The 144179-nt window shown below is 45.4% G+C and overlaps 4 protein-coding genes across 4 annotated transcripts in view; 1 reads left to right on the top strand and 3 right to left on the bottom strand.

The window, feature by feature from the left end:
* Positions 1-7297: 7297 nt before the first annotated feature.
* LOC141046730 (properdin-like) lies at positions 7298-39573 on the bottom strand. The gene is made up of 10 exons (XM_073541360.1): positions 39410-39573; positions 33772-33922; positions 33060-33217; positions 28735-28905; positions 28353-28550; positions 27972-28145; positions 27630-27821; positions 27429-27537; positions 7727-7866; positions 7298-7521 (listed from the first exon to the last, which is right to left on the bottom strand). Exons 1-9 carry the CDS (start codon positions 39459-39461, stop codon positions 7728-7730), a joined length of 1344 nt encoding a protein of 447 aa, XP_073397461.1. The 5' UTR covers positions 39462-39573; the 3' UTR covers positions 7298-7521; position 7727.
* Positions 39574-74560: 34987 nt separating this feature from the next.
* LOC141046755 (properdin-like) lies at positions 74561-88989 on the bottom strand (the record flags this gene model as incomplete). The annotated part of the gene is made up of 9 exons (XM_073541399.1): positions 74561-74630; positions 75461-75600; positions 78503-78611; positions 79089-79277; positions 84017-84190; positions 84920-85117; positions 86831-87001; positions 87177-87331; positions 88751-88989. Coding segments are annotated over 8 exons (1374 nt in total), but the record flags the coding sequence as incomplete, so codon positions are not given.
* A 26210-nt stretch (positions 88990-115199) lies between these two features.
* Positions 115200-126658, top strand: LOC141046728 (leucine-rich repeat neuronal protein 1-like). Its single transcript, XM_073541357.1, has 2 exons — positions 115200-115501; positions 124097-126658. Exon 2 carries the CDS (start codon positions 124147-124149, stop codon positions 126355-126357), a length of 2211 nt encoding a protein of 736 aa, XP_073397458.1. The 5' UTR covers positions 115200-115501; positions 124097-124146; the 3' UTR covers positions 126358-126658.
* Positions 126659-140355: 13697 nt separating this feature from the next.
* Positions 140356-144179, bottom strand: part of ELK1 (ETS transcription factor ELK1) — a 12424-nt gene continuing 8600 nt past the window's right edge. Inside the window, exons 5-6 of the mRNA XM_073541359.1 lie at positions 142396-142497; positions 140356-141530 (exon numbers count right to left, since the gene is read on the bottom strand). Coding sequence (XP_073397460.1) covers positions 141432-141530; positions 142396-142497 — 201 coding nt within the window. The 3' untranslated portion in view covers positions 140356-141431. The remainder of the gene's footprint in view (positions 141531-142395; positions 142498-144179) is intronic.

Here is a 144179-nt window from a genome sequence, read left to right as displayed (position 1 = left end):
GTTAAGCGTTTTTACCGGCAAAAACGCTTAAAAAACGCTTACGAGAAGCATCCCATTCATTTTAATGAATTCCGCACTTTTTATGCACATTGATGTGTTTTTCCACGAAAAAACGCATTGCGGTAAAAAACGCAGCATGCTCATTAATTTTGCGGAAAAATCCGCATTTCTAACTATATTCTATGAGCAGGAGGATGCTCCTGTAAAGCACGCATAAAAAAAGCGCAAAAAACATGCAACAATCGCACAAAAAAATGCGCGTTTTTCCTGGGAAGGAGTCAGTTTTTTTCTGCATACGTGGGTACATAGCCTAAGCGCCAACAACGGTCAGCGTGGGATTAATCCAGTGTAGTCCTGAAGACAATGACGAGCTGAGTGCTTCCAGCAGCGGTGAGTCTCTGATGCCTTCTGCAGAATCCTAAGTTCAGCTGGTGCTGTGGAGGGTAAAGGCCTCGTCACACACAGCGAGATCGCTAGCGATCTCGCTGTGTGTGGCACGCATCTGTGGCGCCCCTGAGGATTCAGTTCCCACAGAGGTACTGCACCTCCACCTGAGGTGTGGTACCCCACCATCCAGGTAGGTTGGAGACTCCTGACCATGCTCCAACACTTGCATCCCACACAACACAGTAGTTGTTGGTGGCTCCCTGCTTGGAACACGAAACGCGCTGGGAGGCGGGTGGTTAGAATACATAAAAGAGCGGGAAGGTTTAGGATTTCAGTGGGCAGTTCAGTTCAGAGTCGGAGAGAGGAGTGAAGATCCCTGGGAGAGGGATGGAGGAATGAGGTGCTGCAGCAGATCTCAGTGACCTGGGTCTGCTGGCACGGGAAAGGAAAGAAGGAGAAAGACATTGAACTGAAACCTGATCTTCCATAAGAAGGAAAGACTAGTACGGAACGTAGGAGTAAAAGGGACAGAGGACATGGGTTAGGAGAGAACCCTGCCTAGAAGTTCTAAGCGCAAGGCCGGGGCCTGGTCCCCGAGGTTGTATGTATACTAATGGTCCTACAGCAGACACCGGTGGAGTAGTGAGCTGTAAATGTACTACTCCCATGTAAGACTTGGGGGCACAACAGCAACTTGGATAGTGAGCCAGGACTCAGGAGTAAGGAGTCCCCGAACCTGCTACAGCTGTCTGCCGTACAAGTATAGTTCTTGGGAACATCAGTCAGGAGGAACTCTAGTGTAACTCAGTACTAGGAGTACTTCACACCAAAGGCGATATAAGAGGAGACGTTCAGAAAGGCACATGCTGGCGGAATGTTGGAAGGGAGCATTCCATCTGACCTGGAGGTTGACTGAGTCTCTGACCCGGAGGACACAGCACAGAGGCAGGCACCTGTGTTTACTACAGACTGTGAGTAAAGCTTTGGAACTACATGCCCTGGTGTCCTCCAATTATTCCTGCACTAACACACCCTGTACCACTACATCGGGGTACCAGCTTCTACACCTCCTGTGCCTCTCCTCTACCCCTACATCTACACTGCCCTGGGACTACAGCTCCACCTGTGGGGAGCTACACCATCTTGGCTGCAACACACCACCAGTCCCAGAGGATCTTCATGCAGCGTCGGCTTAACATCTCACTTGCTGAACACCACAGGTGGCGTCACAAATTATTCCATTAACTACATTCCACCATTCAATCTCCCCTAATACTTGGGCACCCAGGGCCACGGACCGGGTCACCGCTGCTGTGACACCTCCTGCTGACACCGGCCCGGTACCGAGTACCCCACAGCCCTGGGAGGGCGACCCATATGCAGCCATCCTCAAAGCCCCCGAACGCTAATGTGAACTTAGCCTTAGGCTTTCTCTCAGCATCTCATCTTCTGGTGCCATTTTTCTGATGTACTCCTGGATACTTAAAAGTGTGAGATGATATGAAAATATGAATTAATCCAGAATGATGCATACAGACTGTGCCCTCTCATCTGCCACCATCGCACTCTAACCAGCATGTCTATCTATTCTCCCTACAGGTACGTCACTCAGACTGTGAGTAAAGCTTTGGAACTAAATGTCCTGGTGTCCTCCAATTATTCCTGCGCTAACACACCCTGTACCACTACATCGGAGTACCAGCTTCTGCACCGCCTGTGCCTCTCCTCTACCCCTACATCTACACTGCCCTGGGACTACAGCTCCACCTGTGGGGAGCTTCACCATCTTGGCTGCAACACACCACCAGTCCCAGAGGATCTGCATGCAGCGTCGGCTTGACATCTCACTTGCTGAGCACCACAGGTGGCGTCACAAACTATTCATTCAAACAATTACATTTCACCATTTCAATTTCCCCATTACTTGGGCGCCCAGGGCCATGGACTGGGTCACCGCTGCCGTGACACACCCCGCTGACACCGGCCCGGTACCGAGTACCCCACAGCCCTGGGAGGGCGACCCACATCAGTGACCGCCCCCCCGCCGGGTATCGCTGATCGTGCAGGATCGTCCTGGGCCGTTTTTTGATCGTTGGTCTCCCGCTGGCCAGTACGCATCGCTGCGTGTAGCAGCGGGAGAGCAATGATCAGTGACGCTGGGAGCTGGTATCCAACGTAAACTTCAGGTAACTAAGAGCCGCGCGGCTCTTAGATACCCGCTGTTTACATGGGACACCAGCTTGCTCGCTGGTCCTGATCGCTGGTGGGTCTGTCTATGTGACAGCTCACCAGCGATCAGCTATGTCCCAGTGATCCCATCCATGTCGGATCATTGGTGGGATCGCTGGGACATTGATGCGTGTAACGCGGCCTTAAGACACAGGCCACAGCAATGTCAGAGTCTAACGTGGCACGACAAATGTGCACCAGGGGATCAGGGTTCAGTTCACGGTCACACACCCAGTCTTTCTTGTGTAGTCCTAAAGACGACAAGCTGAGTGCTTCCAGCAGCGGTCTCTGATGCCTTCTGCAGGATCCTAAGTTCAGCGGGTGCTGTGAAGGGTAAGGCACAGGCCACAGCAATGTCAGAGTCTAACATGGCCCGACAAATGTGCACTGGGGGATCAGGATTCAGTTCACGGTCACACACCCAGTCTTACTTAGGCGGCACGCGCGTGATACTCACTGGCACGGAGCATTTGGCAACTTGCTTTGTGGGGTCTGACGGGCACCCGATACGTCTCAGTTCAAGGTCTCTGCGGGCGGCAGTGGCGATGCTGGAACGCGGGCCTGCGCTGCTACGGTGCTGGAGGGACGGAGCACTCACCTCCCCTTGCTGTGCGCTGTCAGTTCCCGCCAAGTCTGCCTGTTCCCTCGCGCTTACGCTTTTTAACCTCAGACACTCCCCCTGCTGGCAAGTGTAAAGGGTGGTCCAGTTCTCTAAGCTTTCCCCCGGACAACAGAGGTGACAGCCCCGACAGTTCCGGACCCGGGGCAAGAAAGGTACCCCCAGCCCGGTCCTTCTGCTTACAATGGTTCTACTCCTTCATTGGAGTCCAGCTGTGTTTAATTAAACTGATAGGACTTGATTTGTAAAGGCACACACCTGTCTATGTAAGACCTCACAGCTCACTGTGCACGTCAGACCAAATGAGAATCTTGAGGTCAAAGGAACTGGTCAAGGAGCTCAGAGACACAATTGTGGTAAGGCACAGATCTGGCCAAGGTTACACAAGAATTTCTGCAGGTTCCTAAGAGCACAATGGCCTCCATAATCCTTAAATGGAAGTTTGGGACCACCAGAAGTCTTCCTAGACCCGGCTGTCCAGCGAAACTTAGTAATCGTGGGAGAAGAACCTTGGTGAGAGAGGTAAAGAAGAACCCCAAGATCACTGTGGCTGAGCGCCACAGATGCAGTTGGAGATGGGAGAAAGTTCCACAAAGTCAACTATCACTGCAGCCCTCCACCAGTCGGGCCTTTGTGGTAAAGTGGCCCGACGGAAGCTTCTCCTCAGTACCAGACATATGAAAGGTCGCATAGAGTTTGCTAAAAACACATGAAGGACTCCCAGACTATGAGAAATAAGAATCTCTGGTCTGAGGAGACGAAGAAAGAACTTTTTGGTGATAATTCTAAGCGGTATGTGTGGAGAAAACCAGGCACTGCTCATCACCTGCCCAATATAATCCCAACATTGAAATATGGTCGTGGCAGCATCATTCTCTGGGGGTGTTTTTCAGCTGCAAGGACAGGATGACTGGTTGCAATTGAAGGAAACATGCATGCGGCCTAGTACAGAGATATCCTGGATGAAAACCTCTTCCAGAGTGCTCTGGACCTCAGACTTGTCCAAAAGTTCACATTCCAACAAGACAATGACCCTAAGCACACAGCTAAAATAACAAAGGAGTGGCTTCAGAACAACTCTGTGACCATTCTTGACTGGCCCAGCCAGAGCCCTGACCTAAACCCAATTGAGCATCTCTGGAGAGACCTGAAAGTGGCTGTCCACCAACGTTCACCATCCAACCTGACAGAACTGGAGAGGATCCCCAAATCCAGGTGTGAAAAACTTGTTGCATCATTCCCAAGAAGATTCATGGCTGTACTAGCTCAAAAGGGTGCTTCTACTCAATACTGAGCAATGGGTCTGAATACTTATGACCATGTGATATTTCAGATTTTCTTTTGTAATAAATTTGCAAAAATTTCTATATTTCTGTTTTTTTATCAGTCAAGATGGGGTGCAGAGTGTACATTACTGAGAAAAAAATGAACTTGTTTGAATTTACCAAATTGCTGCAATGAAACAAAGAGTGAAAACTTTCCGTACCCACTGTACATCCTGCAGTGTAGTGATAAGTCCCCCCCTCTCTCAGTACAGAGATAAACTCCTCCCTTAAAGGCTGTTTTCCAGTGCAGTGATAAGCTCCCCCCCAAGGGCTGCTCTGCAGTGCAGTGGTAAGCTCCCCCCCAAGGGCTGCTCTGCAGTGCAGTGATAAGCTCCTCACTCAGGACTGCTCTGCAGTGCAGTGATAAGCTCCCCACTCAGGACTGCTCTGCAGTGCAGTGATAAGCTCCTCCTCTCAGGGCTGCTCTGCAGTGTAGTGATAAGCTCCTCCCCTCAGGGCTGCTCTGAAGTGCAGTGATATAAGCTCCTCCCCTCAGGGCTGCTCTGCAGTGCAGTGATAAGCTCCTCCCCTCAGGGCTGCTCTGAAGTGCAGTGATATAAGCTCCTCCCCTCCGGGCTGCTCTGCAGTGCAGTGATAAGCTTCTCCCCTCAGGGCTGCTCTGCAGTGCAGTGATAAGCTCCCCACTCAGGACTGCTCTGCAGTGCAGTGATAAGCTCCTCCTCTCAGGGCTGCTCTGCAGTGTAGTGATAAGCTCCTCCCCTCAGGGCTGCTCTGAAGTGCAGTGATATAAGCTCCTCCCCTCAGGGCTGCTCTGCAGTGCAGTGATAAGCTCCTCCCCTCAGGGCTGCTTTGAAGTGCAGTGATATAAGCTCCTCCCCTCAGGGCTGCTCTGCAGTGCAGTGATAAGCTCCTCACTCAGGACTGTTCTGCAGTGCCGTGATAAGCTCCTCACTCAGGACTGCTCTGCAGTGCAGTGATAAGCTCCCCACTCAGGACTGCTCTGCAGTGCAGTGATAAGCTCCCCACTCAGGACTGCTCTGCAGTGAAGTGATAAGCTCCTCCTCTCAGGGCTGCTCTGAAGTGCAGTGATAAGCTCCCCACTCAGGACTGCTCTGCAGTGCAGTGATAAGCTCCCCACTCAGGACTGCTCTGCAGTGCAGTGATAAGCTCCTCCTCTCAGGGCTGCTCTGCAGTGTAGTGATAAGCTCCTCCCCTCAGGGCTGCTCTGAAGTGCAGTGATATAAGCTCCTCCCCTCAGGGCTGCTCTGCAGTGCAGTGATAAGCTCCTCCCCTCAGGGCTGCTCTGAAGTGCAGTGATATAAGCTCCTCCCCTCAGGGCTGCTCTGCAGTGCAGTGATAAGCTCCTCACTCAGGACTGTTCTGCAGTGCAGTGATAAGCTCCCCACTCAGGACTGCTCTGCAGTGCAGTGATAAACTCCCCACTCAGGACTGCTCTGCAGTGAAGTGATAAGCTCCCCACTCAGGACTGCTCTGCAGTGCAGTGATAAGCTCCCCACTCAGGACTGCTCTGCAGTGCAGTGATAAGCTCCCCACTTAGGACTGCTCTGCAGTGCAGTGATAAACTCCCCACTCAGGACTGCTCTGCAGTGAAGTGATAAGCTCCCCACTCAGGACTGCTCTGCAGTGAAGTGATAAGCTCCTACTCTCAGGACTGTTCTGCAGTGCAGTGATAAGCTCCCCACTCAGGACTGCTCTGCAGTGCAGTGATAAGCTCCCCACTCAGGACTGCTCTGCAGTGCAGTGATAAGCTCCTCCCCTCAGGGCTGCTCTGAAGTGCAGTGATATAAGCTCCTCCCCTCAGGGCTGCTCTGCAGTGCAGTGATAAGCTCCTCCCCTCAGGGCTGCTCTGAAGTGCAGTGATATAAGCTCCTCCCCTCAGGGCTGCTCTGCAGTGCAGTGATAAGCTCCTCACTCAGGACTGTTCTGCAGTGCAGTGATAAGCTCCCCACTCAGGACTGCTCTGCAGTGCAGTGATAAACTCCCCACTCAGGACTGCTCTGCAGTGAAGTGATAAGCTCCCCACTCAGGACTGCTCTGCAGTGCAGTGATAAGCTCCCCACTCAGGACTGCTCTGCAGTGCAGTGATAAGCTCCCCACTTAGGACTGCTCTGCAGTGCAGTGATAAACTCCCCACTCAGGACTGCTCTGCAGTGAAGTGATAAGCTCCCCACTCAGGACTGCTCTGCAGTGAAGTGATAAGCTCCTACTCTCAGGACTGTTCTGCAGTGCAGTGATAAGCTCCCCACTCAGGACTGCTCTGCAGTGCAGTGATAAGCTCCCCACTCAGGACTGCTCTGCAGTGAAGTGATAAGCTCCTCCTCTCAGGGCTGCTCTGAAGTGCAGTGATAAGCTCCCCCCCTCAGGGCTGCTCAGCAGTGCAGTGACAAGTTCCTCCCCTCAGGGCTGCTCTGCAGTGCAGTGATAAGCTTCTCCCCTCAGGCTGCTCTGCAGTGCAGTGATATAAGCTCCTCCCCTCAGGGCTGCTCTGCAGTGCAGTGATAAGCTTCTCCCCTCAGGGCTGCTCTGCAGTGCAGTGATAAGCTTCTCCCCTCAGGGCTGCTCTGCAGTGCAGTGATAAGCTCCTCCCACTCAGGACTGCTCTGCAGTGCAGTGATAAGCTCCTCCCCTCAAGGCTGCTCTGCAGTGCAGTGATAAGCTCCTCTGCAGTGTATTGATGAGCTTTTCTCCTTTGGGAGCGTTCTCAACTACCGCGTACATGTTTTTGTAGGAAGAGAGGAATGGAAGAAATGTGACATTTGCTAAAAATTCTCAATTTTTGATTGTTTTAAACATTAAACATAAAACAACAGCAGAGTGAGAACAAATAATGGCGGCTCAAATATAAAAGCATCATCCCTGGATGTGGCAATAAATGCGTGATACGCTGGACACTGTTCTTTCCTTCACAGTATTTTCCCCCACGTTTCCATTACAGCGCTGCTGTAATGCGCATTTGTGAGGGCGACCAACATGACACGTCTGAAAGACACAAAAGAGTAACGCATTATTAAAGAAACCATTAATGTATCATTTAAGCCCATTCCATGGGGACACACCCAAGACATTCTATAAGGCAGGGTGTTTGTAAATGGAATGAAGGCATCCTGGTGGAGGAATACAATGACAGAGCTGCAGTGAGGACTGACACTCAGAAGAGGAAGTACAGTGAATAACTATTTTTTACCTTAAGTACATGCTGGAAGATTTCGACACTCTGTTTTCTCCACCACCTTCAGCGTTTCCCCATTAATAGCATCGCATTTTACTTTTGGGTTTCCAGAGAAAAAAACTTCTACAACCTTAGTGGCTCCTTGCACAATAGTTCTAAAAGTATAAAATAATTCATAATATTATAAAATACTAATTATCTAAATTATATAGAAAAATATAATACTGTTGCCTACAATGCTGTCCCCATGTACAAGAATATAAGTACTATAATACTGCCCCTATGTACAAGAATATAAGTACTATAATACTGCCCCTATGTACAAGAATATAATTACTATAATACTGCCCCTATGTACAAGGATATAACTACTATAATACTGCCCCCTATGTAAAAGACTATAATTGCTATAATACTGCCCCCTATGTACAAGAGTATAACTACCATGAAAAAATGGCGCTATAAAAATGAATAATAATAATACTATAATACTGTTCCCTATGTAAAAGAATATAACTATTATAATACTGCCCCCATCTACGAGAATATAGCTACTATAATACTGCCTCCTATCTACAAGAATATAACTACTATAATACTGCCCCCTATGTACAAGATTATAACTACTATAAAACTGCCCCTATGTACAATAATATAACTACTATAATACTGTTCCTATGTACAAGAATATTACTACTATAATACTGCCCCCTATGTACAAGAATATAACTACTATAATACTGCCCCTATGTACAAGAATATAACTACCATAATACTGTTCCTATTTACAATAATATAACTCCTATAACACTGCCTCCTATGTACTCCTATGTACAAGAATATAACTACTATAACATACCTCCCAACCATCCTGGATCCAGTGAAAAATTCCTGATTTTGAGACTGTGTCCCGCTGTCCCAACCGGGATCTTACTTTTCCCGCACTGCAGGGGCGGACACACCAAGGGCCGGAAGTGGAGGGGGGCCCTTGAAGGGCAGCTAATAATGAGGGCAATCTGGCCTGCTTATCAGGTCCCAAGGCTCCGGGGGGGCCCCTGGCCAGATTGCCGTCATGTGTGGTGGGCAGGGAGAGATCCCTGCAGCTCCGCTGCCTGCAAGAGAAAACAACCAAATAGCTGATACCTCACATCAAGAGGGAAGCTGTGATGACTCCTGGAGTGGACCCTCTGGGTCGTGGCACCAATCTGCCCAGGGTCAGCTGACCTAGTGAGGACCACCCCCTATACAGGGAGTGTCAGGGGCAAGCCCCAGGGGGTAAGGTACAACTGCTGGCACCAGGCGGCCGGCTCACAGGTGACACGAGTGAGTGTGTCTGCAGGGACGTGCAAAGCGAGATGCATGCAAAGGAGCACGCCAGAATACAGAGCTAGACAGCAGGTGTGCCAGGAGGCACAAAAGAGTACTGGAACAGAGTACAGGATAGAGCGTGTGCCAGGAGGCACAACGGAGTACAAGGCAGAGTGCAGGATCAGAGCGTGTGCCAGGAGGCACAACGGAGTACAAGGCAGAGTGCAGGACCAGAGCGTGTGCCAGGTTTCACAGCAGAGTACAAGGCAGAGTGCAGTTTCAGAGCGTGTGCCAGGAGGCACAGCAGAGTGCAAGGCAGTGTGCAGGTTCAGAGCGTGTGTCAAGAGGCACAGCAGAGTACAAGGCAGAGTGCAGGTTTTAGAGCGTGTGCCAAGAGGCACAGCAGAGTACAAGGCAGAGTACAGGTTCAGAGCGTGTGCCAGGAGGCACAGCCGAGTACAAGGCAGAGTGCAGGTTCAGAGCGTGTGTCAAGAGGCACAATAGAGTACAAGGCAGAGGACCCGAATACAGCGCACAGCCAGGCAGGGACACGGCAGACCAAGCCAGGAAGTACAACAATAATCAGGCACCTCCCATAGGAAGAGGTAGCCTTATATAGCACCTGAGTCCTAGAACTTCCGGGTCAAGTCCTCCAGTATCATAGAGAGGACATGACCGAGCTGGGCAAAGCGCGCGTGCGCACTGGAACATAACGCAACCATGGAGCTAGGAGCGAGAGGTGCGCGTGCGCACACGACGGGACCCTCAGAGCGGCCGTGACACCGGAAGTGGTGACGATGAACCCGGGGTCCCGCCCCCAGGTGGGAGCGGCGTGACAGAAGCGTTCAGTAGTGCTGCCTACAAAGTACACAAGTCACATGGAATGGGGTGAGAAGATGCCCAACGCGTGTCGCCACTCTCAGTGGCTTTGTCAGGTGATGTGAGGTATCAGCTATTTGGTTGCTTTGTCCCTTTATGTCGATGGGTCATTTGGATCCTTGAATTAGATACCGGACCATTCCTGTCTACATATGATATTCCAGTTCTATTCAGAATTTTCTGAATTTAACCCTCTTTATATATTGCCTTCCTTTTCAGGTATTGGCAATCTTGTCTTACTCTTGTTGGTACACCTTCATTCTTATGGGTCTATGTGCTGTTCTCATATTGATTTACAGTCTTTCTATATCGTATTGCATGTGTATTTGTTCATATTCTGATAATAGTTCTACTGATCTAGAGCAGCCCATATAATCATTGACATATTTTTGAGACATACTGTAGGTATATCTGTCTGCATGTCACCTGGTTTTAGGCTGTAGCTCTTTTATGAGCATAAGTTTATGTCACGTGTGTGACTTTTAAATGTTTTTAATGTGTTGTTCTGCTTATTGTACCCAATAAAGTTATGTAACATTTTTCAAAGGTGATCCCCGTTTGTATGGCCTATAGTCTTTTTCTTTGGCATATACAGTACAAGTTGTATTCCTATAGGCTTCGGGTGTACAGTATTTTGTTCAATTTGTCCTGTGGTGCCCTCCTGTTGTTTTATTGACTCTGTGGTAGTGGAAAGAGCAATTATGGTGGAAAGGGCAATGATGGGGGTGGTGGGGGAGAAGGCAATGATGGAGGTGGTGAAGAGGGCATTTACTGGGGTGGGGGAAAGGACAATAATGGGATGCGGGCGTGATAAGGACAATGAGGGGTGTGGGGGATTGGGTATGGGAGGAAGGGGGATTTATAATGGATTTAGGAACAGGGGGAGGTGGAGGAAGATGTTATTATCACTTATTATATCTAACACAGTCGTTTAGTATATAGATGTGGAGTAGGCGGTCAGGTAGGTGGCTGGAACTAAAACTGCTGGAGAGCGGAATAGGAGGAAAGACCTATGATGTTATCGAAAGCTCCTACACCAAGAACCTCTGCAGCGTGTGTCAACGGCAGAAGAACGGTCTATTTCCAGCAGAGCTGGGGAGTCAGAAAAGGCTGCAGCCTAAGCCCAACGCTCTTCAACATTTACATCAAAGAGCTGGCTACCGCTCTGGAATCTTCCACAGTACCAGGTCTCACCCTCCACGATGCGCAGGTGAAATTCCTGCTGTATGCAGATGACCTGCTGCTTCTGTCACCAACCGAGAAAGGCCTCCAAGACAACCTGAAAATTTTAGAGAAATTCAGCTCCACCTGGGCACTACTGGTCAACCTACAGAAAACCAACATCATGGTGTTCCAGAAGAGAAAGAGAAAATGAGACCAGCACCCTTCATTTGTCCTCAACAACTGCGCCCTTAGGCTACTTTCACACATCAGGTTTTCGGCGTCAGGCGCGATCCGGCGTCGTGCCGGAACGCTGGATCCGGCAAATGTTTTGTAAAACCGGATGTGACGGATCCGGTTTTCTGCCGGATCCGTCTTTTTCTTGACAGACAAAATCGGATCCGTCTCATCCGGTTCATCCGTTTTTCTATCCGTTTTTCGACGGATTACGCCGGATCCGGTTTTTAAAATTGACCCTTGTGGCCTTCCGAACGGGATTGGCTACTGGAAAACTATATATAGCATGTTCCTACAGCCTTTCTTTGACAGGTTGTAGAGGAGAAAGTGCAGGTTGGAGAGAAGAGCAAGTTACTGGCGAAGATGGATGTTGTCATTGGAAATATTTTGAAGAATTTGGCGGATTTTATAGCGGAGGCGAATCGTTTGAGGGTGATTGTTCTGGAGAAGGAGAGAGCGAGACAGCAGCACATCAGGCATCGTAGACGACGTTTGTGGATTCACCCCATCACAGCCAAGAGAATGACGCGTGGGGTCTATTCTACACTCTGCATGGACCTTCGACGAAACCCGGATAAATTTTTTGGATATGTTAGGATGAAAATGGAGAATTTTGATTACTTGGTGGAGCGCATTGCACACCTCATAAGAAATGCGGACACCTATTGCCGCTTCTCTGTTTCACCCGCAGAGCGTCTGATGGTGACTTTAAGGTAAGCCACATTTATTGGATGTGATCGCATCAGAGCACACTTTCACTGCAATCTTGTTGGTGGTAGTTTGTATCTCCAAGTGTTATAGCTCAGTTTTGGTATGTAATGCTGTGATTTAAAACTAATTTATTGTTTTTTAATTCCCCACAGATTTCTTGCAACTGGAGAATCCCTTTCGTCACTGCATTTCCAGTACAGACTCGGGATTTCCACCATATCTGGAATTGTGAAGTACACATGCCGTGCACTGTGGGACTCCTTAGCTGAAGAGTTTTTACCAGAGCCCACAAAAGAGAGGTGGATTGAAATTGCTGACAAGTTTCAACAGATATGTCAGTTTCCCAACTGCTTGGGCGCTGTGGACGGGAAACATATCCGCATTGTAAAGCCAGCTGGATCGGGATCGGAATATTTCAATTACAAGAAATATTTTTCAATTGTCCTCATGGCCATCGCTGACGCGGAATACAAATTTATTGCGGTTGATATTGGGGCCTATGGCCGCTCCAATGACTCTCAAGTTTTCAAACTGTCTGCCATGGGGCGTAAACTGTATGGAAACACCTTCCAGTTCCCACCACCTAGACCGCTGCCGCAAACATCTGGTCCACCTATGCCATTTGTCTGTGTAGGGGATGAAGCCTTCCAGCTGTCAGAACACCTTTTGAAACCGTACTCTAGCAGAGGATTGACAAGACCAAAACGCATTTTTAATTACCGCCTCACAAGAGCAAGAAGAATGGTTGAATGTACCTTTGGTATTCTGACAGCCAAATGGCGGGTCCTATTGACTGTGATCAACCTCAAGACAGAAACTGTGGACGAGGTGATCAAAGCGTGCGTGGTACTCCACAATTTTGTTATCTGCAAGGAACCCATTTCCATTGAGGACACCTCTGAAGAAACCACCTTGCAAGATTACCATGACATTACCACTAGAAGTTCTGTGACGGTTTCAGTAATGAGGGACAATTTTGCACTATACTTTATGTCACCTCAAGGCAGAGTACACTGGCAGGATGACAGAGTGTGAAAGATTTGTGCCCTAACCAAACTTGTGTACCTTCTGTACCAACAGTATATACCTTTGCCAACCAAAGTTGGCTATCTTGTCATGGTCTTACTATTTTTACCTTTAGGCCACAGGTGTGTACCTGGTTGTGTTTTATGCAAAGTATTTCACCTTGTAACAAAAGTTGTGTACATTGTTAGGAAATCACCAACAATAAACACAACTTTTTAGGTGAAATACTTTGCTTCAAACACAACCAGGAACACAACTGTGGCAAAAAGCTAAAATTTACCCACAGTTATATACCTAGTTTTGAATACCATTTCACCTTTTCAATACCCTGTATTTAACCTTTTTCGCCGCAGAAAGAAATGACAGACAACCAGTGTAAAATAATTTAACTTTTATTGAAAAATGTTTTTTTTAGTAAACTTTTTTAAAATTTTAATAAACTTGTTTAATAAAGCTTTGAAACCATAAAACTGGTCATTTTTATTTAAATACACACATTATAAATCTGTGTAGTGTGTGGTGGAAATACTGCTGGAGGGGCTGCGGGACACTTCGACACTGGGAGTGTGGAGAGAGGACTGGGATCGTGGTGGGGAAGGAACAGTTAGAGGTGAAGGTGTGGAAAAAACTACAGAATGGGTGGACATGTGGGAAGCAGAAGAGGTGGTGGGTGGTGGAGGGGAGGGTTGGGCAGGGACTGTAGGAGCAGATGATGTTGATGGCAAGTTGTATGGTGAAGGAGTTTGGTACGGGGCAGGTTGCTGGAAGTGGGGAGATGTCTGGTACGGGGCAGGTTGCTGGAAGTGGGGAGATGTCTGGTACGGGGCAGGTTGCTGGAAGTGGGGAGATGTCTGGTATGGGGCAGGTTGCTGGAAGTGGGGAGATGTCTGGTACTGAGGAGGTTGCTGGTACTGGGGAGTTTGCAGGTACTGGGGAGGTTGCTGGTACTGGGGAGGTTGCTGGTACTGGGGAGGTTGCTGGTGCTGGGGAGGTTGCTGGTGCTGGGGAGGTTGCTGGTGCTGGGGAGGTTGCTGGTGCTGGGGAGGTGGATGGTGCTGGGGAGGTGGATGGTGCTGGGGAGGTGGATGGTATGTAATAGGAGGGGGAGGATGGAAAGTGGCTGGAGGGGGTGTAGATGTAATAGGAGGGGGAGGATGGAAAGTGGCTGGAGGGGGTGTAGATGTAATAGGAGGGGGAGGATGGAAAGTGGCTGGAGGGGGTGCAGGTGGAGGAACTACTGTGGTGGGAGGAGGAGGTTGGGAGGTAACTTGCTGGAGAGCAGCGTGGCATGAATGCATTACATGCATCTGCTGGGCAGGAGAGAGCGTTTCCATGCGCTCCACAACAGACCTGAAAAAGGTGTGGTTTGGCGAAGATCTTGCTTCTGAATGCATGGTTTGCAGAAGTGTCTTCACCTCCAGAATGCTGGAGTTGATCTGCTGATAGCCTGCGGAGATTTGCTCTGACAAGACTTTTAGACAGTTCTGGAAAGATGCATTCAGATGCAAGAACTCTGGCGCATAAGTCTTTTCCTGACCCCTCTGCCGCTGCCGCCCAGTACCCGCAGGTGTACTAGAGGTGGCAGGGGCAGAAGGGTGGGGTAAAGGGAAAGCGATCTCCTCACCAGCAGCTTCATGTAATGTAGGCGGTCACGATGCTCCTGTGCTGGTGGATGGGACAGATGGGTCGAATGTGTGGGAAGGCTGGGAAGGTGCAGATGTACCGGGGCGGTCGAAGTGTCCCTCGGTGCCGGTCTCCTCAGGGATCGCCTCAGAAGGGTCCAATCGTGCAGGCTCCCGAGTGCTGCTCACCGTGCTGTGGAATAAAGAGAAAAAAAAACAATTAAAATAGTGACATGGTATGGCCCTGGCTGAAAAAAAAAAGTTACATCTAAACATTTTTTTGTCACATGTGGTGTGTAATATTTACCTTCTGGTGAGCATTGTCTCCCGGAGGAACGACAGGGCTCGTGCGTACTTGTACTTGCTCCTGCGTCCTCCAGATCCACTCGGGGCCCGCATCTCTTTATTGAACTCCTTCTTGAAACGATCCCTCACAGACCGCCACCGCTTCACAATTCTCTCCCCTGAAACGAGAAAGGACAAAGTGGTTAGTATACAACATCAGTGTTTCCCAAACTCCAGTCCTCATGGTCCCCAGGGGTCATGTTTTCAGGATTTCCAAAGTAAATAGAAATCCTGAACACATGATCCGTGGGGACCACGAGGACTGGAGTTCGGGAAACACTGGTTTAAATCAAGCAACCGGTACTGTATATACTTACGCTCTTTAATCTGGGCCCGAGCTTCGAGGTCCTCCCAGCGGTCCACAAGGAGCGAACAGATTTCCTCCCAGAGTCGTCGGGTAACGATCAGGTCAGCGTGGCAGCGGTCAGCCATATTCCAGAGCGGCTCCCTTTCTCTGACGAGATCGATGAGGCGGTCCACATCAATCCCTCCATCCTCACCGTCAGAGTCGGGAGCACGCTGTGAAGGCTGTTAAAGAAAAAGACAAAAATAACATAATTAGCCTCCACAAAAGAAATGAAATAAAAAGTGCAAAAAAAACAAAGCAAAAATATTTATACTTACACGCTGGTGACCGCCGCGTTGCTGTCGCCGACGACCCTGGGAGGCACTGCGAGGACCTCTTGGCCGAGCACCAGATTGGGAAGACTAGAGAAGAAAACAAAAAATGTTATGTCTTTGGATGTAGGCATTTGTTTGCTGTGTGTGGTCTGCAGAACATTGTTTTCTATGTGTTGTGTGTAGTGTGATGTTGTGTTTCTGCGTTTGATGCAAAAAACTTACCAATTGTGAGCCCACTCCAAGTGTCTGTCCACCCCTTCCTTCTTCTTCTGGGAGCTCCTCTTCATCTTGTGATTCCTGTTTTGAAATAAAAGGCAATGAATACACATATATTACAGAGATGATGGATTTTGGAAATAAAAACTTACCGTCAAACGCTGACGATGCGAGGGAGGGCTCCCAGAAGATGTGCTGTCTTCCTCATGGCCAGACTCCATGGCTGTGGGTGGTGTTTCTGCTGCTGCCATTGCTGCTGCTGCTGCATCTATTGGGCGGCTGTTGAATAAAGAGAAACAAAGGGCCAATGAATATCTTGATATTCCATAGCCCTAGTTTGGAGGAATAGGGGATTTGATAATTACCGTCTCTCATCTGCTGCTGGACTCCCCTCCCGTTGTTCAGCATGCTGCTCCATTTGGGGTGGTGCTGATGGTGCTGCTGCTGCAGATGTCTGCTGCCTTCTCCTGCTCCTGGTTCTTGGCTTGGGTGGCATGTTGGGTGTGGCTGAGGGTCCCATTGTCTTGCTTTTATATATGTCCTGTGGGCAGAGCTACTGAGCATGCTCAGACCAAAGAAACCGGATCCGGCCGCCGGATCCGGCTGTCGCCGGATCCGGCGCATTGCGGCGCTCATAGGCTTTCATTGCCGGCGTGTCCGGCTTTTTCGACGGAGACAAAAAACGTTACAGTCTCCGTTTTTTCCAGACGCCGGATCGCGTCACATTGCCGGATCCGGCGAAAATCGGATGAAACGCATGGCCATCCGGCTCGATCCGGCTCTAATGCAAGTCAAAGGGGGGGAAACCGGATCCGGCATTGCATTTCGACGGATCCGGTTTTAGTCAAAAGCGCCGGATCGCGCCTGACGCCGAAAACCTGATGTGTGAAAGAGGCCTTACAGGAACGGACAAATATACCTACCTGGGCCTAGAGAGTCACCAGTCAGGGAGCTTCAAACAAGCCATAGAGACCCTGAAAGACAAGGCATGCAAAACCTTCTATGCCATCTGAAGGAAACGCTACCATCTGAAGCCACCAGTGAGGGTCTGGTTAAAAATCTTCGACTCTATCATCGCCCCAATCCTCCTGTATGGCAGCGAAGTCTGGGGTCCTCACACCTACCCAGACTGGTCAAGGTGGGATTCCAGCCCAACAAAAATATTCCAGCTAGAATTCTGCAAGCACCTTCTCCAAGTCCATCGGAGCACCTCCAACAGTGCTTGCCGCGCCGAGCTGGGCAGATTCCCTCTACACCTAACAGTTCCAAAGAGGGCAGTGTCATTCCGGGCTCACCTACGTAGGAGCAATCCAAGCTCCCATCACCATAAAGCCCTGACACATGTAGGTGAAACAGAAAAAACAGGACCCTCGGAACAGCCCACCCAAACCCAACCTGACCAGAACACCAATCACAACAACCTGTCAAAAGCCGGAATCAGGAAGATGGTAGACGAAGGTCAGGAGAAACTGACCATGTACCGGAGTCTACAGAGAGACTACAGACTGGCCCCACACCTGGAGAAACTCCCGGACCCCAGAGACTGCAAGATCCTGAGCCGATATAGACTCAGTGCCCACAGTCTGGCCATCGAATCCGGCGGACACAGGCAGAGCTACAAGCCCAGGGAGGAAAGACTGTGCCAACACTGTGACCAGGAGGCCCTGGAGGATGAAACCCACTTCCTGCTACACTGCTCCAAATACTCAGAAGTGAGGGACACTCACTTCAGGAGACTCTCACATCTCTTCCCGGATTTCATCACCATGAAGGAGGAAGAGAAAACATATATTATGCTGGAGGAAGAAGAGAGAGCAGTGGAGATAGCGGCGCAGTATGTGAGCGAATGCCATAGGCTGCGAGAAAGAGAACTATGATATGCCATTGACTTCTATGGCCCCCACCCTGGATCTGCCCCCATCCCCCCCATCCACCTTCCCTATGCCATGGACTTCTATAGCCCCATCCCCCCATCCACCTTCCCTATGCCATGGACTTCTATAGCCCCATCATAGATCTGCCCCATCCACCTTTCCTACAGCCCCTACCCAACTTCCCTACAGTCCCTATCCCTATTCCCTTTTGTGCACTTGCTTTGGCAAAACTAATGTGTATTTAGTCCTGCCAATAAAGCTTCTTTGAATCTGAATAGTGCGCACTCACTCATTATGTATAGCACAGTACCTTAGTATATAGTGTACTCGCTTATTATGTATAGCGCCATCCCTCAGTATATAGCGTAGTCCCTTTTAATGATGCCGTCCCTTATAATATAGCTTCCTCTGCTGTTATGTACCGTGCTGTCTCTTATATAGTGTATACTTGTTATTTTTGTTATTCACCGTGCCCTCTTTTATTACATAGTCCCCTCTCTTGTTAGATATAAAATGACGGCTGATGGAGGAGCCGGTGACCAGACGACCAGTCCATCAGCTCCTCCATTAGAAAGGAAGTTTTCCCATGCTCTATCAGCCATCATTGCACTATACAGCTAACCAGACAGGACGGTATGTAATAAAAAACAGGGCTCTATATAATCCAATATGTAAGGGACGGTGCTGTACATAACAAGAGAGTGCACTGTATAGTAAGGGGCGGCAATATACATAATAAAGGAGACTATGTAAAATATATACATGTATGTGTGTGTGGCTATATATATATATATATATATATACAGTGGGGAAAAAAAGAATTTAGTCAGTCAGCAATAGTGCAAGTTCCACCACTTAAAAAGATGAGAGGCGTCTGTAATTTACATCATAGGTAGACCTCAACTATGGGAGACAAACTGAGAAAAAAAAATCCAGAAAATCACATTGTCTGTTTTTTTTTCATTTTATTTGCATATTATGGTGGAAAATAAGTATTTGGTCAGAAACAAGCAATCAAGATTTCTGGCTCTCGCAGACCTGTAACTTCTTCTTTAAGAGTCTCCTCTTTCCTCCACTCATTACCTGTAGTAATGGCACCTGTTTAAACTTGTTATCAGTATAAAAAGACACCTGTGCCCTCAAACAGTCTGACTCCAAACTCCACTATGGTGAAGACCAAAGAGCTGTCAAAGGACACCAGAAACAAAATTGTAGCCCTGCACCAGGCTGGGAAGACTGAATCTGCAATAGCCAACCAGCTTGGAGTGAAGAAATCAACTGTGGGAGCAATAATTAGAAAATGGAAGACATACAAGACCACTGATAATCTCCCTCGATCTGGTGCTCCACGCAAAATCCCACCCCGTGGGGTCAGAATGATCACAAGAACGGTGAGCAAAAATCCCAGAACCACGCGGGGGGACCTAGTGAATGAACTGCAGAGAGCTGGGACCAATGTAACAAGGTCTACCATAAGTAACACACTACGCCACCATGGACTCAGATCCTGCAGTGCCAGACGTGTCCCACTGCTTAAGCCTGTACATGTCCGGGCCCGTCTGAAGTTTGCTAGAGAGCATTTGGATGATCCAGAGGAGTTTTGGGAGAATGTCCTATGGTCTGATGAAACCAAACTGGAACTGTTTGGTAGAAACACAACTAGTCGTGTTTGGAGGAAAAAGAATACTGAGTTGCATCCATCAAACACCATACCTACGGTAAAGCATGGTGGTGGAAACATCATGCTTTTGGGCTGTTTCTCTGCAAAGGGGCCAGGACGACTGATCCGGGTACATGAAAGAATGAATGGGGCCATGTATCGTGAGATTTTGAGTGCAAACCTCCTTCCATCAGCAAGGGCATTGAAGATGAAACGTGGCTGGGTCTTTCAACATGACAATGATCCAAAGCACACCACCAGGGCAACGAAGGAGTGGCTTCGTAAGAAGCATTTCAAGGTCCTGGAGTGGCCTAGCCAGTCTCCAGATCTCAACCCTATAGAAAACCTTTGGAGGGAGTTGAAAGTCCGTGTTGCCAAGCGAAAAGCCAAAAACATCACTGCTCTAGAGGAGATCTGCATGGAGGAATGGGCCAACATACCAACAACAGTGTGTGGCAACCTTGTGAAGACTTACAGAAAACGTTTGACCTCTGTCATTGCCAACAAAGGATATATCACAAAGTATTGAGATGAAATTTTGTTTCTGACCAAATACTTATTTTCCACCATAATATGCAAATGAAATGAAAAAAAAGCAGACAATGTGATTTTCTGGATTTTTTTTTTCTCAGTTTGTCTCCCATAGTTGAGGTCTACCTATGATGTAAATTACAGACGCCTCTCATCTTTTTAAGTGGTGGAACTTGCACTATTGCTGACTGACTAAATACTTTTTTTCCCCACTGTATATATACACTGCTCAAAAAAATATAATGAACACTTAAACAACAGAATATAACTCCAAGTAAATCAAACTTCTGTGAAATCAAACTATCCACATAGGAAGCAACACTGTTTGACAATCAATTTAACATGTTGTGCAAATGGAATAGACAACAGATGGAAATTATTGGCAATTATCAATACACCCTCAATAAAAGAGTGGTTCTGCAGGTGGGGACCACAGACCACATTTCAGTATCAATGCTTTCCAGCTGATGTTTTGGTCACTTTTGAATGTTGGTTGTGCTTTCACACTCATGGTAGCATGAGACGGACTCTACAACCCACACAAGTGACTCAGGTAGTGCAGCTCATCCAGGAAGGCACATCAATGCGAGCTGTGGCAAGAAGGTTTGCTGTGCCTGTCAGCATAGTGTCCAGAGGCTTGAGGAGCTACCTGGAGACAGGCCAGTACACCAGGGGAAATGGAGGGGGCCATAGGAGGGCAACAACCCAGCAGCAGAACCGCTACCTCCGCTTTTGTGCAAGGAAGAACAGGAAGATGGTCTGAGTGCCCGATGTCCACAGATGGGGGTTGTGCTCACAGCCGAATGACATCTCTGGGGCTTATGAGTGAGGCTGAGAGGGAATGGAGGTCCGGTCCATCATTCTGGTCACTGGCTGTAGAGCCTTACACTGGGGACGCTGTCCTATTTAACATAATCAATGTGACTATACATAGGATGACGGAGGTGGTTATGGGAAGGTGTCTGGTCCTAGAAGTCACAGTTCATGGTAGACTGCTCTGGCTTATTAATATCTATGGGCCACAGACAGTGACTGACAGGATTCAGCTGTTCAAAAATGTCAAGCCGTATCTCTTCACCTCTCTCCCGGTGGTAATGACGGGTTACTTTAATGCCATAATGACATCTGGTGACACTTCCTTAGGCAGAACAGTGACCAGGGATAGCAAAACCTTAAATAGCATCATTTTCAGGCCGGACTGACTGACACTTTCACACAGGGAGGTCGGAAGCTCGGAAGTCAAAATTCACTTATTCATGTTCCAACAGAAGCAGTAGGATAGATTTGGCTTTTGTGAGTCCTACTGAAGCTGTTAGTGCCTTGAGTGAGATAGTCGTCCCTTACTCTCACCACCTTGCTTTTTGTTTCTGCCTGGGGACCACTAACCATCCTGACATAGGTAGAGAGTTGTGGAAGCTAAATTCCAGCCTCCTGGAATACCCCACTGCTTACCTCTAAATGTTGTTGCCTACGTAGATGATGTGGCCTTGGTGATATCTAATCCTCATGAGGCGCAGATGTCATCGGCGGCCATTAGAAGTTACTCGGAGGCCTCTGGGTCTTTGGTCAACCTTGAGAAGAGTCGAGCTCTGTGGACATTGGATTGTGATCCAGGCCACAGTTTGCCAAGCATTTCACCCATGTTAAGATTGTAGGGGTTAAATTCGGGAGGGAGGATAACGCCAAACTGAATTGGGAGGAAAAGTTGGAAACCGGAAATACAAAGGTTCAGCAATAGAAGAACTGGAGGCTGATCTACAGAGAAAGGGTTGTGTCCACTTCCTTGTTCAGGGTCATCTGCAGAGCCGAGCGTGGAATTCTATGACAACATGGCTGAATGGTGGGAGGATGTCAAGAATGATATCAGATCTCTCTTGCAGAGACTGACAGTTAGTAAGGTGAGGAGTAAGTATGGCCTTCCTGCGTAAGGAATTAGAATCACTCTATTCAGCGGGCGGGGATGACAAAGAGTATTTACTGGCTGAAATCTGAGATAAGGCAGTATCAGTACAGTAGATATACCTCCTTGGTTCTTGAACAGGATTATGGAACTGTAGAGGCACCTGATCCCTTTGACAATTGCCGGGAGCGGGTGGCCAATAAATTGGTACAGGTCTTACCGACTCCCAGGGTGTATTGCAGGAATCTCCTGAGGGCATCCTGGGGGTCGTGAGATCTTATTATACTGACTTGTTTCAGGGGAAATTTTTGGATAAAGACAAGATGACTCAATTCTTGGAGGCAACTCCAATGCCTGATGATAATGATCTGGACTTTTGTCTTTTGACAGCAGAATTGACAGTAGAGGAAGTTAAGGAGGCCATTGATAAGTTACATCTGAAAAAGGAAACAAGTCCAGATAGTATAACCGCAGAATTCTATAAGAAATTCAGAGACCTCCTGGCTCCAATTCTTGTGGATGTTTACAGAAATTGTCTACAAAATCACCGGATGCCTCCATCCATGAGAGTGTCTTTGTTAATTCTGCTGTCTAAAGGTAAAGAGCCGAGTGACATCAAGTACTGGAGGTCAATTGGCCTCTTGAATGTCGACAGGATGATTCTGGCAAAGATCCTGTTTTCTAGGTGAGTGTGTTTGTCCCCGTCACTGTTGGCAGGCTCTCAGTTTGGCTCAGTAAAAGGGCGAAACATCTCTGGAGCAGTCATCTCGATACTGGTGATGTTTGAGATATGTAAAGCACTGAGTTGTGGGAGATATTTTGACAGTCTGGACCAGGCTAAAGCCTTTGACAGCGTGGTCACGATTATCTGTGAGCAACTTTGTCAAAGTACGGTATTCCGGTATTCTGGGACAATTTGTGAATTGGCTAAAGTCTTTTTGGAGTTGAGGCAGGGGTTAGACAGGGCTGCCGGCTGAGTCCACTCCTGTACGTTTTTGCTATAGACCCATTTTTTAGGTCAATGCATGAGTGTGACTTTCAGGGGGTGCCGTTTTACCCACTGCTTACCGCTAAATGTTGCCGCCTATGTAGATGATGTGGCCTTGGTGAAATCTAATCCTCATGAGGTGCAGATGTCATCGGCGGCCATTAGAAGTTACTCGGAGGCCTCTGGGTCTTTGGTCAACCTTGAGAAGAGTCAAGCTCTGTGGACATTGGATTGTGATACAGGCTTTGATCTGCCACAGTTTGCCAAAGACTTCACCCATATTAAGATTCTAGGGGTGAAATTCGGGAGGGAGGATAACGCCAAACTGAATTGGGAGGAAAAGTTGGAAACCGTAAACACAAAAGGTTCAGCGATGGAAGAACTGGAGGCTGATATACAGAGAAAGGGTCACTATGTTGAATACTTACCTGGTTCCTGTCTTCTTTTATGTCTCTGTCATTTTTCCTTTGCTAGAATCTTTCTTGGCGAGGCTCCTCAGCCTATTCTTCCAGCTCTTGTGGGGGAATAGGTTTAACCCAGTGAAAAGAGGGATTACTTACCTGCAGAGGATAGAGGGTGGGCTAGATATGCTGAATCCAAGGGCCTTCTTTGACTCCATGTTTCTGAAAGTTAATCTTGGTAACCTGGACTCTAGTTCCTTGTGGGTAAATAGTATCAAGGATTGGATATTGCCTTTTGCAGAGTCTTGGGTGCAAGGTGGCAGTCTCAAGAGGAGGAGATGGACAGGTGACTATCAAATCCAGTATCTTGAGTATGGTTTCAGGTGTCTGAAGAAATGGGGAGCATAGAAGTGTTTTATTGTGAATAAGACCAGGAAGGACCTGTATGTCAGGATATGCCAGACTTTCTTTTGTGCACAGCCTGCTCTGAGAGACTGCACAGCTACCACCATACGGGAAAGTCTGAGGTTTCTCAATGCATCGAGGTTCCCAACTTAGTTTTTTGACATCATTTGGCTGTTGTTACATGGGAAGCCTTAAATTTGGGGTAACCTAAAGTATCTTAGTGTGTCAGATTGAATGTGTCCTCTGGGTTGTCAGCAGGAAGAGACAATGGCACATTTTATAACTGAGTGTTGGGGTGGGAGGAAAATATGGGAAGAAATATACTGCAAGTTAAAAGTCCCAAGATTGCAGTCCCTAAAATACCCAGATATCATCTATGGTGTACCATCTACTGTAAGTAAAATCAACCAGGGGATCTTGTATCTGATTATAACAGTCATAAAGTATCACTGGCATATGAGAACCTGAGTCTCCATCAGTAGTGAACCCTTCCATCAGACAGCAGTGAACCTGATCATGTCAGAACTGAGGTGTATAAAATGTCTAGAGATGAGGAAGAACAGAAACTACAAAACATTAAGGAGGAATGTACAGATGGATTAATGTTTATTTACCATTTGTGATGGTTATTATTATTATTATTTTATTTATTTATTTTTGTTTCCAGAGCAATGCACTTGAGCTAATAGTATTTTAACACTTTATATTATTGGACTTATATTGCCTTTTGTGATGCCGTGACCCCTGTTACAGTTAGGGGGCACTGTGTGTTCTCCCCAGTAAACGCATGGAGGCATATTGAGGCTATGGGAATGCATTGCGGTCACAGGTGTAGCTGGGATTGCAATAGTGAAGCTGTGTAGTCTCCCCAGGATATGCACGGAGGTGTATGAAGGCCATAGGTGTGCATGGCAGTCACGGGTATAGCTGTGACTGCAATGCAGACTGATAATAACAGTAAGTGTTAGTCTTGGACATGTTAGTGTCCAAGGCAGAGGTACGGAAAACCTGCTCTGGATGTTTTGTTGGAAACAGACTGCGGTATGATAGGATTGCAATCTGTTCCATTCCAGACCCAGGTTTTCCATGTGGCTGAAAGCTACAGGTTTCTGTGATAATAGCCCTGCAGGAAAGGGTTAGTGAGGGCTGAGTGAGTCTGGGGAGTCTCAGGTGTGTCAGGGCCAGAGTGAGGGCTGGCAACCCACAGCATACACCGTGGTGCTGCTGTCCACGGTGACTGGTATCGGATGTGGATGTCTTGTGCCCAGAGGTGAACTGGAGGTAGACCGTTCCTGTGCCTGAAGAAAGACTGGCGTGTGCAACGGATGCAAACAGATGGATATGGTGCCCGGCTGCGATCCGGAGGATATCAAGTACTGTGTACGGCTGTGTGCGTGAGTAAAGAGACTAAAGGAGGCTGTAAGTGTGAGACATTGGAACGGCGTGCAGTCGCCCATGGAAACTGGACAAGATGAAGTCCGGCATGTTTAGGGGCTGTGATACAAAGCCGTGCACTATGTAGTGCTATGATCTCGGTGTGAATTGAACACTGATAATATGCACTGAAGTTAGATGCAATTGTGTGGATTGGAACCTTTCTGTGTGAAGATAACACATTAAAGAGACTTTTATGTTTGAACTTTGTGGGTCACTGCCTCATCACTGCCTAGGGTGCTACCGCTGCACTACACTTTGTTGAATGTTTACTAATAAAAAAAAATTGCCTCCTATGTACAAGAATATAAATACTATAATGTGTCCCTATGTACAAGAAAATAACTACTATACTACTGCCCCCTATATACAATAATATAACTACATAACTACTATAATACTGCTTCCTATGTACAAGAATACAAATACTATAATACTGCCCTCTATGTACAAGAATATAACTACTATAATACTGCCCCTATGTACAAGAATATAACTACTATAATACTGCCCCTATGTACAAGAATATAACTACTATAATACTGCCCCTATGTACAAGAAAATAACTACTATAATACTGCCCCTGTGTACAAGAATATTTCTACTATAATACTGCCAACTATGTACAATAATATAACTACTATAATACTGCCCTCTATGTACAAGAGTATAGCTACTATAATACTGCCCCTATGAACAAGAATATAACTATATAACACTGCCCCTATGTACAAGAATATAACCACTATAATACTGTTCACTATGTACAAAAATATAACTACTATAATAATCCTTCCTATGTACAAGACTAAAACTACTATAATACTGCTTCCTACTGTATGTACAAGAATATAATTACTATAATACTGCCCCTATGTATAAGAATATAACTACTATAAAACTGGCACTATGTACAAGAATACAGCTACTATAATACCGCCCCCTATGTATAAGGATATAACTACAATTATACTGCCCTCTATGTACAAGAATATAACTACTATAATACTGCCCCTTATGTACAATTAATATAACTACTATAATATTGTCCCATATGTACAAGAATATAGCTACTATAATACTGCCCCCCTATGTACAAGAATATAACTACTATAATACTGCCCCCTATGTACAAGAATATAACTACTATAATTCTGCCCCTACTGTATGTACAATAATAATAATAATACATTTTATTTCTATAGCGCCGACATATTCCGCAGCACTTTACATTTCATAGGGAACTTTTACAGACAATAGACATTACAGCATAACAATAATCACATAGATAATAACAGATACCAAGAGGAATGAGGGCCCTGCTCGCAAGCTTACAGTCTATGAGGAAAAAAAAGGGAGACATGAAAGGTGGGTGGTAACAGTTGCCCTGATTGTATGGACCAGCCATAATGTTAAGTGTGTAACAGTACAGACGCAGAGGGCTAATGGATGCATAAAGCATGTGGGAACATAATGCGGGGAACCTGGTTATGGTAAATATTTTTGGCCGTACAAGAATATAACTACTATAATACTGCCCCCTATGTACAAGAATACAACTACTATAATACTGCTCCCTATGTACAAGAATATAACTACTATAATACTGCCCCCTATGTACAAGAATATAACTACTATAATACTGTCCCCTATGTACAAGAATATAACTACTATAATACTGTCCCCAATGTACAAGAATATAACTACTATAATACTGTCCCCAATGTACAAGAATATAACTACTATAATACTGCCCCCTATGTACAAGAATATAACTACTATAATTCTGCTCCCTATGTACAAGAATATAACAACTATAATACTGTCCCCTATGTACAAGAATATAACTACTATAATTCTGCCCCCTATGTACAAGAATATAACTACTATAATACTGTCCCCTATGTACAAGAATATAACTACTATAATACTGTCCCCTATGTACAAGAATATAACTACTATAATTCTGCCCCCTATGTACAAGAATGTAACTACTATAATACTGATCCCTATGTACAAGAATATAACTACTATAATACTGCTCCTATGTACAAGAATATAACCACTATGATACTGCCCCTATGTACAAGAATATAACTACTATAATACTGATCCCTATGTACAAGAATATAACTACTATAATACTCCCCCTATGTACAAGAATATAACCACTATAATACTGCCCCTATGTACAAGAATATAACCACTATAATACTGCCCCTATGTACAAGAATATAACTACTATAATACTGCTCCTATGTACAAGAATATAACTACTATAATACTGCTCCTATGTACAAGAATATAACTACTATAATACTGCCCCCTATGTACAAGAATACAACTACTATAATACTGCCCCTTATAGACGTGAATAGTCTTATGTCATACTACTCACGGAAAATCGGGGTAAATAGGCTCACACTCTCTAGATCTTGTTTTTTCGGCTCTTCCACATGGAGAAGAACACAGCCCCCATTCACTCCATTCTGTCCAGGATCCATCAGCTGCATTTAAAAACAAAAAAACCTTTCAAACTGTAGAAGGAAAAGAGTGGGGCTTTTGGAGGATATTGTAGAAAAATCCAGAAATCACTTACCCTTACACTTGTCAAAGTAGTAGCAGGCCCGGCCTTCCCGTCGGCTGCCTTCACACCATTTCCCTTCATATCTCTGTCCCTGGCACTCGCGATGTCTGTTCTGGTTTCCATAACTTGATTTGCACCGAATTGAATCGCCGCTCAGAACGCCGCATATCGACCACTCAGTCCATTCGGACCAACGCCCATCAACTGCGGAAGGCAAGAAAATCAGTGTCTTTTTTTTTCACAGGGGTTTTGTTTCTTTTCATGATCTGTGCTTGCTGTCAGTGAATAGAGGCTTGATGCTTCCTACTGTGCGCAATCATATCGCAGTCTACCGGTTGTAAATCTTGATCTTACCGGGACAAGGCACTTTTGTATTGCAGATGGACTGTCTGACTGGAGATCCCACGCAGTCTCTTCCGCCATAACGAGGGGCAGGATTGTCACAAGACCTCTTTTGAGTTATCCGCCCCACACCGCAGGTCACAGAACAATCAGAACTGGGCAGCCATGCTCCCCATAATCCATCAACTGCAGGGAGAGGACACATAATCACATGTCCTGTATTTTATACCACCTTGTGCTATTTTACTGTGGACATTACCAGCAAGCAGGATGCGCGGTATCATTATAGGATGCAAATCAGCTATTAAAGTCACTGGAATTATGATGGCTATAAGGAATGGTAGATCGATCAAAAAGCAGCTTGCTGATAGGTTCCATTTTTTAATAGCTTACTAGCACAAAAAGGAAGGTCTCGACAGTCCCTGGTATCTTGCCGACTTCCATCACATGCTCTTCCAGGTGGGGTCACAGAGGGCGGGGGGCTATCACAATCTCGATAGCGGGGCTGAACTGGGAAAATCCCAGAACCTTCTCTAATGCAGTTGGAGGAACATGGATTCCAGGAGCCCCAGGTACCCCAAGAACCATGGGCTGCGGATACAAAAAAAAGATAAGTAATATTGAAAGTGAGCTAGTCCTTAAAGGGTCTCTCCTAATTCTGTGCCAGGTCATCAGTAGGGTCCCAACACCCAGCTCAGCACCAAGTAGTGAGGCTGGAGAACCCCATTCCGTATTTCAGACTCTACCGTAGAGTGTGCCGTGTCCTGTTACTTACTGGGACAGATTTGGTAAGTGTCACATTGTTCGGTCTCCACCCTGTGACCCAGGCAGTCAGCATTACAAGATGGCGGAGGGTTGGTGCATTCTCTGGTGCGTTGCCTTTGTCCAACCCTGCACGTGACAGAGCACTGGGTCCACGAGGACCATGAGGACCAGCCTCCGACCTCTATAGGGATACAATGGGTCAGAGGTCAGAGAGTGGAATCAGATCAATCATTACCAATTCAGCCTTAGCTTAAGACCTGGACAGTGACATCATTGTCATACGGATGATGATGTCACTGATGGTAAGCCATTAATTAGCCACATTCCTTTGTTCAATCAACTGACAGCCAACAGGTGGTTTGTTAAAAAAAATGAATCTAATGTTTCTTAGCCAACATAATACCTCTAGATAGTGTCCACATAATACTACCACGTATTACTCAAATACTACTGTTATGCAGTGCTTAAATACTACTGCTATACATTGTCCACATACTACTGCCATTCATTGCTCAATACTTCTGCCGTACAGTGTCCACATACTGCTGTAATAAATGGTTCAAATACTGCTGCTGCCATACAGTGCTTAAATACTACAGCCATACAGTGTCCACATACTACTGCCATGCATTGCTAAATTACAGCTGTCACATAGTGTCAACATGCTACTGTCATACAGTAACCACATAGTACTCCAATAAATTGCTCATTTAACACATACGTGGGCACTGGGTGGAGCTATTATATAGACACTATATTGCAGCATTTTTAGCCACTATCAATGATAGTATAATAGCAATTCATAAATGTGTTATACAGGCTTTGCATAGCAGTTTTATGTGGGTACTATATGTCAGTATTAAGTGAGCAAAATTATAGACATAATATGTATGCACTATACCTGATGAATAAACTAACTCCCAAGCATAAATTAGTCGTGCAATTCAAACAGAGTTATTGCATTGTTTGGACCTTTAGGTTAGCAGTAGCAGTGACTCGATGGTTGGGAGGGGGAATTATGGGGAGAGATTTTTCCCATAACATATAAAGCATACATAAATGCTGTAATTTGCTTACATAATACTGCCATACAGTGCGTACACAAAACTATTATACAATGCCAATACAACACATAAATTGCTTGTGTAATACTGCCATATAATGCCCACATAACATTTCTATACAGTGTATACATAATATTTCCATACACTGCTAACATAATACTGACTTACAATGCCCCACATACTACTACACAGACCCTACATAACACCCACAGTTCCTATATAATAGTCCTATAAATATAGGATAAACACCTAAAAACCACACTGCCCTAGATAGCACAAATATATGTGATTGTGTAGAAAAACCAAACGCTTTATGGTGAAAGGTCACAGACGCTTTTAGGAAAAAAAAATGCCAAAATCTGGACCTGCAGGTGACCAGGGGTGGGACTTGTCCTGTGTACTCAGGCCGTGGCCTCGGCTCTTGCACTGTGTAGTTATAGTGCTTTGAAAAAACCACTATATTGTAATCCGAACGCTGCTAACTTATTAGGGTGTGTGCACACGCTGTGGATTTTGCTGCGGTGTACAGTACCATGATTCCCTATGGGAATAAAAAACCGCAGTGCAGACGGTGCAGATTTTTCTGCGCGGTTTTTAAACCGCAGAAAGAATTGACATGTCAATTCTTTCTGCGGTTTCCGCTGCGGTTTGCCATCTCCTCCATTGTAGAGGTGATAAACCGCAGGGCAGAACCGCAGAGCAATCCGCAGCGTGTGCACGTACCCTAATAGTGGTTTGAAGAAAGCACGATCTTGTAATCCGAACGCTGCTAACTTCTTATTATTATTATTCAGTTGATTTCCGCAATGAATGCGGCCCGAACCGCTACACGCACAGACTCCGTTGAGGTGTCGTTTTGAAGCCAGCGCCCATGAGTGGTGTGCTAAGTAATTTTCGTGTCGATCGGATTTGTAGTTTTTGCACAATTTGCGTTTGAAAAATCATTTTCCTCAATGCATTTCAATGGGAAAATGTTGCCACAGGGAAAACATGCCCTGAGGCGATTTAAATGGCAGTTAAGCTCATTGATATGTGCAGTCACACCCAGTTACTATACCAACGCCTACGAACGTCACATGACGTCCCCAGGACACAGTTTCTGGCAGATAATATCAGCTCTTAAAGCGAAACCCACAGCACAAATGCAAATCTAGCTTCATCACATGACGCATGCCCCTGAGAGAGACTGTGCGCCAAAGTGGATTTAGAAGCCCAGTGAGCCAAACTAGCTCTTAAAGGGCCGACGCGCCAAAGTGATTCTTAAAGAGCCGGCACACCAAAATGAGTCTTAAAGGGCCGGCGCGCCAAATCAAAAGCTGAGCCACCCCGGCCTCCAAATCGGAGGCTGATCGACCCTGGCCTACAAATCGGAAGCTGAGCCACACTGGCCTCCAAATCGGACCCAGAGTGGCCCCGCTCACCAGATCGGACCCAGAGTGGCCCCGCCCACCAAATCGGACCCTGAGGGGCCCCGCCCATCAAATCAGACCGAGAGTGGCCCCGCCCACCAAATCGGACCCAGAGTGGCCCCTCCCACCGAATCGGACCCAGAGTGGCCCCTCCCACCGAATCGGACCCAGAGTGGCCCCTCCCACCGAATCGGACCCAGAGTGGCCCTGCCAACCAAATCGGACCCTGAGGGGCCCCGCCCACCAAATCAGACTCAGAGTGGCCCTGCCCACCAAATCGGACCCTGAAGGGCCCCGCCCACCAAATTAGACCCAGAGTGGCCCCGCCCACCAAATCGGACCCTGAGGGGCCCCGCCCACCAAATCGGACCGAGAGTGGCCCCGCCCACCAAATCGGACCCAGAGTGGCCCCGCCCACCAAATCGGACCCAGAGTGGCCCCTCCCACCAAATCGGACCGAGTGGCCCTGCCAACCAAATCGGACCCTGAGGGGCCCCGCCCACCAAATCAGACTGAGTGGCCCTGCCCACCAAATCGGACCCTGAAGGGCCCCGCCCACCAAATTAGACCCAGAGTGGCCCCGCCCACCAAATCGGACCCTGAGGGGCCCCGCCCACCAAATCGGACCCAGAGTGGCCCCGCCCACCAAATCAGACCGTGAGGTGCCCCGCCCACCAAATCGGGCCCTGAGGGGCCCCGCCCACCAAATCGGACCCTTAGGGGCCCCGCCCACCAAATTGGATCTTGAGGGGCCCCGCCAACCAAATCGGACCCAGAGGGGCTCCGCCCACAAATTCAGACCCTAAGGGGCCCCACCCACAAAATCGGACCCTGAGGGGTCCCGGCCACAAAATCGGACCCTGAGGGGCCCCAACCACAAAATCAGACCCTGAGGGGCCCCGGCCACAAAATCGGACCCTGAGGGGCCCCAACCGCAAAATCGGATCCTGAGGGGCCACACCCACAAAATCGGACCCTGAGGGGCCCCGGCCACAAAATCGGACCCTGGGGGGCCCCAACCACAAAATCAGACCCTGAGGGGCACCACCCACAAAATCGGACCGAGGGGCCCCACCCACAAAATCGGACCCTGAGGGGCCCCAACCACGAAATCGGACCCTGAGGGGTCCCGGCCACATAATCGGACCCTTAGGGGCCCCGGCCACAAAATCAGACCCTGAGGGGCCCCACCCACAAAATCGGACCCTGAGTGGCCACACCTACAAAATCAGACCCTGAGGGATCCCGGCCACCAATTCAAGCCCTGAGAAGCCCAGGCCACCGAATCGGATCCTGAGGGGCCCCACCCACCAAATCAGACCCTGAGGCCAAAGTGGCCCCTGAGAGGCACCCACAGTTAAAACGGATCCTGAGTTGAAAGTCTTGCAGGGGCAGCAGGCAAGTCTCTCTTAAAGGGGCAGCCCGGGCACCATTTCAAAGCACTATCTGTACTTCCTTCATCAAATACACATCTAGTTTTCATTGATTTGTTTGCCTAAATCACAAAACAAATATTGAAAACTGACAAAACCCAGCTCCTTCTTCCAGTAAAAATCGGCTTCCTAGGAAGAGTGGCCATGGCCAAAAAAACTTTTTGCTTCCCGAGAGTGTTTACAGTTTTTTTTGTTTTTTTTTAAAGGGATAGTACTCCTTGAAATTTGCCCTCTACCGGCCGTGAACTATATATGTTCCAATACCAACCCTAGCACCCCATGTAATAAAACTTAAGGGGATAACAGTCACAATCTAGAGATGTCCCAATACCAACCCCAGCACCCGATGAAACAGAACTTACAGGGAAAGCAGTCACTATCTAGTGATGTCCCAATATTGACCCCAGCATCCGGTGTAATAGAACTTACGGGGACAGCAATCTTGGAGGCTACAGGAACGAACTTCCAGGCTTTCTCCTTTTAGACAGTCGCCTTCTCCTATGCAAACCCTCTGCCGCTGCTGAACGCCTTCCATACATGAGACTGTGCACGGCGACCAGTCACTCCACTGGGACCACTCAGCTGGGCTGGATAGGAAAGGGTCAGTGTGAGTGTGGCATGGACCAGCAGGTACTAGAGAAGTTATATTGGGCCTTCTGGTACAAGATGGCCTCATGGCAACATGAAAAGATCATTTTCTTCTTTGATGCCTGGTTGGACGGGGATAAATTTGGTCATTATCCCTGTCCAGAAAGATGGCAAGTTTTATGTAAATTTCACCAAAATGTAAGGGTTCCCTTTTGGTTTTGGGTGGTCATCAGAACAGTCCTTATTTTACCAACTGAGACCCTGGGCCTCCTGCTATGGGCCAGTCCTTGTTTCTCTATGAGAAAAAAAAATTGGTGGGACAATCTCATTAACTACACAAGAATGGAGCAAAGGACAGTCCAAGCACAATATATTCATAGCTAAAGCAAAAGCCTGAAATTTGGTTTCCTGTTACAGAAAAATAGGGCATTATGGGAGCTCAGAGTCAGTAATAGAGAATAAATCGCACGTCTGACTACAGGTGGGAGCTAAACTGCAGACTGTTTCCAAGGGCAACCAGGACAATGTTGACAGCAGCAGACGTCTCTCTTACCGGCAGCCCACACACGAGGATGAACCATGCAGCTTGTAGCCATATTTGTTGTTAAGGCAGCAGTCGACGTCAGACACTCCTTCCCCAAGGTAGTCCTCACACTCACCAGTCTGCTCGTTCACTTCTGCGAAGCAATGAACATTGGGGGTGTCTGAGGAATAGAAAAGTGGAGGCCAAGATTTAGTTGGGTCAGCGCAGAAGAACCTGGTCGTGTACCCTCTAAGTGTGATCAAATGCCCCATCATGCCAGCCACAGATGCCCCATTATAATGTACCAGCCACAGATGCCCCAATATACCAGCCACAGATACCCTTCTATAGCATACCAAGCACAGATGCCCCAATATAATAAGCTAGACACTGATGCCCCATTATAATATACCAGTAATGGATGCCCAATTATAATGTACCAGACACAGATACATCATTATAATATACCAACCACAGATGCCCCATTATAATGTACCAGACACAGATCTCTCATTATAATATACAACCACAGATGCCCCATTATAATGTACCAACCACAGATGCCCCAATATGATATACCAGAAACTGATGCCCCAATATAATATACCAGAAACTGTTGCCCCATTATACTATACCAACCACAGATGGCCAAATATAATATACCATTCACAGATGCCCCATTATATTGTAGCAACCAAAGATGCCCCAATATGATATACCAGTCACTGATGCTCCAATATAATATTCCAGCCACTGATACTCCAATATAATATACCAGCCACAGATACCCTTCTATAGTGTACCAAGCACAGAGGTCCCATTATAATATACCAGTCATGGATGCCCCATTATAATGTACCAGACACAGATACCACATTATAATATACCAACCACAGATGCAATACAATATAACAGTCACCCATGCCCCATTATATTGTACCAACAACAGATGCCCCAATAAGATATACCAGTCACTGATGCTCCAATATAATATTCCAGCCACAGATGCCACAATATAAAATACCAAGCACAGATGCCCCATTATAATAAACCAAGCACAGAAGCCCCAATATAATATGCCAGACACAGATACCCCATTATAATATACCAGCCACTGATACTGCATTATAATATACCAACCACAGATACCTCATAATAATACACCAGCCATAGATATCCCATTATAACATAACAGCAACTGATGTCCCAATATAACATAACAGCCACAGATACCCCATTGTAATACACCAGTCACAGATGCCATATTATAATATACCAACCACAGATGCCCCAATATAATATACCATCACAGATGATCCATTATAATACACCAGTCACAGATGCCCCAATATAATATACCAGCCACTGACGCCCGATTATAGTATACCATACCAACCACAGATGGATGCCCCAATATAGTATACCAGTCACAGATTCCCCATTATAATGTACCACCCACAAATGCCCCAATATGATATACCAGTCACCGATGCTCCAATATAATATACCAGCCATTGATGCCCCAATATAATACACCAGCCAGAGATGCCCCAATGTAATACACCAGCCAGAGATGCCCCAATATAATATGCCAGATACAAATGCCCTATTATAATATACCAGCCACTGATGCCACATTATAATATACCTACAGATGCCCCATTATAGTATAACAAGCACAGATGCCCCAATATAATATGCCAGACACAGATTCCCCAATATAATATACCATCCCCTGAGGAAGAAGTGATTTATACTTCGAAACGCGTTTGGAAATGAATAAAACATCCATCTTTTAATGCACGAGCATCTGTGTGTTATGTCAAGCAGCGCACGAAATCCATACAAAGTTCCATTAAACTATATGTTTCGGCAGTCACTGGTTTGACCTTTGGATGTGCAGCAGCTGACTGATAATTCCATGCGCTATACCTCTCCTTTATCAGGTGAGTAGAATTTTAATTCCTTTGTACTCTTTTTACCAGATAAGACCCTATTTGCGCTTTTCTCCGTTCCTATAGTGTGAATCACTGTAATAAACCAGCAACAGATGCCCCATTATAATATACCAACCACAGATACCCCATTATAATATACCAACCACAGATGCCCCATTATAATATACCAAGCACAGATGCCCCATTATAATATACCAACCACAGATGCCCCATTATAATATACCAAGCACAGATGCCCCATTATAATATACCAACCACAGATGCCCCATTATAATATACCAACCACAGATACCCCATTATAATATACCAACCACAAATGCCCCAATATAATATACCAGACACAGATGCCCCATTATAATATACAAACTACAGATGCCCCATTATAATATACCAACTACAGATGCCCCATTATAATATACCAACCACAGATGCCCCATTATAATATACCAACTACAGATTCCCCAATATAATATACCAACCACAGATACCCCATTATAATATACCAAACACAGATGCCCCATTATAATATACCAACCACAGATACCCCATTATAATATACCAACCACAGATACCCCATTATAATATACCAACCACAGATACCCCATTATAATATACCAACCACAAATGCCCCAATATAATATACCAGACACAGATGCCCCATTATAATATACAAACTACAGATGCCCCATTATAATATACCAACTACAGATGCCCCATTATAATATACCAACCACAGATGCCCCATTATAATATACCAACCACAGATGCCCCATTATAATATACCAACCACAGATACCCCATTATAATATACCAACCACAAATGCCCCAATATAATATACCAGACACAGATGCCCCATTATAATATACAAACTACAGATGCCCCATTATAATATACCAACTACAGATGCCCCATTATAATATACCAACCACAGATGCCCCATTATAATATACCAACCACAGATGCCCCATTATAATATACCAACTACAGATTCCCCAATATAATATACCAACTACAGATTCCCCAATATAATATACCAACCACAGATACCCCATTATAATATACCAAACACAGATGCCCCATTATAATATACCAACCACAGATACCCCATTATAATATACCAACCACAGATACCCCATTATAATATACCAACCACAAATGCCCCAATATAATATACCAGACACAGATGCCCCATTATAATATACCAACTACAGATTCCCCAATATAATATACCAGACACAGATCCTGCACCTTCTATAACACGCCGGCTATACTATGCTCCATCATTATCTTATGCAGATATGCCATTAGATCAACCTATATGGCCATAACAAACAATGTATCAATCACTGATGCTTCCACAAAGGCCAGATGCCCCTGTACCATAATAACGTGCCCGGGGCATAGCATCATCTGTAAGCTGTTCTATGGTGGAGGAATCTGTTGCTCCCATTTTACGCCCGGTGTCGCCTGCTATGATTTGTTATATATTGATGTTGGGTGCGGTGTTTTGGCACTATATGGTGTTGTATGGTCAGTCTGTGGCATTAATTTGCTTTCATCATGATGGGAGGGAGATGGCAGTGAGTGGTGCAAGGCACATGAGGGCAGGGGAGCGCTGCCATATTGATATGGACCCTATGACACATAGCAGGGACGTCTGCTGACTAGCCAACTGGTGCAGTCCGGACAGCTGGTGGCCACAGACTTCTTTTTTTATGGCTTTAAGATGGAAACTGCGAGTTAGGTGCTGCTGGGTTTCTACTCCGGGCTGGGAAAATAAGTTGGTTTAAGCGTACTTCCAAGCTCTTATGGAGGCTATCATAGAGAAAAATTAAAATAAATTAAAATCCATAAAGACATCTTCAGGGAGGGGACATATCACCCTCACATACATATGGAATAAATTTTAACTAGGGAAGTTAGAAAGAGATGACACTTCAACCTCCATTTAAGTAGAAACTCACATTGAACATATGGGAGTAATTATAACTGAGGAATTTACAAACAGCTGAAATTTTAACCTCCATTGTAGTAGGGCCCTCATGCAGAGACCAGGTCATTACAGCAGAGATCTGCTCTTTGGGCCAGACACTAAGTCTCGGATTCATTTTATCAGAGGTGGAGAAGTACACTTCCAAGTCAAGAGCTTCTTCTGTTTAAAGGGCATGTCTGAGACACTTTGGAACCAGTGGGAAATGATGAATATTTGGGTTTGCATGGATCTGATATTTATGGGAGATATATTTTCGGCGTCATAATAAAGGGAGGAACATAACGCATACACTCACATCACTGTAAAGCCATTGTAATTCCTCCAACTTACATCACATGGATGATGCTTTCCATGCCATGTGTCATCTCTATAGAAATGAAAAATCGTCCAGTAGCAATTATTGATGGTGTCAGCTAGTAGTTCCTTTTAGTATTGTGGAATTGGCAGTGATCGTATCAGGATATATACAGTGGGTATACTTATGACCATGTGATATTTCAATTTTTCTTTTTAAATAAATTTACAAAAATTTCTACATTTCTGCTTTTTTTCGGTCAAGATGGGGTGCAGAGTGTACAACCTGTTGCAATTTGGTGCAGTCGGCGCAGTGTCAAAAGGACGCATGCACCGCCAAACGCATACCTGCGCAGGCCTGCGTCCCCAGTGCTAAAGATAGGGGACGCAGGACGCATGCAGCGTCATGCGCCCATAGGCGGAGCTACTGGCGGAGGCACGGCGGGGGCGGGGCTTAGTGGAGGCCGTGCGCAGGCCGACGCTGCGGCCTTAAACGCAAATGTGAAACCACTCTTAATGAGAAAAAAATGAATTTTTTTGAATTTACCAAATGGCTGCAATGAGGTAAAGAGTGAAAAATTAAAAGGGGTCTAAATACTTTCCATACCCATTGTATATTCCATGCGTTGGAATCAGAGGTGTATATATCATACGCTCCCTGTTAGTCGTCCCCCAGTATCCAGCCTAGCAGTGGAAGCAGCTGTGGCCTCGTCCATCACTCATCAGCCAATTTTGTGATTGCCCTGACGATTGGAGGCAGCAGAGTTACATCCCTTGACAGAGGCCCTTTAGGAGGGTGATCGACTGTGGCCACTGGGAGATTTGCCAATTCTTCTGGGAGGTCTCTCCTTTTTCTGACAGCTTCCAGGACAGAATTGTTGGAAAAGATCGAGCCTCAAAACAATGTGCCATCCACAAATTCCCTGTTGACAATGTATCAGCCTTAGATGCCCTCCACAAGCAATAGAATAGCCATAAATGGCGACTACGAAGCCCCATGTGCCAACCAGAGATGCCCCCAAGAATCACCAGCTGTTGCCATCATAACAAAGTGCTAACTATAGATGTCTCCATAAGAGCCAGATGCAAATACTTCATATCAACCAGATAAAGATGCCCAGTAAAGAAGTGACAGGCAAAGATTTCCCCATAACAATGTGCCAACCTCAGATGCCCCAATAACAATGTATCAGCGACAGCCATAAAGGCCTCCATAGGTGCCAGACGCAAATGCCCCATAGCATAGCTGTGTGCTCATATCAATGTGGTGGCCACAGATGCCCAGTAGTGATGATATTACCAGGGCCTTGTGGGTTTGCTTTGAAAATGACTCTGATCCATCAGCTGCAAAATGATTGAAAAACAAAAAAGGATATCGGCACATTGTCCTCTGGGCCGAGGGCGATGGCCGGTGTTACTGACCTGCAGCAGTCTGGAGGATGGATGTGGAGAGTAGTAGTAGCAGAGAGAACATGATGCTTCTGGTTGACTCTAGCTAAGTGTTAGCATGTCCTGCCTGTATGCCCTGTATATGGCGTATACCGGTGTTGCAATGCCTATGTTGTCACAGCCACTGGCCCCGGATTATGAAGGCTTTGGCTCATCTCCACCCCTGCCCTCTTGTCCTCAGTGCTGTTTAGGAGAATTAGAGCCGAGTCTATGTTGTAATACAGCAAACAGGGAAGTCTAAAGAAAACAAGCAGAGCGTTGTGTAAGCGGGCACAGGATGGTCACCACCGGGTGGTAACAGGTTTGTGGCTGCAACAGCGCACACAATGAGGAGACAGCGGTACTTAACAAACAACTATTTATTTCACTAACACAATAAATATGTAGGAACAGTGTCAAGGGAAACAGTGAACAATGGCAGTACAGTAAAATATGGCACAATCAGAGCACAGTAGTATAATTATGTATATATGCACACTGTTCTTTATGTTTGCAGGTAAGGTGCCCTGACTCAGCCCACTTGGCTTGGATCTCCTGGATCTGGTCTCTCAGTTCTTCACTCGCATCTGACTACTCGGGTCAGCTCTTCACTCGCATCTGACTACTCAGGTCGGCTCTGCTGCAGGTTTGGGTGCCAACTCATACCCTTCACTGCCCTCCTGGGCCTTTTATAATTACTAACTGCACCACAGCTATCACCTGATCTAGCGTCTTCTTCAATCTTTCCTCCGAGGGAACATGCACTTCACTCTTTGGTTCCTAATAATGCAATTCTTTCTGCTTTCACTTTTTCTATTATATTTGGTCAGTAGATGGCGATATTTACTTACAGATACTCGGCTTAAGCACTATTCTGTGTGTCTTCACTCCTTCATCCCCTTACACGGTCATCTGCCGGAATGGCAGCTGGAAACCAAGAATATAAGACACTAGTCCAAGGGAAAAACAAGAAGATGGGATCCTCCAGCTTGTGTCTGATATACTTCGATACTATCTTACCAATGCCCATATATTATAACAATGATGTCCATGAAACGGAGGTCAGGGGGGTAGTCGTGGCTAACGGTGGCTGCTCTGTCACACCCTGGCCCTCCATCACATAAACACACTGTAGTGCACTTACTTGTAAAGCGGGGTCCTCTCTGGACTGCTGTGCCTTCTTCTCCTTCAGCACTACACAAGTCAGAGTCCAAATCCAGTTTCAACAAAACAACTTTACTCAGCTCGTCCAGTTTAGTCACAGAAACAGCACAAGGTTCTTCGCAAAATATCACCATTCTGTTCCCCGTACTGTCCCTCACTTCTACAGGAATATCACATTTCCGCAATGGATCCGCCGGTACTGCAGCTTCCCGACTGCTCAGACTAACCCGCTTCAGGAATCCCACGCCCGCTTTCCTCTCCGGAGGTGAAGTTGAAGTATGGTTCTTCCAATCCTTGCTAGATCGCAGACCCCGGACGTTTAGGGTTGTTCCCACGAAGTTCACTATTACCATTTTGATGCTGCCCTGTATTCCTCCACTACCATGTGACTGTCGGCTCCAAGCCCTGCACGGCTGGGCTCCCCAGCTTGAATGTTACGGGACACAACTGTCATGTCCTGGCTCCCAGCCCTTACTGACCCCCAGGAAGCTCCCCAACTACTCCCAGTTGGCCCCTCCTAACTAACTAAATCCTATTAGTCTAACCTACTCCTACCTGACTCTATTGTGCCCTCCCCCAGTGGACTAAATCTAAATACTACACTTTCCCTATGTCAAGAATATATATATATATATATTTATACACACACACATATATTTCTATGCAATACATTACACAACATGGCAATATTATAAGACATATACAATATACCATCTTCTCAGGGACGTACGCAAGGTGTGTGGGGCATGAACTAGCCTCCGTACCCCCTTACATCCATATACTGTACCACTAATGCTCATATACTGTACCACTAATGCCCATATACTGTACCACTAATGCCCATATATTGTACCACTAATGCCCACATACTATACCACCAATGTCCATGTACTAGACCACCAATACCCATATACTATACCATCAATTTCCAAATATACCACCAATGCCCAGATACTATACCACTAATGTCCATACAGTGTACCACCAATGCCCAGATACTGTACCACCAATACCAGATACTGTGCCGCCCATGCCCGTGAATGCCCATGTACTATATCACCAATGCTCACATACTGTACCATCAATGCCCATGGACTATACCACCAACAATCAAATACCATGGCAGAAGTCCCTAAATGTTATACCAACATTGACCTTATAGTATATGTGGCGCCCTGTGTCTTTGCCGCCACAAAATGGTCAAATATGTACTATTTTATATGTGTTTTGTAAATGATGGGAGTTATGCTTTCTCTGCTGGAGACAACTGCACACACCATTTTACCCCACTCCCTTACTTTCCTGAAGCTTAGAGCTTTGCAGAGATACCCTAACTGGGAGGGGAGGAGTTTTAGTTAGTCCGTGAGGAAAGACGGTGTAAGGAAAGATGGAGAATGTTCTTGGAGCAGTTACATGTGCTCTCTCCAGGAACAATGCTGAGAAGGATCAGGGCTTCAGCCCCTAGGCCATCTATGCTTCTAGTGTCGGTTGGTAAGCTGAGAGGCTATGTGGTTTACACAACCAGCAGTGGAGTGTTTTCACCCAGGAAAACTACAGCAACAGAGAATCAGTGAGGGATTATACCAGAACAAACACGTGCTTCACATAGGATTCAAGCTGCATGTTGCCGGGGCAGAAAACACTGTGAGTACTGGTAGTACTAGAAGGTTGAGACTCTGGGAAACCTTTGTCCCTGAAGGGATTAGAACAGCAGGAAGTTTACACTGAACCACAGCAGAGAAGTGCAACTCCCACCGTGCAGAGCAGACTGTAAACCTGGTGAGAGAGTTGTATTTTATCCTCTGAACTGCATCTGGACTTCAGCAAATGATAAAGTGACTTTCCTTGTCTCCTGCCTTGTTACTCTGTGCCATCTACTTTCATCACTATCTCTGGGGGCCAGCCTTAGTTGGAGGGGGTTAAACACCTGCACTGCCATCATCATCTACCCCCCCAGGGATCATCTGCAGTGCCAGCTATCTTACAGTCGAACACTCCAACTGGCGTCACAAACTCTTTTTCTAATTTTTCTTTTGCTTTCCTTTTTTTTTTTTCTTTTCTTTTTAACCCCTATTTCACTGTCCCCGGAGCACAGGCACCGGGCACGGCTGCCACCCCCGTGACCCCCTGAATCCAATGCTGCCCGGCGACCTGAGTACCCCACTCTGGGTGATACATATACACAGGTATAAATGGCAGTACCCAGTACCAGCACTGAACTAATATTATGCTCAGATCTGATCAGCAGTGAGCAGATAAAACACCAGAAGTGGCCAGATGTAAAAAAGCAATACCCAGATATAACAGAGCAGTGCCCAGCTATATTACAGCAGTGCTCAGCTATAATAGGTCAGTGCCTAGATGTAATACAGCAGTGCCTAGATATAATACAGCAGTGCCCAGATATAATAGTCCAGGGCCAGATGTAATAGTGACATGCACAGAGAGAAGAGAGTAATGCTCAGATATAATAGTGCAGTATCCAGATGTAATACAGCATTGTCCAGATATATTAGAGCAGTGTCCAGATATATTAAAGCAGTGTCTAGATATAATAGAGCAGTGCCCAGATATAATACAGCAGTGCCTAGATATAATACCAGCACTGCCAAGATATAATAGAGCAGTGCTCGGATAAGATAGAGCAGTGCTCACTATAATACAGCAGTGCCCAGATATAATACAGCAGTGCCCAGATATAATACAGCAGTGCTCAGATATAATACAGCAGTGCCCAGATATAATACAGCAGTGCCCAGATATAATAATACAGCAGTGCTCAGATATAATACAGCAGTGCTCAGATATAATAGAGCAATGTCCATATATATTTGGAAAATATTAAGAGAAATTACACCAAAGAACTAGGAAGTAACAAAATAATAAAAACAAACTTTATTGAATTATTATAAAAAGTATCAAAGACTAGGGTGACGACATATGAGTGACCAATAGATGGCACCGCAGAAGAGCAAGGCAACGATTATATACATACAGTATAATGTGCAGGAGTTGCAAATCCAAAGAGTAGAGTACAGCATGTGGTTACAAGAGCAAGAAATAAAATAAATGTATATAATTAAAATCATGCCGCCTTAGATCGGCCACAAGCCAGTGTCCTGGTGGGGAAGTACATACATTAAACCCATAGATCCTGCAGTGCCCAGATATAAAACAGCATAGTCCAGATATAATAGAGCAGTGTCCAGATATACAGTGGGGGAAATAAGTATTTGATCCCTTGCTGATTTTGTAAGTTTGGCCACTGACAAAGTCATTAACAGTCTATAATTTTAAGGGTAGGTTAATTTTAATGCTGAGAGATAGAATATCAAAAATAAAATCCAGAAAATCACATTGTATAAATTATATAAATGTATTTGAATTTTGCAGTGAGAGATAAATATTTGATCCCTCTGGCAAACAAGACTTAATACTTGGTGGGAAAACCCTTGTTGACAAGCACAGCAGTGAGATGTTTTTTGTAGCTGATGATGAGGTTTGCGTACATGTGAGGAGGAATTTTGGTCCACTCCTCTTTGCTGATCATCTGTAAATCATTAAAATTTTGAGGCTGTCGCTTGGCAACTCGAAGCTTCAACTCCCTCCATAAGTTTTCTATGGGATTAAGGTATGGAGACTGGATAGGCTTCTCCATGACCTTAAGGTGCTTCTTTTGGAGCCACTCCTTTGTTGAATTGGCTGTATGTTTTGAGTCATTGTCTTGCTGGAAGACCCAGCCACAACCCATTTTTAATGTCCTGGCGGATGGAAGGAGGTTGTCACACAGGATTTTACATTACATGGCTTCATCCTTTCTCCCATTGATGTGGTGAAGTAGTCCTGTGCCCTTAGCAGAGAAACGTCCCCAAAACATGTTTCCACCTCCATGCTTGACAGTGGGGACGGTGTTCTTTGGTTCATAGGCAGCATTTCTCTTCCTCCAAACACGGCGAGTTGAGCTAATGACAAAGAGATCAATTTTTGTCTCATCTGACCACAGCACCTTCTCCCAATCACTATTGCATCAACAGTTGTCTCCTTCTCACCCAGCATCTTACTTATGATTTTAGAAAACAAAGAGGAATAAGAGTCCAAAGCTACATGAAAAATAGTCATTTATTAAGTATTCAAAAGCACAAGAGAACAGGATAAAAATCAGGCAAGAATATAGTCCAAGGAGGATTGGTTTTTACATATTTTCAAAATTACTTGAATTAATAAAATACAAAAATCTTCTTATTGGATGGTGTTTCTTTGCTCCGTTTTTCTTGTGTTTATCCATCTATTGGGAGCATTTCCATTTTTTATTTTGTTGTTAGGCATTATGCCTCTGTTTTTGGGGGTGAAGTTATTTCTTCAACATTTATTATAATTACTTTATGCTTATTTTGACTTTTTTTGTTTTCATATGTGATTTCTGTGTGTTCACAGTTACTAGTCATAAGCAAATGGATTAACGTGCTCGAGACCAAACGTGGTTGTCTCAACTTCAGGAGGTTTTTAAGGAGGATACTGCTGGTATTTTTAACACGAATGGTGGTGATGCAAAGGAGCAAATTGTTAAATTAAGGACGCTACTACATAGACGGACGAGATTGTGGTGGAACAAGGCCTCCTTGGGGCAGTACCTTACTCGTGCTTTAATTCCAAGAGGTTTATGGGTGCAAATTTTTCCAGCATTCCCAGTTGAGGATCTCATTTTTAAAAAAAGAATGGGAAGATACTGCTAATAAGTGTTCCTGGGGCTTTATGGAACTGTTGGTTAGATTGGATGAGAGAAAGTTGGGAGATCTAGAAAAATAAATTGATGGTATTCAAATCTCTTTGAAGGATAGTTTAACTGCTGATGCTTTGGAGAAACTTAATGGAGACCTTGAAAAGGATTTGACTAAGTGGGAACAGGAAATATGTGCTGTCAAATCAAAAAAATTGCAGAGAGATAATTTAGACTCTCTGGAAAATAAAGTATACAGATGGAAGAATCGGACAACTCGGGTATGACCCACCCCACAATCACGCTCTGGCTCATTATCTTCCCTGACTTCGGCTGATGAAGCCAGTGTTAAATCAGATCAGATAAAGAACTCTGGAACTGACAATCTTAGAACTACAGTTTCTACTAGAGTCACCAGAGGACGTTATGCTAATAAAAGAAGGCAACATACATCGCCTATACATGAACGCAGGGTTAAAAACTCTAGACTGCAGGTAATAAATTTGTCCTCTCATACTCTTTCTGAGACACAGTTGGAAGTGTTGCAGTTGGGCCTTAATTTTGTCCCTAATAATGGTTTTGATATTTTTACAGTCTTAAAAGACTTACATCTTTTCTGTCGTAAATTGATCCTACGAAAATTACACCATCGAGTTGATTGTGATTTAAATATAGTGGAGCAACAAGCGATTGCCGATTTGGAGGATCTTTTGAAAGAACAACAACCTGATAACGTAGGTATTGATACGGTACCACGTTCTATTATGCCACGCTCACTCACGTTTCCTCCCTTATCACTGTGTCCACAAGTGGAGATTTTTTGTAAATTGGTCACTGAGGATCTGCGTAAGATACCTAAAAATATTTGTAGGGATAATTTGACTGTACCACAGAGACAGGCTTTGAAAGAGTTGCAATCTCTTGACTCTGTGGTCATAAAACCTGCTGATAAGGGAGGGAACGTGGTGATCTGGCCGATAGAAAAGTATGAAAGAGAAGCATTTCGCCAGTTTAGGGACAAACAAATTTACCGTATTTTACCCAGCAACCCCACTGTGTCTTTCTCCTTGGAATTGAAGACCATTCTTGATCATGCTGACGAGTCGGGTATTGTACCGAGGAGGATTCTGGATGCCCTTGTGCCTAAGTACCCCAAAGTACCTACTTTTTACTTGCTTCCAAAGGTGCACAAGGACATCGGAAATCCTCCTGGAAGACCTATCGTTTCTGGCATGGGGGGTTGAGTGAAAATATTTGTAAGTTTATTGACCATCATTTAAAACCTCTGGTCGAAACACTCCCCTCCTATGTCAGGGATACCACCGATGTTCTGACTAAGGTCGACGGGTTGTCTCTAGAGGCGGATATGCTCTTAGTAACCATCGATATAGAATCGTTATACACCTCTATTAGACATAGTGATGGCCTTTGGGCGGTCCGCTTCTTTCTCGAGACTGCCAACTGGGATGGCCATTTTTTGGATTTTATTTTGGATTTATTGGAATTTGCTTTGACAAAATTTTTTTTTTTGCTTTTAAAGACAAATTTTATTTACAGTTACAGGGGACCGCAATGGGCGCGCCGTGTGCCCCGGCCTATGCAAACCTGTTTCTTGGTTTTTGGGAGAGGCAGGTTTTCTATGGGGATGGGGCTCACGCCGCGGACCGGGTGGTGGGTTGGTTTCGTTACATTGATGATGTTTTGATGATATGGAGGGGTGACGAGACCAGCCTATCCAATTTCATGCGGTCCCTCAATGTTAATCCATTTAATCTTAGATTTACATTTAATTATCATGCAAAATGTATTGTTTTTTGGATATCACATTGTGTGTGGCGGAGGATGGGTCCATTGAGACCGATTTATATCGTAAAGAGACGGCAGTGAATTCTCTCTTACACGCCTCCTCAGCACACAATTTTTCTGTGATTAAAGCCATCCCAGTTGGACGATTCTTGAGGAACAGGCGGACCTGCTCGACCATGGCCCGATTTGAACGGCAATCTGTCTGCCTTGCAGAGCGGTTTCGAGATAGGGGATACAGCAATTGTTGTATTAGGGAGGGCTATAGACATGCTAAACGCACTAAAAGGGAGGAACTACTTGTGTCCTCCAAAAGGAAGGCCCCGATTGATTCTAATGAGGTGAGATTTATTTCTACTTCTAGCTGCCGCTGGTATCTGATTCGTGACGCATTGAATAGACATTGGCCAGTCTTACATACGGATAAGTTTTTGGCTGGGGATTTACCACAGTGTCCGTTGATGGTACAACGCAGGGGGAGGAATTTAAAAGACCACCTTGTTAAAAGTCATTATGCGACTAAGTCACAGTTTATTTTTAATATGAGTAATCCCCGAGTTGGGTGCTTCCCCTGCAGGGCATGTGTTGTGTGTCCTAATATCCTTAGGAGTGGGACCTTCAGCACTTCTGATGGGAGCAGGGAGTTTAAAATAAGCGATTATATCTCGTGTAATACAACTTATGTGATATATTACGCAACGTGTCCCTGCTCCCTAATTTATGTGGGTCTCATCTCGAGGGAATTGAAGGTTCAGACGCGCGAATACGTTCGTGATATCTTAGCCGCGAAGGACGCTGTGGACCCAACTGTGCTTAAGACTTTAGTATCTCAGTATTCTGTGAAACGAGTATAGGATTATGCACTGTCACTTTTAAGATGCACTTTTGCACTTTATGTATCGTTATCTGATATATTATTAATGCTTTGTCAACATTTTCTTGTGTTCTATTGAGCACTTGATCACTGCATCCCTTTTTTATAGTTCGGGCTGCATCTACATCATATGTATTTTATGGGCCGATTTTTATCCTCACTAAGATGGCTGCTGCTATGGTCTTCATTGTAATGGCGGTTGGGGTGCGCATGCGCACTTTACTCCACGCCCCTTCTACTCTCCTCTGTGGTTATCTGTATTAGCTTGGCACGCATGTTTATGACGTCAGCAGGTGGAGTTCCACCTAAATGCGCGCCGCTTGTTGACGGCCACGGAGGTGGGAGGTAACATTCTTGGCGTGTGACGTCATCGGCGCGTGCGCCCAGTATACCGGCATTAATTGACACCATTATATAACTATAGGGATATGGCATTTGTTTATACCCCTTTTGAGAAAGCATTCAACGTGAAACGCGCGTCAGGGGGTCACAGGAGAGAACACTGGTGTACTGGTGATTATGGGTAAGCGATATTCACTTTGATACAGATGGATATATTGATTTGTTTACTATTCTGGACAATGTTATTTTTATTTGTCCATACCTCTTTGATGGGTTTTTGTCTAGGATTTACTCTGCTGTTACGCATATTGTATAACCCCTGATCTCAGTACCACCATGTGTACCCCTGTGTTGGCCGTGGTATTCCTCTTTTCCTCTTCATTGTTATAAGCCTTTATATTGGTTTTTACATATTTTCAAAATTATTTGAATTAATAAAATACAAAAATCTTCTTTTTGGATGGTGTTTCTTTGCTCCGCTTTTCTTGTGTTTATGCAAGCACGGTCACACAGAGTTCAAGCCTGGGAATAGTGTGGTCAGGCTTGGGAGCCAAGTTAGCTTTGCCGAAAACGAACCCAACTTGATTTTGATTGTCGGGTCCCGTCACCTTCAAGTAGGCAACAGCTGCAATGGCTTCTGTGGATGCGTCTGAGAACACGTGGAGTTCCTTCCTAGTGCTAGCAGCGATTGAGGTTCTGGCGTACCATCTCGGTATGTGGATTTCGTCCAAGGCACACAAAGACTGCTTCCAGGTTTCCCCTTTTGGTTCCTTCTCAGGAGAGAGTGAGGCATCCCAGTCCTTGATGGTTTTGGAGAGATGTCTCAGAAGGAATTTACCTTGTATGGTAATTGGTGCTATGAACCCCAGTGGGTCAAACAAGCTATTCACCACTGACAGGACACCACGTTTAGTGAATGGTTTGTCTGCACAGTTTATTTGGAAACTGAAGGTGTCGACTGACAGGTTCCACCTCAAGCCTAAGCTTCTCTGCACAGGCGGACAGTCTGGTCCCAGGTCTATGTCCTTGAATCCAGGTGCGTGGTCACTTGAATCAAAGGCTCTCATGACAGCCGTGCTGTTTGAAGCAATTTTGTGCAACCTAAGCTTAGCTTGGTACAGCATACCTTGGGTCTTCTTGAGTAGATCGATAGCCGCTCCTTCTGTGGGTAGAGATTTTAGTCTATCATCTACATAGAAGTCTTTCTCTACAAAGTCTTTGGCATCTGTTCCATATTCGGTCTCTCCTTCTTGAGCGGTTCTCCGCAGGCCATAGGTTGCCACTGCGGGGGAAGGGCTGTTCCCGAATACGTGAACCTTCATGCGATACTCCACCATCTCTTTGCTGGGGTCATTGTCCTTGTACCACAGGAACCTGAGGAAATTCCTATGGTCCTCCCTGACTATGAAACAGTGGAACATCTGTTCAATGTCGGCGGTGATGGCAATGGGCTCTTTCCGGAACCTCATCAACACACCTACTAGGTTGTTTGTAAGATTGGGACCCGTGAGGAGGACATCGTTGAGAGATACACCTTGATGTTTGGCGCTTGAATCAAAGACAACTCTAATTTGCTTAGGTTTCTGTGGGTGATATACTCCGAATGAGGGTAGGTACCAGCACTCCTCATTTTCCTTTAAGGGAGGCGCTGGCTCCGCATGGTTATTCCGGAATAACTTGCTCATGAAGGTGACATTGTGTTCTTTCATCTCCGGTTTGTTGCTAAATGTGCACTGGAGAGAGTTGAATCTGAACAAGGCTTGTTCACGATTGTTCGGGAGTCTTACCCTGGTAGCTCGGAAGGGTAGGGGAAAAACCCAGTGATTGGTCTCGTCCTTAAGGAACTCATTGTCCATTATCCTGACAAATTCCTTGTCTTCCATTGACAGGGCTACTTTGTTGTCATCCTTAGTTGTATGAAACACTGATCTTCCTAAGTCGTCTGCATAGGGAGAAGGAATGACATCAGGCAGCTGTACGGGATCTGGAGGCTTCTCTTTCACCTCATAGTGATTAGGGCATGGTTTGCAGAAAGTAGCTTGTCCGTTTCTGTGTACATAGGTCTTAAAGGAAGCGACTCTTGTTCGGTCCAAGCACACATTTCCTATGATTACCCACCCCAAGTCGAGTCTCTCTGCGTAGGGGGCATAGTCGGGACCATTACACTGTTGGCGGACCTTATGTATCCTTAAATTGTCTCTGCTGAGCAGAAGTAGGATTTCAGCATCTGTGTCCATAGGTGGGATAACGCTGACTAGGTGCCTTAGGCGTGGTTGGTGGAATGCAGCTTCTGGAGTAGGAATCTCATTCCTTTGGCTGGGTATTTGATCGCATTCGATTAGCGTAGGTAGGGGTATTTCTACACCTCCGTTGACAGGAGAAGCAATGAAACCTTGTGCCCTCCTGCCGCTGGTCTCTATGCGGCCTGAGCAAGTATTCAGAGTATAGGGCGTTGCTGGTCCCTTGATTCCAAAGGCTTCAAAGAACTTAGGTCCAGCTAGGGATCGATTGCTCTGATCGTCAATAATGGCATACATTTTTACTGCCTTCTCTGGTTGCCCTTCTGGATAAACTCTGATTAGGCATATCCTGGCACAGCATTTATCACTTTGGCTCTCCCCACATACCTCTGAGCATGAGCAGGAGACAGCCGTGGTAGAATTGGCGTTATTCTGCGGCTCCCCACCATGGCTTGTAGCCAGACTAGAGGTAACTGCGACTGCTGGATCGCTGGTGGCTGAGGTTGGATGCAAAGCTGATGGGTGTTTGTCACTATGACACTCTTCACACTTAATGGCAGATTTACAGTCCTTGGCCATGTGTTCTAATGAGGCGCAGCACTTGAAACATACCCCAAGTTCGCTGAGGATTTTCTTGCGCTCCTGCATGGTTTTGAACCTGAAGCCTCTACATTTATTCAGTGAGTGCAGTTTTTTGTGAATGGGACACTCACGATTGAAAGACTTATCTCTCGATGGAATAGTGTACTGTTTATCGGCAGTTACTGCAGATGGTGGCAGGTTAGTCTTTCTGACACTTACACTGCTCCTCAAGTCCTTGCGTCTATGTGAGACGCTTTCATACCTTGATGACGGTGTTGCTGGAGCCGTAGTGTTAGACTCCAGGAAGTCTAGGCTAGGGTCGTTCCTCATTTGGGCCTGTTCGTCGACAAACTTGCAGAACTGATCGAACGGAGGAAAGGTGACATCATGTGATCTTTTGTACCTGGAAACGCATACTGCCCACTTCTCTTGCAGACTATGCGGCAGCTTTGAGACGATTGGGTTCACCCCATGGGCAGTGTCCAGGTAGCATAATCCAGACAGACGAGAGTCTCTTTTTGCAAGTTCCAGATCCATAAGCAGATCACTTAAGTCCAGAAGCTTGTGGGCATCCTTAAGGTTGATCCTTGGAGCGTTCTGCAGTCTCTTGAATAGGGACTTTTCTACGGCTTCAGCGCTGCCTTAGGTTCTTTCGAGTCTCAGCCAGGCAGCAGCGAGACCTGCTTCAGCTTGCCCCACGTAGACGGTCTGAAGACTCTTGATACGGTTTGTGGAGTCAGGACCCAACCATTTTACCATGAGGTCGAGCTCCTGTTCTGCAGATAGGTTAAGATCAGCAATGGTGGCCTTGAAGGTCACTTTCCAGGCTCTGTAGTTCTCTGCCCAGTCGTCAAACTTTGAGAGGCTAGCCTGATTAGATCTTGCTCACCATTAACCTGGCAAACTCAGATATGTCCGATCCTTCACTCCTTGTTACCGTGTTAGCTTGTGTTGCCCCTCGGGCGTATAAGCTGTGTGGCGTGGAAGGGTGAATCGTTCCCGGGTAGAATGATGTTGCTGCAGGGGTTGAGCTGTGGTTTAACCTCTGGAGATTTCGATGACTGCGGCTTGAACTGTGGAGTTGGACTGGAAAGCGTCTTGTGGTCGTCTTGTGATGATTGCTGCCCCTTAGGGGACACATTATGGCGTTGGTCTTGGGTCTCTGCAGATGCTGTTGGTAACACTGGCACCATAAGTTGGGCTGACTTGGACGTTTCCATATTGTTGGGTGGAACGTCGAGGAGAAGGTGTGTGCTGCAAGTAATCACTGGTACGGACGGCTAGGTCCTCTTCTTCCAGTGGTGGTAGGCAAATCAGGTCGAGGGTTTGATTCAATGCTTGCTCAAGTATTTTTACTTCAGCTAATGCGATTTTTTCCTCCATTTCTGTTTGAAGAATCTTTGCCCGAGCCTCTGCTTCTGTTTGAAGGATCTTTGCTTGGGCCTCTGACTTTGCTTTCTTGGCTTCTGCCTCTGCCTCTGCTTTCTTTCTTTCTGCCTCTGCTTCTGCTTTCGCTTTCTTGGCTTCTGCCTCTGCTTTCTTGCTTTCTGCCTCTGCTTCCTCTTTCTTGGCTGTGTAGGAGCGTCTTAGTTTGGATTGCCCTGCGTTTAAACGGGCCTCTAGGATTCTGTCACTGAGGGCTGAAGTCCTTGAGCAGGATTATTTGTATGACCGAGCAGAGTGTCTGGATGAGCCTGACCTGTGAGATCCAGCTTCTTGCAGATAAGCGATACAGAGCTCCGCTTTATCTTTGGCGTCTTGCACAGCGGCGTCCCTTTCTCTTTCTGTGGAATCCACTTTGCTTAATTCTGATGAGGCTTCATCAATATTAGAGTCTTTTAGGAAGGCAACGTACCTTGCGAACAGTCTCTTGTATCTTCCGTGGGCCGTGTCTAGCCGTTTTATAGTGTCCTGTAGACTCGCTGCATCATTTTTGTGGTGTTGGATGCTCGACATGAGGGAGGTGACTCGTTCCCATAGGTCGTCCAGGTTGTCATTAAACTCATCCTTTGTTCTGTGATAGTTTTCGATGACCTTTATGGTTGGTTTGACAGAGCATCTTGGTCTTGAGTCTTGGTCTGTTTCTGAAGCTGGCTCTGTTTCCCCCTCTTCATAATGGACTGTATCGGGTAGTATTTGCTCTGTTTCAGCAGTGGGAGACTGTGCAGGGTTTTTTTCGGCCATTTTGATTTAAGGTGCACTGTCTCTTTAAGAAACTGAACTTTTGAATTGGGGGCTGGAAATCGCAGTGCAGCTTAGTTAAGACGTCCTGACGAGATCCCCAATGTGTTTTTAGAGAATTGTGGGGTTTTGCAGTCCGACAATCTGCAGCAATGTTGTATAATATACAGACAGTCTCTATGCACAATGCGGTCTGGGGTGACGCTGCAGACTTTCTTAGCAGAGCAGGGCTGCAGTATGTGAGCGGGCAGGCGGGTTAGGATCTAAGGGTGATTTTTGCCGGGCTTCAAGGCAGTTTTTTGACTGTTCTGTCCCCACATGAGGCGAATGGAGGTGTAGTTGAGTGGGGCTGGGAGAGATTCCTACCTTCCGTTTCCTCGATGCAGAGCAGACAGGACCGTTGTTGCTGTTTTGCTGTTCATGCGTCCGGAGAGATGATACACACCAGATATTGTGAAGTCCAGACTTGTTTATTGGAAATCTGGACATACAGCGTAAGATTGGTAATGCAGTACTTCTCCAGAAATGCAGGTGTAACAACCCAGGTGGTACAGCAAGGTGATTCAGCAAATTGTGTGTGTGTGGTCAAAAAACTGATGCCTTTCACAGCCTGGTAAGCGTGTCTCTCCCGGGTGAAAAAGAAACTAGTTATGGCCACTGGCAGGAAGAGAAGGAGTCACTGACCTGGAAGTGGGAGGCATGTACTAGAATTAATTAGCTGCTGTCTGCTATACAGAAAAGGACAGCAGGTGGCAGCAGACCAAATGCAAAACTGAATACAACGAAAGGTAGCATAACACAATTATATAAGCATACAATCATAACCTTAGATGGAACAGCACAGCTTTCTGAAAGTTATTTTCAAGCATGTTTGATTGGAGAATCTGTATTCTCTTACTTATGATTTTGTAGCCCATTCCAGCTTTGTGCAGGTCTATTATCTTGTCCCTTTTGTGAAGATATCGTGGTACAGCTGTGTCAGTGCTCAAAAGAAGTTCCCACACCAGAATAATAGTTAAATACATTTTTGGCACTCAACTTGAAAAATAGATGAATTTTATTTGCAGTCACGGGTAAACGTTTCGGTCAGTGCATCTGACCTTCATCAATACACCAACTGCTCCTGATGTGTCCATATAAACCAGACATGGCAAGTACACATAGGAGTTTAACTCCTGAAGAATAAATGTGTAAAGTCCTGAAGGGGTCCTTTGTATGAGCGTGGAACAAAAGGCTCAATACGTGAGATCACTATTTTATATATTGCAGATGTATTTCACCTATAAAATCATCCGTAAATGGCATTAACCACCGAATTTCATATGAAGATCAATGGATCTACGTATTTGTGTGAGAGTGGAACCGTATAGGAACATATATAATAGGAACCTCAGTAGTGGACCAATGAAACGCTGCGACTATCAGTGGTGGATAGTGGTTTCCCTTGCCAGGCGAGAACGCGGCATCCACCGCTCATTCCAAGGCCTGTTATATATGATCCTATACGGTCCCGCGAATGTTGTATCTTTTTGCGGACACCGCACTCCGGCTTCTGATGACATAGTGCCGCCTCGGCCTTTGCTTCCGGTTCAGGTTCCTCTAGGGCCGTCACTAGTTTCAGTCCCCTCTGCTGCTGTAACGCTGGCCCCGACCGAAAAGGTTCCGTCCTTCGGTGATGTTTCTGCTCGGGTCGTTGTGGAAGCTCTGGTTCAGCACATTCTTTCAGTGAAGGTTCCTTCTGGGCGCTGTCCCTGGCACATGGCTTTGGCGCTCCTGCTTGCGGTGACATGATGACTCGGCCTCCGAGAGCCGGCCGTGACTGTCCTCCACAGATGACAGGTAACCTGTAACAGTGTCGTCCTCTTTACATCTGGGCCAGGTTCTTTCCTCTTCCTGTCTCCACTTCCATACTACGCGGCCTATGCCTCCGCAGTAATGAGTGCAAGAGTGGTGCATCGTTGCCGGCAGCGTATCTCGTAATGACGCCATGCAGCTGCACATGGGATTTTCTTCTGGGCCCCACCCGTTCCAGGGTGGGGTCACTTCCAGCCGGTCCACCCATTTCCTTGTAACCTGTTGTGAGGAGCGGGTTCTTCTTCTCAGATGCACCTATCAGGGGCGGGTACCATGATCAGGCCATAGTCTCTGCCAGACAGCTTGTGCCAATTCTCCATCAATCCACCCATGAATGGAGGGATCAGGGCTGTTGTCCCTATCCACCATCTTTATAGTCGCCATTTTGGTCTTCACAAAGTCAGTCTCATTAAAGGTTTCAGACAAGTCCAGTGTATCAGTCACATCGAACACTTCAGTATTATCCACAATTACTTCATCTTTTCCTTTCTGGTCACATCAATCACATCATCCACGGGTTTCCCACACAGCATGGTTTCAGCATCCCATCCTGCTCACTACGCCAAGTGTAGAGGTCAGCCAGGGCTGAGTTCATTGGGCCTTGTGTTCCCTGACCTTCATATTTCACTGTCAATTACTTGCTTCTCCATCCCCTGTGCCATCAGGGTCTGTTCTCCACTCTTTAAGGTCGCCTCCGGCCATTTCTGTATAAACAGAGACACAGTCCAGGTGCAACTCAAAACGTAAACTTTACTTTCATGACTTCGCAGCACATCCAGATTTGTTACAACATTATCGACAGCTTGTATGTTACACTTTTTTTATCTTTCCCTGCACTCCTCTCCTTGTCACCCTGCACATGCCCAAGTCGGACCGTTTCCAACAGCTCATCAGCGTCCTCCCTGGCCAACCTCACTACATACAGGTGTTCCCTCAGATGTTTCGCCCCGGATCTGAGGGCATGAGCCCAACCAATGACCTGCCACATGGTGAGCGACCTGCCCTGTAGTGCTGCAGTGACTTCTCCTGTGGCCCAAGTTCCTGTTGCTGCTGCCGCTGCTGAATCTGGGACTGAATTGGCCCACTGACTCTGGAACGTTGCAGAGTGCTGAGTAGATCGGGCATTTAGCCCACCCGTGCACTTCGGGCTACCTATCCCTAACCAGGAGCTATTTCTGCCTTACACCTCAGCTAACCCCTCCTATGTTAACTATTTACTTTATATGGAACTCTTATCCTACACTATATAGACTATTATATCTCCATCTAGTGCCCTAATACCAATAGTATGTTTTCTCTATACAACACCTTAAGAATATATACATAGCAAATTCTGTACAAGCCAACTATCTATCTATCTATCTATCTATATATATATATATATATATATATATATATTTTTTTTTTATACTATTATACACATTAAACCGGGACATGTTTGGAGGTTCAGGACAGCTTCTGTGACTCCCTTACACTTGGACAGGAGTCTTTTATAAAGGTGACTATGTAAGACAGCTGTCTTTAATGCAGGTAACAAGTTGATTAGAAGCGTCTAACTGGTCTGTAGGAGCCAGAACGCTTAATGGTTGGTAGTGGATCAAATACTTATTTCTCACTGCAAAATGCAAATAAATTTATATAATTTATACAATGTGATTTTCTGGATTTTATTTTTGATATTCTATCTCTCAATGTTAAAATTAACCTACCCTTACAATTATAGACTGTTCATGTCTTTGTCAGTGGGCAAACTTACAAAATCAGCAAGGGATCAAATACTTATTTCCCCCACTGTACAGCATTGTCCAGATATAATAGAGCAGTGTCCAGATATAATACCAGCAGTGCTGAGATATAAAAAAGCAGTGCTCAGATATGATAGAGCAGTGTCCAGATATAATAGAGCAGTGTCCAGATATAATAGAGCAGTGTCCAGATATAATACCAGCAGTGCTGAGATATAATAGAGCAGTGTCCAGATATAATAGAGCAGTGTCCATATACAATAAAGCAGTGCTCAGATATGATAGAGCAGTGTCCAGATATAATAGAGCAGTGTCCAGATATAATAAAGCAGTGCTCAGATATAATAGAGCAGTGTCCAGATATAATAGAGCAGTGTCCATATACAATAAAGCAGTGCTCAGATATGATAGAGCAGTGTCAAGATATGATAGAGCAGTGTCCAGATATAATAGAGCAGTGTCCAGATATAATACCAGCAGTGCTGAGATATAAAAAAGCAATGCTCAGATATAATAGAGCAGTGTCCAGATATAATACCAGCAGTGTTGAGATATAAAAAAACAGTGTTCAGATATGATAGAGCAGTGCCCAGATATGATAGAACAGTGCCAGATATAATAGAGCAGTGTCCAGATATAATACCAGCAGTGCTGAGATATAATAGAGCAGTGTCCAGATATAATACCAGCAGTGCTCAGATATAAAAAAGCAGTGCTCAGATATGATAGAGCAGTGTCCAGATATAATAGAGCAGTGTCCAGATATAATACCAGCAGTGCTGAGATATAATAGAGCAGTGTCCAGATATAATACCAGCAGTGCTCAGATATAAAAAAGCAGTGCTCAGATATGATAGAGCAGTGTCCAGATATAATAGAGCAGTGTCCAGATATAATACCAGCAGTGCTGAGATATAATAGAGCAGTGTCCAGATATAATACCAGCAGTGCTGAGATATAAAAAAGCAGTGCTCAGATATGATAGAGCAGTGCCCAGATATGATAGAACAGTGCCAGATATAATAGAGCAGTGTCCAGATATAATACCAGCAGTGCTGAGATATAATAGAGCAGTGTCCAGATATAATACCAGCAGTGCTCAGATATAAAAAAGCAGTGCTCAGATATGATAGAGCAGTGTCCAGATATAATAGGGCAGTGTCCAGATATAATACCAGCAGTGCTGAGATATAATAGAGCAGTGTCCAGATATAATAGAGCAGTGTCCATATACGATAGAGCAGTGTCCAGATATAATAGAGCAGTGTCCAGATATAATACCAGCAGTGCTGAGATATAATAGAGCAGTGTCCAGATATAATAGAGCAGTGTCCATATACGATAGAGCAGTGTCCAGATATAATAGAGCGGAGCCCGTATATAATACAGCAGTGCCCAGATATAATACAGCTGTGCCAGATATAACAGAGCAGTGTCCAGATATAATACCAGCAGTGCTGAGATATAATAGAGCAGTGTCCAGATATAATAGAGCAGTGTCCAGATATAATACCAGCAGTGCTGAGATATAATAGAGCAGTGTCCAGATATAATACCAGCAGTGCTGAGATATAATAGAGCAGTGTCCAGATATAATAGAGCAGTGTCCATATACGATAGAGCAGTGTCCAGATATAATAGAGCGGAGCCCGTATATAATACAGCAGTGCCCAGATATAATACAGCTGTGCCAGATATAACAGAGCAGTGTCCAGATATAATAGAGCAGTGTCCAGATATAATACCAGCAGTGCTGAGATATAATAGAGCAGTGTCCAGATATAATACCAGCAGTGCTGAGATATAAAAAAGCAGTGCTCAGATATGATAGAGCAGTGTCCAGATATAATACCAGCAGTGCTGAGATATAATAGAGCAGTGTCCAGATATAATACCAGCAGTGCTGAGATATAATAGAGCAGTGTCCAGATATAATAGAGCAGTGTCCAGATATAATACCAGCAGTGCTGAGATATAATAGAGCAGTGTCCAGATATAATAGAGCAGTGTCCATATTCGATAGAGCAGTGTCCAGATATAATAGAGCGGAGCCCGTATATAATACAGCAGTGCCCAGATATAATACAGCTGTGCCAGATATAACAGAGCAGTGTCCAGATATAAGAAAAACCAAAAACAGGCAAAAATGTGTACTTGTCTAACTAGGCCTCAATACAAATGCACTAACAGAGTGCAGTGGACCCAAGTAAAATGGCAACTGCACAGGTGCAATAATAACAAATGAGACAGCCAGCCTTCAATCAGGGATTTGCCGTGTGGCACACCAGTGCAAAAAAATATATGATCTGTATGTGGCAATGTTCACACAAGGAATGCAGAGCATCTGGTTCACAGCCTATTAATGACGCCCTATGGCGGGCTGCCCATTGCTAACTAAGTGTCCAGATATAACAGAGCAATGTCCATATATGAAAGAGCAATGTCCATATATGATAGAGCAATGTTCAGATATGATAGAGCAGTGTCCAGATATAATACAGCAGTACCAGAGACAACAGAGCAGTGTCCAAAAATAATAGAGCAGTGTCAAGATATAATAGAGGAGTGTTCAGATATGATAGTGCAGTACCCAGCTATAAAAGAGCAGTGTCCAAATATAATAGAGCAGTGCCCAGATATAATTGAGGAGTGCATAAAAATAATAGAGTAATGTCCAGATATAATAGAGCAGTGTCCAAATGTAATACAATGTGAAGCGAAAAAAGAAATATGCAGCACTCACCAATATAGCTGAAAAACTGTGCGTCTTTATTTCACATGAATTCCATCAATGGATATGTGGACATGCAGGACGTTGTAAGAGGAATGCTAGGGGAGGGAGGTGCCGGACAACGGCCGTTTCGCGATTGTCACAGTCCTGTTAGGGTCGGCATGCAGTCACCGCTGAGCAAGCACTCACCCACACTGCAGAGGGGCCCGGGGTCAGACACGGCCAGATAGTTCAGGCAAACAGGACCTGGAGAAGCTGAAGTCAGTGAGCAGTGAAGGACCTACGGTCATGTGACTGGAAGAGGGCAGGGCTTAGCGTCCTGCTGCCAGAGATAGGCAAAATACTATACAGGAATACTCAAGTCAGACAAACAGGGTCATACACAGAGATAACAGTAAAGTACCAGGGATGAGACAGAACGGATAGTCGGGGACTGCAGTGGTCAAAGACAAACAGACATAGAAGGTACCAAGCAGAATCCAACAAGCAGTATCCAGAGAACAGGCCGAGTCGTACACCAAGTTATCAGGCAAACAAGAACACAGCACAAACACACTCAGGGGTCAACACACTCTGCCAAGGGCGAAAGTATAACTGACGGAGATAGGAGCTTCCTGAGGCCATAAGAAGCCTTCCCAGAACCAGGGAGAGGCCACATTAATGAGCCTCAGGTGTGCAGGTAAGCCTGCACTGGGATCATAACCTTTAACCTCAGAAGTGCCAGTCATCAGCACTGGTTCCAGACATTAACCCCACATGTGTGAGTCAAACCCGCACTGAGATCATGACAGTACCCCCCTCTCAACGGGCCTCTGGACCCCCAGGCTTGCCCGGGTACTTAGCATGGAAAGCCCGCACCAGGCGATCAACATGCATCAACCGGGCCGGCACCCAGGACCTGTCTTCCGGTCCATACCCCTTCCAATGAACCAGGTACTATACCGACCGCCGTACCAACCTGGAATCTACGATATGACCCACCTCGTACTCCACCTGCCCCTCGACCAAAACAGGAGGAGCAGCGGACTTGGAGTCTCCCGGACTGCTTCAAAAGGTTTCAGTAGAGATTTATGGAAGACGTTAGGGATCTTGAAAGAAGGTGGAAGGCACAGCCTATACACCACTGGATTGATTTTTTTCCACAATCTTGTATGGGCCAATGAATTTGGGGCCCAACTTGGCTGAAGGAACCTTCAACTTAATGTTTCGCGTGGAGAGCCAAACCTTCTCTCCAACCTGAAACGTGGGACCTGGTGTTCGTTTACTATCCGCGAAAAACTTATACCTGCCCTGAGACCTAGATATATTCCGCTAGACTTCCGCCCACGTATTCTTTAATTGCTGAACAGAGCCCTCAACCCTGGGACACCCTGAGTCCAGACGAGAAAACTCACAAAAATGAGGACTGAACCCATAATTGATCAAGAAAGGAGTCATACCCGTGGATTGACTCACCCGACTATTGAAGGCAAATTCAGCCAACGGCAGTGCATTGCACCAGTCATTCTGTCTAGCAGAAGTTAGACACCTGAGGATCTGTTCCAGGGACTGATTAGTGCGTTCTGTCTGACCATTGCTCTCAGGATGGTATGCAGATAAAAAGGACAGAGACATCCCTAATTTTTTGCAAAAAGTACGCCAAAACTTAGCCACAAACTGCACACCACGATCAGACACCACATTCAGGGGTACCCCATGCAACCGGATCACATGCTGCACAAACAATTTGGATAAAGTCTCAGCTGACGGTAGTGCGGACAGGGATACGAAATGAGCCTGCTTAGAAAATCTGTCCACCACTACCCATACCACCGTATTACCCTTAGACGGAGGGAGATTGGTAACAAAATCCATGGACAAGTGAGTCCATGGTCTTTCGGGCACTGCCAAGGGCATCAGCTCCCCTGCCGGCCGGCTATGAGAGCTTTTAGAATGAGCGCAGACCCCACAACCAGAAATGTCCGAACCAACAGTAGGCCAACAAAAGATCCTAGCCACCGCCTGACGCGTGGCTGAAGTACCAGGGTGAGCACTCAGCTTGGATTCATGGAACTCCTGCAAGAGTTTCAGGCGAAGTTGCTCTGGGACAAACAACTTACCCCCAGGCTTGGCCGCCGGAGCCAGCGACTGGGCTCCCTGAATCTCCCATTCCAATTCAGACGAGACCCCTGCTAACACAACCCCAGGGTGAAGAATGGAGGACGGTGGCTCAGGGGGAGACATCGGCTGAAAACTGCGCGATAAGGCGTCAGCCTTAACATTCTTAGACCTTGGACGAAATGTAATCATAAACTGAAAACGGGAAAAAAAAAGTGACCAACGGGTCTGTCTGGGCGTTAGTCTTTTAGCAGACTCAATGTATGACAAATTTTTGTGATCGGTGATCACAGTAACCGGGTGACTGGCCCCCTCCAAAAAGTGCCTCCATTCTTCAAATGCCAATTTGACTGCAAGAAGCTCTCTAATGCCTACGTCGTAATTTCTTTCCGCAGCAGAGAACTTCTTGGAAAAGAAAGCACGTGGCCTGAGGTTGGTTAGAGTGGCAGGCCCTTGGGACAACACCGCCCCACCCCCACCTCGGAGGCGTCCACTTCCACGACAAATGATTTGGACGGATCTGGCTGTACTAACACGGGAGCAGACATAAAGCATCTTTTCAGGGTCGCAAAGGCCTCTGGCGAGCGAGGACCAGTTTCTCACATCCGCACCTTTACATGTAAGATCTGTGAGTGGTTTGACCACCTGTGAAAACCCCGGAATAAATTTGCGGTAATAATTGGCGAACCCCAAGAAGCTCTGAAGACCCTTAAAGTCTCGGGGTTGCACCCAATCCTCAATGGCCTGCACCTTCTTGGGGTCCATGCGAAAACCCTCACAGGACACAATCCCAAAAAAGACAATTCTTGAACAAAAAACACACATTTTTCCAATTTGGCATACAGATGATTTTCCCTCAGTCTTTGGAGAACGGTTCGTACATGATTCCGATGAGACTGACTGTCGGGAGTATATCAGAATATCGTCTATGTAAACGACAACAAAACGACCAATGAGATCCGAGAATACCACGTTGATGAAATTCTGAAATATGGCGGGGGCATTAGTAAGACCAAATGGCATGACTAAATTTTCAAACAGTCCCTCGGTCATGAGGAAGGCGGTTTTCCATTCATCCCCCTCCCGGACCCTTATCAAATTATATGCTCCCCGAAGATCCAGTTTGGAGAACCATTTAGCCCCTGAAAGTTGGTTACACAAATCAGGAATCAATGGAAGGGGGTACGTATTTCGTACAGTAATCTTATTGAGCTCACGAAAATCGAGGCAGGGACGTAAACCGCCATCTTTTTTCTTCACAAAAAACCCCAGGTGAGACTGAGGGACGTATGTGTCCTTTGCGAAGACTCTCAGCAATGTAATCTTTCATGGCCAAGCGCTCAGGGCCAGATAAATTAAACAGACGGGCTTTAGGTAATTTAGCCCCCGGGTCTAACTTGATAGCGCAGTCAAAGGGTCTATGTGGCGGCAACATCTCGGCCTCGCTTTCAGAGAATACATCTTCGAATTCTTTCAGGTACTCCGGAATACCTTCCAGCTTGACAGATGAAACAGATTCGACTAGTAGTGCAGATTTATCACATAACATTGAATCATTAAACCCCCATTGAACAATCTCCCCCGTTTTCCAGTTAATAACTGGGTTATGGCGTTGTAACCAGGGCATGCCCAACACCAATCCTGCTGGTAGATTGTCCAGAACCAAACAACTTAAGTTTTCCACATGAGCAGTGCCCTCTCTGAGCGAAAACAAGTCAGACATAAAGAGAATTCCCTCCTTAGTGAGGGGGGAGGAGTCAATGGCCACCACCTTGATCGGAACCTTGAGTCTAACTGTCCCTATCTTACAGCATGTGACCAATTGGGAGTCAATAAGATTGATGGATGATCCGCAGTCCACGAAGGCGGTAGAGGGAAAAAAACAACCGTCCACTAACAGTTCGACATGAAGCAACACCTTAGAAAACGAGGAAAAGGGTACCTGAGGGTCTGAGTAGTCTCCCCGCTGACTACCCAGACCTAGTCGTTTCCCGTCGACCGGGTCGAGGATGGGCAATCAGGACACTCCCTTTTCCAATGTCCCATTTTACCACAGTAAAAGCATAACTGCCTTTCTCTCTGGCGTTGTCTCTCCTTTTCCTTCAGGGAGAGAGCCCCTACGTCCATGGGCACAGAAGCAGTCTCTTTTCCACTAGGGAACAATGGAGTTTCCACCTGCATCACCCCCCTGGCCCGCAACCTGCGGTCCATCCGGACGGCCTGGGTCATGGCGTCCTCGAGAGAGTTAGGTGGGGGATGTAGTGCCAAGGCATCCTGTAGCCGCTCGGACAAGCCTCTGCGAAAAAGTCCTCGGAGTGCAGCGTCGTCCCAAGAGACCTCTGCGGTCCAGCGGCGGAATTCAGTGCAAAACCACTCAGCCGAGTGTTTCCCCTGACAGACGCTCATCACCATGTCCTCTGCCAATCGCACTCGGCCAGGCTCATCATAAATGTGCCCGAGGGCCTCAAAAAATGCATTCACAGACACTCTCTCAGGGGCAGTGGGAGGAAAGGAGAAAGCCCAAGCTTGTGGGGACCCTCTTAATAAAGACATAATGATCCCTACCTTCTGACTTTCATCCCGAGAGGATCGTGGCCTCAAACTAAAGAAGAGTTTGCACCCCTCCATGAAGACCCTGAACTCTTTTTTGTTCCCAGAAAAGAAGTCAGGCAGTTTAACAGGTGGTTCTGGAGACACCAAAACAACATCACTCGCCCCAGCCCCCTGAGATCCAGTAGCTAAAGCCCCCCGCACTGTCTCAGAAACCTGCTGCTGAGAATGAGCAAGAGCTTGCTGCTCCAGAGACAAACCCTGAAACAACTGACTAAGACTTTTCATCTGTTCAGCCAGAGATTGTATGGGATCCATATTTCTCAGCAGAGAAAAAGAACCCCCAAAAACTTAAGGGTCAGTTATAATGTCACGGTCCTGTTAGGGTCGGCGTGCAGTCACCGCTGAGCAAGCACTCACCCACACTGCAGAGGGGCCCGGGGTCAGACACAGCCGGATAGTTCAGGCAAACAGGACCTGGAGAAGCTGAAGTCAGTGAGCAGTGAAGGACCTATGGTCAGGTGACTGGAAGGGGGCGGGGCTTAGCGTCCTGCTGCCAGAGATAGGCAAAATACTATACAGGAATACTCGAAGTCAGACAAACCGGGTCATACACAGAGATAACAGTAAAGTACCAGGGATAATATAGAACGGATAGTCGGGGACAGGCAGTGGTCAAAGCCAAACAGACATAGAAGGTACCAAGCAGAATCCAACAAGCAGTATCCAGAGAACAGGCCGAGTCATACACCAAGTTATCAGGCAAACAAGAACACAGCACAAACACACTCAGGGGTCAATACACTCTGCCAAGGGCGAAAGTATAACTGACGGGGATAGGAGCTTCCTGAGGCTATAAGAAGCCTTCCCAGAACCAGGGAGAGGCCACAATAATGAGCCCCAGGTGTGCAGGTAAGCCTGCACTGGGATCATAACCTTTAACCTCAGAAGTGCCAGTCATCAGCACTGGTTCCAGACATTAACCCCACATGTGTGAGTCAAACCCGCACTGAGATTATGACAGTGATTACTCGCTTCTACGGGTCCAGGACCCATAGAAGCGAGTAATCGCGAAACGGCCGTTGTCCGGCACCTCCCTCCCCTAGCATTCCTCTAACGTTCTGCATGTCCACATATCCATTGATGAAATTCATGTGAAATAAAGATACACAGTTTTTCAGCTATATTGGTGAGTGCTGCATATTTCTTCTTTTTTCGCTTCACATTGAAATATTCATGTTTTTTCATGCAAGCACCTCCGTTTTTTGACTGAATTATATACCGCAATACTTCAGATAAATAGCTCCGTCTGTTAATGTGGTGATTTGTGTGCCCTAGTTTGCCGTTCATCTGTTTGCTCTTTGCTGGGACCAAATATAATACAGCAGTGCCCATATATAATACAGCAGTGCCCAGATATAATAGATCAGTGCCCAGATGTAATAGATCAGTGCCCAGATATAATGCAGCAGTGCCCAGATATGATGGAGCAGTGCCCAGCTATAATAAAGCAGTGTCCAGATGTGATAGGACAGTGCCAGATATAATAGAGAAATGTCCAGATATAATAGAGCAGTGCCCAGTTATGATAGGGCAGTGCCAGATATAATAGAGCAGTGTCCAGATATAATACAGCAGTGCCCAGATATGATAGAACAGTGCCCAGATATAATAGAGCAATGTCCAGATACAATAGAGCACTGTCCAGATATAATAGGGAAGTGCCCAGATATAATAGAGCAGTGCCCAGATATAATACAGCAGTGCCAAGATATAATAGAGCAGTGTCCAGATATGATAGTGCATTGTCCAGATATGATAGAACTGTAAGGGGGTACAGAAACTGTTCCACACTCCTTCTCCTTTAAAGTAGAGTATAATGTGTTTCTGCTGTATATATGTTATTATGCTATGTGTAATGTATCTAAGTAGAGATAGGGTAAGTGAACTACCCCGAATCGGACACTAGATGGGGCACATTATTGTAAATATTTCTTTTAGGAGGAGCTAGCCGTAGATAAGAGGGAAAAGTCTTCCTGTCATTAGGGATTAGGGTGGATATCTCTGCAACGTTAAAGCAGAGTACCCAGCCATCCAGAGTCCGGATGGACAGAAGTTCAGCTGAAGCAGCAGTGTAACAGCAGTGTGGAGTAGAAGCAAGAGAAGAGGTCCTAAGCAGTACAGGGATGCAGGTCGCTCCTCATTTGGCAGATCATCGTTTGGGCTGATGCCCTCAGATCTGGGGCAAAACGGACGAGGGAACACCCAAGCACAATGAGTCTGAACAGGGAGGACGCTTCGTTACCGCAAGCAGCATTTCAACCTGGGCACGTACTGAGGGACGTAGAAGGCAGTGCAGGAAAAGTAGAGAAAGTGGACTGTATGGAACTCTATGCTGATGCTGTATCTGAAAAGGATGTGCTGCGAAAACAAGAAAGTAAAGTTTTAAGTTTGAAATGGACTCTGTCTCTCTTATGTGCAACAACGGCAGCAGTGGAACTTCAGCCAGCCAGATGGGACCCTGACGGTGCAGAAGGTGAAGCAGAAGGTATGCTGCAGAGGGGACCCTTTATTCATGTGATGGGAGACCAGTGCGTGCTAAAGCACATACTCTCAGACACGACTACGTCCCTGGCACTCCCTCACAGAGCAGTGCCCAGATATGATAGAGCCGTGCACAGATATGATAGAGCAGTACACAGATATCATACAGCAGTGTCCGGATATAATAGAGCAGTGCTCAGATATGATAGGGCAGTGCCCAGATATGACTGCTGTACTCAGATCTTCTTACTTGGTCACTATGCAGACATCTGCGGTGCCAGCACACAGTTCTTGAGTCACTTTCCCCTTTTCGCTCCTGTGATGTTCACAGAGGCATTGGCACAGACACCCAGTTTTGTTATGTGATTAGATAATTTGGGTAAACAGACGACCGCAGGGTGCCAAGGACATGTCAGCAACCGATGGGAGCGGGGGGGGGAGCGAAGTTACATGGAAACCATGAAACGAATGGAAAGTAAATAATACATGACAAACGGCTTTCTGGCTTGGCTACTTTCACACTAGCGTTTTCTGGCGGACGTCACAATGCGTCGTTTTGTGAAAAAAACGCATCCTGCAAAATCTCCCGCAGGATGCGTTTTTTTCCCATAGACTTGTATTGACGACGCATCGCGATGGATTGTCACGCGTCGTGTACGTCGTGCAACGGATGCATCGGAATTTGGCGGCCCGTCGTCTGGAAAAAACGTTGATTGTAACGTTTTTTGTCTCCGTCGGGAAAACGTGTCGCGACGCATTTCTGCGCCATGCGTCGTTGGCTAGAATGAAATCCTATGGGCGCAGGATCCGTCGTGACACGTCGTATGACGGAATGCAGCGCTGCAAAACGTTTTTTTACACTGAACATGCTCAGAATCAGGATTTTGCAGCCAATTCACCAGACACCCCCAAATCTATATAAACCTGGCCTGGGCCTTCATCCCCAAATGTGCCAGCAAGAAGTCAGAAGACTGCATCCAGCCAGCGTCCAGGCAGCCAGCGTCCAGCTGCTATAAAACTTAGCCAGAGGCCTGACTGTGCTGCCAGAAGCCAGCATCACGCTACAGCCTTCCAGCCAGTGTGAATACTGCCATTTTTGCGTACGTCTGTGTGCATGTCTGTGTGTGCATGTGTCTGTATGACGTACTGAAAACAGCCAGAGCTAAACCTGAATACAGCCAGAGGCCTGCCAGCGTCCTGCACCAGCCAGCTTCCTGCCAGAGTCCAGCTCCAACCTGAGGCCTGCCACTGTGAAGCCAGCCAGCGTCCAGCTCCAGCCTGGGGCCTGCCAGCATCCAGACAGTGGGACTCCTGCCATTTTTGCGTGTGTGTGTGTGCATGTCTGTGTGCGTCTTTGTGTTTTGGTCTGCCTGTGTGCTTTTGTGCATCTGTGTGTGTTTGCATAGCCTGTGTGCTTTTGTGTGTGCGCGTTATGCCTGCGCCTGTGTGCTTTTGTGCGTGTGCATTCGTTGTGCATGCACCTGTGTGCTTTCGTGCGTGCGTCTGGGTGATTGCGGGTGCATGCGTCTGTGCAACTGGGTGAGTGTACGTGCATTTTTTTTTTTTAATGTGATGTATTTACCAAGTAGTGTGGTCTGTGCAACATGTGGTTTCAGTGTGTGAGCGTGTGTCTTGCGTGTGTTTGGTTTTTTTCTTTAAATTTTTGTTTTTTGTTTTATTGTTGAAACCATTTCCAGTTGATGTACTTGTATTTAAAATAAAGAGCATTTTAGCTCCTAATTGTGATGTTAAAAAAAAAAAAAAAGAAAATTAAAAAAGAATTAATAAAAATTTTCTTAAAAATGTCCGTAGTATCATTTCACAAACCTAAATTTTAACCTGGTGTATGTACAAATGGCCACACATGCAATACTGAGTTGGTTGAGGGTTTATTTTTTAAGAAAAAAGTTAATAGAAAATTTTTAAAGGGTTTATTTTCTTTTTTAGTAATTTTTAAAGGGATATTTTAAAATCACATATGTGGTCAATACAGTTTCACATGGTGTTTAGGCCTTTCAATTTTAAAGGGTTTTTTTATTTTTTTGTTTGGGTGGGTGGAAAAGGTTTCACAGCTTGCACATACTATTCAAGTAGGTAATCCTGCTCACACTGGTGTGACTTGGGTCTATTTGTTTTTGAGTTTGTTTCTCAAAACTGTTGGTGTTGGCCTGCATGAACATTGCTCACATAATTGGAACAGGGTGGTTATTAAATATTTCAGATTACCTAGTTTGTGGGGTGGGTCTAACTATAAATTCTTTTTACTTACAGAGCCACCAGGGACCACCACGACTGCACACACAGCACGCCACTTTCCAGATGTAAGTTTTGAAGACCCCAAATCTGCCAATTCAATGAGTATAGAAGATTACAATTGTCTTTTTACTTACAGAGCCACCAGGGACCACTTTGCAAGAATGTCCTCTTCTGATAGCCCTCCTCCAGAGCGACAGCGTGTAGCGGTAAGTTAAAATTTTTTTAGTTTTTGTTGTCATAGTTAAAATTTCTGTTAATCACTATATGCATTAATTATGTTTTTTCAGGAAGCTGAAGCAGCCGAGGGCCTCTCAGAAGGGGACGAGATGGGTGTAGAAAAAAAAGGAGCGGGCGCACAGAGTGTAAGTTGTGGCGAAACAGTTGCTTCACACATCGCAGTGCACCCAACACAAAACAGATCATCATACATCACTGTACACATACAACATATGCCTACATCAAAGATAATTCTTTTTCTTTTGTTTTAGTCTGCTGCACATTCTGGCCAAGGCCATGAAGGTCCTCCCAGCCGCTCCCAGAGTGGGCGTCATCATCGCTGCAGCGGTCAGCCAGCAGTGAGTTGTTGTTTTTTTTTTTTTTTCTCTTGGTAGTTTTGGGTTTCAGTGTACTAATTATGCATTTATTTTTTTTCTTTTCACAGTCTTCACAGCGTGCTCCCGACTCAGATGTCGAGGACGGCGGCCTTGATGTGGACCGCCTCATCGAGGAGGTCCGCGAGCGGGAGCCGCTGTGGAATATGGCTGACCGCAGGCATGCTGATACACATGTGACACGTCGGCTCTGGGAGGAAGTATGCCAAAATCTTTTGCCGAGGTGGGAGTACCTTCAGCCAAGGCAGCAGACTCAAGAATGTAAGTATTCACTTTTCAGTAATGTTTAGAGCTGAATGGAATGTATTGTAATTAACCCTTTTTTTTAATTTCATTCTTGTCTTCACAGGTGACAGGGTTAGGAAGCGGTGGCGGTCACTCAGGGATCGCTTCAAGAGGGAGTTTAACCAGGAGATGCAGGCCCCGAGTGGCTCAGCAGGACGGAGAAGGACTCGGTATAAATACAGCCATGCCGTCCTTCCTCAGGGAAACAATGCTGAGTAGAACGTAAGTATTCAACAGCCCATTGAATAAATCACCATGTTTACCTGTCTAACTTTTTTGGTTTCAGTCAGGGCTTTTTCCTATCTATATATTAATTTTTGTTTTTCCTATTTCACAGCACCGTCTGTAGCCATCGGGCGCCTGCATCTACCTTGGACCCCTCTGGAGCGATCTCTCAGGAGTCCGCCACTGAGGGCCACGTCGGTAGACCCCACCCCTCTGACCCCTCGTCTGACCCTTCCGGTACGTCTGCTTCATCCACTTCCGCCAGCACTGGAGCATCATTGCAGCCTTCGTTACTTGAAGCTGCTGGTCAAGTTTTAGCATTCCCTTTACCACACCCCTCTGATCCTGCCACCTCGAGACCACCATTAGGTTCGGTGCGGCAGCGACAGAGGGGTCCGGAAAGGAGCTATGCTCCTGAGTTCTTGCATCTGAATGCATCCTTCCAAAGCTCTTTCAAAATTTTGGGAGAGCAAGTGACTGCTGGGTTCAACATGTTGCAAACACGCATCAGTGAACACAGCAGTCGCTTGGATAGGCTGCATTCAGATGCAAGTCAATCTCCAAACAACCTTTTCTTTCAATCCATGCTCAGGAGCATGGAAAAGCTAACTCATGACCAGCAGATGCAGGTAATGCAAGCCAGCCATGCTGCTCTACAGCAGGTCATGTCCAAAGCCCCTCCAACACCCACACATCCCCACACAGCCACTACAACTTTCCCACCCCAGGCCCAATTTTCCACCCCAGGCACAATTCCCACCCCAGGCCCAATACCAAACACAGTCCCAATACCCTACCCAGTCCCAATTCCCATTCCGGCCCCAAATCCCAGTGACTTCCCCAAGTTTTCTTTCTTGTCCAGCTTTCCTTCCCCATTTAGTATTCCACCTACCCCAACACCACCCCCCCTGCTCAGCCTCCTGTTTTTTCACCCCCTTCCACTACACCCCAACCCAGTAGGCTTTCCCCATCTATCGACGTGGTCCAACCTGCCAGCCCCTCCGTTAGTATCTCCACCCCACACTTTACTGACCTATGAAAGTTGTTTTCATTGTTTAAAAAAGATTGTTATATTAAAAATATTTTTCAAAAAATTTAAAAACATTAAAAAAAAGTTGTAACACTAAAAGTTTTATTTGAAAAAAATGACAAGATTTTGAATAAAAATGTCCAAAAAAAATTAAATAATTTATTTTGGTTTAAACTCTACTATTTGTTTCAGTGCCTTCATTTAGGTAAGCTGGTATGGTAACAAACAAAAGGTAAAAACAAATTACACACCACACGTTAAAAGGTATAACAAATTTGGTTTATTAGCAAAAGTATCAAACTTTTGGAAACTAATTAATAAAACTTGCTGTCAATGAAAACACTTTGTACAGAAACATAAATCACCGAGACATGAAATAAAGATCTCACACTATGTTGTCTTGCCAAGGAACCCTGCCTACAGGTGACACAAAATACTCTGCAAAGTGGTCCCTCATTCTGGAAGCAGAACCTGCAGAGCGAACAGAGCTGCTTTGGTAATCCCACAAGGTTGTTTCTGAGCCTTCATCATCCACGGAAACAGGCTCCTTGGAAAGTACATACTTATGCAGCACCACACAGGCCTTGACAACCTCATCCACTGTTCGTGTGTGCAGTCTCATGGCAGTTAGCAGAACTCGCCACTTTGCGGTTAAAATTCCAAAAGCACACTCCACCACTCGTCCGGCTCGAGTTAAGCGGTAATTGAAGACTCTTTTGGTTCTGGTCAAGTCTCTGCTTGCATACGGTTTTAGTAAGTGTGGTGACAACTGGAATGCCTCATCATCAACACAGACATATGGCATAGATGGTCCAGTTGTTCCCGGGAGTGGTCTGGCTGCTGGAAAATCATACGTATCTCCATACAAACAACGGCCCATCGGAGAAGTTTTGAAGACTTGTGAGTCGTTGGACCGGCCATAGACTCCAATATCCACAGCCAGGAATTTACAGTTGGCACCTGCTATGGCCATGAGTACTATAGAAAAGTACTTCTTGTAGTTAAAGTACTCTGAGCCAGATCCTGCCGGTTTAGCAATACGGATGTGTTTGCCATCTATGGCACCCAAGCAATTTGGGAAATGGCACAGTTTCTCAAAAAGTTCTGCACTTGTCAGCCAGATATCCTTTGTCAGTTGTGGAATGTACTCCTGTTGGGATCCACATTAAAAACAGCATTTCTACATCTGTGCATTCTTATTATGGAGCATGTGTAAAACACTGGAATGGCCACAAACAATAAAAATATTAACATGCTGCAGAAAATGCAACGCAATTGTTCACTGCTGATGTGGTTTTCTATAGGTTAAAACATGTTTACATGACATTAAATATGAGCAATAAAAAAAAAAAAAATAAGGCTTACCACAGTGTCACCATCAGCCGCTCCGCCGGTGCGATGGAAAACCTCATGCGTGTGTCCTGCCTTCGGATGACATCCCCAACTTGTTCCAGCAACAAATCAAAGTCCTCCTGCCTCATCCGAACATAATTAAAACATTTGTCCGGGTTCTGCCGCAACTCCATGTAGAGAGTTGAATGGACGCCCCGGGTCATCTGCAGTTCATTTATAAGATGCATCCATAGTCGTCGCCGGCGACGTCGCTGCAGAAGAATCCTCCGTCTTGCTGCTACCTCCTTCTCCCGAACAATAATATCCAGCCGATTGGTCTCAAAAATCACATCAGTAACCACGTTCGCAATCCTCACAAGCACTCCTTCCATCTCTGCCACTTTCTCTAAACCCTGTCAAAGATGGGGTGTAAAAACAGTCAATATATAGTTTTCCCTATTTTCCAGTAGCCAATCACATTTGGGAGACTCCCATTTTTAGGCATGGAAAACGGATCCGTCATAAAAACGGATGAAATGGATGGTAAAAACGGACACAACGGATGCAACGCATACAGTATTTCGACGGAACCATCTAGCGGATTTCAGACGGATCTGTCGAAATAGAAATACTGTATGCGTTGCATCCGTTTTTCACTATTTTTGATGCATCCGTCGAAACGTCGTGCCGACAATTTGTGACGTCCGCCCGAAAACGCTAGTGTGAAAGTAGCATTAAGGAGAGATTGTTATAAATTCAGATTTAGGGGCATCCAGTAAGTGGAAACAGCCAAAATGCTTAAAGGGAATCTGACACCCTATTTTTCCCCTATCAGCTGCCGACACCGCCATCAGGGGCTTATCTACAGCATTCTGTAATGCTGTAGATAAGCCCCCCCGATGTAACATAAAAGATAAGAAAAAAGAGTTAATGTCCTGCTACATGTAGCGATGCACCAGCGCTCCCGACAACGATACGACCCGGTCAGGAGTGCTGGTGCATCGCTAAATGGTCGCTAGTGAGCTGCCAAACAGGCAGATCTCACCAGCGACGCAGCGATGCTCGGCGGTCGTTACTTACCTGTCAGACGCTGCGATGATAACAACTTCCGCCTGCGTCCATGTGTCGCTCGTCGGTGCCAGCGAGACGCCAGGGAGAAGAAGACGGCCCAGGACGTTCTCGCGCGATATCCAGTGGGGGGGCCGGTCGGAGGTAATGTAGCGAGATCGCTAGCGATATCGCTGTTGCGTCACAAAATCGGTGACGCTTTAGCGATATCGCTATGTGTAAAAGGCCCTTAAGATTATATTCACCCCAGCGTTCGGTCCGGTCCGATGGGCGTCACTGTCCCGTCCAGCGCCTCCCATCTTCATATGATGATGTCCTCCTCCTTGCTTCACCCTCTGCTCCTGCGCAGGCGTACTTTTTCTGCCCTGTTGAGGGCAGAGCAGAGTACTGCAGTGCGCAGGAGCCGGACCTCTCTGACCTTTCCCGGCGCCTGCGCACTGCAGTACTTTACTCTGCCCTCAACAGGGCAGATAAAGTACGCCTGCGCAGGAGCCTAGGGAGAAGCAAGGAGGAGGACATCATCGTATGAAGATGGGAGGTGCCGGACCGGACCGCGACACCCAAACCACCCGCCCCCCGGTGAGTATAATCTAACGTGTTTTTCTTATCTTTCAGGTTACATCGGGGTGCTTATGTACAGCATTACAGAATGCTGTAGATAAGCCCCTGATGGCGGTGACGGCAGCTGATAGGGCTAAAAATAGGTGACAGTTTCCCTTTAAGTTATAGCTGCAGCCAATGTTAAAGGCCAGGAGTAATTGTTATGGGCACCACTAGAAGTCTAGGACAGTAAAGACTAAAACAAGAATATTTAACTGGATATAATCCATTCGGGATGACCAACCCTTGACCACCATGACTGGTCTTCAGGACCATTTCTAGTAGATAAAAAAGACAGAGCTGCATTTGTATATGAAAATTATATTTATTCAGCACAAAGATTCTCGTATGTCTGGTATCCCAGTCACATCGTTATAGTAATGGCTGGAACGAGAAGAGAAAATGTTGAAAGAAAACACAGAAAGTATTAGCATAGGGAAGCTGTATGACATTGGCTGGTGATCGGCTGAGTGATAGCTTCTGATCGCCTCCACGATCAGTGGTGATTCTCCTGATTATAGCAGATTGTATCCTTAACGTTGGTTGGCAGGGAATGTGCAACGACCGTTTGTATGAAATCCGTGCAATTATTGCCTCATGTAAAATTAAGAAACTGAGCGCTGATCAGCACTTCATGACCCTTATACTGTCCCTACCTTTCATTGGCAGAGAAAATACCACCGTCATCTTGTGCTCAAATAATACAACCAGCTCGCTAAGCAAAAATAGGTTACAGATAGTGATGAGCGAGTATACTCGTTATTCGAGATTTCCCGAGCATTCCCGGGTGTCCCCCGAGTATTTTGGCATGCTCAGAGATTTAGTTTGTGTCGCTGCAGCTGCATGATTTGTGGCTGCTAGGCAGCCTGAATACATGTGAGGAATGCCTGTTTGTTAGGGAATCCCCACATGTATTCAGGCTGCCTAGCAGTCACAAATCATGCAGCTGCAGTGACACAAACTAAATCTCTGAGCACGCCCAAACTACTCGGGGAACACCCGAGCAAGCTCGGAAATCTCGAGTAACGAGCATACACGCTTATCACTAGATACAAACTCTTAAGCCTAGATCTAGGCCTGAAAGGTAAAGTGATTTTCCCATGAACTTTCCTCAATGTAACCAGCAAGGTGCCACCATGTCTAGACATGTCCCTTAGCTGGTCCTCATGCCATAAGACCTATAATTTAGGGGTTGCTCATCACCTCGCATTCACCTTATTTGCACGGTGGAAGGTTTCGACATTCTGTTTTCTCTTCCACTTTCAGAAGTTCTCCCTTGATTGGATCACATTGCACTATGGGCTTGCCTGAGAAGGTCACCTCCACAAGCTTGGTAGCTCCTTGGACCATATCTCTGTAGAAGGAGACATGAAGGTCATCAGAGACGAAACATGAAGCTGCTGGGCCCCGATGCAAAAGCTGTAACAGGGCCCCAAATATAACACATTCTGGTCTCCACATATGGGGCAGAGGAACCCTTAGGCTAAAGTAGGACCCTTAAACTCTGTAGACCCTATAGTAATGTCCCTGAGAGTGAGGAGCCAGCAACAAGGATGATCATAGAGGGGTAGATATGGTAGCCACCAGCATTACATACTAGCCTCCAAATTATAGGATAGCTTTGGGCATGTATGTCGATCTGGACAATTTTGTTTTTCCAGTGCAGTTTCTCACTCTTAGGGTCCCGTTTCACATAGCGACGCTTCAGCGATCCTGACAACGATACGACCTGGTAAGGATCGCTGGTGCATCGCTATATCGTCGCTAGTAAGCTGTCAAACAGGCAGATCTCTTCAACGACGCAGCAACGATAGGGCGATCCCTATTATGACCTCGGTGGTCGTTGGTACCTTGTCACACAGCAGCTATTCTGACAACTCATGCTTGCGTCCCTGAGTTCTGCGTCGCCAGTGAGGTCGCTCATCGGCGTCAAACACATCGATGCATGCTGGCCAGCGGGACGCCAGTGATCAAAAAATGGCCTAAGACATCCGAGCATGATCAGCGATATCCAGCGGGGGGGGGGTGGGCGGTGGTCGCCGCTATGTGTCACATGTAGCGAGATTGCTGGCGAGGTCGCTGTTGCGTCACAAAATCTGTGATGTTTCGGCGATCTCATTATGTGAGACGGGGCCTTTATACTCAGGAAGAGACCCCGGGAAACTAATTGTTTGCTTTTCTTTAACTGTGATCTTTTCCAAACTCACAATCTCCAGCAAAGCAGGCAGAAACTTTAAAGCCCCCGTTACACATAGCGATATTGCTAGCAATATCTCTGTAACGTCACCGATTTTGTGACATAGCAGCGATATTGCTAGCGATATCGCTATGTCTGATACTTACCTCCGACCGCTCCCCCGCTGCTCAACGCTGGTCAAGCCAGAACGTCCTGGACCATTTCTCATTGGGCGCTTTCTGCTGGGCTTCCTGTGGCGCCGGTGAGCGACGCGTGGACGCGGGCGGGAGGACGTCAGGATTGCCTCATCTGACAGGTAAGTAGCGACCCCCGACCGCTGCTATGTCGCTGGTGAGATCTGCCTGTGTGGCAGCTCACTAGCGACCACTTAGCGATGCACCAGCGATCCATATCGTTGTCTTGATCACTGGTGCATCGCTAAGTGTAACGGTACCCTAACAGTGAGCCATTGTCTGTACTGCTTATAGGAGGAATTTCTCTGCCCAAAGATCTAAATAGTCTTCTTCTTTTCCAGGCATATTGTACTGGTATATAGAGATACATACAGTATCTGTATATACCTACATGTCTCTACCTACCTGTGTAATAGGGGGAAAATAAATAGATTGTGTTCCTATAAAATGACTGAAAAATAATAAAATGTAATTACAATCACCTTTTTATACACATTCTAAAAATAAACGTCATAAACCAGTAAATATTGCAGAAATGCTTAATATTCATGGTGATTGGTAAATGGTGTATAAAAATGGTGTGATTTGTATTTTTAACTATTAGGCTGGGTTCACACGTAGCGGAACTCTGGCGGAAATTACCGGCAGAATTCCGGAATTCCATTCCGCGGGAAAATCGCATTTTAAATTCCTGTGATTTTCCCGTGGAAAAACTAGCATTTTGCAAGCGTAATTAGCTTGCAGAATTGCTAGCGTTTTCCAAGCGATCTGGAGCATCGCTTGGAGAACTGATTGACAGGTTGGTCACACTCGTCAAACATAGTGTTTGACAAGTGTGACCAACTTTTTACTATTGAGGCCGCCTATGCGGCCTCAATAGTAAAAGATAGAATGTAAAAAATAATAATAAAAAAAAAAATATTGTTATTCTCACCTTCCGACGTCCCGCGCAGCCTTCCCGCCTCTCTCCACGCTCCCGGTCCCAGTAATCCTTTGCGACACTTACCGCGATGACGTCTGTTCTCGCGGGATCGTGACGTCTCGCGGTCATTCACGATGACGTCGCGCGAATGACCGCGAGACTTCACGATCCCGTGAGAACGGACGTCATCGCTCGCAAAGGCTTACTGGGACCGGGAGCGTGGAGAGAGGCGGGAAGGCTGCGCGAGACGTCGGAAGGTGAGAATAACAATATTTTTTTATTTTAAATTCTATTTTTTACAGGGATATGGTACCCAAAGCCCGGAGGACAGTCTCCTCTCCTCCGGACCGTGGGTACCATCCGCAAATGTTCTGCTTACTTTTCGCATGGTGTGCACAGCCACATGCGGAAAGTAAGCAGAACAATGCATTCCTATGGGTGCGGGATCGCCGCGATTCCGCAAAATTAATGAGCATGCTGTGTTTTTTACCGCAAAGCGATTCCGCCGCGGTAAAAACCGCAGCATTAGCACAGCATTGCGGAATCCCATAAGAATGCATGGGATGCTTATTTCTCGCGTTTTCGCGGCAAAATCGCGCGGTTAAAACCGCCGTGGAAACGCGAAAAAAACGCCACGTGTGAACTCAGCCTTAAACCCATAAAGAAAGTTAACAGAAATGTAACGCTTACAGACGTGTTTGCCAAAATAGCATTTAAAGGGTATTTAAAGGGGTTTCCACTTTCAACAAACTTCTCCCCGCAGGCAGCGTGGGTGGGTGTAAAAAAACAAACTCACCCTCCCCGTTCCAGCTCTGAGTCTCCGCTGTTGCTCCTGGTGTCTGTACTGATGGCGCTGCAGCCAATCACTGCGCATATATAGTAGTCATCCTATTAGATGTCTGCTTTATGTACTGCATTGATCCCTGTACAATTTCATGGGGCGGATGGGAAGTAGTAAACTTACGGGTAGTCAGTAAACTGTGGTAAACACTCCCTGGACCTTATCTGTTCAGACGATCCACATGGACTGGAGCAGAGTCCCCACTGGCTCCACTCCGACCACTCTCCGGGAACTGGAATACAAAAATACACAAGAAAATATTGAGGAAATATGGTCCACAGTAGTCTGTGCGACTGCATGCCTGACACATGGACCACCAACTACGATGTGTGAGATGCCTCGCTCGTGCATATCTTAAAGAGAATGTATAAAACAGCATTAACATAACTAGTTTTATAAAATAACATTATATAGTATGTTTCCTATTCACTCTTGTCTAATAAAACTCGGTGTCTTCTGTTTCCGAGACATTCAGTCTTGATATTTTATAGTCACTTGCAGTACTACTTTTAAACACCAGACTTTCCATAAATATCAATGCAACAGCGCCCCCAGCTTTAAATACTGGAGAGTTCTGCTAAAATCATTGTGGTGTCAACCCAAACAGGAACAGATTGTAATGTGATCCAGGAGATTTCTAGGAAAGACATAACCCCTCACATCAGAAGAGTTCATGGCATTAACCTGGAAGTTCACAGAAGTCACTTACATGTGCAGTTGGTGATGTTGTAGCAGTTGCGGCTTTCCCTGTATCTTCCTTCACACCATTTCCCGCCATCAGTGGTATCGATACATTGACGACGTCTGGACTGAATTCCCACCTTTTTTTGGCACATAATTTCACCTTGAAGTCGGGTACATGGCGACCATTCCTGCCAATCCGACCACTGCCCATCGACTGCCACAACCAGAGAAAAAGCTTCTATAAAAATACATGGAGGTCCTAAAATCCCCCCTACAAACAGCAAGCCTGAAATCCTACTATATAGGAGAACTAGCTGAAGAGCCCGGCGTTGCCCGGGCATAGTAACCAACTGTGGTTAGTTATAACAAATTATAATGATTATATTGCACATAAAAATATTCCATATCATATATTCAACACTGCAGATTTGCAACACAAATTAACTAAACGATTACCCAAGTATCCTATCCTGTGTGATACTGACTGCTGAGCTGTGTATCTAATCCTATCCTGTGTGATACTGTCTGCTGAGCCGTGCATCTAATACTATTCTGTGAATACTATTCTGTGTGATACTGTGTGCTGAGCTGCGTATCTAATCGTGTCCTGTGTGATACTGTCTACTGAGCCATGTATCTATTCCTATCCTGTGTAATACTGACTGCTGAGCTGTGTATCTAATCCTATCAAGTGTGTTACTGACTGCTCAACCGTGTATCTAATCCTATCCTGTGTGATACTGACTGCTGAGCCGTGTATCTAATCCTATCCTGTGTGATACTGGGGGAGCCCTGCAGTCTGTGTCAGAGGGTGGTCTGTGTTGGCACGGTAATAAATTGTGTTATTTCCAGCTTTACAGAAGGATGATAATGCCATAGAAATGATAAGAATAATAGGCCTCAGTTACCACAACTGTCTACAAAGAAAACTGTTGCTGATAGCAACCAATCACAGCTCATTTTTCATCTTTTAAACAGCTCTGGGACAGCGTGGCGAGTTTTGAGTGGCGACTTTTGTGTTTCCGACTTTTATGTGGGTTTTTATGAGGTTGGTGTATGTGTGGTGAAATGTGTGCTGAGGGTGGATTTCCCCATGGTGGGAGGATTAAAGGATTATCTTATATGTGTTGAAGCACGTGGTAGTGTGTGGCGCATTTTGTGTGTGTGTTCATATCCCCGTGTGTGGTGAGTATCCCATGTCAGGGCCCCACATTAGCAACTGTACAGTATATACTGTTTGGCACCATCGCTCTCATTCTTTAAGTCCCCCTTGTTCACATCTGGCAGCTGTCAATTTGCCTGCAACACTTTTCCACCATTATATAGATAGGGGCAAAATTGTTTGGTGAATTGGAATGCGCGGGGTTAAAATTTTGCCTCACAACATAGCCTATGATGCTCTCGGGCTCCAGACGTGTGACTGTGCAAAATTTTGTGGCTGTAGCTACGACCAGGGCTGTGGAGTCGGAGTCGTGGAGTCGGAGTCGGTATAAAATGGACCGACTCCGATTCCTAAAATATATAATAAATTGGATACAATAGTTCAATGCAGAATGTGCTGAATATTTTTTCATAGGAATTTGGGAAAGTTATGAAATGTCCTGTAAATGGCTGTTCTATTCCTGATCTAAGGCTACATTCACACAAGAACAGGTTCTTGCTATTGTAACGGACAATGCTTCAAACATGATAAGTACAATTAAACTGATGAATGAGAGTAATGAACAACAGCTAGAAGAAAATTTAGGATTCAGTGTGTTTGAGATGGAAGGCCACAGTGCTGTTCATGTAACGGAGGAACAAACAGATATTACAACAGAAGAACAGCAAAATTATACTTTAGAAATAGATCTTGTTGAAGCTGCTTCAAAACACTTTCTTATTCATCACATGCGCTGTGTTGTGCACACGCTGCAGCTGGCAATAAGAGATAGTCTGCAAGAGGGACATGCTGGAAATCTGATTGGAAAAGTGAGGAAATTGGCTATTGCCCCCAGAACCCCTAAAATAGATTCCATCTTGAAGAGACGTGCTGGGAAAGGGGCAATTGTCGATCAAGCCACTCGGTGGGGCAGCACTTATTTAATGATTGAGCGATTGCTTGAACTACAACCGTTTCTTATAGATATGGGGAACCCTCAGGTAACCCCTAAATGAAGGTCAATGGACACAGGTGGCTGAATTGAAGGAATTGCTTAATCACCCATTTACCATGACTAAAAAATTACAAGCTGAGGATTTAAGTCCTGGCATTTTCATAAGGGAGTGGAAGAACTTGCTATTTTGCCTGTCCCAAAGAGGAGATTTAATCGCAGATGGCATTTCTGCTTCAAAGAAACAGAGAGAGACACAGCTATTGGAAAATAAAATTTTTCTGGCAGCTGTTTATGTGGACCCAAGTCATCGTATACTGCTTGATGATCAACAGCTTACTAAAGGAAAAGAAGCTCTGACTGAGGTAGCGGTTAGGATGAGTGGCCTACAGGAGAACTGCCAGGCGCAAGAGGACTTGGGTCCTGACAGTGCTACTGCTGCCATATCTTCATCATCATCAGATGAGGAGTTTGATTTTGACAAGTATTTGGATGACATGGAGCAGGCAAAGCGTTGCTGCAAGGAAAAAGATTTCACTCCGTCTCCTATAGCAAGCAGATTGACCATATTTCAGCAAAATGTTTCACTTGCTCTCAAAGAAATAGAAAAATTCAACCGTTCATCAAAACTGCCTGTGCATGAGGCAATTCCTTTATACCCGGAAATTGTTAGAGAGGTTGTTCTCTAGCCTTAAAATGATTAGGTCAGATTTGAGGTCATCTGTGAAGGAGGATCTGATGGAGGCAATTCTATTTCTTAGGCTGGAGTCACACTAGCGATTAAATCGGACGAATGCAATGCGATAAAAAAAAATCGCATTGCAGTCGTCCCTATGTTATTCTATGGTGCTGCTCCCATCATCCGTTTTTTTATCGGATCCGTTCCTCGGACTGTCACCGATTTTCGGATCGGAATCGCCAATGCAAGTCTATGGATGTGATTAAAAATCGCATTGAAAACGCACCAAACGTGTGACTTGCGATTAAATCGCAAGACTTCTCCAGGTCAACAGGAAAGAGCATCAGGCATTGGCATTGGATGTCAATTTGATGCTTAGATGTGAATAAAATCGGTTCATCGCCGGAAAATTGGATGACAGACGGATCCCTGGACAAGAAACCTTTGTGCGATTTCGTACAGTAAAAATCCGACTGATTTTTTAATCGTTGTGTGTGACTCCAGCCTTAGAACAAATTCATAGACTGCACAAATGTTATTTAGTTAGTTATTTATGTTTTTGTTGAAAACTGTTTTTTGCCACTTACATAGTTTATTACATAGTGATATATATATATATATATACACACACTATATGTATATATATATATATATATATATATAGTATATATATGTATGTAGTCGATATTACATAATGTATTACATATTTACAATTTATTACAGTTTTTTGTGTTCTAAAGTTGTATTCCAATAAATATATATTATGTTCTATCTAAATGTCTTGATTATTGTATCATAAAAATGATTAAATGTCTGATGTTCACATTGTACTACAATAAATTTTTCACTTAAATATAAGCAATATTTGTTGGAGTCGGAGTTGTGGAATCGGAGTCGGTGTAAGGGAAATTGAGGAGTCGGAGTCGCAGGTTTGGCTTACCGACTCCACAGCCCTGACTACGACGGTGCAGATGCAAATACATACATACACTTTTTCCCCCATTATGTAGATAGGGGCAAAATTGTTAGGCGAATTGGAACACATGGGGTTAAAATTTCGCTTCACAACATAGCCTATGACGCTCTCGGGGTCCAGACATGTGACTGCCAAATTTTGTGGCTGTAGCTGCGACGGTGCGGATGCCAATCCCGGACATACACACATATATACATACACACGCACACACATTGAGCTTTATATATTAGATATTTACCCTGAAATACTCCGTGCCGCTGGGACACTGCTCCTTCTACTGTTAGCCTGTGATTTTCTCCTTGTCCCCATTCCCCTCCACACATGAGGACACTTTCCCCATCACGTGCAGCCCTGTGGTCACTCAGACCATCAAATATGGACCAGTCACTTCCCCCACAAGATCAAAACACCACACTCCTGAAATACTCTGTGCTGCTGGGAAATTAGCCGCTTCCACTTTATGCCTTCCTTACTTAACAACTGTGTACTACATGCAACCTTTGCTTCCTAAAAAAAGAGTAATGAACACTATAAAGGAAACCTAACCCTTTCCGAAAATACTCTGTGCTGCTGTAATATCTGCTACTTCTGATGTCCAGTATGTCCCTTCCTTAAATAATGACTGTGCCTCACATGCAACCCTCTCTTTACTAAAAATAGGTTCTCTCCCTTACAATAGAAACACACCAATATCCTGAAATACTCTGTGCTGTTGTGATATCTGCTTCTTCCACTATCGACCATTTCCCTTCCTTACATCATACCTCTTCTCTTCACACATGCGGCCCTCTCAATGTGTATATCAAGTCACTGCCTCCTACAATATTCATATGCCACTCTACTGAAATACTCTGTGCTGTTGTGATATCTGCTTCTTCCACTATCGACCATTTCCCTTCCTTACATCATACCTCTTCTCTTCACACATGCGGCCCTCTCAATGTGTATATCAAGTCACTGCCTCCTACAATATTCATATGCCACTCTACTGAAATACTCTGTGCTGCTGTGATACCATCACTATTCCCTATGTCCCCCTCTTTACATCCTGATTCTGTCCCTCTCTCATGCAGCCCTTTACTAATGTCAGGTCACTGTCTTTTACAAGATCAACACACTTTTCTCCTGCTACCACCACCATCCTCAGTTTCTGCTGAATGCGCTGGAGAAACCTCCCAAGAATTAAAGTTCTGACTGTCACTTACGAGGACAAGGAACCTTTGTGTTGCAGATGGCATCTCGAGTGATAGACCCTGCACAATCTCTTCCTCCGTACCGTGGTGGAGGGGTGTCACACGACCTCTTCTCTTTAATCCGTCCAATGCCGCAGGTGACTGTACACTCCGAGTCTTTTTTCCAAGACCCCCAGCTGCCATCAACTACGAGAACATTACAGGAACCAGTCATCCAAACTCCAAAACGTGGCCACAGCTTGACTTATGACCTTGAATAGTATCCATGGTGCCAGATTGGACACTAAGGCCACATGCACATGTTGAGTATTTGGTGAGGTTTTTCCCTCAGTATGTGTAAGCCAAAACCAGGAGTGGAACAGCCAAAGGAGTATAATAGAAAGACATCACCACTTCTGCATTTTTCAACCACTCCTGGTTTGATTTACCAATACTGATGTAAAAAACTGACCATGTATCAGTATGTAAAATACTGATAGTGTGAATGTGGCCTAAAAGTAGATTTTTTTGCGACCCTGACAGCCCTCGAATTGTGCTGCAAAGTCCTTATCACCAATATCTCTTTTATAGGCTCGAATATTTGGCCAGTCTATTTCCTGTGAGCCATAGTAGTCTTTACAGAGTTTGCTTTTCTGCCCCCCAAAAGCTCTTTTCCTTCCTCTCTCAACACTCCTTAGTAGTCAAAGACCATGACCCTTAATTTTTAGTCTTTGAAATTACACTCACTTTTTTTTTTTTTTTCAGAAATGATGGGAGGTTCAAGAGTGACACAAGTGAAGGAGGAAGTAGCTAACTTCTCCTCCCTACTATGTTTCAATAGAAATCTTTGTGGCTGAAAGCCCAGAATGTAACTACATAAAGAGTGATAGATAGACATTGGATGGGGTTTCTCTTCCATATATTGGGGTATCTTACCTGGACAGTAAGGAAGATCTGGACATGCTCGTTCTTCTTGCTTATTACCCTGGCAGGGGTCTCCTGGTGGGCTTTTGGATGGTGTAGGGTTGTTGCACACTCTCTGACGTGACTGAAATGGCACATTCCCAGGTCCTTCGTTTCGACACTGAGAGGAACATTGATTCCAGGGTTCCCAATTTCCCCATGAGCCATGAGCTGAGGGAGGAACAAATGTCCATCAGGACTACATAAAAGATATTTCAGAAGAACTTGGAATATCATGACTAGAGTTGACAACTTCTTGATGGCATAGGTGATGCCAGCTTCCACTGGGTTTTGAGGGCTGTTAGTGACCTCTAGAGAAAAGCTCTGGTCAACCCAAAAGTTAGGTAGATAGAGGGCAAATGCAACTTACTGGGCCTATATATACCTGGAGTTGTCATGGCTGAAACACACATATCTGCAAGGGCTATGGGACTCCAACTTGCTGGTGTACCTTACCTTTGCGTAGGTGGATTGACCTGACACAAAACAACTCCTATCTACAAGACCAAGGTCAATAAAACCCATTTGAGGATCATTACACTTGAAACAGAAAAAGTCCGATACCAACTATGGTCCTGTCATAAAGAAATGTCAAAAGCATCGTGGCTCCAGAGGTAAAAATCTCATGTTGGCTAAGAAGTTGCCACAACTTCTACACCACCCATGTCATGGGGATGCCGCAACAGAGTGGGGCCAGAAGATCACAGAGTCTGGCTACACATACATCTGTGCTGGGTAGACCTGCTTCACCTTTCTATTAGCAGTTCAGGTTTTACTTGCTTTGTTCTTTCAAGGGTTAATCAGTCCTGTTTGTCACCTGAAGCTCTCTGTCCTGAGTTGTCTCAGCTGTTCTGAGTTTATCACCTCCCTCTGGTTTAAATACTCTCCTCTAAGTTTCAGTTGTTGTCAGTGATAGCTTGAAACTACCTGGTTTGGAGTTGGAGGAGTGAGCTGAGAAAGGAGCAGGCTTTTTCAATTGCATGTAGTTAGTTTGTGTGTGTGCATCCCAATCTCTATTCCTAATTGGTTTGCCTCACTCTATCCTTCCCTATTTCCCACTCGATTGTTTGAGAGTGTTTTTATATGATTGTGAATTTCTTTTTTCCCTGTCTGTTTCCTCTCTGTGTCTTTATGTTAGAGCAGGGCTAGAATTCTTGCTATCCTACTCATTAAGCAGGGTAGTATTTAGGGAAAGACAGGGATAGGAACGTGATCGCCACACAGGGTGAAAGAAACCATCTAGAGACGCTAGGAAGCTCAGGGTGGTGCAGGGTAAGTTTCAAGGGTGATTGAATCCTTCCCTAGTGACACAGGTTTCTTCTCCTTCTGTCTCGCCGTGCGCCGTCTTGCTTCAGGTAGAAGCGTGACAATCCAACCTCGGTTCTACTCAAAACCAACTCAAGATTGTCCTCTAGAAAAACAAATTGAGGGTCATTATTTCCAAAGGTAGGAATGGAGAATCTTTTAATCCACCCATGGTTCTATCATAAAGAATCAAAAAGATTATCCAAAGGTGCATGGTGTCTCCAGGGGCAAAATCCCATTTTGGCTAAGAAGGACCCATCTATTCTACATAACCATAGTCCTATCATAAAGGAGTATGGTGACTCCAGGAGCAAGAACCATGTTGGCTAAAAGTCCCCATCTCTATAACAACAACGACCCTGGTTTCACCCAAATCCAACTCCAGAATATTCTCAAGAAAACCAAGCTAAGGGTCATTCTCTGCAAGGTGGGAATGAAGAAATACCTTGTCCAACTATGGTTCTATCATGAGGGAGTATGGTTGCTCTTGGGGCTGAATCCCAAGTTGGCTAAGAAGATTCTTGGTTTCACCCAAACATGATATCAAGCTTCATGGTCACCTTATTGGAGGTCACTTACTTGGACAATCCTGATTAGTGTCACATTGCTTTTCTTCACTGCTCTTGCCAGTACATGTCCCTCCACAAAAAGGCGCTGGGTTGTTGCATTTTCTACTTCTCTTAATGTGTCCTTTCCCACAAGTAACAGAACATCTTGACCACGATGTCCACACGGACCAACCCCCCATCACTGAACAATACAGAATTTTGTCAGGCAATGGAATCAGACTGTATCACACATAAAAGGCTTAGATTCACCAGCTCAGCAAAAGCTACCATATATGATATAATTACATACACCAGCTCATTGTTATTTTATCATTGTACATCAACTATGATAATATATACAGTATACACATGGTCACCTGCGCAGCATTCTTGTAAAGTGCAGGATTTCACTTCCAGAGCTTCTCCCTGACAATGTCCTTGTCCTACACAGGTTCTTTGTCTCTTCTGAACACCTTCCTTACATGACACAGAACAAGTGCTCCAGTCTCCCCACTCCAACCATCCAGCAGAGCTGAAAAATGTATAAGAATATACCACTATCATAATACTGTCCCTATGTACAACAATATAACTACTATACTACTGCCCCCTATGTACAAGAATATAACTACTATAATACTGCCCCTATGTACAAGAATATAGCTACTATAATACTGCTCCTATATACAAGAATATAACTACTATAATACTGTCCCCTATGTACAAGAATATGACTACTATAATACTGCCCCCTATGAACAAGAATATAACTACTATTTTACTGCCCCATGTGTACACGAATATAGCTGCTATAATACTGCTCCTACATACAAGAATATAACTACTATAATACTGCTCCTATGTACAAGAATATAGCTACTATAATACTGCTCCTATATACAAGAATATAGCTACTATAATACTGCCCCCTATGTACAAGAATATAACTACTATAATACTGCCTCCATGTACAAGAATATAGCTACTATAATACTGTCCCCTATGTACAAGAATATAACTACTATAATACTGCCCCTATGTACAAGAATACAACTACTATAATACTGCCCCCTATGTACAAGAATATAACTACTATAATACTGTCCCCTATGTACAAGAATATAGCTACTATAATACTGCCCCCTATGTACAAGAATACAACTACTATAATACTGTTCCTATATACAAGAATATAACTGCTATAATACTGCCCCCTATGTACAAGAATATAACTATTATAATACTGCCCCCTATGTACAAGAATATAACTACTATAATACTGCCCCCTATGTACAAGAATATAACTATTATAATACTGTCCCCTATGTACAAGAATATAGCTACTATAATATTGCACCTATGTATGAGAATATAACTACTATAACTGCCACTATGTACAAGAATATGACTACTATAATACTGTCCCTATGTACAAGAATATAACTACTATAATACTGCCTCCTATGTACAAGAATATAACTACTATAATACTGCCCCTATGTACAAGAATATAACTACTATAATACTGCCCCTATGTACAAGAATATAACTACTATAATACTGCCCTATGTACAAGAATATAACTACTATAATACTGTCCCTATGTACAAGAATATAACTACTATAATACTGCCTCCTATGTACAAGAATATAACTACTATAATACTGCTCCCTATGTACAAGAATATAATTACTATAATACTGCCTCCTATATACAAGAATATAACTACTATAATACTGCCACTATGTACAAGAATAGAACTACTATAATACTGCCACTATGTACAAGAATAGAACTACTATAATACTGTCCCTATGTACAAGGATATAACTACTATAATACTGCTCCTATGTACAAGAAAATTGCTAATAAAATACTGCCCCTATGTACAAGAATATAGCTACTATAATACGACCCTCTATTAGATGTGGTAGCACAGGATTTCCTCACCGGCAGGATTGGCATTCAGACTGGGGGTCCCTCTTAAAGCCATATTTGCTGTTCAGGCAGCAGTCTATTTGTGGGATTCCGGCCCCCAGAAAATCATTGCACTGTAGAGTTTTCTCATTGAATTCAGCAAAGCAGAGGATGTTGTATGATTCTATAGAAATGTGGATAATAGGTATGGTAGTTATGGGTGCACAGTGTTCTGACCCAACAATCCTCAGCTGAGGTTTTGTTACAGTGTATCACATCTCCCCCTTTCTGACAATGTATTAGTTCGGACCATGTACTGACTCTACTCTGAGAAGACTGAGGTCAGTCTTCTGTCACTGGATCCAAACAATAATGGTCCATTCACCGTCAGCAAGCAGAAATGTAACAAATTGTGAAGAATTGAAAGTAAAAGTACAAGTTAATGTATTTAAGTTCTCTAATACAAAAAGTGAAACTCATATGATATAGTCATTACACACAGAGTGATCTATTTCACTCTGTTTATTTCTGTTAATGTTGATGATTATGGCTTACAGCCAATGAAAACCCAAAAGTCATTATCTCAGTAAATTAGAATACTTTATAACAAAAGCTTCAAAAATGATTTTAAAATCCGAAATGTTGGCCTACTGAAATATATGTTCAGTAAATGCAGTCAATACTTGGTCGGGGCTCCTTTTGCATCAATTACTACATCAATGCGGTGTGGCATGGAGGCGATCAGCCTGCTGAGGTGTTATGGAAGCCCAGGTTGCTTTGATATCAGCCTTCAGCTCGTCTGCATTCTTGGGACTGGTGTCTCTCATCTTCCTCTTGACAGTACCCCATAGATTCTCTATGGGGGTAAGGTCAGGTGAGTTGGCTGGTCAATCAAGCACAGTGATACTGTTGTTTGTAAACCAGTATGGACAGGTGCCAAGTCCTGCTGGAGAATAACATTTCCATCTCCAAAAAGCACGTGTAGATTAATAAGTTGCAGAACTTTTCATTATATAGAGATTTTTATAGATAAAGCAATTGCTTAACATGTAATTCCCCTATGTAGACATAGAGGGTTACACTTACCGGCAGCCCGTACGGACAACAGTCCTGCAGCTCCAAATATAAGGAGGGGAAGGGATGACATTTTTAGGGATGCAGCAGGGCGCGGTGCTTCAGGCGTTCGTCGGTCCCTATAATTGGTTCTTTACTATTGTAAGTGGTTCAGACTAATTTTGTCCCCAATCTTCTGACACCAGGGTCTCGGTGCCAACCACCATTTATATCCCCAGCGGCCCCCTTCCCACCCCTTCCTTGGCTCTGGCACACAATGCCTGCACCTTCCGTAATAGTAGCTGCTTAATCTCTAAATCTGTATGTATGTGCTATTGTGGATGCAGTTTTACTATGGTGAAGCTGGCATACAAAGGTGGCAGAGAGAGCACGGGTAAATGAGGGCATTTCCTTGAGACAATATGCAAATACTTTACAGCTATAGACAATGTGCTGTGTACACCCGAAAAAAAAGGATTAAATTAGGGATCTGTGGGAGCTGGCACATGCTCACCTGTGCCCATGTTTAGGAGAGGTTGGGGGCATCACCTTTATGTCCCTCTGCTTCATATGAGGATACCACTATTAAAAATGGTTGATAGGAACCCTGTTACAAATCCAGGAGCTCTGACACAATCAGAAGAAGTCGGAATGCAGCTCTGGATGTAACTAGAGGATATTACCTGCTCTGCAATCAGTAGATGCCCATGGATTTACAGCTAGGTATCAACAAGTCATGTGACTACAGCCGGCTCCATGGTGGCCACTGAACTGCTGCATGCTGCCACACCTCTCAGTGCATTCAATACTAAAGGGCCTGTCACACTAAGCGATATTGCTAGCGATATCGCTATGTCTGATACTTACCTCCGACCGACTCCCCCGCTGGCTATCGCTGATCGCGCAAGAACGGCCTGGGCCGTTTCTTGTAGTCAGCTTCCTGTGGCGCCGACGAGCGATGCGTGGACGCGGGCAGGAGGACGTCAGGATCGCCTCGTCTGACAGGTAAGTAGCGACCCCCGACCACTGCTGCATCGCTGGTGAGATCTGTGTGGCAGCTCACTAGCGACCACTTAGCGATGTACCAGCGATCCTGACCGCGTCATATCGCTGGTCAGGATCGCTGGTGCATCGCTAAGGCCGGTTTCACATTTGCGCTTTATAGCGCAACGACGGCCTGCGCACGGCCTCCCTAAGCCCCGCCCCCTGCCGGCTTCCTGCCCGCCCCTTCCGGTCATCGCCGCCTACTAGCGCACATGGACGCTTGCGATCTGCGCACCCTATCTTTAGCATAGGGTGCGCAGATCGTGCGCTGGCCGTGCGCTAGCAGGATTTTGCCGTGCGCCGCGCACTTTTGAAGGTGCGCCCGTGTGCGCCGAACGCAGCATGTTGCATTTCGGCGCGCACGGCGCACCTTCAAAAGTGCGCAGCGCACGGCAAAATCCTGCTAGTGCACGGCCAGCGCACGATCTGCGCACCCTATGCTAAAGATAGGGTACGCAGATCGCAAGCGTCCATGTGCGCTAGTAGGCGGCGATGACCGGAAGGGGAGGGCAGGGAGCCGGCGGGGCTTAGCGGCGGCCGTGCGCAGGCCGTCGCTGCGCTATAAAGCGCAAATGTGAAACCGGCCTTAGTGTGACAGTACCTTAACTGTACATATCCATGTGTATTAGCTCCCTCTAGAGGTACCTGCAGGCTGTAAGTATGCTATCAATATCCAAAGACAGAAAATTCTAAAAGGGGTTAATTGGCCATGACAGGTTAATTATGAGCAGCTGAACAGCTGCTCATCATATCTCCACCACTGGGTGGGAGATATGGTAAAATGAGTCTTATTTGTCTCACACATATCTGTGTGTATGGAGGTGTGCAGATCTCCTGGATTGAGTGCCTTTGCTAAAGGACTGAAGCTGGACTATAAGACAGGCATACTAGACAACAATAGTGTATGGACTTTTTGCTTTATGTTGTATTTTGAGCCGGACAAGGGCTGCATTTGAGTTTCCTGTGATTTGGGTTTATGAGGAGTGAAAAAATAGCCAGATTTTTAAATAGAAACAGTTTCTGTGATGATCGCTCCCAAGTGAGTAGCATTGTTACACCCTTATATATTATAAGGATTCGAACCCAGCGGCTCTTGTGCATCAGGTGACAGCTCTTACCTCTGGCTGTTCAGCTCGTTGGACAGTTCCGTACTAAATCAGATACTAGTAGTTCTGTTGTTCCTGATGTCTCCACACCAAGTTCCTGATTGGCTCATCCTGTAATCTCCTGATTGAGCAGGTTACTTAAACCTGACACTGCACTTCCTACATTGCGAGATTGAGCTCCAGCCTTTAGTCTAACTTCCTCCCACCTGCTGCTTATCCTCAAGATTCTACTGCTGCTCCCTGTACCGATCTCTGGCTATCTCCTGACTACGAATCCTGCTTATCCTCCCAAATACACTGCTGCTCTGCTGTACCAACCTCTGGCTATATCCTGACTTTGATTCCTGCTTATCCTCCCAACTACACTGCTGCTCTGTGTACTGACCTCTGACTATATCCTGACTACGATTCCTGCTTTTCTTCCCAACTATACTGCTGCTCGATGTACTCACCTCTGGCTATATTCTGACTAAGTTACCTGGTTATCCTCCCAATAATACTGCTGCTCCATGTACAGATCTCTGGCTATATCCTGACTACGATTCCCGCTTATCCTCCAAACTACACTGCTGCTCTGTGTTCCGACCTCTGGCTATATCCTGACTACATTACCTGCTTATCCTCCCAACTATGCTGATGCTCTGTGTACCAACCTCTGGCTATCTCCTGACTTCATTATCTTCTTATCCTCCCAACTATACTGCTGCTCCATGTACCGACCTCTGGCTATATCCTGACTACATTACCTGCTTATCCTCCCAACAATACTGCTGCTCTGTGTACAGATCTCTGGCTATATCCTGACTACGATTCCTGCTTATCCTCCCAACTTTACTGCTGCTCCGTGTACCGATCTCTGGCTATATCCTGACATTGATTCCTGCTTATTCTCCCAAATACACTGCTGCTTCTTGTACTGACCTCTGGCTATATCCTGACTACAATTCCTGCTTATCCTCCCAACTACACTGATGCTCTGTGTACCATCTGGCTATATCCTGACTACGATTCCGATTCCCACTTATTCTCAATGTCCTACTGCTGCTCTGGCTATCTCCTGACTATGATTCCTGCTTATCCTTCCAACTATACTGCTGCTTTGTGTACCGATTTCTTGCTATCTTCTGACTACTGTTCCCGCTTATCCTCCCAACTACACTGCTGCTCTGTGTACTGACCTCTGGCTATATCCTGACTATGATTCCCGCTTATCCTCCCAACTATACTGCTGCTCTGTGTACTGACCTCTGGCTATCTCCTGACTACGTTACCTGCTTATCCTCCCAACTATACTGCTGCTCCATGTACCGACCTCTGGCTATATCCTGACTACGTTTCCTGGTTATCCTCCCAACAATACTGCTGCTCTGTGTACAGATCTCTGGCTATATCCTGACTACGATTCCTGCTTATCCTCCCAACTTTACTGCTGCTCCGTGTACCGATCTCTGGCTATATCCTGACATTGATTCCTGCTTATTCTCCCAAATACACTGCTGCTTCTTGTACTGACCTCTGGCTATATCCTGACTACAATTCCTGCTTATCCTCCCAACTACACTGATGCTCTGTGTACCATCTGGCTATATCCTGACTACGATTCCGATTCCCGCTTATTCTCAATGTCCTACTGCTGCTCTGGCTATCTCCTGACTACGATTCCTGCTTATCCTTCCAACTATACTGCTGCTTTGTGTACCGATTTCTGGCTATCTTCTGACTACTGTTCCCGCTTATCCTCCCAACTACACTGCTACTCTGTGTTTACTGACCTCTGGCTATATCCTGAATATGATTCCCGCTTATCCTCCTAACTATACTGCTGCTCTGTGTACTGACCTCTGGCTATCTCCTGACTACGTTACCTGCTTATCCTCCCAATTATACTGCTGCTCCATGTACCGACCTCTGGCTATATCCTGACTACGTTTCCTGGTTATCCTCCCAACAATACTGGTGCTCTGTGTACAGATCTCTGGCTATATCCTGACTACTAGAGTTGAGCGACTTTTGGTTTTTTAGGGTCGAGTTTCGTTTCATGAAACCCGACTTTTCCAAAAGTCGGGTCGAGCAAGATCGGCCGATTATAGGGAAAAGTCGGGGTCGGCCCGAAACACGAAACCCAATGTAAGTCAATGGGGAATAAAAGTCGGCAGTGAGAGGAGGACAGGAAACACACCTACAGTGCCCATTTGAATGCCAAAAGCATCAATTCTTCTTACTTAAGCTTGTCAACCTTAATTAACTTCATAATACAAGTTACGCACTGAAAAATGGGGGTTATTTGGCTAAAGTTGTGGGGGGGTAGGGCTGGCTCCAGGTTTTCATGTGCCCTGGGCGAAAGAGCACCCCTTTAACACATACCACAACTCATCATGCTCCGATACGGCAGAGAAATAGCGGTATAGTACAATGAAAAATACTTCACTTTTTACATCTCATGACGAGGCCCATCTATTTCTCCATACAGAATCATTGGTCCCATATAATGTTTGAAACAGTATATGATGAGCTCCACATAATGCTACAGTATATGTTGGTCCCCATGGATGAAGCTCCACTGTCTTATGGGCCCAAATAATGCTCCAAACATAATGGGCCCCATTTCTAATGCTCTAGTGTATAATGGGCCCTGTAAATGCTGCTCCAGTGTCTGATGTCCACCTTTGGAATGTTCCAGTGTATGGTGGGCCCCATCTATCATTATCCAGAGTATAGTGCTCCCCAAAAATTGCTGTCCCAACATTGAAAACAATCAAATAAGTCTCCTCGCTAGGGAATCCCTGTATTAGTCTGGACTCCTCGTCGTCCCCATCTTCCATCTCACTGCACAGTATTTCAACCTTGCAAGTGCTGTGATCCTGAGCAAGCAGGGGGGGCCCACTCGTTGGCGACGGCACTGGCACAGGGCCCCTGATAGTACGGTGGTGTGTCTGATGGCGGGTGGGCCGAACCTGCGCTTTCATCTGCAGCTTCCTCTTTGTCACCGTGTAAGATGGAACTGTATATGGGAAGGGTAACTTGAGTTTCATCAGGGTCAGATTCAGGCCGTGTAGCGTGCGAGGGGAATGTAGTGGTCTGGGTCAATGTACCAGCAGATTCATCGAGCAGTGGCTGGGCATCAGTGCACTTGTGTCGCCCCCAGGAGTACGGTCGCCACAGTGGCATTACCTTCCTCCTAGGGAGTGTGATGTCATGCTTGGGAGCAACGAAGGATCTCTCTAACAGGTTAACTGATTGGGCGGCGTTATTCCCACGAGTCATGACCCTCCAAACAGTGTTCATGAAGGCAAAGTGTTTGTTTTACGTGGGCAGTATGGTTGCAAAGCTGAACCTTAAAGGAATGTCCAGAAGGGCACCACCAGGAGTGGAGCCTACGGTTAAATTCGACTCCACCTGGGAAACCTCAATCATGCCAGCTACAGAACAGATGCACACATTGCAAGCTTAATTCCGTTAACGAACGAGACTCCGTCATGCCCCGCGGTCCAAGTCCGGCTTACTAGAGGGACACGTGAGGCTCTGGCACATGAGATTGGCCAATAACTGGTGTGTCATGCCCTTACATGTCCGTGGTGGCTGCATGTGCGCTACACTGAAAAGGCCAGCGTTTGTCGCTTACAGGTGCAGATAACCCGCTGAACAACGTTAGTGATGGGGATCACTGATTACAATTATTACCCGCGAACGATGATTTCCCAGTAAGTGCAGGTCAACCGCAGTTCCGGAATTAGGCCTAACCGTCATTCCTGAAAAAATGAAAAACTTACGTGTGCAAACCACAGGTGCTGTAGCTTGCTTAACAGCTCGCCAGCCGTTCTCACGCCCAGAATGGATTACACGTGATTGCACAAAGGTGAGAAAGGGTACCGTATCCCCGGATAACATGTATGGATAGCGTACACATTCAAAATATATGTCTATACATCAGGAGGCAGGCTCAGACGGTGTTAGGCCCAGTATGGCTAGCACGTGATTGCACAAAGGTGAGAAAGGGTACCGTATCCCCGGATAACATGTATGGATAGCGTACACATTCAAAATATATGTCTATACATCAGGAGGCAGGCTCAGACGGTGTCAGGCACAGTATGGATTTGACGGCCCAGACTACACAGCGGAGGAGCAGGGAGAGGTAAAGATTGCAAATGCTGGGGCCCTGCCCAAGCAAGGGGGGCCCACTCGTGGGCGTCGGTACTGGCACTGGGCCCCTCATAGTACGGCGGTGTGTCTGACGGCGGGTGTGCACCACCACCGTCAGAGACACTTGATTGCAGTATGAGGGACCCTGTGCCAGTGCCCGCGCCCAAGAGTCGGCCTACCCACCTGTCCAGGGCAACGGCACTCGCACGGTGTCATGCGCTAGGTGGTGACCCCGGCCATGGGGGGGGGAGGCAGCACAGTTAGGGAGTTTTAGAAAGTGGCATATGTTGATGTTGGACATTCAGCTGATGCAAAAGGCGAAATAGGTCAAGTCCCAGGAAGAGGTGGACCAAAGCAAGCCATTTTTCTGTCACCCTATGTGTCATCAGGGGAAGGTGGGACAAAATCCTTGGAAACCCATGCATGGTTCATTTTAATGAAGGTTAGATCATCCACATTTTGGGTTGACAGACGGGTCCTTTTTTCTGTCAGGATTGATCCAGCTGCACTGAAGACTCTTTCCGATAGCACACTTGCAGCTGGGCAAGCGAGCTCCTGTAAGGCATATTGTGCCAATTCAGGCCAGGTGTCCAGTTTAGCGGCCCAATAGTCAAAGGGGAATGACCTGTGTGGGAGAACATCGATATGGGAGGAAAAGTAGTTTGTAACCATAGTTGACAACTGCTGTCTCCTGTCACTTTCCATCGATGCAGTATTACCAGTTGTGTGAGCGGTCCGTGAAAAATCAGTCCACAACATTGTCATGAAACCCCTGTCTCCAACGCCACTTCTGCTGTGTGCACCATGAACACCTCTGCCAAGCTGCCCCCGGCCCGTATGGCTCGTGTGAGAACCATCACCGCTGCTGTGTGCTGGGAATGCCTCAAGCAACCGATTTACCAGAGTTGCTTGTTTATTAGCCAATATTAGGTCAAGGTTCTCCTGTGGCATGATGTTTTGTAATTTGCCTTTATAGCGTGGATCCAGGATGCTGGCCAACCAGTAGTCGTCATCGTTCATCATTTTGGCAATGCGGGGGTCCCTTTTTAGGATCTGCAAGGCATAATCTGACATGTGGGCCAATGTTCCCCGTGTCAATGATGCACTGCCAGTGGTGGATGGAGGAGCACTTTCTGGCAAATCCACATCCCTCCAGTCACGCACAAACCCTGTACCAGACCTTGCCACGCCAACATTTTCACTTGCCCCACGAGATGCATCCTCCTCCCCTAAGTAATCATCCCCATCATCATCCTCCTCCTCCTCTTCTTCCTCCACCTCGTCCAGGAGAGGTCCCTGAGCAGACAATGGCTGAATGTCATCAAGGATTCCCTCCTCCTCTTCCTCCTCATCAACATTGGCTGCAGACGCCTGCTCCATAAGGTGCGTCAAAGTTTGCATGAGCAGACGCATAAGTGGGATGCTCATGCTTAGGATGGCGTCGTCTGCGCTTACCAGCCGTGTGCATTCCTCAAAACACTGAAGGACTTTACAGAGGTCTTTCAGCTTCGACCACTGCACACCTGTCAACTCCATGTCTGCTCTCAAAGTGCCTGGCCGTGTATCCTCCCACAAATGCATTATGGCCTGCCTCTGCTCGCACAGCCGCTCCACCATGTGCAGGGTGGAGTTCCACCTTGTTGCAATGTCGATAATGAGGCGGTGGTTGGGAAGGTGGAGCAATCGCTGCAGCTTCTGCATACGAACGGAGTGTACAGGCGACCGGCGGATGTGCGCGCACAGTCTTCGCACCTTCTGGAGCAGGGCTGTTAACTCCGGATAATTTTTTAGGAAGCACTGCACCACCAGGTTCAAGGTGTGAGCCATGCAAGGTATGTGGCTGAGTTTTGAAAGGGCTATGGCTGCCACAAAATTACGGCCGTTATCACTAACTACCTTGCCTGCCTCAAGATGTACACTGCCCAGCCATGACTCAGTTTGTCACTTCAAGTACTCGGCCAGCACCTCGGCGGTGTGTCTGTCGCCCAAACACATCATCTGCAACACAGCCTGCTGACGCTTTCCACTAGCTGCTCGATAGGGGGACACCTCGTGTGCAACAGTGGCAGCTGCAGATGGAGTGCTCGTACGACTGCGCTCTGTGGACGAGCTTTCGCTTCTGGAGGAGGAGGAGGAGGAGGAGGGTCGAACGCCTACAGCCAACTGTTTCCTATACCGTGGGCTAGGCAGCACTGTCCCACCACCGCTGTCCCCTGTGGACCCTGCATCCACCACATTAACCCAGTGCGCAGTGATGGACACGTAACGGCCCTGGCCATGCCGACTGGACCATGCATCAGTTGTGAGGTGCACCTTTCCACTCACTGACTGCTTGAGTGCATGGACAATGCGGTCTTTTACATGATGGTGGAGAGCTGGGATGGATTTGCGAGAGAAGAAGTGGCGACTGGGTAGGTCATAGCGTGGTACTGCATAGGCCATGAGTTCGCGGAAAGCTGCGCTTTCCACCAACCGATAGGGCATCATCTCAAACGAGATTAGTTTGGCAATGTGGGCGTTCAAACCCAGTGTACGCGGATGAGAGACTGAGTACTTTCTTGACCTACTCATAGTGTCTGGGAGGGTGAGCTGGACTTGAGAGCTGCATATGGTGGAACTAGCGGTGGACAGGGCGGACTGAGAGAGGGTTGATGATGGTGATGGAGTTGGTGTTCTTTCTGATGGCCTAGATTCAGTATTTCGTTGATATAACAGTGGGATTCCCTGACTGCTGTGACCTTGCAACGACACCTCAACATTTGCTGCTGTGCTAACCGGTGGGCTTACAGTGGGGGAAACAATGTAGCGTTGTTGACTACCTTCTTTGTGATCAGTTGCACATGTGGCACTTGAGGTTTGGTGTTGTGTCCACGCTTGCAAGTGCATGCTGGTTAAATGTCTAAGCATGCAACTGGTATTCAAATTTTTCAGATTTTTCCCTCGGCTAAAGGTCTTTGCGCACTTCTTACAGATAACCTTGGCCTGATCATGAGGATTTTGTTCAAAAAAGTGCCACACTGCACTCTTCCTACTTTGGCAGACATTTTGCGGCCTAGCACGCTGTGATCTTTTGACCGTCTGGACAAGCTGTCCAGCAACTCTTTTGATTTTTGGAACCTGTCTTTGGAGTGCTCCGGGCCTGCCAGATAACAGCTGTTGCGATGTCGATGTCTGCTGTGGATGCTCCTCCTCATCTGAGCTATTGGAAGCAGCACCCTCTTCCCCCAATGGATGCCAATCTGGGTCAACAACTGGGTCATCCATCACCTCCTCTTCAATGTCATGTGCACCTTCCTCTGTGTCACCGTGTATGGTGGTATAGTGTGTGGGAAGGGGCACCTGAGTCTCATCAGGGTCAGAATCTGGCTCTGTACACTGCGAGGACAATGTAGTGCTCTGAGTGAATGTACCAGCAGAATCATCTATCAGCGGCTGTGCATCAGTGCACTCCATGTCAGATTCATCTTGGCCTGGGTAACTCACCATTTCACTTGATAATCCAGGCATGGTATGTGAAAACAGCTCCATGGAGTAATCGGTAGTATGGCCTGCGTCATCCTTCAATCTTGGTTGGGGTGAAGGACACAAGGAAAGGTGTGGTTCATGAACATGAGCCTCCAATGACGACTCAGTGCTTTTACTTTTTACAACTTCAGAAGAGGAGGCGATAGAGCTGGAGGCTGAGTCAGCAATGTAAGACAAAACTTTTTCCTGATGCTCTGGCTTTAAAAGCGGTTTGCCAACTCCTAGAAAACTAAGCCTTCGAAGCCTTATGGAGCCAGACGATGACGCAGGCTCAACACCTCCTGCATTCGGTCCTATTTTGCTCTTGCCACTACCATCAGATCCACCACCAACACCATCATTACCAGCTGCCAACCCCCGCCCAATTCCACGGCCTCTTCCACCAGCCTTCCTCATTTTTTGTAGAAATGTAGACAAAATCCAACAAACTATATAGTAATGTAAAACAAGGTACAAGGTGTCTATAGGACAGGGGAGATTTTGAATTTCTGCAGACACTAGTGGACACTGGACACTTTTGGATTGTGTGAGGCCCACTGAATATCAGAGCGCTATGTCACAGGCTCGATGGCACAGGTGTGAAAAAAGTGACTACAGGATAAGGGAGATTTTGAATTTCTGCAGACACTAGTGGACACTGGACACTTTTGGATTGTGTGAGGCCCACTGAATATCAGAGCGCTATGTCACAGGCTCGATGGCACAGGTGTGAAAAAAGTGACTACAGGATAAGGGAGATTTTGAATTTCTGCAGACACTTGTGGACACTGGACACTTTTGGATTGTGTGAGGCCCACTGAATATCAGAGCGCTATGTCACAGGCTCGATGGCACAGGTGTGAAAAAAGTGACTACAGGATAAGGGAGATTTTGAATTTCTGCAGACACTAGTGGACACTGGACACTTTTGGATTGTGTGAGGCCCACTGACGCTGTATGGTGTGAAAAAATGCATGCTCAGTACCTCAGCAGGACAAAAAAAAAAATTGGCATTGCTTTTAAAAAAGCAGTTTGCAGAGCAGTGGGTAAACAGCAATGCAGCTGTCAGGAAGCCTTAGAAGGCAGCCTAACAACCAACACCGCTGATCCACCACAATATAGCCTCCCCTTGCACTGCACACACAGTGACTGGTGTGTTGTACAGGCAAAATCGCTAGCAGCAGAAGCAGTTTTTTTTTCTTCTTCCCTGCCTAACGCTCTCCCTACAGAATCAGCAACCTCTCCCTATGCTAAGATCGGCAGAAGTAAGATGGCGGTCAGCGTGCACGCCCTTTTATAACCCCTGTGACGCCCACCAAAGCAAGCCAATCACTTGCATGCCCTTCTGAAAGATGGTGGTGACCCCTGTCTATGTCATCACGTTGCCCACAGTGTCCGTGGATCCTGATTGGCTGAAAAAGAGCGCAAAACAAACTTTTGAAACGCGTCTTTGGCGCGTAAGTCGCCGAGCTCGTGGCCGACCTCATCCTAGGGTCGGGTTTCGTTTCATGAAACCCGACTTTGCCAAAAGTCGGCGACTTTTGAAATTTTTCGACCCGTTTCGCTCAACTCTACTGACTACGATTCCTGCTTATCCTTCCAACTATAATGCTGCTCCATGTACCGACCTCTGGCTATATCCTGACATTGATTCCTGCTCATCCTCAAGATCCTACCGCTGCTCCGTTTACCGACCTCTGGCTATAACCTGACATCGATTTCGCTTATCCTCAAGATCCTACTGCTCCTCCCATGTACCGACCTCTGGCTATATCCTGACTATGATTCCTGCTTATCCTCAAGATCCTACCGTTGCTCCGTTTACCGACCTCTGGCTATAACCTGACATCGATTCCTGCTTATCCTTCCAACTATAATGCTGCTCCGTGTACTGACCTCTGGCTATATCCTGACTACGATTCCTGCTTATCCTTCCAACTATAATGCTGCTCCGTGTCCTGACCTCTGGCTATATCCTGACATTGATTCCTGCTTATCCTCAAGATCCTACCGCTGCTCCGTTTACCGACCTCTGGCTATAACCTGACATCGATTCCGCTTATCCTCAAGATCCTACTGCTCCTCCCATGTACCGACCTCTGGCTATATCCGGACTACGATTCCTGCTTATCCTTCCAACTATAATGCTGCTCCATGTACCGACCTCTGGCTATATCCTGACATTGAATCCTGCTCATCCTCAAGATACTACCGCTGCTCCGTGTACCGACCTCTGGCTATAACCTGACATCGATTCCGCTTATCCTCAAGATCCTACAGCTCCTCCCATGTACCGACCTCTGGCTATATCCGGACTACGATTCCTGCTTATCCTTCCAACTATAATGCTGCTCCATGTACCGACCTCTGGCTATATCCTGACATTGATTCCTGCTCATCCTCAAGATCCTACCGCTGCTCCGTGTACCGACCTCTGGCTATAACCTGACATCGATTCCGCTTATCCTCAAGATCCTACAGCTCCTCCCATGTACCGACCTCTGGCTATATCCTGACTACGATTCTTGCTTATCTTTCCAACTATAATGCTGCTCCGTGTACTGACCTCTGGCTATATCCTGACATTGATTCCTGCTTATCCTCAAGATCCTACCGCTGCTCCGTTTACCGACCTCTGGCTATAACCTGACATCGATTCCTGCTTATCCTTCCAACTATAATGCTGCTCCGTGTCCTGACCTCTGGCTATATCCTGACATTGATTCCTGCTTATCCTCAAGATCCTACCGCTGCTCCGTTTACCGACCTCTGGCTATAACCTGACATTGATTCCTGCTTATCCTTCCAACTATAATGCTGCTCCGTTTACCGACCTCTGGCTATAACCTGACATCGATTCCTGCTTATCCTTCCAACTATAATGCTGCTCCGTGTACTGACCTCTGGCTATATCCTGACATTGATTCCTGCTTATCCTCAAGATCCTACCGCTGCTCCGTTTACCGACCTCTGGCTATAACCTGACATCAATTGCTGCTTATCCTTCCAACTATAATGCTGCTCCGTGTACTGACCTCTGGCTATATCCTGACATTGATTCCTGCTCATCCTCAAGATCCTACCGCTGCTCCGTTTACCGACCTCTGGCTATAACCTGACATCGATTCCTGCTTATCCTTCCAACTATAATGCTGCTCCGTTTACCGACCTCTGGCTATAACCTGACATCGATTCCTGCTTATCCTTCCAACTATAATGCTGCTCTGTGTCCTGACCTCTGGCTATATCCTGACATTGATTCCTGCTTATCCTCAAGATCCTACCGCTGCTCCGTTTACCGACCTCTGGCTATAACCTGACATCGATTCCTGCTTATCCTTCCAACTATAATGCTGCTCCGTGTCCTGACCTCTGGCTATATCCTGACATTGATTCCTGCTTATCCTCAAGATCCTACCGCTGCTCCGTTTACCGACCTCTGGCTATAACCTGACATCAATTGCTGCTTATCCTTCCTACTATAATGCTGCTCCGTGTACTGACCTCTGGCTATATCCTGACATTGATTCCTGCTCATCCTCAAGATCCTACCGCTGCTCCGTTTACCGACCTCTGGCTATAACCTGACATCGATTCCTGCTTATCCTTCCAACTATAATGCTGCTCCGTGTCCTGACCTCTGGCTATATCCTGATATTGATTCCTGCTTATCCTCAAGATCCTACCGCTGCTCCGTTTACCGACCTCTGGCTATAACCTGACATCAATTGCTGCTTATCCTTCCAACTATAATGCTGCTCCGTGTACTGACCTCTGGCTATATCCTGACATTGATTCCTGCTCATCCTCAAGATCCTACCGCTGCTCCGTTTACCGACCTTTGGCTATAACCTGACATCGATTCCCGCTTATCCTCAAGATCCTAATGCTCCTCCCGTGTACCGACCTCTGGCTATTTCCTGACTATGACTCCTGCTTATCCTTCCAAATATACTGCTGCTCCATGTACAGATCTCTGACTATATCCTGACTACATTACCTGCTTATCGTTCCAACTACACTGCTGCTCCATGTACTGACCTCTGGCTATATCTTGAAGATGCTACCTGCCGAAGCTGCCCCTAATGGTTGCAATATCACTACTCCAACTCAGGTCAGTCCTTAACATATATACTCAGCGCTCTGTATTAGGATAGAGGGCGTGAAGTTCATTAAAGGCCCAGTACATCTAGTGCAGGTAGAGACCACTCTGCCGCCCTTTATCTTCAGCATGCCTGTGATTCCCATCTCTCCTTATAGGCAAATCAGGACGATTTTACACTCCGTCTTCTCCTCCATCTTGGCATCTCTCCATTGATGAGATTACATTTCAGTTTAGGATTTCCTGCTCTTCCGGATTATTCAAAGGGGTTGTCCAAGTGATAATTTTCTGATCGCTGGGGAACACCGAGCTGAGTTGTTGCCCACAAATGTCAAAACAAAGCTCTGAAGTGATCCATTTGCAGTGATGACCACACATGTGCACCTGCACTTTGTTCATTGCTTACGGGAGACAGATGAGTCCAGCAGGTGGAGGGAAAGTACTTAAAAGGGTTTTTCTTACTTTTTGGTTAAAAATCATTTTTGCAATTGTTTTTTTTTTAATAAATAATAATTGCATTATTTTCGTTTTATAGCCGTGTGTTACACGGTTTGTTGTTGGCAGCAGGATGAGTTATGTGTGGAACCATCAGTAAGCTCACTGTGATGATGGTCCAATTGATCACTAGTAACTCCCCTCACTCTGATTTATGACCACAGATCATATCAAAGTTGAACGCACAGGGACAAAAAGAGCTTGTAATAGCCAAACGGGCCAGATCTTTAGGCTTGGGCTACATGGTGGCTTTGGCCACAGCAGCCATCATGTGTCCGAAGTTCACTTGATGCCGCTTCTATATTGCTGTGCTTTTGAAATGAACGGGGTTGCATTGCGATAACTACTCCACCGCAACAACGACAAGCAGGTTGCAAAAAATCCAACCAAGTTTAATTTTTTATGAAAACCTCAAAAAGAGGAAATAAATCCTCCAAAAAATTCAGATACAAACCAGGCAGGCCTAAATGCATCTGCACTAATCCAGGGTGCAGCGGACCCAAGTAAAATGGCAGCTGCACAGGTGCATAAATACCAAATGAAACAGCCAGCCTACAATCAGGGATTGGCCGTGTGGTACACCAGTGCAGATATGTTTTTTGTGCACTTTTAATATTTCTTCCAGGGTGCAGTTGGGCCCAAATGGTTCTGCAAACTTGTGGCCTCTGTTCACACGGGATGCAATCTAGTTGGCACTGGGCAGCCCCCCTATATGGTGTTACTAAGAGGTTGTGAGCCAGAAGCCCTGCATTCCCTGTGTGAACACTGCCACATGCGGATTATTTCTTCTGCACTGGTGTACTACACGGCCAATCCCTGATTGTAGGCTGGCTGTTTCATTTGGTATTTATGCACCTGTGCAGCTGCCATTTTACTTGGGTCCGCTGCACCCTGTATTAGTGCAAATGCATTTAGGCCTGTCTGGTTTGTATCTCAAGTTTAATTTTTTGCGACTTGAAACCAAATTGAAAAAAATATTTTTAGATCCAAATTTACGCATTTAAGTTAAAAAAAAGTCAATGGATATGGAAAACTCCTTTAAGTTATGAGGGGCCTCAAAATGAATAATTTCATTTCTAGATCAAATGCAGCCTTAGGGGCTACTTGATGAAGGTCTGTAGACTTTATTAGTCCACTGCATACACCACTGTGCCGTGGTCCGAGGAGAGCCTGGAGGGGCGTACTTAGGTGAGCACCTGTCTCTTCACTAGAGCCCCTGATAATGGGGTTAAGCTTGGCTCCAGATGAACACCAGGTGCTACTCCAGGACAGACCACAGACACATGGACGCTGACCCCCAAGGGACTGGTAGCAGAAACGGCCTGCAGGGAAGGACACCAGATGCAGGCAGGCAGGCTGAAGGAACACAGAGACCACAGATAAAGACAGGTCCGGCTGATATACAGATTGTCACTGGCTGGTGCAGGCTGGTCCGACTGGTATACAGAGCAGCACCGGTAGGTGCGGACTGCACCAGTTGATGCACAGATGAGCAATGGCAGGTGGAGGACTGGACTGGCTGATATACAAATGAGCACATGCAGGTGCGGACTGGACCAGCTGATGTACAGATGAGCTCTGGGAGATGCACACTTGACCGGCTGATGTGCAGATGAGCACCGGCAGGTGCGGAATAGACCAGCTAAGGGCTAACTAACCACGTTTCTCAGCCATCTCCATACTGAAGAAAGTGCCTTAAATAGTAGGTGTCCCCCAGCAATTGGCTTGGGACAATTTAGGACGATGCGTGCAGCCCCTTTAAGATAGAGGGAGCATGCGTGCCCTAAGCACAGTGCCCAGGAGTCTACACGCCATGTGCGCATCCTGTGCATCAGCAGACATGGAGGAAGGATGAAGTGTGGAACGGGTGCCACGGCGGTGAGTAAGCCGACATCTCTGCCAGTGAAGAAGGACAGCATACAGAGACACCGGCGCTAAACCTTCTCAGTTAGAGAATCAAGGGTTGACCTTGTTGCACGGCTCTCAGTTACCCAGCAGGGCAACAATCCTTTCCCATGCAGCTACTGAACCCCTATCAAGGTTCCCCTCCCCTATTCAGATACATTCAAGAAACTGAGTGTTCACTCCATACAGACCCCGTTGCTTCGATTTATGTGGAAGAAGTTACGAACATGATGGTGGCCAGGTAATTGGTGGCGATATGATCTACCATCGTGATTTCCAAACTTTACATCATGAAGATAGTCTCGAAAAGAAACCAAACCAAACACAACGTGGTAGACCCCTCCACACATGGTGACCGTGGAATCATCAGTGGTCTAAGGCTTTGAGACCTTCAGAAGAGACAGTCTCAACGATGAAGCTTGAGAGAGGCCAATAATATAAGAGGTTCTTCAAAAAAGGTCTAAGATAAGAAAAATTTTAGAAAAAGGTTTACGAATAGAAATAGTAACTCTTAGCAAGAATTTCAGTAGGACCTTCTCCTCATGTTGGATCATACCATTACCCCATACTTGCCAAGTCTCATGAAACGTTGGGGAGTCTCCTGGAAAAGAGGGAGACAACAGGAACACCTCGAAATGTTGATCAATATCATAAAATCTTCCAGAACCCGAGCTTGAAGCCAAGTATGGATTTACCTTTGATCCCATAGGGAAGGCCCAGTAGTGGTCCTTCCATTGGTCCTTCATGCATGGACACTTTACTCTAGACCACAAAGCTGGTAACCCAAAAAGGTATTATTCTGGAGGTCAAAATTCTGATTGAGCAGGTTCTTCTTCTCGGAGATCTTCCAGTGATGCTGCAGCCCAAGACCTCATATGATGCCACGAAGGACAAATACAATGGATCCATAATATAATCTAGTGTTACATCACAACAGTTCACAGGAAACTGAACTATTGCCAAATACTCCAGAACAAGAAAAGCAGACATGTTTATGCGCCATACACAGGGATAGCTTCAGCTCCGATCAGTTCTGGTCTCTATAGGATGGGACCAAGAGGCAAGAGACCAGATGATCGCTGGGATAGGGGCTGCAGGAGAGGAGTATCATTTCTTTTATTATTTAAGAGCATCCTAAAAAAATACAGTGGGAACGTAAAGTATTCAGACCCCTTTAAATTTTTCACTCTTTGTTTCATTGCAGCCATTTGGTTAATTCAAAAAAGTTAATTTTCTTTCTCATTAATGTATACTCTGCACCCCATCTTGACTAAAAAAAACCTGAAATGTAGAAATTTTTGAAAATTTATTAAAAAAGAAGAACTGAAATATCACATGGTCATAAGTATTCAGACCCTTTGCTCAGACACATATTTAAGTCACATGCTGTCCATTTCCTTGTGATCCTCCTTGAGATGGTTCTACTTCATTGCAGTCCAGCTGTGTTTAATTAAACTGATAGGACTTGATTTGTAAAGGCACACACCTGTCTCTATAAGGCCTCACAGCTCACAGTGCATGTCAGACCAAATGAGAATCATGAGGTCAAAGGAACTGGCCAAGGAGCTCAGAGACAGAATTGTGGCAAGTCACACATCTGGCCAAGGTTACAACAGAATTTCTGCTGTACTCAAGGTTCTGAAGAGCACAGAGACCTCCATAATCCTTAAATGGAAGAAGTTTGGGACCACCAGAAGTCTTCCTAGACCTGGCCGTCCAGCCAAACTGAGCAATCGTGGGAGAAGAGCCTTGGTGAGAGAGGTAAAGAAGAACCCCAAGATCACTGTGGATGAGCTCCACAGATGTAGTAGGGAGATGGGAGAAAGTTCCACAAAGTCTATTATCACTGCAGCCCTCCACCAGTAGGGACTTTATGCAAGAGTGGCCTGACGGAAGCCTCTCCTCAGTGCCAGACATATGAAAGCCTACATAGAGTTTGCTAAAAAAGACATGAAAGACTCCCAGACCATGAGAAATAAGATTCTCTGGTCTGATGAGATGAAGATAGACCTTTTTGGTGATAATTCTAAGCGGTATGTGTGGAGAAAACCAGGCACTGCTCATCACCTGCCCAATACAATCCCAACAGTGAAACATGGTGGTGGCAGCATCATGCTACGGGGCTATTTTTCAGCTGCAGGGACAGGACGACTGGTTGCAATTGAAGGAAATATGAATGCGGCCAAGTACAGAGATATCCTGGATGAAAACCTCTTCCAGAGTGCTCTGGACCTCAGACTTGGCCGAAGGTTCACCTTCCAAGAATACAATAACCCTAAGTACACAGGTAAAATAGCAAAGAACAACTCTGTGACCAATTTTGACTGGCCCAGCCAGAGCCCTGACCTAAACCCAATTGAGCATCTCTGGAGGAACCTGAAAATGGCTGTCCACCAACGTTCACCATCCAACCTGACAGAACCGGAGAGGATAGCAGAGGATTCCCAAATCCAGGTGTGAAAAACTTGTTGCATCATTCCCAAGAAGACTCATGGCTGTACTAGCTCAAAAGGGCGCTTCTACTCAATACTGAGCAAAGGGTCTGAATACTTATGACCATGTGATATTTCAGTCTTTCTTTTTTAATAAATTTGCAAAAATTTCTACATTTCTGTTTTTTTTCAGTGAAGATGGGGTGCAGAGTGTACATTAATGAGGAAAAAATCAACTTTTTTGAATTTACCAAATGGCTGCAAAGAAACAAAGAGTGAAAAATTTAAAGGGGTCTGAATACTATCCGTACCCACTGTATTTTCTGGAAGACCCTATAATCAGTAAGTCCTATAGACCCCGTAATACTACATTCTGCTGCAAAAATAGAAACAAAAAAGAAAAACAGTCAGGTTCCGGCTAAGAGGATGTCCTCACCACCGCAACACTGGTGTTTGTTGTATTATACCCTACATGCCATCGTCCTGGACTGCGCATCCGGGAGGTTTCTGATCGGGGCACTCGCCTTACTCCCCTTATGTTTTTTTGTAACCTCATGCTCTTTTTCCACACCCCATTACCCACTGAGGCTTGTCAGTCTGAAGGGGGCGCACAGTTTACCGGACGTCTGAGTGTTTAGCAAACTGATATAGGAATCCAAGGTAATGTCCCCCTTTCTTCCAGCGGATTCCCGGATGTACCGGAATTATTGCAAAAAGCAGTTTGCCAGAATTTACAAAGGCCCTATGAACTTAAGGGCGGCTGCACACAGATAACTTCCACTCATAAAAGCACAATCCCTGCCATGAACGTGCACATTTACAGATTATTATTGGCACTGGACACTACTCCTGTAGATTCCCTTAAAGTGTCCCTGTGTCATGGCCCAAGTGACTCCTCAAAATACTTTCACGGATGGTACACACGGACACACGGATAGCACATGGATGCCACACGGTGTGACAAACGGACACACAGACATGGATATATCCGATATTGGAAATATCAGTACGTGTGAAACCGGCCTAACACAGGATTATGTCACCTGGCAGGACTGGCCACCCGTCACCATCACTGATTGCTGTGATGACCTGATTTGCGGAGGTCTCTTTTTGTGATAAAACCTAGAGAAATGTTCTGATTGCAACACTCAGAAATACCAGCAGATGGTGCTAGGGCCGCCAGGTAAAACATGTGAACCATTACCCGCATATAGATGACCTATCGAGCGGTGCGGACGCAGTTTTCCTCACCTGTGGGGGCTGTAGGTGCTATAAGGGAGGCAGTTGCACCTCAGCAGTACTATAAATCTGTGTATGGGGAAGTTGGGTGACAAGACAACCACCATGACTACCGTGCCATGACAACAACAAGAATGGCCATCCAGCTCTCCTGGAACCTAGCATGGATGATGTGCCTCGTTATGTAGTGATGTGGCACTATTTTATTTTTAGATATCAAAATAATATTAACAAAACGAAATAATAACGCCATATAGTGTTACATAAAAGTACTGTATATATAGTGCCCAAGTAATAGAGCTGTACAGAGACCACAAAACAGTGCCAGAGAGTGAATAAACAGTGCCACCATACAGTGCTAAATAAAAGTGCCATACAGTGTCCACATAATACAGCCATGCAGAGAACACAAAATTGTGCCAGACAATGAAGTAAAATATGACCGTATAATGCTGAACAAAAGTGCCATACAAAGCAGTGCTAGATAGTAACTAAGTAATACTACCATATACGCTAAACAAACGTGATATACCGTGCACACAAAATTGAGCGAGATAGTGACTAAGGACTACAACTATCTATACAGTGCCAAATGAAAGTACCATACAGTGCCAACATAAAAGAGCTAAAACAGACACAAAAAAACCTGCCCGATAGTGGCTAGATAAAATTTCCATCGTGCATAATAACAGTATCATGGTATCATACAGTGCCCACAAAATACAGTCATGTGGAGAACCTAAAACCGCATCAAACAGCGACTAAGAACTACAGCTATATAGAGCTAAATAAAAGTACCATACAGTGCACACATAATACAGCCATGCAAAGAACACAAACTGGTGCCGGTGACAAAAAAATTCCACCATTAGTTGTTATCTGGTACAAAACAATACCATACAGTGCTCCCATAATAGAGCCATAGAGGGACTACAAGGCAATGACAGATAATGACTAAATAATACTACTATGCAATGCAAAATTAAAGCACCGTACAGTGCCCATATAATAAAGCATACATAGAATGTATAATAGTACCAGATAGGGACAAAGAAATAGAACCATGTATGGATAAATAAAACTACCAGACAGTGTCGCCATAATATACTGACTAACAGTGACTAAAATACAACCATATAGTGCTAAGTACAAGTACCACACTGTGCCCATGTAATACAGCCATAGAGATAGCACAAGGCAGTGCTACAAAATCGTATCACGTCATCCCTATACCCAGAACACTGCATATGGCCTATCAGTGCCAAATATTTATGCCCTTAGAGTCCCAGACAGAAAATAAATAATACCGCCATACAGTGCTAATATCTGAGAGGTCTAGTTTCCACCCGGCCATCGTTTAGTACACTATTCAGCCATTTATGGGATATCTTAGTCCCAGCGCCAGCCAGTATCCCTTTAATTCTAGAAATGATTCACAATGCTTTATGGCTATGCCTGGACATCGGGTACTATGTGCACTCTCATGTTTAAATCATTGCATTTGCTCGCTGTCTCCCTGAGGACATGGATGATGAGATCGCGGCATGACTGCAATTTTGTCATCCGGGCCGCTTGCTCATGTCAGGTGAGCAAAGCTGAGACCCTGAATGAGGTCATGTGACTGATCAATGTGCGGAAACCTGGGGGGGTGATTCGGCACTGGCTGCAAAGTAATTGCAAATATTATAGGTCCATAGGATGATAATAATAATAATAATCTTTATTTTTATATATCGCTAACATATTCCGCAGCGCTTTACAGTTTGCACACATTATCATCGCTGCCCCCGATGGGGCTTACAATCTAAATAGCGCGGACTGGGGACTGCTGATATCTGCTTTTGGGAAAGCTGGGTGATAATATTGTCCAATGGAGGCTTCCTAAATCTGTGTAGTTCTGCAGCGTTACGTAACAAGACCAGTGACATCTGCATCGGAAGCAGTAATGGCACCACATTGTCTACTGCACAGTACCAGTACTGCTGCAGAAGAGTCTAGTAAAGCTGCGAGAAATAGTATAACCGAAAAACATTGCCATACAGTGGATAAATAATACTACCATACAGTGCCAGCATAATGCATTAATTTTGTGAGTACATAGTGCCATAGAGTACCTTACTAATACCACAACATATTGCTAAATAATAGTGCCCACATACTACTGCCATATAGAGAACCTATATAGTGCAAGTTAACAGTACGATACAATGGACTCATAATACTGCCATCTATTGAACACATACAGTGTTCTGCAATCATATATTGCTAAATAACAGTATCATACAGTGCATGCATAATACTACCGTATAGTGCTAAATAACAATACTATATACTACCCATGCTGTCATATAGTGAACATATATTGTGCAAATTAATATATATTGCAATTTCATAGTATTATACAAACTGCCATTTAATGAACAGAGTGCCTTAAGAGCTTAAATAATGGCAAATTTTACAAAATAATAGTACTATACAGTGCACACATAATACTGTCATGTAATAGTGCCAAGTAGTGTTTACATAATACTAACACATATTGCTAAATACCAGCACAATAAAGTGTTCACATATCTCCATATGGTACTGTACACTACATACAGTGCCCTGCTGTCATATATTGCTAAATAACTGCTCCATACAGTGCCCACATAATGCTGCGCCTGCCATATATTGTATATTTATAGCGCCCTGCACTCATATATGGTTAAAAAAAGTGCTATACAGTGCCCACATAATACTGCTACAGAGTGTACATATATACATATATATATATACAGTGCCCTGCAGTGCCTAAATGTGATATAACAGTGCCATACAGTGTATAAATAATGCTACCATGTATTGCTATTCAACAGTAATTTACAGTGCTCACATAGTATGTTTGATAAGCATATAGTTTGCGGTAAAGAATCATTGTATAGAGGTCATATATCACTAACGCTTACTACTGAAATAATACTGTCATACAGTGAATTTACTGCCATACAGTGCCAGCAACAAAATCAGAGGGTCCTTAATATTCGTGCTATACCATCACCACATAATAAGGTCTTACAATGCCAATGTAGCACCCATCTAAGACCATTGCTTCATTTCTAAATGAGACCGGTATGAAAATAATGCTGCCACGTAGTGATTTCTAGTTACTAAGTAATACCATCATACAGTCCCTGCATAATGCCCCTACCAATGGGCAGCTACTAAGTAGGGCCAAAAATTATACTAACTATACTCTCATAGGGTCATAAATAATAGTGCAATACTGACCACATAATACCACATAGTGACCCCATTCGAATGGTATAATGCTGCCAGTGTTGTGACATTGTATAATGCTATCATACAGTCACCGTATGATACCACAACCACTTAGTACTTATAGTGGATATGGAAAGTATTCAGAACCCTTTAAAATTTTCACTCTTTGTTTCTTTGCAGCCATTTGGTAAATTCAAAAAGTTAATTTTTTTCTCATTAATGTACACTCTGCACCCCATCTTGACTGAAAAAAAAACAGAAATGTAGAAAGTTTTGCACATTTATTAAAAAAGAAAAACTGAATATCACATGATCATAAGTATTCAGACCCCTTGCTCAGCATTGAGTAGGAGCACCTTTTGAGTTAGTACAACCATGAGTCTTCTTGGGAATGATGCAACAAGTTTTTCACACCTGGATTTGGGGATCCTCTGCCATTCTTCCTTGCAGATCTTCTCCAGTTCTGTCAGGTTGGATGGTGAACGTTGGTGGACAGCCATTTTCAGGTCTCTCCAGAGATGCTCAATTGGGTTTAAGTCAGAGTTGTAGCTGGGCCAGTCAAGAATGGTCACAGAGTTGTTCTGAAGCCACTCCTCTGTTATTTTAGCTGTGTGCTTAGCGTCATTGTCATTTAAGTTTACTTCAAATGCAACCAGTTGTCCTGTCCCTGCAGCTGAAAAACACCCCATAACATGATGCTGTCACCACCATGTTTCACTGTTGGGATTGTATTGGGCAGGTGATGAGCAGTGCCTGGTTTTCTCCACACATACCGCTTAGAATTATCACCAAAAAGTTCTATCTTCGTCTCATCAGACCACAGAATCTTATTTCTCATAGTCTGAGAGTCCTTCAAGTGTTTTTTAGCAAACTCTATGTGGGCTTTCATATGTCTGGCACTGAGGCGGGGCTTCCGTTGGGCCACTCTGCCATAAAGGCCCGACTGGTGGAGGGCTGCAGTGATAGTTGGCTTTGTGGAACTTTCTCCCATCTCCCTACTGCATCTGTGGAGGTCAGCCACTTTAATCTTGGGATTCTTTTTTATCTCTCTCACCAAGGCTCTTCTACTACGATTGCTCAGTTTGGCTGGTCGGCCAGGTCTAGGAAGACTTCTGGTGGTCCCAAACTTCTTCCATTTAAGCATTTTGGAGGCCACTGTGTTCTTAAGAACCTTGAGTACTGCAGAAATTCTTTTGAAACCTTGGCCAGATCTGTGCCTTGCCACAATTCTGTCTCTGAGCTCCTTGGCCAGTTCCTTTGACCTCATGATTCTCATTTGGTCTGACATGCACTGTGAGCTGTGAGGTCTTATATAGACAGGTGTGTGCCTTTACAAATCAAGTCCTAGCAGTTTAATTAAACACAGCTAGACTCCAATGAAGGAGCAGAACCATCTCAAGGAGGATCACAAGGAAATGGACAGCATGTGACTTAAATATGAGTGTCTGACCAAAGGGTCTGAATACTTAAGACCATGTGATATTTCAGTTTTTCTCTTTTAATAAATTTTCAAAAATTTCTACATTTCTGTTTTTTCAGTCAAGATGGGGTGCAGAGTGTACATTAATAAGAAAAAAATGAACTTTTATGAATTTACCAAATGGCTGCAATGAAACAAAGAGTGAAAAATTTAAAGGGGTCTGAATACTTTCCGTACCCACTGTAAGTAATTGTGCCAAGCACTATATTAATGATGCGGTCATAGGGTCCTAAATAATAGCCCCACACGGTGAACAGATAACGCCACCAATGTAGTGACATTGGAAAAAGACCGTTATTCTCATTGAGAAGCTGTTGCTATATGGTGTCTGCCCATGATGGGCGCATATAATGGATGCCTGGTATCATGGCATTGCGGGAATGTCTGCAGCGCGCCATGGATACAGCCTCCCTACCACTGGTTGTGTCTGCCCCGATGTCCCAGCCCTGTCTGTTCCCGAGGCACGGGGACGAGGCAGCGGTGGGGGGGGATGAGATAATGAGCTAACATGTGAAATCTTCTGTTTCCAGGCAGGTCAGAGAAGTGATGTCAGGCCTGATCCATATTCATAATATCACCGTGTGTTGTCAGCTTCTATATCAGACGCTTTTACACATCCATTCCTTCCCGCCCCTCCGTCTTCTCCATTCGCCGCAGCCCTGGAAGCTCTCAGCTCCTATTGGCTGGCGGGAGCACCTGTCAGATGAAAAAGCTCCTTTTATTCAGCCTGAGGAGAAAGAAACAGTCACAAAGCAGAGCACGAGGGAGAGAGAAAGAGAGCGGAGAAGACGAGGCTGGCGGAGAACATGACGGACAAAGGAGTTGGTGGCGGCCAACAGTAGAACAGAAGAACCTTGAAGAAAACGACGCTGCAGAGATAAGGATAGGAAAAGAACGAGGGAGCACGGACCAGACAAGGAGCGAAATAAAGAATGATAGACCCAAAACCGTGGAAGCTGATGGCGTAGAGCGGAAGAGCACAACCTTCCACCGCTCGCCTTCACTCTCCAAGATTTGACGGTAAGGTCCATACCTTAGTTCCCTTCCTCCAGTTCTCCTTATTTCCTCCCAATGTTTCAATCTCCTTCTTCTTAGTCAAAGTTGATAGGATGCAGCCATTCGGCACTGCTAATCGGCATGGGGTATTGTTGTGGGAGGTGACGTCATGAGCCCAGGATGAAGTCAGACTTATGCCGTGCAATAAATATATTATTATAGATTATATATATGAAATAATACAATTTTATGGCAATTAAGCATAATTCTACCATATATTTCCCGCTGGATGAGTGCCACCTCCATCACAAAATTAAAGCATATCAAAAATCAAACGTGGAAAAGGGAAAATATTGATTCTACAAAATTATAACATAAAGATGTGAACATATTGGCTAAGAGAGAGTCGATGTGGCGATAAAAATCGAGGGTCAAGTTGTCAAATTCTTTAGTCACAAAGTAAAATCTTTTATTGATGTTTAGCACCACAAACAGTGACACCTGCTGGTAAATGGGAGTACTGCAGGAAGCAACGGAATGTCATATGAGAGGGTGCAAAGCTGAATTTTAGGGTCAGTGCTCATGAGATAATACAGAACTCCACCTGCCAGACTCTCACAAGGATCTACTGAAAAGAGTTTGCCCATATTTCTAATGTAGACCAAATATAATGTTCTCCCTACACTCCCCCAACAGTAAGAACAAGTGATATTCTTGAAAAATAGTCCCATAGGCGTTGTTTGATCGCCAATGCTGTTGTAGGGGGGGAGTCAATGTAAAAGAGCTAATTAGTAACTAGTAATTGGTCTATTTGCACCAGGTGACTCATGCTTGGTAGGTCATCTGGTTGGTACTGCTATTGGAGGCCCAGATTAATAAGAAGTCTAACCTGCAGCCAAACACCAGAAAATGTAATTATAAAGTTTTTTCTACCTGTTGCTACCACTAGAATGAGCTCATACATACATATTGTAAGCTAGCATTGAGCTCAATGTGGCTATATATTCTATATACAGTGAGCTCCACCTAGTGGTGGCTGCAGACAAAATCGTATCATGTATCTCTGTATACAGGGAGCTCCCTCTAGTGGTGGCTGCAGACAGAATCTTATCATGTATCTCTGTATACAGGGAGCTCCCCCTAGTGGTGGCTGCAGACAGAATCTTATCCTGTATCTCTATATACAGGGAGCTCCCCCTAGTGGTGGCTGCAGACAGAATCTTTTCCTGTATCTCTGTATACAGGGAGCTCCCCCTAGTGGTGGCTGCAGACAGAATCTTATCATGTATCTCTGTATACAGGGAGCTCCCCTAGTGGTGGCTGCAGACATAATCTTATTATGTACCTCTGTATACAAGGAGCTCTCCCTAGTGGTGGATGCTGACATAATCCTATCATGTACCTCTGTATACAGGGAGCTCCCCTAGTAGTGGCTGCAGACAGTATCTTATCATGTATCTCTGTATACAGGGAGCTCCCCCTAGTGGTGGCTGCAGACAGAATCTTATCATGTATCTCTGTATACAGGGAGCTCCCCCTAGTGGTGGCTGCAGACAGAATCTTATCATATAGCTCTGTATGTAGGGTGCTCCCCCTAGTGGTGGCTGCAGACAGAATCTTATCATATATCTCTGTATACAGGGAGCTCCCCCTAGTGGTGGCTGCAGACAGAATCTTATCATATATCTCTGTATACAGGGAGCTCCCCCTAGTGGTGGCTGCAGACAGAATCTTATCATGTATCTCTGTATACAGGGAGCTCCCCCTAGTGGTGGCTGCAGACAGAATCTTATCATATTGCTCTGTATGTAGGGTGCTCCCCCTAGTGGTGGCTGCAGACAGAATCTTATCATATAGCTCTGTATGTATAGTGCTCCCCCTAGTGGTGGCTGCAGACAGAATCTTATCATATATCTCTGTATACAGGGAGCTCCCCCTAGTGGTGGCTGCAGACAGAATCTTATCATGTATCTCTGTATACAGGGAGCTCCCCCTAGTGGTGGCTGCAGACAGAATCTTATCATGTATCTCTGTATACAGGGAGCTCCCCCTAGTGGTGGCTGCAGACAGAATCTTATTATGTATCTCTGTATACAGGGAGCTCCCCCTAGTGATAGCTGCAGACAGATACAAGGTTATTATATACTTATCGCTTTGTGAAAGGCAACAGAGGATTTGAAAATGTAGGACATTTGTATCATTACATATTTGTGTAAACTAGTTTGTTCGGATTACTTAAGGTCACCCGTGTATTTCCTTTATTATTAAATAATTTCTCACTGGTCAGAGAACCTTCAGAATAGTTTATAACTACAAGGTTATGAAAGATGATTGTGGATTTCTCTCTAACAAATTTGATCTGGGTATGTTTCATACTTTCTGGTGTAGCAGAGCTGAATTTGTCATTATTGTGGTTCACTTTGAGATGCAGCAGTAATGCATACTGTAACAACATGATGAGGTGTGCTGCATAACAAATTTAGCTCTACTACATCTGTCACTGTATGAATTATGCAGATTACATATGGATAGGCTGTTTCCTGCTTACTTGGTAATACTCATCAGTAGCGCGCTCTCCAGTGGCCACAGCTCCATGTATGAACCATAAAAATGAAAAAGGTTTTCTTCTACCCATGTGACATCACAGTGTAAGGATAATGCACCTAGCTATGTCACAGTACAGGGATAATACACAGTGATGTCACAGTACAGGGATAATACACACAGCGATGCCACAGTACAGGGATAATACACACAGCGATGTCATAGTACAGGGATAATACACACAGCGATGTCACAGTACAGGGATAATAAACACAGTGATGTCACAGAACAGAAATAATAGACACAGTGATGTCACAGTATAAGGATAATGCATACAATGAAGTCACAGTAGAGGGATAATAGACAAAGTGATATCACAGTACAGAGATAATAGACACACACAGTACAGGGATAATAGACACAGTGATTTCACAATATATGGATAATGCGAACAGTGATGTCATCACAGTACAGGGATATTACACACAAAGATGTCACAGTACAGGGATAATAGACAGTGATGTCACAGTACAGGAATAATACACACAGTGATGTCACAGTACAGGAATAATACACACAGTGATTTAATAGTACAGAGATAATAGACACAGTGATGTCACAGTACAGGGATAATACACACAGGGATGTCCCAGTACCGGGATAATACAGTGATTTCAGAATACAGGGATAATGCACACAAGTGATATCACAGTACATGGATAATAGACACAGTGATGTCACAGTATATGGGTAATGCAAACAGTGATGTCACAGTACAGGGATAATGGACAAAGTGATATCACAGTACAGAGATAATAGACACAGTGATATCACATTACAGGGATAATAAACACAGCAATGTCACAGTACAGGGATAAAAGACAGTGATGTCAAAGTACAGGAATAATAGACACAGTGAATTCACAGTACAGGGATAATAAACACAGTGATGTCACATTACAGGGATATTATTATTATTATTATTATTATTATTATTATTATTTATGTATAAAGCACCATTGGTTCCATGGTGCTGTACATGAGAAGGGGTTAATAATAGACAAAGTGATATCACAGTACAGAGATAATAGACACAGTAATGTCACAGTACAGGGATAATAGACACAGCGATGCCACAGTACAGGGATAATACACACAGTGATGTCACAGTACAGGGATAATACACACAGTGATGTCACAGTACAGGGATAATAAACACAGTGATGTCACAGAACAGAAATAAGAGACACAGTGATGTCACAGTATAAGGATAATGCATACAATGAAGTCACAGTACAGGGATAATAGACAAAGTGATATCACAGTACAGAGATAATAGACACACACAGTACAGGGATAATAGACACAGTGATTTCACAATATATGGATAATGCGAACAGTGATGTCACAGTACAGGGATATTACACACAAAGATGTCACAGTACAGGGATAATAGACACAGTGATGTCACAGTACAGGAATAATACACACAGTGATTTCATAGTAAAGGGATAATAGACACAGTGATGTCACAGTACAGGGATAATACACACAGGGATGTCCCAGTACCGGGATAATACAGTGATTTCAGAATACAGGGATAATACACACAAGTGATATCACAGTACACGGATAATAGACACAGTGATGTCACAGTATATGGGTAATGCAAACAGTGATGTCACAGTACAGGGATAATAGACAAAATGATTTCACAGTAAAGGGATAATAGCATAGTGATGTCACATTACAGGGATAATAGACAAAGTGATATCACAGTACAGAGACAATAGACACAGTGATATCACATTACAGGGATAATAAACACAGCGATGTCACAGTACAGGGATAAAAGACAGTGATGTCAAAGTACAGGAATAATAGACACAGTGAATTCACAGTACAGGGATAATAAACAGTGATGTCACATTACAGGGATATTATTATTATTACTATTTATGTATAAAGCACCATTGGTTCCTTGGTGCTGTACATGAGAAGGGGTTAATAATAGACAAAGTGATATCACAGTACAGAGATAATAGACACAGTGAAGTCGCAGTACAGGAATAATACACAGTGATGTCACAGTACAGGGATAATACAGTGATTTCAGAATACAGGGATAATGCTCAGAGTGATGTCACAGTACAGGGATAATAGACACAGTGATTTCAGAATACAGAGATAATAGACACAGTGATGTCACAGTACAGGGATAATAGACACAGTGATTTCAGAATACAGGGATGATAAGACACAGTGATGTCGCAGTACAGGGATAATAGACACAGTGATTTCAGAATACAGGGATGATTGACACAGTGATGTCACAGTACAGGGATAATAGACACAGTGATTTCAGAATACAAAGATAATGGTCACAGTGATGTCACAGGACTGGGATAATAGACACAGTGATGTCACAGGACTGGGATAATAGACACAGTGATTTCAGAATACAAGGATAATGCTCACAGTGATGTCACAGTACAGGGATAATGCACACACAGTGATGTAACAGTACTGGGATAATAGATATAAATGACTTATTGCCCATTTTTACCAGTATCAGGGAAGTGCAGGCAATAAAGTGATATCTAAACTTGAATTGGTTGTTATTAGGTAGGTGTCCATTTTGCAGTCAGAGGTCTGACATTGCCCAGTGTCAGTAACACACAACACTACTTATTCGTTGCTGCCTCTTCTACCCCTTAGGCACTATCTATGAATGTCTGTAATGAAGTACCTGGGCCATATGGCGCCTTTCGGAGCATGAGCTGCCTCCATAATATGACATGAGAACACATTCCCCATGTGCCTCCTTTTATAATCATGGACGTCGCATATGGAGGCACAGCGGGCCATATTACAACCTGAGCAGGAGGCCACTGACTCATGTTGGCCTTGTTGTCCTGGTTGTCTACAGCAACTAATCTCAGTGGATAGTTTTAGAGCTTTGACTTGTTGTTATGGGTAACAAGGCCAGACTATGGCTGCCAAGTTCTGATAACCGACCCCAAACATGTAGCAAAACGCAACATATGGCCATGACCGGACAGAAGGAGCTGTCCCGAGTGCTGAAATGACGGACTGGTGCCATACATGTATAGAATGGATGCAGCATTTTGCGGCACTGGAAAATATTCTGAAATGGCAGATAGCAGAGAGCAATAGTTTGTATTCTTCAGCACTACAAGACGATGGTTTACAAGATGGCGGAGGAGCGATGCACGTTATATTTACACCCATTTAAGTAAAGATGAGATTAGTCATCCGGGTGATGTAGCAGAGCCATATTGGTCTTAGAGAACAAATTGTGACAAAGAGACAGACTCGGCTCTGCTTCATCCATATGTATATTGGTATATTCATCAATGTTTGCAATACATAATCCGCGGTGTAGCGGAGCTGGGCGGCATGTTTGAGGTTAATAATGCGACGTCGCCCCTGTCGTTGGGAGAAAGCGCTCAGGATGTTGCCATGGCAACATCTTAGTGAGAGCGTAGGAGACAGGGCTTAAGATGGGGAGACAGACGAGGGGAGCTGGCAAATTATATGTGAGGGAAAGACAAGAGAACGGGCGCAGAGGTGGCGGAAAGAATAAAGGGATCAAGGATTTGTACCGATAGAAAGGGAAAACATTGGAGCGAGCCAGCCAAGATGGAGGATGAGGGGGAAGAACAGACGGGGGATGTGGCACGATTACTAAATCAATGGCTTGGACTAAAAAGCAATCCTAATAAAGTTTTGCGGAATCTAGTCTGAGATTATGTGTATATAACATAAAATATGTTGTACAATAAAACTTTAGGAAAATGACAATAAGACAATTGCCCACAGTAACCAATGAGAGGGTGCCTTTTATTTTCCAGAGGGCCTCTGAAAAATAAGAACTGGAATCTGGCCTGTTGGAAAATGAAATCTTTGACCTGATTGGTTGATTCAATTTTTTTGGCTCCAGCATTACCTCTTAAAAAGTGGAACCTGACTCTGAGACTACTTTGGCCTAGGATGTAGGGTTATAGGGGGTGCAGAGGTAATAGTTGTACCTGGTTGCTATGCGGTGGTAACAGTTGTACCTGGTTGCTATGCGGAGGTAACAGTAGTACCTGGTTGCTATGCGGAGGTAACAGTTGTACCTGGTTCCTTTACAGAGGTAGCAGTTGTACTTGGTTCTTGTGTAGAGGTAACAGTTGTACCTGGTTCCTGTGCAGAGGTAACAGTTGTACCTGGTTCCTGTGCAGAGGTAACAGTTGTATCTGGTTCCTGTGCAGAGGTAACAGTTGTACCTGGTTCCTGTGCAGAGGTAACAGTTGTATATTGCTCCTGTGCATAGGTAACAGTTGTACCTGGTTCCTGTGCATAGGTAACAGTTGTACCTGGTTCCTGTGCATAGGTAACAGTTGTACCTGGTTCCTGTGCAGAGGTAACAGTTGTATCTGGTTACTGTGCAGAGGTAACAGTTGTATATGGTTCCTTTGAAGAGGTATTACTTGTATCTCGTTCCTGTGCAGAAGTAACAGTTGCAGCTGGTTTTTATGCAGAGGTAACAGTTGTATCTGGTTCCTGTGCAGAGGTAACAGTTGTATCTGGTTCCTGTGCAGAGGTAACAGTTGTATCTGGTTCCAGTGCAGAGGTAATAGTTGTATCTGGTTCCTGTGCATAGGTAACAGTTGTATCTGGTTCCTGTGCAGAGGTAACAGTTGTATCTGGTTCCTGTGCAGAGGTAACAGTTGTATCTGGTTCCTGTGCAGAGGTAACAGTTGTATCTGGTTCCTGTGCAGAGGTAACAGTTGTATATTGCTCCTGTGCATAGGTAACAGTTGTACCTGGTTCCTGTGCATAGGTAACAGTTGTACCTGGTTCCTGTGCATAGGTAACAGTTGTACCTGGTTCCTGTGCAGAGGTAACAGTTGTATCTGGTTACTGTGCAGAGGTAGAAGTTGTATATGGTTCCTTTGAAGAGGTATTACTTGTATCTCGTTCCTGTGCAGAAGTAACAGTTGCAGCTGGTTTTTATGCAGAGGTAACAGTTGTATCTGGTTCCTGTGCAGAGGTAACAGTTGTATCTGGTTCCTGTGCAGAGGTAACAGTTGTATCTGGTTCCAGTGCAGAGGTAATAGTTGTATCTGGTTCCTGTGCATAGGTAACAGTTGTATCTGGTTCCTGTGCATAGGTAACAGTTGTATCTGGTTCCTGTGCAGAGGTAACAGTTGTATCTGGTTCCTGTGCAGAGGCAACAGTTGTATCTGGTTCCTGTGCAGAGGTAACAGTTGTATCTGGTTCCAGTGCAGAGGTAACAGTTGTATCTGGTTCCAGTGCAGAGGTAATAGTTGTATCTGGTTCCAGTGCAGAGGTAACAGTTGTATCTGGTTCCAGTGCAGAGGTAACAGTTGTATCTGGTTCCTGTGCATAGGTAACAGTTGTATCTGGTTCCTGTGCTCCTGTGCAGAGGTAGCAGTTGTATCTGGTTCCTGTGCAGAGGTAGCAGTTGTAACTGGATCCTGATGTCTAAATAGGCTCATAGGTCACATACGATGGTGCATGATAGTTGAAGGATCTTCAAGTTATGCCCAGATTGGGGAATCCACTAATATTTACTGGTTTTATCTGTCTAGTGATATATAAAGGGATTGTCAGGGATTTTAAAATAAGGCTAACAGCAAAAAAATAATAAAACAAAAAAAAAAAAAAAATTATCTGATTTCCAGCCACACTAAAAATGCTGCTCATTGGTCCCCTCGCCAGTCTTTACTATACTCCAGAGACCACATTCCGTTTAGCCACATCACTAATTAGAAACGGCTGAGGCCAATGACAGGCTGCAGCAATCATGTGGATAAGTGTGATGTCATCACTGTTATAAAAGACCAGCAGTGACCAATGGAGTGGCAGTGCTGGAGTGGAAAACAGGTGAGTAGGGAGGTCAACAACCTCCTGACAACCTCTTTAAGTTCTCCAAAATTATACGCACCCTATAAATCGTGATTGGTGGGATATTGATGATGAGTGACAATATGAAGAGTTTGTTTTCCTTCATATAATATTCCCTTCTGCTTTATCTCTTTACAGATACATTGGTCCATTCCTGGCACATTGTCTTCTTCTAGATTTCCTTCAACATGACTCATATCCATTCCTTAAGAATGAAGAGATCACTTCCTTGGACTGAGACATGGGCCGTTTTGGTCATTTGCCAGTCAGTGTACATCTCAGGTTTAGCGTTCTGCCCCCCTCAATGTGTCTGTGAGACAAGGCCATGGTTCACGCCACAGTCCGTCTACCATGAAGCAAAGACGGTGGACTGCAATGACCTACTTCTTACTCACATCCCAGAAAATATTTCCATTGACACCCAAGTGCTACTTCTACAGAGTAATAAGATATCACATATGGGTTGGGAACTTCAAGATCTGGTCAACCTTACCGAACTAGACTTGTCTCAAAACCACTTTCAGAGCATCCAGGATTTGAGTGTTTCCAACCTTTCCCATCTCATAACCCTTTATCTAGAGGAGAATCAGCTCACCGAGTTGCCGGACCATTGCCTAAAAGATCTGGAGAGCCTAGAAGAGTTATATATCAATCACAACCAGATAAATTATATTGGCCCTCGAGCCTTCGCCGGCTTGGGAAAACTTCTAAGACTTCATCTCAATGCCAACCGTCTACGTGTCATTGATTCAACATGGTTTGAAGACCTTCCAAACCTAGAGATACTTATGATTGGAGAGAATCCCGTCAGTGCCCTCCAAAACTTGAATTTTCAACCACTTGGAAAACTACACAGTCTAGTATTGGCGGGAATGGAGCTAAACCATGTTCCAGAAAATGCCTTTTTTGGATTGGACTACCTTGAAAGCCTTTCGTTTTTTGATAATCGTCTTGCATCTGTCCCCAAGGAAGCACTGAAGCACTTGAACCTCCTGAAATTCTTGGACCTTAACAAGAATCCCATAAGTAGAATTCAGACCGGAGATTTTAAAGACATGCCTCATCTTGAGGAACTCAGTCTAAATTCGATGGAGGATTTGGAACGTGTGGAAGCTGAAGCCTTCCAGGACTTGCCTGAGCTTATTAAACTAGAAATTTTTAACAACCCTAGGTTGACCTACCTGGACCCTGGTGCCTTTGGACCCAACGTTAGTGCTTTGAAGACTTTACTTCTTAGCAATAATCGATTGGCATTAATACCGCTTAAAGTATTTCAGACACTACCGGGATTATCAGAAATCAGCTTATACAGTAATCCTCTGCGCTGTGATTGCCAGAATAACTGGAAAGGACTTTCATCAGTTCAACTGATAGAAGCCCAGGCCACACTATGCATGAGCCCACCACTAGTCAGCGGACACCTCTTCCAGGAAATCCAAGGACAAGCTTGGTTAAGTCGATGTCCTCCGCTAATAGATGAAGATTCCTTTCCGTCTTGGCTTCATTTATCCAAACACCAGCTGGTGACTCTTAATTGCCAAGCAAGTGGTCACCCAAAGCCAGAGATATACTGGATAACCCCTCACGGAGAAAGAATATCTGGAGGAACAGGACGAGTTCGAATCCAAGCTGAGGGTTCTCTAGAAATTTTGGATGCTACAGAAGAAGATTCTGGATCATACATGTGCCAAATGTGGAACTCAGACGGCACAGATAGTAAAAGTGTTGTCATTTTCATCAACGGGACGGAGGAGCAGGAGTTCACATCTCTTTCCATAGTCACAAAGAAGGTTCATTCAAATTTCATTGTTGTGGAATGGAAGATGTTGGGTGGGCCAGCCAATGCTCCCAATGTTCTTGTTCCAGCCTTATGGACTTCTGCGACCATGAGGATTCACAATCCACATATCAGTTATACTGCAAAAGTTCCTCTAGATATACAAGAATACAACCTTACACATCTACAGCCGGCCACCAAGTATGAGGTATGCTTTACTGTGTCATCTGTATCCCGGCCAAGTCAACAGTCTTGTCTTAATGTGACCACCAAAGACGCTTCCTTTTCAGTTGCCACGGTTGGTCGGCCGGTCAGTATTGCCCTTTCGGCAGCTCTGGGCTCTCTCATTGCTGGACTATGCATGGCTGCGGTCATTGTATACGCTGGACATCACCTCCGTTACAAAAGTTGTGGACATTCTTTAAAGAAGTACATGCAGAGGGCTTCATTCATCCCTCTCAATGACTTCTATCCACCACTTATCAGCCTTTGGGAAGGAGAGATCGAGAAGGAAAAAGAGAGCAGCTTGGAACAACCAGTCTTGGTGCCACCTCAAGAAGATAAGACTTTTCCAACAGTGGTTCAGATAGATACATCAAAGACTTACATGTGGCAGCCTTGAACCCCCAACCCCAGACACGATGAACTGAATACTGGGCCCCCAGAATTTCATCCGTAGAAAATGTTCCTGTCTTAGAAATTTTTGTACTTGCAGAATCCAAGAGACGTTGGTGACATTAGCACAGTTTTGCTCGGACTGACACTAGCGAGAAACATTTTGACGATACTCGTCTTTTTTTCCTTTCGTTCTTGGTCCTCGCTTTGACCTCCATTACCAGCTTTCAAAAGAAAAATGGTGGCCATTTATATGTCACATGTCTTTTGTGAAAAACTGTCAATAAGAAGGAAATTTTGAAAGTTGACACCCCCGTCTATGGTCTGTTGATTTTGTTGTGTTGCTTCTATTATTCAGGTTTCATTCCAGTAGTCAGATACCACCAGAGAGTTAGCTCATATTCCACAATGCAAGCTAACTCTGCATCCACTACAGCGATGGCCATTGGATACTATTCCTGAGCAATGCTTTGAACGTTCCTGGCACCTCCCAAATTCTGACAGTGGTCTACAGTCCATTGCTGCGAGATTCTCATCCATCACGAAGGGTTGTGTGTGGTCCCTTGTACTCATCCATCACGAAGGGTTGTGTGTGGTCCCTTGTACAGTATCTCTTGATGAAACACTGACAATCTTGATTCATTTCTCTTGCTTCCTAGTGGTCAAAGACAAAATTCTCACTACCTGCAGCCACCACTAGAGGCAGCTCACTACATGCATAATAATAAATCAGTTTGTGCTACACTTCCCCCTAGTGGTGGCTATAGGCACCCAGATTTTCTATGCAGCAGATATCAGAAAAAACTGATCTCTGATGGCCATAGAGACATATTACAAACTTAATGAAGGCAGAATTGTGCTCTATTTAGTTTAAAAAAATGGTTTTCAAGGCAGGACAATCTATTTAAAGGTGAATCAGTCAGCAAGATTTTATGTCTCAAACTATTTACAGGACAAATACAACAATACCTTTACATGGCCAGTCTGTTCCTTCACTACTGAGAAATCAGCCTTTCAACTGATATGCAAATGAGGCTGAAGAGCTATCTAAACATCTGAAGGCTCTGTCACTCCAGCTCTATTCCCCGCCCAGCGCTGTCTCCTTTTTGAATGACAGCCTCTATGCTGGGTGACTTCAGGCAAAGGAGTTGTCAGCAAAGAGGGAGGAGGCGACACTGGTGGGGAAAAGAGCTGGAGTGATTTAGATCTATATGTAGCTCTTCAGCCTCATTTGCATATCAATTCAATCTCCAATTTCTGACTAATGGAGGATGGACAGTCCATGTAAAGGGATTACTGGACTTGTCTTCAAAAGAGCTACATGTGCATATAGTTTGGGATGTGAATTCCTGATGATATTTCCTTTAAGAATTAATCTCCTGTCCACCATTTTTTGGTTTTACTCATAGCTTTCAGGATTTAGCTGTGTCTTCTTTCCTGATGAAGGCCACCAGGCCATCTGACCACACATGACCCAATACTAACATTTGTCACATAATCCCAAGGGTGGGATCTAGCAAACTAACAAAGGGGCCCTGAATATAATGTAGATGTGGCCATCTTTATGGATAGCGATGTGTCACATACTGCAGGATCTGGCTGTTCGTCATCCAACAGGCTCCAGCAGGACACATACCACAGTGGGTGCACACGGCCACCCCAGCCTCGGCGGGAAGCAGCAGAGAAAATATTCTGTGTATTCCGGTTAAGGTGAAGATCGTAAAGTACATCAAATCCAGACACAATGGGGTATTTTTAAAAAATATATTTACAGATATAACAATATATAACGATTTACAGTGTCCTCAAAGGCCTTCATAAAATATTCAAATTAACAAGACCAGAAGAGTGAGACAGAGTGAGAGCAGCACGGAGACCCCTACAGAGCGACCCCTCATCAACATGTATGAGAGAGAAATACTGTCCGCATAGAGACATCTGGACCCAGGAAAGATGGGTGCAAAGGTGCCTACAGGACAAAAGGTGCGGAGTGACAAAAGGGCCGTGTGTGCAGTGAATGGAGAGGATGGGCAGTGTGAGTAGTGAACTGAAAGGATGGGCAGTGTGAGCAGAGACCGGAAAGGATGGGCAGTGTGAGTAGTGATTGGAGAGGATGGGCAGTGTGAGTAGTGACTGGAGAGGATGGGCAGTGTGAGCAGAGACCGGAAAGGATGGGCAGTGTGAGTAGTGATCGGAGAGGATGGGCAGTGTGAGTAGTGACTGGAGAGGATGGGCAGTGTGAGCAGAGACCGGAAAGGATGGGCAGTGTGAGTAGTGATTGGAGAGGATGGGCAGTGTGAGTAGTGACTGGAGAGGATGGGCAGTGTGAGCAGAGACCGGAAAGGATGGGCAGTGTGAGTAGTGATCGGAGAGGATGGGCAGTGTGAGTAGTGATCGGAGAGGATGGGCAGTGTGAGTAGTGATTGGAGAGGATGGGCAGTGTGAGTTGTGATCGGAGAGGATGGGCAGTGTGAGTAGTGATCGGAGAGGATGGGCAGTGTGAGTAGTGATCGGAGAGGATGGGCAGTGTGAGTAGTGATCGGAGAGGATGGGCAGTGTGAGTAGTGATTGGAGAGGATGGGCAGTGTGAGTTGTGATCGGAGAGGATGGGCAGTGTGAGTTGTGATCGGAGAGGATGGGCAGTGTGAGTAGTGATCGGAGAGGATGGGCAGTGTGAGTAGTGATCGGAGAGGATGGGTAGTGTGAGTAGTGATCGGAGAGGATGGGCAGTGTGAGTAGTGATTGGAGAGGATGGGCAGTGTGAGCAGAGACCGGAAAGGATGGGCAGTGTGAGTAGTGATCGGAGAGGATGGGCAGTGTGAGTAGTGATCGGAGAGGATGGGCAGTGTGAGTAGTGATTGGAGAGGATGGGCAGTGTGAGTAGTGACTGGAGAGGATGGGCAGTGTGAGTTGTGATCGGAGAGGATGGGCAGTGTGAGTAGTGATCGGAGAGGATGGGCAGTGTGAGTAGTGATCGGAGAGGATGGGTAGTGTGAGTAGTGATCGGAGAGGATGGGCAGTGTGAGTAGTGATTGGAGAGGATGGGCAGTGTGAGCAGAGACCGGAAAGGATGGGCAGTGTGAGTAGTGATTGGAGAGGATGGGCAGTGTGAGTAGTGACTGGAGAGGATGGGCAGTGTGAGTTGTGAACGGAAAGGATGGGCAGTGTGAGTAGTGACCAGAGAGGATGGGCAGTGTGAGTAGTGATCGGAGAGGATGGGCAGTGTGAGCAGAGACCGGAAAGGATGGGCAGTGTGAGACCGGAAAGGATGGGCAGTGTGAGTAGAGATTGGAGAGGATGGGCAGTGTGAGTAGTGATCGGAGAGGATGGGCAGTGTGAGTAGTGAGCTGAAAGGATGGGCAGTGTGAGCAGAGACCGGAAAGGATGGGCAGTGTGAGTAGAGATTGGAGAGGATGGGCAATGTGAGTAGTGACTGGAGAGGATGGGCAGTGTGAGTTGTGAACGGAAAGGATGGGCAGTGTGAGTAGTGATTGGAGAGGATGGGCAGTGTGAGTAGTGATCGGAGAGGATGGGCAGTGTGAGTAGTGATCGGAGAGGATGGGCAGTGTGAGTAGTGATCGGAGAGGATGGGCAGTGTGAGTAGTGATCGGAGAGGATGGGCAGTGTGAGTAGTGATTGGAGAGGATGGGCAGTGTGAGCAGAGACCGGAAAGGATGGGTAGTGTGAGTAGTGATCGGAGAGGATGGGCAGTGTGAGTAGTGATTGGAGAGGATGGGCAGTGTGAGCAGAGACCGGAAAGGATGGGCAGTGTGAGTAGTGATTGGAGAGGATGGGCAGTGTGAGTAGTGACTGGAGAGGATGGGCAGTGTGAGTTGTGAACGGAAAGGATGGGCAGTGTGAGTAGTGACCAGAGAGGATGGGCAGTGTGAGTAGTGATCGGAGAGGATGGGCAGTGTGAGCAGAGACCGGAAAGGATGGGCAGTGTGAGACCGGAAAGGATGGGCAGTGTGAGTAGAGATTGGAGAGGATGGGCAGTGTGAGTAGTGATCGGAGAGGATGGGCAGTGTGAGTAGTGAGCTGAAAGGATGGGCAGTGTGAGCAGAGACCGGAAAGGATGGGCAGTGTGAGTAGAGATTGGAGAGGATGGGCAATGTGAGTAGTGACTGGAGAGGATGGGCAGTGTGAGTTGTGAACGGAAAGGATGGGCAGTGTGAGTAGTGATTGGAGAGGATGGGCAGTGTGAGTAGTGATCGGAGAGGATGGGCAGTGTGAGTAGTGATCGGAGAGGATGGGCAGTGTGAGTAGTGATCGGAGAGGATGGGCAGTGTGAGTAGTGATCGGAGAGGATGGGCAGTGTGAGTAGTGATTGGAGAGGATGGGCAGTGTGAGCAGAGACCGGAAAGGATGGGCAGTGTGAGTAGTGATTGGAGAGGATGGGCAGTGTGAGTAGTGACTGGAGAGGATGGGCAGTGTGAGTTGTGAACGGAAAGGATGGGCAGTGTGAGTAGTGATCAGAGAGGATGGGCAGTGTGAGTAGTGATCGGAGAGGATGGGCAGTGTGAGTAGTGAGCTGAAAGGATGGGCAGTGTGAGCAGAGACCGGAAAGGATGGGCAGTGTGAGACCGGAAAGGATGGGCAGTGTGAGTAGAGATTGGAGAGGATGGGCAGTGTGAGTAGTGATCGGAGAGGATGGGCAGTGTGAGTAGTGAGCTGAAAGGATGGGCAGTGTGAGCAGAGACCGGAAAGGATGGGCAGTGTGAGTAGAGATTGGAGAGGATGGGCAATGTGAGCAGTGACTGGAGAGGATGGGCAGTGTGAGTTGTGAACGGAAAGGATGGGCAGTGTGAGTAGTGATTGGAGAGGATGGGTAGTGTGAGTAGTGACCGGAAAGCATGGGCAGTGTGAGTAGTGATTGGAGAGGATGGGCAGTGTGAGTAGTGACTGGAAAGGATGGGCAGTGTGAGTAGTGACCGGAAAGGATGGGCAGCGTGAGTAGTGACCGGAAAGGATGGGCAGCGTGAGTAGTGACCGGAAAGGATGGGCAGCGTGAGTAGTGACCGGAAAGGATGGGCAGCGTGAGTAGTGACCGGAAAGGATGGGCAGTGTGAGTAATGACTGTAGTGGATGAGCCATGTATGTATAGTAACCGAAGACAACGGGTTGTATGGGTAATGACCAGAGATGTCATGCCGTATGAGTAGTGACCAGAGATGTCGTACTGTATGTGTAGTGACCAGAGATGACAGGCTGTATGTGTAGTGACCAGAGATGACAGGCTGTATGTGTAGTTACCAGAGATGACAGGCTGTATGTGTAGTGACCAAAGAGGACGGATTGTCCTTGTGTACTGTCTAGAGTGGTGTGTATGTAGTGACTGGAGAGCATGGACCGAGTAGCGACCGGAGAGGACAGGCCATGTGTATAGTGATCGGAGAGGACGAGCCATGTGTATAGTGATCGGAGAGGACGAGCCATGTGTATAGCGACCGGAGAGGACGAGCCATGTGTATAGCGACCGGAGAGGATAGGCCATGTGTATAGCGACCGGAGAGGATAGGCCATGTGTATAGTGATCGGAGAGGACGAGCCATGTGTATAGTGATCGGAGAGGACGAGCCATGTGTATAGCGACCGGAGAGGACGAGCCATGTGTATAGCGACCGGAGAGGATAGGCCATGTGTATAGCGACCGGAGAGGATAGGCCATGTGTATAGTGATCGGAGAGGACGAGCCATGTGTATAGTGATCGGAGAGGACGAGCCATGTGTATAGCGACCGGAGAGGACGAGCCATGTGTATAGCGACCGGAGAGGATAGGCCATGTGTATAGCGACCGGAGAGGATAGGCCATGTGTATAGTGACCGGTGAGGACGGGCTGTGTTTGTAGTGATCTGAGAGTACGGGCCATGTGTGTAGTGACCGGAGAGGACGGGCTGTGTGTGTTGTGTGTAGTGACCGGAGAGGACAGGCCATGTGTATAGTGATCGGAGAGGACGGGCCATGTGTATAGTGATCGGAGAGGACGGGCCATGTGTGTAGTGACCGGAGAGGACGGGCTGTGTGTGTTGTGTGTAGTGACCGGAGAGGACGGGCCGTGTGTGTAGTGACCGGAGAGGACGGGCCATGTGTGTAGTAATCTGAGAGGACGGGCCGTGTGTGTAGTGTTCTGAGAGGACGGGCCGTGTGTGTAGTGTTCTGAGAGGATGGGCCGTGTGTGTAGTGACCGGAGAGGACGGGCCATGTGTGTAGTAATCTGAGAGGACGGGCCGTGTGTGTAGTGACCGGAGAGGATGGGCCGTGTGTGTAGTGACCGGAGAGGACGGGCCATGTGTGTAGTAATCTGAGAGGACGGGCCGTTTGTGTAGTGACCGGAGAGGACGGGCCGTGTGTGTAGTGACTGGAGAGGATGGGCCATGTGTGTAGCAACCGGAGAGGACGGGCCTTGTGTGTAGTGACCGGAGAGGACGGGCCATGTGTGTAGTGTTCTGAGAGGACGGGCCGTTTGTGTAGTGACCGGAGAGGACGGGCCGTGTGTGTAGTGACTGGAGAGGATGGTCCATGAGTGTAGCAACCGGAGAGGACGGGCCGTGTGTGTAGCGATCAGAGGAGACGGGCCGTGTGTATAGTGACCGGAGGAGACGGGCCGTGTGGATAGTGACCGGAGGAGACGGGCCATGTTTGTGGTGATCGGAGAGGAAGGGCTGTGCTTGTGTAGTTACTTGAGGGTTGCGATTCTACAATCTCTATATCCGTATCCGCAGTTTTCCATCTCTCCGGCTTAATAAATATTGTTGCTTTTTTCCCTTCAGTTCCATGAACTGATAATAAATAAAATATTTCTGTATGAGAATACATTTTCAATAAAAAGCGAGTCATCCTTATTTTTTTCCCCCTATTGAAACCATAAATACATTTTCGTAAGAAAACATGATCACTAAAGTCAGCAGAAGAAAGCTAGGAGACTTCAGCGAGCTCAGTAATAAATTCCCTTTATAGCAGCTCACTCCACATCCGGAAATCACTTCACAAAAATATTGCATAAGACTTGAAAATTGTCACCTGAACGAAATCAGAAAAATACCAAAATCTTGCTTGAAATCTCTAAACGACCTAGAGCTACGGAAACAAAAAAACCCTCCTATAGTTAGACTCTATATTTTTTTGGCACACGAAGAGTACGAAAATGGCCACCAGACAGCTGGGAGGAAACGGTTGACCTGCTGACAAAGCACATTCATTGCGACCCCCGCCCACAAATCCCCAACCCTAAAAATTTCACAGCAGCTAAATTCATGAAAATTTTTCAAAAATTTTTTTTTTTTCGTAGTGGGTCATCCCAGCGGGGCTGGACGTCAATAAATTGACCCACAGATACAGCATCATGTAATAGAGCACAACAGCGGGGGAGCAGCATGTCTACGCATCGGCAATGAACCTCCATACATGTAAGAAATTAGGTAAGGTGGAGAAAGGCTCAGACAGCCCCAGCTTGGCAGTGGCCCTTCAGCAAGAGAGGGCCCTCTATGTTATCCTCGGATAAGGTGTTATATAAGCATGCTCCTGTCCTAACCGAGTGACTTTGGTGTACTTGAATAATATGTTCGAGTCCCCTGCATGTCTCACGGCTGTCTAACAAACAGGCAATCCCTGCATGTGTTGTGGCTATCAATCAGCCGCGAGACATGCAGCCGCTGGGACTCGAACATATTTTTTGAGCACGCCAAAATCACTCAGTTAGGACTGGAGCATGATTAGATAACACCTTATCTGAGCACGTTCGCTCATCACTGCTGATGACCTTTTCGGTCTCCAACAATACCCAGGCCCCTCATGGTCACAAAGATATCAATCAATACTATACAAGAAACCAAATAGGAGTCCACCGGGGCCAAAAACTCTTATATACGGGCCTTAAAGAAGATGGCAGACTAAGAACATGGTTGCAGTGCCAATAAGATCTGGTCTATTTTAAAGAGACTTAAAGGTGACCTGTCGCTTGCCATAAAGATGTCATCTTCTCTACCTGGTGTAAATGCCGTCGATCTCCTGAATCCGGCGTTATTTTTCTTTTTCTCCTGCACCTCTCCTTTCCTGACATATACCTTCATCTTCTCTGTAGATAAATGTAGTATTTTTAGCCAAGTGGGCGTTGTCTTGAAGAGCTTGCCAAAGGAGTAGAGTGAAGACCGCGCCCACTTGGCTAAAAAAAGACAAGCTTTATTTAGCAGGAAGAAGAGGCCATATCTCAGGAATAGAGAGGCTCAGGAACAAAAGAAAAACATCCCCGGATTCAGGAGAACAGTGGCATTTACACTAGGTAAAGCAATTACATATTTATGGCAAGAACATCACCCAAATCTTATGTTAATGCATTGGAAAGAGGGTATCGGCCCGTTTTGACAGATATCTAATTACTATCCCAGTACAGGATGTGGTGTGAGCACTGACAGGCTCCTCGCCCCCTCTATGTCCATAAGGTCTGTACATGAAGTGATCTGAAGCAGACTGGTTGCTAAGGATGTGTTTGCCTAGCAACCCTATATAAGAAACCTGTGGATGTTAGGCAGAGTATCAGTGGCAACCAGCCTGTCATCTGAGGAAGGGAGGAGCAGTCAGGCAGCAGTCGGCCTGCACAAGTAATCAGATTTTTTTGGGACCCAAGAAACATAAATCCCCCATAAAACTGGATGCTAATATGGCTTTTAGTCAACATGAAACAGAATGGCGACATACGGCTGACATACTAGGCCGCAATACATCTCCTGCATCACCAGGATCCTATAAAAAGGAAGAAATCGCCATGTACACAAAGAAAGTAACCCAGGAAATTGATTGCAATGCCGCCATCTTTTCTAAAAAGTAGCGTGAGGCTATCAACAGAGGGAGTGGCCCCTACAGGTTCATGCCGATACCCCCCCAATGCTGTAACTTGCCCCCTCCCGTTACCCCTTGCCTCTGTTGCCATTTTTGCCAACATAGTGCCCATGGAGAGGCGGGTTCACACAGGACCAAGCCCACCCGGGGTTTGTTGACAAATATCTTCCATCTTGACCTGGATACAATCCCGTCCAACCCACTAAAAATACCCACAAACATATACAAAGTGCAGACCTCCACACTGGCAAAGCAGCAACTGGCACAGGCAGGGAAAAAGTTTGACCCCGCCCCCGAGACGGGCAGCGCCCAACAGTAAGGTTTCTGAAAAGTCTGGACGAGACCTCGCTGGATCATGCAAAAAGTGACGCGTGAAGAAAAAGACACTCATCCACTCACAGCAGACACTCACGCTCACACATTTTGGTAAAGTTTTTATAACAGCGCCCCTCACCCCATCGTAGGGTTATGGGCAGTCTTAAAAGATGAGGGAAGGTACTATACATCCATAATAATGCAGATTATAAAAATAGCCTACGCTCTCTGAAGTCTGCCCGCAGAATTCGCCATTGGGTATCCTTCCCATAAACCTTTCTGCGATACCCAGAATCCACTTCACTCCCCACATTATAAATAGCTCTGTGCCTTTAAGAGTATCATCTGTTGAATCCATGGTAATATAATATATAATGTATATATATATGATGCTATGTAATATATGTTATGTCTGCATAGAGCTAGCTTGACGCTGGAGTTAGCAGCAATGGCAGGATGTGGGCCCCCAATGCAATATTTCTAGAGGCCTGCAATTACCACATGCCATTTATAGTACTGAAGTCCTATTAGGTGGTAAGGGGTCAATAGTCCCCCGGGCCACGAGGCCCCCTGTACCCTTATAAGGCATCTGTCATCAGTCACTCAGCACCAGGCAGATTGTACAATGGGCCATTACACCTGGGGGGTCATTTTCTGGCATTTCTGTCCCCCCCACCCATCCAAATACCCGTTTTATTTATATACTTGTGCATATACCACTGAGACCCATAAAAGAATAAACTATTGGGTGCTGCAATCTCCCGTCCAACTATGCAGCTTATTAAATCACATGGCCCTGGTATCCAGCTGAACAGGACTTTTGGTAGGGGAATGAGTCTTAACTTCTGTCGGCCAATCAACATCACTGGGAGCATTCAAAGCTCCTCTCAAATGTGAGTTTTAGCTGGATGCCAAGCACCTTATCAATCCCAGCAAATATGCTCCTCCCAAATACCCTTTTCAGCTGGATACCAGGCACCTTATCAATCCCAGCAAATATGCTCCTCCCAAATGTCCTTTTCAGCTGGATGCCAGGCACCTTATCAATCCCAGCAAATATGCTCCTCCCAAATGTCCTTTTCAGCTGGATACCAAGAACCTTATCAATCCCAGCAAATATGCTCCTCCCAAATATCCTTTTCAGCTGGATGCCAGGCACCTTATCAATCCCAGCAAATATGCTCCTCCCAAATGACTTTTTAAGCAGGTACATTATCAATCCCAGCAAATGTGCTCCACTTAAATGTCCTTTTCAGCTGGATGCAAGGTACACTATCAATCTCAGCAAATGCTTGCTCCACCCAAATATCTTTTCCAGCTGGTTATCAGAAATGTTTTGAATCCCAGCAAATATATCCAGCCCAAATATCCCTTTTGAGATGGATGCCAGGCACGTTATAGATCTCGCCAACATGCCCCACCCAAATGTCCTTTTTAGTATACGCCTCCTCTCCCTCCAAACTTAAACACCCCATAAATTAACCTTTTATGACCCACTGTTAGATTAGTTGTAACAGTCAGTGATCGACTAACTTCCATTTTGCAGTGAAGCCTTAGGATAACACTCCTCCTACCGTACAAAACACGGCCATAAAACATTAACCCTTCAGCTGCTAGCGGACCAAGATAGCAAATAACAAGTTGCATCGGTGCATGCATGATGATTATGCTGCAAGTTTTGATGCATTTTTTTTACAGTAATTCAAACAAATAAATAAATTTGGCACATTTCTGGCATACTGTATAAAACCTGGTACCTTTAAAAATGTGACCAATGGTGTTTTTCCAAAAGTGAACACACCCCTTTTTTTGTCCTTTTTAAATAGGAGGCAAATATTGACCAATCAAATTAAAGTGGTTAACTATAAAACTCCGCCCATTTTTTTTAAAAGGATTCCCACACATTCTGTTATTGTCAGAAAGTCCGAGCACTTCTCTTCGCCTGCTCCATCTTTCTGTACGTCTCCATAATGAATATATACGACCTCGAAGCCGACATTAAGAAACTTACACAGAAAAAAAAAGCGAAAAGCACACTGACGGTGTTGTGCTTGGAGTTTTCAGCAGCAAAGGCAAAGTTTTACATCAGATCCTCCGCCGGTAAAACCCCTGGAGGACACAGCCCACGACCCGGTGTCACTGTGCAGGAAAATAGCGTTGGTTTTGTTTTTTTTTCCCCAAAAGCCCTTTCAAGGACAAGACGCCCCTGTGTGGTTAGTAGAGAAAGGCCTTAGGAAAGGCAAGGGAGAGCCACAGAGACCACACCCCCCTGCAAATAAAAAATATGGTACCCTGAAATGTCTATGTTTTGGAGGTGTCACTGGGCTCCCCCTTTGTCTGGCATCTGTGGAACATTCCTGAGGAGTTCTTTGGAATCGGTGGAAGGTGACCACCAAGAAGGGAATGTGAGATACAGACTGTTCCATGATTGGTTATCAAGAAAGGGGAGAAACATAAAAACGACATCAGATTATATACAAAGAAAGAATAGAAAGCAGCGAACCACTATAGGAATTCTAAAAAGGGGTTAAGAGATCTGGAGAACTGGATGATGGATCTAAAAATATGGATGATGAATGAGACAATTAAGAGATATGGATGATGGACCTAGAGTTATGGATCATAACGGATAATATGGAGGTATAGATGACAGATTTATAGATATGTGTGATAACTGATAATATAGAGATATGGATGATAGATCCATATATATGGATGACGACTGAGATTATAGAGAGCTGGGTGATGCATCTAAAGATATGGATGATGGATCTATAGCTGTGGATCATGATTGAGAGTATAAAGATCTGGATGATGGACCTAGAATTGTGGTTGATGACTGAGAACATAGAGGTAAAGATAATGGATGTAAAGGTATAGACGACGACTGACAATATAGAGATCTGGATGATGGATCAAAAGATATGGATAATAATTGAGACAATTTAGAAAAATATGGATGATGATTGAGACAACTGGATGATGGATTTCGATGAGGGGGTAATAACTTAAATATAGAAGATTCTGATGATAACTGAGAATACAGCACTTTGGATGATGGATCTATTCTGGAGGTATAAATAATAAATTAAATAGTCCAAATATATGGTTGAAGGATCGAGAGATGTGGATGATGGCTGAGAATATAGAGGTAAAGATGATGGATGTTGTTATATGAATGATCACCTAGACATGGAGATGTGGATTAAAGTTCTAGACACGTGGAAGATGGAGTGAGAGACTCTAGAGATATAGATAATGACTATGAAGATGGTGATGATGGATCGAGAGATATAGATGATGTTTAAATGGATGATAGCTATTGACTGAAACAGCCTAGCTATATGAATACCAACAAACAAACAGTGCTATAAAGTCTCATAAAACGTATATTTTTATTTCACTATATAATTGACAATAATGTTAAAATATGTGTAGTGTGGTCGGAAAGCCTCAATGGGCGTTTCACCCAAGTCGTTGACGAAGCTTAGGTGAAACGCGCGTTGGGGCTTTCTGACCACACTACACATATCCCTTTTTGTTGCACCACCTGATGTAAGTACAGTCTTTCTAATTAAGTAGACATAGTCCTCCCTAGAAGTCTAGAGATATACTTTATAGACATTTGGATTTTTCTTGTATTATGCATTTATCTTTTCTTACATGTACATACATGTGTATGTAGTGGCTTATTTAGGGTACTCTGTTTTAATCAATATTTAACATTATTGTCAATTATATCTTGAAATAAAAATATACGTCTTATGAGACTTCATAGCACCATTTGTTGGTATTCATTGCTGAGCAGTGCGTCTCTGTATTTGTGATTGAGATATGCTCATTGTTTTGTTGGTATTAACTAGATATATGTATGATGCCTGAGAGATTCCATAGAGGCTGGTAAAGGATCTAGAAACAAAGATGTTGCCAGAAACATGTAGAAATATGGGCAATAAAATCTAGATAAATGGTTTAGGAGTTAAATAATCTAGATACAAGGCTGATGGTTGGTAACATCTAGAAATATGGATGATGGATTGGATAAGAACTTTTAGATTGATATATGATGGGTAAGAAAATCCTAGAAATAGGTGATATTGATCAAATCCACAGAGATAAGATGAGAAATTTTGTAATCTAAAGAAACTAGTTAGAAATTAGAAAATCTAGAGAACTACAAAAACAAAGGGCTGAAAAGGGATGAATGATGAATAAGAGACTATATGAAGGCTATGGAAATAAAGAACAATAACTTTTTAGGGGATAGAGGATCCAAGAGAAGAAGGGGTGATTTCCCTATGGAATAGAGCTAGTGCTCTGGAATAGGGGTGTAAGTGTCATCGGGTGGTAATGGTGACCTCCATGACAGGAAGGTGGTGAAGCAGCTGTTTTCTACTCAACAAGAAATAATTAATTTCGTTTGCTTTTAGAATTAAAAAATATCTAAAACCTACTTCCTAGAACAGCGGTGACCAATCCCAAGCCTGAATCAGCCATTGATCGGGGAAAGTGTGGGCAGAAAATGAGGTGTAATAAGTATTTCACCTCTGACAATCAGAGCCCCACCGACCCGTCGATTAAAAACAGATAAAAAACACAACTGTTGACCCTTTTTGGTTGCCCACCGCCATTCTAGTCTACTCTGATTCAGTACATGCATCAGTTACCCACGTAACCTAAAAAAAGGTGGAGGGGCACCAGAAAAAACGAATTCTGAACAACAAAAACTTATGGCAGGTATGATAAAAGTAAACTGGAAAAAAAAGGTAGCAACATAAAGTCTAAATATAGTCTTGTGTTCATTGGTGGCTGAATTTTCTGCTGCTCGAGAAGGAGGTGAGGACACAAGTGGGTAAATGTGTGAGAGACTCTGTGTTCTAGAATCACGGGAACAATAATAAGAAAGATTTTCACACTCCTGAAATAAAGAGATCAGCGGCGTCTGTACGACAATGCAAAAGAGAGCGCCGGCAGACCGCCTGTGCTAAGTGCTATCGCCAGGATCCTGGGCATCCAGAGGAAAGTGGACACGTCTTCCAAAGGCAGGGACATTCACTGAAAACCAAATGTCCTAAAAAAGGTGGAGGTCAACCATCATCTCCAATCCAGCATAACCTCATTTTATCTTTACGAACCGTCCATCATTGCAACCAGCTGGATGTTCTTGAGATGATCACCTCTTACCTCTTTCAGAAGTTTGGTCGACACATCGATGACCGCCCCACCATCACCTGCATAGAATCAGGTTCTTCTCCCATGTATGAAAATAATGAAATCGATTTTTTTCAAAAACATCTTCAAATGTGAAGATCCTACATCCTCAAAAAATGTAGCCAAGTTGAAGGTTCCAAGGTGATGGCCGATTTCGACAACACGACTATGGAAATGGCACCCAATTGACAAGACCTCCCCTAGTGGTGATAAGACATATTAAGAGTTGGATATTCTGATGACCGTGAGATATTGGTAACATCATTCACTTCTTCTTGAAGGATCTGCGCTCACTGAAGGAGGGGGATATTTAGACTCTAGTTTGTGAGTCTCTCTAAAGTTCTCCACCACACTTGACGGCCTTGGACTTGGCGGTGATACCCTCTTCAGGGGTACATGGAGGCTTGTCTTCATGAAAGAGAACACTGCAATAAAGATTCCTTTAGGAGACCCGACATTACTTAGTAACCAGCCACCATGGCTGGAGGAACGTCGTCTATGTGGTGGGACGCACACTGGACTTCATGTCCATGGTGGGTTTTCTTTACAGCTGAAGAACTGACCTAAGAAACCCCCCCGTGCTGTGTGTACGTAGATATAACAAGACAAAAATATACATCTCTGTCAACAAGTAAGAGACACCCCAAGGATGATCCTGTGAACAGACAAGGTATAATGTCTTTGTGGAGAACTTGAAGATCACAGCTCTGTGGGTTCCTTATGGCTTCTGAGGTCCAGGCGAGAGGACAACAGGGGTGGAAAGTCCGTCAACGCTGAGTGTTGGAACGTGGATCTGGTTGCTTCCATTTGTTGGGAACTAGGAGTGAAAAAAAAAGAATGGGATAATGAGAGGGTGTCATAGGCAATAAGCCCAGTTGTCTTCTCAGCTTGAAATTCCCTTGAGTAGGAGGAACTATTGAGGGATCGTCAGTCACCATCTTTGAACTAGAACTCATTTAATATTTTTACCATATACCTTGTCTCGCTCTCGCCCAAAAATCTGCCTAACTCTCAAAGCCTATACACCATTCAGGAGTCAGGGATTAGTGGGCCTCCATTGTCAAAGCTTATTGGGACCCATCGATGCCTAGTATTTGTCTAGGCTTCAGATCCAGCATCTCCCAGGACTCTTAAGCTGGGTAGCCCTTACAGAATGGGGGGTTATTGGCAGATCACTGGGATGGACACCAATAAGTTGATAATGTGCACCATTTAAAGAGTTTGTCCACTACTCAACATCAAATCAGCAATGGTCCAACACTCAGCAACTTCACCAATCAGCTGTTCGCAGCTTCCGCAGCAGCCAGTTGTAACATAAACTGTGCAGTGGCCATTATGATGAACTGCAGCTGAGATCCTATTGAAGTTAATGGGAACTGATTTGTAGTACCTGAGAACGACCACTACATGGTGTACAGAGCTATGATGTTCACTGTCTACATCTGACCCACAGCGGTAGATGAAAACAGCTGATTGATGGGGTGCTAAGTGTCGCACCCCTACTGATGAGATATTGATGAGACAACCTCAGGATAAATCATTACTATCTAAATACTGGACAATCCCTTTTAGTACTTAGTCCTTAGGTTTCCAATTTATTTTCCCTCCCAGCCTTGGCTCTCCTACATGTTGGGAAACTCAATGGTCTATATAGAAATCAGAAACACAAAGACTGATATTACCTGGAAGGACAATTTTGCCGGACTTCGGGGAGCTATGGGGCTGAGCGTGCTCCAGAAATGGATAGAAGGGGGGAGGGAGCTTGGGGTGAGCAGTAGAGGCGTCTGGAAAAGAGATCAACAGGGACAAGTGACACGCGGCAGTGCACCGTCAGATCAGACTTACGGAAACAATGGCGCACCATCCGGCTGCCACATCTTGTGTGGTACATGGGATGCAGCCATTGTTTTCTGGATCGGGATCTCAGCTGCTGTAAATGATTATTCATGACAAGATCGGACAGCTGCAAAAAATCGGATATTTATCTTGAAAATCATTCAGAAGAGTCCCACAGATAATGTTCTGTCTCACCATATACATACAAAGGGCACATAGGGAAAATGAATGCAATGTAGTAAAGATCCACTATGGAGGAGCCACAATATATTGAGTGCATTTGATTCTGAAATCCTCTGTGCTGCCGAGAACTCTGCTCCTCCACTATCAGTATGTGCCCTCCTAGTTGTCCCTGCTTCACATCATGACACTACGCCTGTTATAGCCATGTCTTCACTGCCATCTTTCCATGAAAGACAGGTCACAGTTACCCACAGATCAAGCTACCCTCTCCTGAAATAATTTGTGCTACTGGGACTGTATTCCCTCTAATACAGTTGTGTCCAAAAGTATTGACACCCCTACAATTCTGTCAGATAATACTCAGTTTCTTCCTGAAAATGATTGCAAACACAAATTCTTTGGTATTAGTATCTTCATTTAATTTGTCTTAAATGAAAAAACACAAAAAGAATTGTCCTAAAGCCAAATTGGATATAATTCCACACCAAGCATAAAAAAGAGGGTGGACAAAAGTATTGGCACTGTTCGAAAAATCATGTGATGCTTCTCTAATTTGTGTAATTAACAGCACCTGTAACTTACCTGTGGCACCTAACAGGTGTTGGCAATAACTAAATCACACTTGCAGCCAGTTGACATGGATTAAAGTTGACTCAACCTCTGTCCTGTGTCCTTGTGTGTACCACATTGAGCATGGAGAAAAGAAAGAAGACCAAAGAACTGTCTGAGGACTTGAGAAACCAAACTGTGAGGAAGCATGAGCAATCTCAAGGCTACAAGTCCATCTCCAAAGACCTGAATGTTCCTGTGTCTACTGTGCGCACTGTCATCAAGAAGTTTAAAGCCCATGGCACTGTGGCTAACCTCCCTAGATGTGGACGGAAAAGAAAAATTGACAAGAGATTTCAACGCAAGATTGTGCGGATGTTGGATAAAGAACCTCGACTAACATCTAAACAAGTTCAAGCTGCCCTGCAGTCCGAAAGTACAACAGTGTCAACCCATACTATCCGTCGGCGTCTGAATGAAAAGGGACTGTATGGTAGGAGACCCAGGAAGATCCCACTTCTTACCCCGAGACATAAAAAAGCCAGGCTGGAGTTTGCCAAAACTTACCTGAAAAAGCCTAAAACGTTTTGGAAAATTGTTCTCTGGTCAGATGAGACAAAAGTAGACCTTTTTGGGCAAAGGCATCAACATAGGGTTTACAGAAAAAAAAGAGGCATTCAAAGGTCCCTACAGTCAAACATGGCGGAGGTTCCCTGATGTTTTGGGGTTGCTTTGCTGCCTCTGGCACTGGAATGCTTGACCGTGTGCATGGCATTATGAAGTTTGAAGACTACCAACAAATTTTGCAGCATAATGTAGGGCCCAGTGTGAGAAAGCTGGGTCTCCCTCAGAGGTCATGGGTCTTCCAGCAGGACAATGGCCCAAAACACACTTCAAA

The sequence above is a fragment of the Dendrobates tinctorius genome, unplaced genomic scaffold (genome assembly GCF_039654945.1).
Source record: "Dendrobates tinctorius isolate UK_male_01 unplaced genomic scaffold, ASM3965494v1 ptg000120l, whole genome shotgun sequence".
NCBI lineage: Eukaryota > Metazoa > Chordata > Amphibia > Anura > Dendrobatidae > Dendrobates > Dendrobates tinctorius.
This window is presented reverse-complemented; position numbering and strand designations above follow the sequence as displayed.

Coding starts and splice junctions, on each gene's coding strand:
- LOC141046730 (XM_073541360.1), bottom strand. CDS start 39,461: ATGTTCTCTCTGCTACTACTACTCTCCACATCCATCCTCCAGACTGCT. Junction 28,551..28,734: donor CACTTACCAAATCTGTCCCA/GTAAGTAACAGG, acceptor TTGTATCCGCAG/CCCATGGTTCTTGGGGTACC. Junction 27,822..27,971: donor TACAAAAGTGCCTTGTCCCG/GTAAGATCAAGA, acceptor TGCCTTCCGCAG/TTGATGGGCGTTGGTCCGAA.
- LOC141046728 (XM_073541357.1), top strand. CDS start 124,147: ATGACTCATATCCATTCCTTAAGAATGAAGAGATCACTTCCTTGGACT.